The sequence below is a fragment of the Salmo salar genome, chromosome 28, assembly GCF_965601325.2.
Source record: "Salmo salar chromosome 28, fSalSal1, whole genome shotgun sequence".
Lineage (NCBI taxonomy): Eukaryota > Metazoa > Chordata > Actinopteri > Salmoniformes > Salmonidae > Salmo > Salmo salar.
In genome coordinates, this window is record NC_138318.1 from 37,129,948 (window position 1) to 37,274,126 (window position 144,179).

A 144,179-nucleotide genomic window follows, 5' to 3' on the forward strand; every position below is an offset into this window, starting at 1 on the left:
ACCTTTCCACCCCAGACAGAGTAGACCTACCTTTCCACCACAAACAGAGTTGACCTACCTTTCCACCCCAGACCGAGTAGACCTACCTTTCCACCCCAGACCGAGTGGGCCTACCTTTCCACCCCAGACCGAGTGGGCCTACCTTTCCACCCCAGACAGAGTAGGACTACCGACGTAGAAAACATGTGAACTTTTACTGCTGTCTACTCTTCAACCATGGCTTAACCTAACAATAGAAGGTCACAAGTGTTTCCCTAAAAGCTTTCTGGGTTTAAATATCTTCTAATGTACAGAAAGTGAATAGCTTTAATCAATTGATAGTGACTTAATTAGATTACTCCCCTAGCAACTCCCCTAGTCAGACTCTGAATATCAAAGAAACAAAACAATGCTATCCCATAATGCATCAGAGTCACGTCTTTTCCCGAGTGTTTTACAGCTTCTTTCTAGCATAAAGCATTGTGGACCAAAGTGCTGGTACAGATCACTTTATACACTATATATACACAAAGGGATGTGGATTCGGCTATTTCAGCCACACCCACTGCTGACAGGTGTATAAAATTCAGCAAACAGCCATGCAATCTCCATAGACAAACATTGGCAGTAGAATGGCTTTACTGAAAAGCTCAGTGACTTTCAACATGGCACCGTGATAGGATGCCACCTTTCCAACAAGTCAGTTCGTAAAATGGCTGCCTTGCTAGAGCTTCCCTGGTCAACTGTAAATGCTGTTATTGTGAAGTGGAAATGTGTATGAGCAACAACAGCTCAGCTGCAAAGTGGTATGCCACATAAGCTCACAGAACGGGGCCGCCAAGTGCTGAAGTAAAACTCGTCTGGCCTCGGTAGCCGCACACAAGCCTAAGATCACCATGCACAATGCCAAGTGTCGGCTGGAGTGGTGTAAAGCTCGCCACCATTTCATTCTGGAGCAGTGGATACGTGTTCTCTGGAGTGATGAATCACGCTTCACCGTCTGGCAGTCCGACGGACGAATCTGGGTCAGACCGATGCGAGGAGAACACTACCTGCCCCAATGCATAGTGCCAACTGTAAAGTTGGGTGGAGGAGGAATAATGGTATGGAGCTGTTTTTCATGGTTCGGGCCCCTTAGTTCCAGTGAAGGGAAATCTAAATGCTACAGCATACAATGACATTCTAGACAATTCTGTGCTTCCAACCTTGTGGCGGCAGTTTGGGGAAGGCCCTTTCCTGTTTCAGCATGACAATGCCCCCCTGCACAAAGCGAGGCTCATACAGAAATGGTTTGTCGCAATCGGTGTGGAAGAACTTGACTGGCCTGCACAGAGCCCTGACCTCAACCACATCGAACCTCTTTGAGATGAATTGGAATGCCAACTGCGAGCCAGGCCTAATCGCCCAACATCAGTTCGCAACATTACTAATTCTCTTGTGGCTGAATGGAAGCAAGTCCCAATGTTCCAACATCTAGTGGAAAGCCTTTCCAGAAGAGTTGAGGTTGTTATAGCAGCAAAGGTGGGACCAACTCCATATTAAATGCCCATGATCCTGGAATGAGATGTTCGACGAGCACATACTTTGGTCATGTAGTGTTTAATTGGGTCCGTTTTATTGTTTACTGCCAAAGTGGTACGCTACATAAGCTCACAGAACGGGACCGCCAAGTGCTGAAGTAAAACTTGTTTGGCCTCGGTAGCCGCACACAAGCCTAAGATCACCATGCACAATGCCAAGTGACTTTTGTCTGACTCCGTTTTATTGTCTATAAAGTCTTAATCTAACAAGGGGTAGGCCTGTGCTTTCTGCTATTTTCTTTAATATAAAATAGGCCTATGGCATACCCTTTCATACCCCCTCCATTCCAGTCTTGGTTTTAACTTAACAGCCCTTCACTGACAAGGAGATAGGCTATTTAAAGAGTGCATGGTGGGTGGAGGAATTTAACGACACATCTATGGAAAAAACAGCAGTCTATAGCCTAATATCGTCTGTCAAACAAGTAGGCCCACCTCTTATTTCTAAACTAGGAAGAAACAGGCTCCGACACAAAGCCCTCTTGTTGTTACTAAAGTCGAATTAAAATGGAGATGGTTTAAATGAATTTGCGTACTTTCAGCAACATGAGCTGTCCGATTGATTGTGCTGCAGCTGCTGCTTCAAGTTTTAGCACCAACATGCAAGTTACTCGAATCTCGCTTATTGTGAGGTCAATAACTCTGATAAATACATCAATTCTAGTAGAAGCAAGCGATCAAAGTAGGACCTCTAGTCCTCCTTCTCATCTTCGCGCTCTCCTTTTCAAACTGAACAGAACATAGGCTATAGGCTAGTCTGCGTGCATATGTTGGGACTAGGCCTAATATAAAAAATTGTTTTTGGAAGAAATCTTTGACTGTCCTCTCTGAACTGCCATCATAACCCTACATAGCACAACCAATGGTTAGGCAGCACACATATTTGTTTTTGATCAGCAAGAGCAGATTAGGCCAGGGCTCAGGGTTGGAATATCCATTTCAGTGTGTAATGCAGCCTGGTTTTATTTACAACATCAGCAGCGCAAAAGACTCGTGAAGGACGTACATTTTCTTTGAAATATAACTATGCTCTGTGCTTCTTACTTCATAGCATATAGTCTTTAGGCTACGGATTATTTAATTGAGACCACACAAATAGCCTAATGTATCGATATTGCGCAATCAGCGGAGAATCAGAGATCAAATCAAATCAAAGTTTATTTGTCACATGCACCGAATACAACAGTTCGAATACAACTGTTACGTTGAGGGATAGGTTGTTATTCTGGCACAACCCTGCCAGGTCTCTGACCTCCTCCCTAAAGGCTGTTTCGTCGTTGTCGGTGATCAGGCCTACCACTGTTGTGTCGTCTGCAAACTTAATGATGGTAAAGGAGGGGACTGAGCACGCACCCCTGGGGGGCTCCAGTGTTGAGGATCAGCGTGGCAGATGTGTTGCTACCTACCCTCACCACCTGGGGGCGGCCCGTCAGGAAGTCTGAGGGGCGGCATTGGGCACACATCGATATATAACCTAATAAAATAACTGATTCTACAACATTGAGAAATATTGTAGAATTTTGGAAGGGGAGATTCGGCCCCATAGACTTGCCCGTAACTTGCAACGAGAGAGGGTGGAGCTCGTCGTTCTGGTTCCAATCCTCGTTCTCTCTCTTCTCTTAAAATACAGAACTTCATTGAGCATCTGACCAATTACACAAGCCTTTAGTTCTGGGTTAACCAAGAATACTGAAAGAGCGACAGATCAGAACCCATGCTGGCAGCGGTACGCATGTTATATGTGTTCTAGAGACAGTGGTTTAGAACGCTATACCAGGCCATGTACGTCACCTATGGACCGAGTCAACAGTAGTGCTCTATGTTGGGAATAGGGTGCCATTTGGGACGTAGCCTGAGATGTAAGTCTGTCTGACTTTTGTCTGACTCCAGTAGAATTACAGATGTCCCTATTGTTGAGTTAATGTCTCCCCCCAAGCTTTCAGTCTCAGTCTCATTCTCTAAAATGTCTTAGGATTTTCAAAGGTTTAGCTGTGAAGCTTTATCCTTGATCTCTCTCTCGCGCTCTCTCTCTCTCTCTCTCTCTCTCTCTCTCTCGCTTTCTCTCTCTCTCAAGTTCTCTAGCTCTCTCTCTCTCTCACCCAACTCTCTCTCTCTGCATCCCAATTTATTTTCCCCAGGGCTCCCCCGTTTCATGGATCTAGTCAGCGGAAAAGTTAAGAGTCTCAAGGCCTCACCTAAAGCTACAGTAATCATGGAGTAGTTTGAACTATTAGTACCACAGGCCTAGCAGTGGCAGACGTGTGGGATGAGACGGCCTTGGATGGGGAGGAGGGAAGAGAGGATGTAAGGGGAAGAAGGGGTAAGGAGGGGAATAGGAAAGGGGGTCTCTTACACCTCACCTAAAGCTACTGTAATCACACTGTTAGATCTATTAGCACCGCAGGCCTGGCATGTGGGATGAATCGGATCCAAGTAAAAGCAGAGGAGAGGAGGGGGAATAGGAGGAGAAGGTAGGAGTCTCAAGGCCTCACCTAAAAGTACTGCAATTATGGTGGTATAGATCTATGCTGTAGCATCGCAGGCCTGGCAGGAGAAGATGGTGGTGGATGGGGGGGCCTCACCTAAAACTACTGTGTATCATCCTGGCAGACATGTGGCAGCCATTCTCCTTCACAGATCATCTCCCCGATGTGGGTTCCCAAGATACCTTGGATGGGGTAAGGGAGGAAGGGGAGGGAGGAGGGAGAAGGGGGGGTAGCGGTAGAGGACTGGGGATGTGATTTTCAGGAAGGGAGATTTTGAGATGCTGGATAGACTGCTCATGCTAATAAACCATCTGGGCATAGCTAGCACTGAGTGATGGGTTCACCTCTCATTGTACCAGTTAAAGGGGTAATACGCAGTTGAAACAATAACAAAGTGACTTCCCTGCCACTGGCTCAGTAAAAAGCTGAGGGATGGGTCTGGAGAAATATAACAACTCTCAAATTCATAGACAAAACTTTGGATGCAAGAACTGACATTCCATTATGTCTATATAATTTCGGGTTTGACAGTTAAACTAAGCTAATGAGGCATTTCTATATTCTTCACAAATCAGTGGGTACATATCATACATTTTTAAATGGTTGCAGCAACTGCAGATTGCCCCATTTAAATCTGCTCAACGTCAAAGGCAGGTATGAATAGAATGATTCTATCCGGCAACATTTCGGACAATAGCAAACATTTCATTCTTTGATCTAAACATATTGCGTTAGCACTCAGTATGTGGTAGCTAATGAGGTCTCAAGTTTTTACCTCGCCTGAGGTAGAAAACCTCATGATAAGCTGTAGACCACACTACTTACCGAGAGAGTTTTCATCTACAGTTGAAGTCAGAAGTTTAGTACCACCTTAGCCAAATATACACTGCTCCAAAAAATAAAGGGAACACTAAAATAACACATCCTAGATCTGAATGAATGAAATAAATTATTTCATAAATTATGAATGAATCATTTCTTTACATAGTTGAATGTGCTGACAACAAAATCACACAAAAATAATCAATGGAAATCCAATTTATCAACCCATGGAGGTCACACTCAAAATTAAAGTGGAAAACCACACTACAGGCTGATCCAACTTTGATGTAATGTCCTTAAAACAAGTCAAAATGAGGCTCAGTAGTGTGTGGCCTCCACGTGCCTGTATGACCTCCCTACAATGCCTGGCCATGCTCCCGATGAGGTGGCGGATAGTCTCCTGAGGGATCTCCTCCCAGACCTGGACTAAAGCATCCGCCAACTCCTGGACAGTCTGTGGTGCAACGTGGCGTTGGTGGATGGAGCGAGACATGATGTCCCAGATGTGCTCAGTTGGATTCAGGTCTGGGGAACGGGAGGGCCAGTCCATAGCATCAATGCCTTCCTCTTGCAGAAACTGCTGACACACTCCAGCCACATGAGGTCTAGCATTGTCTTGCATTAGGAGGAACCCAGGGCCAACCGCACCAGCATATGGTCTCACAAGGGGTCTGAGGATCTCATCTCGGTACCTAATGGCAGTCAGGCTACCTCTGGCGAGCACATGGAGGGCTGTGCGACCCCCCAAAGAAATGCCACCCCACACCATGACTGACCCATCGCCAAACCGGTCATGCTGGAGGATGTTGCAGGCAGCAGAACATTCTCCATGGCGTCTCCAGACTCTGTCACGTCTGTCACTTGTGCTCAGTGTGAACCTGCTTTCATCTGTGAAGAGCACAGGGCGCCAGTGGCGAATTTGCCAATCTTGGTGTTCTCTGGCAAATGCCAAACGTCCTGCACGGTGTTGGGCTGTAAGCACAACCCCCACCTGTGGACGTCGGGCCCTCATACCACCCTCATGGAGTCTGTTTCTGACCGTTTGAGCAGACACATGCACATTTGTGGCTTGCTGGAGGTCATTTTGCAGGGCTCTGGCAGTGCTCCTCCTGCTCCTCCTTGCACAAAGGCGGAGGTAGCGGTCCTGCTGCTGGGTTGTTGCCCTCCTACGGCCTCCTCCACGTCTCCTGATGTACTGGCCTGTCTCCTGGTAGCGCCTCCATGCTCTGGACACTACGCTGACAGACACAGCAAACCTTCTTGCCACAGCTCGCATTGATGTGCCATCCTGGATGAGCTGCACTACCTGCGCCACTTGTGTGGGTTGTAGACTCCGTCTCATGCTACCACTAGAGTGAAAGCACTGGCAGCATTCAAAAGTGACCAAAACATCAGCCAGGAAGCATAGGAACTAAGAAGTGGTCTGTGGTCACCACCTGCAGAACCACTCCTTTATTGGGGGGGGTCTTGCTAATTGCCTATAATTTCCACCTGTTGTCTATTCCATTTGCACAACAGCATGTGACATTTATTGTCAATCAGTGTTGCTTCCTAAGTGGACAGTTTGATTTTACAGAAGTGTGATTGACTTGGAGTTACATTGTGTTGTTTAAGTGTTCCCTTTATTTTTTTGAGCAGTGTTTTTAAACTCAGTTTTTCACAATTCCTGACATTTAGTCCTAGTAAAATTCCCTGTCTTGGGTCAGTTAGGATCACCACATTATTTTAAGAATGTGAAATGTCAGAATAATAGTAGAGAGAATGATTTATTTCAGCTTTTATTTCTTTCATCACATTCAGAAGTTTACATACACTCAATTAGTATTTGGTAGCATTGCCTTTAAATTGTTTAACTTGGGTCAAACGTTTCAGGTAGCCTTCCACAAGCTTCCAACAATAAGTTGGGTGAATTTTGGCCCATTCCTCCTGACAGAGCTGGTGTAACAGGTTTGTAGGCCTCCTTGCTCGCACATGCTTTTTCAGTTCTGCCCACACATTTTCTACAGGATTGAGGTGAGGGCTTTGTGATAGCAAGTCCAATACCTTGACTTTGTTGTCCTTAAGCCATTTTGCCACAACTTTGGAATCATGCTTGGGGTCATTGTCCATTTGGAAGATTTGGTAAGGGTCCTCAGTTCCTCAAAATATTGAAAAGCTTCACCATTTTAGTGTGTGAGCACCTCTGCCTGCAGACACTCAATGACCCTGAGTGTGAACGGGTCACCTATTCAGCCACATAGTCCGGGCCTGATGAATGAAAGTAATCTTCGTCTGCAGACTATGCACACACACACACACACACACACACACACACACACAGTCCCATGAGGAAGTAAAAGAGGTGTCCTTCACCAAAGACAGTACAGTACAGAATGACTATAGACATAAATGGCTTCTCCAATAGAAATCCACGATCATGCTTGTCATGGAGATGTTGGCTAGCTAAGCTCATGTGCAGAAACACGTCATAGGGTCTAACGGTTGTCTCGTGCCAAATCAAAAAGGCACTGCTTCAACAATAAAGTTGTTTTTGACCAAAAACATTGGAGTAACAACATGTTCAACTACTTACAGTTTTTTTTCCCCCCAATTGCTAACATCAAAACTGAAGTCACACGGTCAAAACTGAAGTCACAAGGTCAAAACTGAAGTCACACGGTCAAAACTGAAGTCACACGGTCAAAACTGAAGTCACACGGTCAAAACTGAAGTCACACGGTCAAAACTGAAGTCACACGGTCACACGGTCAAAACTGAAGTCACACAGTCACAACTGAAGTCACACAGTCACACGGTCAAAACACAAACCAGTCATTGGCCCCTACAATACAGAGAGGCTCATTTCTTTTCTGGATGACCTGCATAATCGTCCCTTGCCAGCAGAGGAGAGAGGGGCAAGAAACTCCCCTACCTTTGTTATTGTGTGGGATAATGTGGCATTCCACCACTCTGCTGCAGTCAGACTGGTTTGCTGCACATCCCAGGATATCAGTACTATTCCTGCCTCCATACTCCCCCTTCCTAAACCCCATAGAGGAGTTTTTCTCTGCGTGGAGGTGGAAGGTTTATGAACACCATCCACATGACCAGATGTCCTTACTGGATGCCATGAATGCAGAGTGTGGAGACACTTCTCCTGAAGACCGCCAGGGATGGATTAGACATTCCAGAAGATACTTTCCAAAATGCATCACCAGAGAAGACATAAGATGTGATGTAGATGAGAACTTGTGGCCAAATGCAGGAGAGAGGGAGAACTAGAACCCTCACAGTACTGTACAGTATGAGTGATTATACTATACATGTTGCTGAGAACTAGAACCCTCACAGTACTGTACAGTATGAGTGATTATACTATACATGTTGATGAGAACTAGAACCCTCACAGTACTGTACAGTATGAGTGATTATACTAGACATGTTGATGAGAACTAGAACCTTTACAGTAGTGTACAGTATGAGTGATTATACTAGACATGTTGATGAGAACTAGAACCCTCACAGTACTGTACAGTATAAGTGATTATACTAGACATGTTGATGAGAACTAGAACCCTCACAGTACTGTACAGTATGAGTGATTATACTAGACATGTTGATGAGAACTAGAACCTTCACAGTAGTGTACAGTATGAGTGATTATACTAGACATGTTGATGAGAACTAGAACCTTCACAGTAGTGTACAGTATGAGTGATTATACTAGACATGTTGATGAGAACTAGAACCTTCACAGTACTGTACAGTATGAGTGATTATACTATACATGTTGCTGAGAACTAGAACCATCACAGTACTGTACAGTATGAGTGATTATACTATACATGTTGATGAGAACTAGAACCCTCACAGTACTGTACAGTATGAGTGATTATACTATACATGTTGATGAGAACTAGAACCCTCACAGTACTGTACAGTATGAGTGATTATACTATACATGTTCTTTATGAGAACTAGAACCATCACAGTACTGTACAGTATGAGTGATTATACTATACATGTTGATGACGTCATTTTTATTGCAACTCTGGAATTTCAGGAATTCGTTTAAACTTTTTATTTTTCACAAGTAAATTACTATATGCAAAGATAGAAAAAAATAAAGTCGATTGAAGCAAATTGCTGCATTTCTGATTCATTCTTGTTACATATAATTTAGTACAGTCAATAAAGTGAAAAGGTGTTATTCTTATTCTATAATGAAATACTGATTTATGTGAAAAATCTTTCAAACTTCAACGAAAAAAGTGAATGATTTATGTAATGCTCCCTGTTGTTAGTGTTTTTCAGGTCAGCGTGTTATGAGGGACAATGTATGCTTTCTGAGTGAGAATTGTTGCCACTGTTATGGTCAAACAAGCTTATTTTGAGACATGTATGGAGTGTTTTGGTGGTTTGAGGGAGTTTTGGAGGTGAGATGAACTGTTTGGCCAAAATGCGTGTTGGTAACACAGACTGTGTGAAGAGCTTTGAAATGTGGCTTCAGTATTGACCGATGCTTGTTAGCAATTGAAAGAAAAACGGTAAGACATTAGCGGTTGAGAGCAGTTAAGAGTTTTAAGCCAGTAACTGAAAGGTTGCTGGTTCGAATCCCCGAGCCGAATAGGTGAAAAATCTGTTGATGTGCCCTTGAGCAAGGCACTTCACCATAATGGCTCCTGTAAGTCACTCTGGATAAGCGCGTCAGCTAAATGACCAAAAAAATTCAACAATAAATAAAATACAAATCTAGGTTGTGACTTTAAATTTCTAGAAAATTAACAACGAAGAAATAAGATTTTACGGTCCTGCTGCAGCTGTAACCAGAGAGAGACCAACCGAGAGAGAGAGAGACCAACCAAGAGAGAGAGAGACCAACCAGAGAGAGAGAGAGAGAGAGAGAGAGAGAGAGACCAACCGAGAGAGACCAACCGAGACCAACCGAGAGAGAGGAGACCAACCGAGAGAGAGGAGACCAACCGAGAGAGAGAGAGAGAGAGAGAGAGACCAACCGAGAGAGAGAGAGAGAGAGAGAGAGAGAGACCAACCGAGACCAACCGAGAGAGAGACCAACCGAGACCAACCGAGAGAGAGACCAACCGAGAGAGAGAGAGAGAGAGAGAGACCAACCGAGAGAGAGAGACCAACCGAGAGAGAGAGAGAGAGAGACCAACCGAGAGAGAGAGAGAGAGGAGAGAGAGAGAGAGAGACCAACCAGAGAGAGAGAGAGAGAGAGAGACCAACCGAGAGAGAGAGAGAGAGAGACCAACCGAGAGAGAGAGAGAGAGAGAGACCAACCGAGAGAGAGAGAGAGAGACACCAACCGAGAGAGAGAGAGAGAGACCAACCGAGAGAGAGAGAGAGAGATCAACCGAGAGAGAGAGACCAACCGAGAGAGACCAACCAAGAGAGAGAGAGACCAACCGAGAGACCAACCGAGAGAGAGAGAGAGAGAGAGAGACCGATCGAGAGAGAGAGACCGATCGAGAGAGAGAGAGAGAGAGAGAGAGAGAGAGACCGACCGAGAGAGAGAGAGAGAGAGAGAGAGAGAGAGACCGACCGAGAGAGAGAGAGACCGACCAAGAGAGAGAGAGACCGACCGAGAGAGCGAGACCGAGAGAGAGACCAACCGAGAGAGAGAGAGAGAGACCGACCGAGAGAGAGAGAGAGAGAGAGAGACCGAGAGAGAGAGACCGAGAGAGAGAAAGCGAGAGACCAACCGAGAGAGAGAGAGAGAGAGAGAGAGACCGAGAGAGAGAGAGACCGAGAGAGAGAAAGAGAGAGACCAACCGAGAGAGAGAGACCAACCGAGAGAGAGAGAGAGAGAGACCAACCGAGAGAGAGAGAGAGAGAGAGAGAGACCGAGAGAGAGAGACCGAGAGAGAGAAAGCGAGAGACCAACCGAGAGAGAGAGAGAGAGAGAGAGAGACCGAGAGAGAGAGAGACCGAGAGAGAGAAAGAGAGAGACCAACCGAGAGAGAGAGACCAACCGAGAGAGAGAGAGAGAGAGAGACCAACCGAGAGAGAGAGAGAGAGAGAGAGAGACCAACCGAGAGAGAGAGAGAGAGAGAGACCAACCGAGAGAGAGAGAGAGAGAGAGAGACCAACCGAGAGAGAGAGAGAGAGAGAGAGACCAACCGAGAGAGAGAGAGAGAGAGAGAGACCAACCGAGAGAGAGAGAGAGAGAGAGAGACCAACCGAGAGAGAGAGAGACCAACCGAGAGAGAGAGAGAGAGAGAGACCAACCAAGAGAGAGAGAGAGACCAACCGAGAGAGAGAGAGACCAACCGAGAGAGAGAGAGACCAACCGAGAGAGAGAGAGACCAACCGAGAGAGAGAGAGACCAACCGAGAGAGAGAGAGACCAACCGAGAGAGAGAGAGACCAACCGAGAGAGAGAGAGCCAACCGAGAGAGAGAGACCGAGAGAGAGAGAGAGAGACCGAGAGAGAGAGAGAGAGACCGAGAGAGAGAGAGACCTAGAGAGAGACCGACCGAGAGAGAGAGCGAGACCGAGAGAGAGAAAGAGACCAACCGAGAGAGAGAGAGAGAGAGAGAGAGAGAGAGAGAGAGACAGACAGACAGACCGAGAGAGAGAGAGAGAGACCGAGAGAGAGAGACTGAGAGAGAGAGAGAGACACCGAGAGACCAACCAAGAGAGAGAGTGAGAGCACCTCTCCATTATTTGAACCTCTCAAGACCTCACTAAGATGTCACTGCGGGGCAATAACAAGTAGTTTCAGGAAGATCTCCATTACCTCATTCTTACAGCTGTTCTTGTGCATAGCGTCTCTACAATAGTACAATAGCCCAGTGTTGTCTTTCCATTATTTGGAAGTGCATGTCAATAAGCAATAGTTTCCGGAGGAGATATCTATTGTCTCTCGTCTCTCTTCTCTTAGTACTTAAAACTATTCTGCTGCTTTCCTCCCTTCTACAGTAAAACAATACCACAGTGCTTTCCTCCCTTCTACAGTAAAACAATAGCACAGGGCTTTCCTCCCTTCTACAGTAAAACAATACCACAGTGCTTTCCTCCCTTCTACAGTAAAACAATAGCACAGGGCTTTCCTCCCTTCTACAGTAAAACAATACCACAGTGCTTTCCTCCCTTCTACAGTAAAACAATAGCACAGGGCTTTCCTCCCTTTTACATTAAAACAATAGCACAGTGTTTTCCTCCCTTCTACCGTAAAACAATAGCCCAGGGCTTTCCTCCCTTCTACCGTAAAACAATAGCACAGGGCTTTCCTCCCTTCCACAGTAAAACAATAGCACAGTGTTTTCCTCCCTTCTACCGTAAAACAATAGCCCAGGGCTTTCCTCCCTTCCACAGTAAAACAATAGCCCAGGGCTTTCCTCCCTTTTACAGTAAAACAATAGCACAGGGCTTTCCTTCCTCCACTCCCTCATCCAAACCTAAAACTACATTATAGAGCTGTACTTATCAATGGCACTTTGGGAGTAATAACTAATAATGATCAACTTTTCCAAGGCTTTCCTATACACTAGTACACTTGTCTCATGTGCCCCTACCTGCATCACATTTGGATGATGGAGATGTAGTTATTGTACTTATTGCTACCACTTTGGGAGTGATAAACGGAATATACAACAGCTCTAGAAACCCATCTCACAGCACTAACATTATCATGCTCCTCAGGTGCATGGAGACAGGCAATATCATTACCGACTGTACAGTGAAGGAAATCTTTCAGGAAAGAGTTTCAGGAGAGTGGGAGGGAAGTAGGGGGGAGTGAGGAAGACAGCGAGGCAGGGAAGGAAAGAGGGAGAGAGAGAGCAGAGCGGAGAAAAGAAGGGAGTGGGTGGATGACAGGAGTGTGGGGGAAAGAGAGAGTGGGAGAGGGAGGGAGCGAGTGGATGACAGGAATGTAGGGGAAAGAGAGAGTGAGTGGAAGACAGGAGTGTAGGGGAAAGAGAGAGTGAGAGGGAGGGAGTGAATGGAAGACAGGAGTGTAGGGGAAAGCGAGATGGGGAGAGGGAACGTTAAGGGAGGGAGGGAGGGAGAGAATGGTTGGATATGATGGAAGGCAGCGTAGAGGGAACAAAATATTCTCCATGATGGGAGGCAGAATAGAGGGAACAAAATATTCTCCATGATAGGAGGCAGAATAGAGGGAACAAAACATTCATGATAGGAGGCAGAGTAGAGGGAACAAAATATTCTCCATGATAGGAGGCAGAATAGAGGGAACAAAACATTCATGATAGGAGGCAGAGTAGAGGGAACAAAATATTCTCCATGATAGGAGGCAGAATAGAGGGAACAAAATATTCTCCATGATAGGAGGCAGAGTAGAGGGAACAAAACATTCATGATAGGAGGCAGAGTAGAGGGAACAAAATATTCTCCATGATAGGAGGCAGAGTAGAGGGAACAAAATATTCTCCATGATAGGAGGCAGAGTAGAGGGAACAAAATATTCTCCATGATAGGACGCAGAGTAGAGGGAACAAAACATTCTCCATGATAGGAGGCAGAGTAGAGGGAACAAAATATTCTCCATGATAGGAGGCAGAATAGAGGGAACAAAACACTATCCACGTGAGAGGCGGATGAAGATGAAGGCCTGACACTTTTCTGTCTAGGAGTTGGGGAGGTGGAGAAAGAGAGAGAGAGAGCGAGAGACAGAGAGTCATACAGAGAATGTCACATCTGCTCCTGCAACACCCTCTACTGCTCATCCTGTGTCTCCTTGACCTGCCACCACCCTCTCCGTGTGTGATTGTGTGGGCAGAGACAGTTGTGCTGGAGTCAGAGCAGATCCCCACCAGCTGCAACCTGTTCCAAAATCAAGATCTTTACAAATACTCAGTCCTGCCACACCGCCAGATCGTAATCTCTGCTCAGTCAGTCTACGTTCCTATCCGTTTGTTACTATTCAGATCCTGTTATGCGTTTTTTCCTGTTTCCCCTTGTCTGACACTGTTTTCCTCTCCGCTACAGTTCTGCCCGCTCTGACTCTGGTCCCCGTCTCCAGTCCCACGTCTCGTCATCCTGCTGACCTGGATTCCCCACTACTACTCCCTTGGATTCCCCTCCGGAACTGCTTACCCTGTGCCAACCCCTCTCGCTTCAGCCTCCGCACCTGGTTTCCAGCAACCTGCTCAAGCTTCCCCTGACCTGCACTCCATCTCCCCCTGTGTCTCAATAAATACCTTGGTTACTTCATCCCAGTCTCCTCGTCTGAGTCTGCTCTTGGGTTCCCCTGTTCCACTCCGCTTAACAGAGAGAGAGAGAGATTGTGAACGAGAGGGAGCGAGAGACGCACACTAGCTATCTATACACCCCTTCTGCCCTTCAGCTCCAATCCTCCATGGTCCCTTAGCAGTCAGAGACGGTGACTGGTTGCTCCTGGCTACTGGGCTCAGAGATGAGATGAGAGCGGAGGGGTGTGTGTGTGTTTGTGTGGAGGGTTGGGTGGCAGGGGAGGTAGGGACTGGGAGCCGCAGAAAATAACGTCTGTTTGTTTATCTATTGTCTCTGTGAAACAGCCCTGCTTTCCTGTGAATGCTCCCTGGGACTCCCTTACAGAGAAATGCCCTTTTCAGCAGAGTGCTGACTGGTTGGTTGTCTGGTTGGTGGGTTGGCTGGCTGGGTGGTCCAAAAGGAGTACTCAGATTGATTCTCGAGTTGCCCCTCAAACACTGCACAAATAATCCATAGGCCTTCTCACTTTGTAAAGTACCTGCCACTAAAGTTAGACGTAAAGTAATGAGGAACAGAGTTACAGTACATGGCATGACAGTCGTCAATCTAAACAGAAGCAGGCATTACCTTGGAAGACTTGAGGGATTTTGTCCTTGTAGATCCTGTAGTCTGTGTCCAGGAAGACACAGAAGATAACATGTTCGATCTGCACAGAAAGGAAAGAAAGAGAGAAAGAGAAAGAGAAAGGATTGCATTATTCCACTATTGCTATTAATTTCACATTCAACTCCGGACCATCGGGACTGGCAGATCACAAAATAGCTGCTAAATGGACACAATTAGGAACAATTGATGAACCTATGATACCAGTCTACCCCAGGGAAACCCAATCAGCTAATATGTCACGATCGTCGTAATGAGCGGACCAAAGCGCAGCGGATGTTGAGTTCCACCTATTTATTACAAAGTAAAACTTTAAGCAAAAAAAATACAATACGTGACTACATTGTGCACAAACACAAAACAATATCCCACAAAACACAGTTGGGGAAATGGCTACCTAAATATGATCCCCAATCAGAGGCAACGATAAACAGCTGCCTCTAATTGGGAACCATATTAGCACCGACATAGAAATAAACATACTAGATCACCCCCTAGTCACGCTCTGACCTACTACACCATAGAGAACCAAGGGCTCCCTATGGTCAGGTCGTGACACCGTAAGCACAGTTCAGAATATCCAATTAGCCAATTAGCTGTCTTCCCAGGACAGACCACCAGACTGTCTTTGTTCCAAATGTCACCCTATTCCCTATATAGTACACTACTTTTGACCAAGGCCCATAGGGTCTAAAGTAGTGCACTATATAAGGAATAGGGTGACATTTGGGACACAAACCCATGTCCCACTGGTTGCAGCTGTGGGATCCACTACTGAACAGGCGCTATATGAATATTACACTACATTACATTAGATATTGGCAACACTATCTGAACGGGAGAATTTCATTTGGTAGGATAAATAAATTATGTACCCAGTACCATAGAATAGTATTAAAATGTTACTCATAAACCATAAACTAAACGTTGTAAGTTATAGGTACCCTCTCTGATTCAGAAGGGTTGGGTTAAATGCAGAAGACACAATTCAGTTGAAGGCATTCAGTTGTACAACTGACTAGGTATTCCCCCCCCTCCTTTCCCCTTTGAATTTGACCCAGTAATGTGTTCTTATGCACTACCCCAGCATGTCCCTAACTTGACCCCCTCCTCGGGGTGCTCGTCTAGGTTATAATAATTAGCTCATTATCAAGCTTTGCTCCTTTGAATCAGCTGTGTAGTGCCCGGGCAAAAAAACCTAATTGTCAAATCAAAGATTATTTGTCACGTGCTGTATTCTACAGCTCACCCAGGGGGGTGGGGGGGCAGGACTGAGTTTAATACTAGCCCCCTACTACTGTAGCAGACCCTCACTAACCTGTGATTCATTGTAAAGTTTGAGTGGATGCGATCTAATTATTAGTCATTCATAACCACTATAGTAATCATCTCAAGCCGACACATTGGAGGGATTTTGCATCTATATTACTTTGGCAAAAATCTAATTGTACCCTATAAATGTAAATGTATTATTTTTCAGTTACTATATCCTCTTTAAATTCATTTCCTTAAGTCTCATTTGAGGTTCTGAAGATTTCCCTTTGTGGGTTGCAATATATTTATTCATATTACGCCAATAAGCAACAATTCAAGAGCTATTCAAAAACATTATTTAAATATAAATCCCTGTCTTCAAATGCTGAATACATTGTACACATATCACTGAGATAATGTCTGCTCAAATTAACAATAACGTGATGGAATGGGAAACCGCTGTGAGACTCTATCCAAAGCTCACCCTCAGCCTCCTCCCCACAGCTCACCCTCAGCCACCTCTCTTCAGCTCACCCTCAGCCTCCTCTCCACAGCTCACCCTCAGCCTCCTCTCCACAGCTCACCCTCAGCCTCCTCTCCACAGCTCACCCTCAGCCTCCTCTCCACAGCTCACCCTCAGCCTCCTCTCCACAGCTCACCCCCAGCCTCCTCTCCACAGCGCAACCTCAGCCTCCTCTCCACAGCGCAACCTCAGCCTCCTCTCCACAGCTCACCCTCAGCCTCCTCTCCACAGCTCACCCCCAGCCTCCTCTCCACAGCTCACCCCCAGCCTCCTCTCCACAGCTCACCCTCAGCCTCCTCTCCACAGCTCACCCTCAGCCTCCTCTCCACAGCTCACCCTCAGCCTCCTCTCCACAGCTCACCCTCAGCCTCCTCTCCACAGATCACCCTCAGCCTCCTCTCCACAGCTCACACTCAGCCTCCTCTCCACAGCTCACCCTCAGCCTCCTCTCCACAGCTCACCCCCAGCCTCCTCTCCACAGCGCAACCTCAGCCTCCTCTCCACAGCTCACCCTCAACCTCCTCTCCACAGCACAACCTCAGCCTCCTCTCCACAGTTCACCCTCAGCCTCCTCTCCACAGCTCCCCCCCAGCCTCCTCTACACAGCTCACCCTCAGCCTCCTCTCCACAGCTCACCCTCAGCCTCCTCTCCACAGCTCACCCTCAGCCTCCTCTCCACAGTTCACCCTCAGCCTCCTCTCCACAGCTCACCCCCAGCCTCCTCTCCACAGCTCACCCCCAGCCTCCTCTCCACAGCTCACTCCCAGCCTTCACTCCACAGCTCACCCTCAGCCTCCTCTCCACAGCTCACCCCCAGCCTCCTCTACACAGCTCACCCTCAGCCTCCTCTACACAGCTCACCCTCAGCCTTCTCTCCACCTTTCTATTATTAAATACCACACCCTCTCCACACAGCAAGCAGGCATGAAATACAGTACACAAACACATGACATAATGTTATCCAAATAAATACTACAGTAAACTTAACTGTTCTGTAATGTTCCATTTGAATACAGAACTCTTAGTTTGCACTCATTCAAGAATTTAAATGTATTTTTATTTAACATTTTTTTTTTAACCTTTATTTAACTAGGCAAGAGAAGAGTACTAAAGAGAAGTATGATGTTTTCCTGTCTATCCTGTCTGTCTATCCGTTTGGCCGCCTTGGCGAGACAAAAAAATTGCCGCCCCGCACAAGAATAGTCCCAGTAAGCAAAAGGATGTTGAAAAGACGTCTAAAATATGTATTTTCCAGACTTTGACGTTAGGTTCAATTTAGGTTTTGAATGAAAGGTGAAAATACGTATTTTCCGGACGTTGATAATACATATTTTCCAGATGTTGAAATCAGGTCCATTTTCAGTTCTGATTGAAAGTTGAAAATATGTCATTCATAAATGTCTATGTTTTGGCCCCGGTAGGAGATTATGACATAGGGTTTCACACGAGTGTGTTAAAATCCATTTAATCCGTTTTATTTAGAAATTCTTAATATTTAAAACATAAGTCTAGTTGTCCTATTTTAATTATTTATATAAAACATGGGGAGGAAATGGTGTTGTACATGCCACCATTAATATCTGCACTATGAGGAGACGATGTAAAGTCAATCTTTCTAACTCAGCTGCACATTCATTTTCTTTGTTCTTTCTTTGTTGTTCCTTTTCCATACATTATGTACAATTGCACTAAATATGATTTGAATAATTAAAGATTTTAAATCCCAGCAGATTTTTAAATTCAGTTCAGGAGCAAAAGGTTTTCAATAATTGTATTAAATTCATAAAAACTTCATTGGAATATAAATAATAAGATGAAATAATATTGGAATATAACATTTAATAACAATAACTTAACTAGTTAACTCACTGTGACATTGATGTGGCAACTATCTTATGCTCTGCTATTGCATGATTCTAATTTGTACCTGTACTCTAGGTCACATAAATCTATCCCCAGTTAAATTGGAGCACAACTCCTGCACTGCTCATACCTCATCCAATTCCCACCTGTGACTGAAAACAGTGGGAGAGATGCCAATTGAAAATCTCTCTCTTAAAAAACGTAGCTAGCTATATGACATAAAATGCTATGTAAAATAGCTAAAAGGCTATGAAGTTGCATTAACTGTAAAGCTATCAGTCACTAGTGGAAACATGTACAACTGAAATTAAGTTACGTTATCTTTTTTGATGTACTTCACCTCAGACAATCTGGTAGTAAGGTTGCTAGCTAGTACTCCTAGCAGCTTATGCTAACTAGCTAGCCGGCTAGCATTTACTGATAGTTAAGTTTCTAGCTAGCAAGTTAGCATAAACTAGCGCTAACTTGGATAGTCATTGTCTAAATGACAGGTAGAAACACATTCATAACCATAAAGGGGTAACAAGCCCCCAGGGGCCAGTTACAACCTAGTGAGTTGCCCCCAACACACTCATCCAACATATTACTACTTTACAAAAAAAATATAAAATGTTTTCTCTTTAAACAAGTGGATTATTTATCGTAAGGCTTTCCTACTTGAAAATAAAAAATATATAGATAAATCTAACTTCAATTGAATATATCTACAACTTACCACAAAATCGTTTTGTTGAAATATCTCCAAAAGTTGTGTTGCCGCAGAGGCCATTTTTTGTTCAGTAAGAACAGTGACAGCCAGGGAAAGTGTTGGGAAAATAATTTGGTGACTTCTTGTGGTCTTTATGTGAATTACAGGGGGGGGGGGGGGGGGGGGGGGGAGTTACCCCAGGGAGTTAGTTACCCCTTACTACCCTACAAACTTGAAACCACTGATCACGACTATTTAGCCCACGGGATGAAACTCCTGGACAGCAGTTGTGAGTAGCCTGATTGTTCATTCGATATTGTCCATTTTACTTTGACCATGTCCTGTTTTGTTAGGATATGTTGTTTGTTATTAACATGTCAGTGCAGTTTTTTTTGATTGGGCGCCATTTAGATCAGGCTATTTGATCAGAGAAACCTGCATGATGTAAATACTTTCAGTCTCATTGCATTGTCATACATTTTCATACATCCCTGCCTTTATCTCTAGCCTGTAGGCTACTGAAAAGTCCACATGCTCTTTCTACCATATATCTGCTACATGATTTATGTTACATCATTTTTTTGACTGAATTTTGGTGAAGCGCCACTGTGATACATCTCTCCAAAAGCACCCAGGAGAGGCATGCTGGGATTGGACAAGATACATATTTTGCGTCCCTGCCTTTGAAACAAAAGTGTCCGCTGTTTATGACAGGTCGACATCAAAGCTCACATAAAAAAGCCCATATGTCACATGGTTGAGAGAAATTGTCATTGTTTTTTGGGGGGCAGAATTATGTGAGGTTTTAAGTGTTGTTATTGGAGGTAGGTCTTGGTCACTTTGGTTCAGAAAATGCAGCCCTCGCCCAGCTGCCGCCATAGGCCCTGCCTAATCCTGCCCAATGAGAGTGATCCGGCCCTGCCTAATCCTGCCTAATCCTGCCTAATGAGAGTAATCCGGCCCTGCCTAATCCTGCCTAATCAGAGTGATCCGGCCCTGCCTAATCCTGCCTAATGAGAGTGATCCGGCCCTACTTAATCCTGCCTAATCCTGCCTAATGAGAGTGATCCGGTCCTACCTAATCCTGCCTAATCCTGCCTAATGAGAGTGATCCGGTCCTACCTAATCCTGCCTAATCCTGCCTAATCAGAGTGATCCGGCCCTACCTAATCCTGCCCAATGAGAGTGATCCGGCCCTACCTAATCCTGCCTAATCCTGCCTAATCAGAGTGATCCGGCCCTACCTAATCCTGCCCAATGAGAGTGATCCGGCCCTGCCTAATCCTGCCTAATGAGAATGATCCGGCCCTGCCTAATCCTGCCTAATGAGAGTGATCCGGCCCTACTTAATCCTGCCTAATCCTGCCTAATGAGAGTGATCCGGCCCTGCCTAATCCTGCCTAATGAGAGTGATCCGGCCCTGCCTAATCCTGCCCAATGAGAGTGATCCGGCCCTACTTAATCCTGCCTAATCCTGCCTAATCCTACCTAGTCCTGCCTAATGAGAGTAATCCGGACCTACCTAATCCTGCCTAATGCATCTCTTTCTTCCTTCTCTGATTGGTGTCTTGGGCTAGGGAGACACATTACAGACAGTGGGACATAGAAACAAGATAATAGCTCCACTCAATATGGCAATGTTACACAACAGCCGTAATGGGGAAAATACAGACAAGCCCTATATAGAGACAAGCCCATGCCAGCTGTAATGGTGGAGATTACAGACAAGCCCTATATAGAGACAGGCCCTAGATACAGACAGGCCCTAGATACAGACAGGCCCAAGCAAGCTGCAGAGACACCCAGGGATCTGATTCAAAGAGGTCGACGCCCTTTCTGGCGCTCAGACAGCCATACATCTAGTAATACTTTTATGCTTTGAAGTAAATGTTAAGAGTTGAAATGTAGAATTGTAACATTTTATTTTGCTGGATGCCATGGGGGAGGCTTTGTTAATAAAGTGTTGGGCTTTTTCTCTCGCTGTCTCGATCTCGCTCTCTATGCCTCTCTCTGTCTCCCTCTCTGTCTCAACCCTTTCAACCCCTCTCTCCCTCTCCCTCTCTCTCTCTCTCTCTCACCCCCTCAACCCCTCTCTCTCTCTCTCTCACACCCTCAACCCCTCTCTCTCTCTCTCCCCCTTAATCTTTCTCTCTCTCTCTGTCTCACACCCCCCTCAGCCCCCCCCCTCTCTCTCGCTCTCTCTCTTTCTGTCTCACCCCCTCAACCCCCTCTCTCTCTTTCTGTCTCACCCCCTCAACCCCTCTCTCTCTCTCTCGCTCTCTTTCTCTGTCTCAACCATTTCAACCCCTCTCTCTCCCTCTCTCTCACCTCCCCTCTTCTACGCTCTCTCTCACCCCCTCAACCCCTCTCTCTCCCTCTCTCTCTCTCACCCCCTCAACCCCTCTCTCTCCCTCTTTCTCTGTCTCATCACCTCAACCCCTCTCTCGCTCTCTCTCTCGCAATCTCTCTGTCTCACCCCTTCAACCCCTCACTCTCAGGAAGAAAATGAAACAAATATTTTATATAGTTCTTTGAAGTCTTGTCCGTCTGACAAACGGACTGTGTGCAATGTGATAATACGTCTTCCTACTGAAATGTTCAGCAGGAGCTGTAGCACAGTTCAACGATTACATGTGTACGTGTGTGTGTATGTGTATGTGTATGTGTATGTGTATGTGTATGTGTGTGTGTGTGTGTGTGTGTGTGTGTGTGTGTGTGTGTGTGTGTACATCCCAGGCCCTTACAACAGATCAGATCCATATTGTCCCTATTGTACACCCTGAGATGAATAGGAGCAGAAAGCTGTGCCAAATTAGAAAATAAACACAGGTCAGAGAAGGTCACAGAGTCTAACCACAGAGTCTAAACTGCCATTATAGCTATATGGGTAAATGGATGGATTCTCTATGAAAATAAAAACACGTAAAAACTTGAAATTCAACTCAGCAACGGACCTGCAAATTGTTCTCTTCAATTTGCATCTGACCCCCCCCCCCCCCCCCCCCCCTTCAACTCTGCTGCTACTCTCTGTTATTATCTATGCATAGTCACTTTAATAACTTTACCGATATGTACATATTACCTCAGTTACCTGGACTAACCGGTGCCCCGGCACATTGACTCTGTACCGGTACCCCCTGTATATAGCCCCGCTATTGTTATTTACTGCTGCTCTTTAATTATTTGTTATTCTTATCTCTTAGGTATTTTTCTTAAAACTGCATTGTTGGTTAAGGGTTTGATAGTGAGCATTTCCCTGTAAGGTCTACTACACCTGTTGTATTCGGCGCATGTGACAAATACAATTTGATTTGATTTGGTTTGAAAAGTAATTTCATCCTGACTTCCGTCGCAAGTAAAAATATGTTATTTGCATCCAAAATGGCACCCTATTCCCTTATGTAGTTCACTACCCTTCACTAGGGCCCATTAGGTTCTATTCAAAAGTAGTGCACTTATGTTCAACAGGTTTCATGTGTACCCCAAAGCCCCTCACATCTGCAACCTGAGACCCAGCCGTCTCGCACTCCACCTTTGGCAACGGCCCCGGCAACAGTCGTCCAATCAGTGATGAGTAATGAGCAGTCTGACGACCATGCAGTGATCCCAGCTATCTAATTAGTCTGCAATTAACTTTACCAGCCTCTGTTGGACGCAGGTGCACGTGAGGTGTGTGTGTGTGTGTGTGTGTGTGTGTGTGTGTGTGTGTGTGTGTGTGTGTGTGTGCCTTCCTTCGACATCAGCAGGTCGCAACACCCAACACACTGGGGTCAGTCAATCAGAGCAGGATACAGACTCTGTCTACAGTCAATTGAGAGTCGCCACAGCGCTGGCCATCAAATATACCATCTGCCAGTTCATATTTATAGAACCATAATCTTTTACATTTTTTTTATTTAACCTTTATTTAACTAGGCAAGTCAGTTTTAAGAACATATTCTTGTTCACAATGACGGCCTACCCCGGTCAAACCCAGATGACGCTGGACCAATTGTGTGCCGCCCTATGAGACCCCCAATCACGGCCGGTTGTGATACAGCCTGGAATCAAACCAGGGTCTGTAGTGACGCCTTTAACACTGTGATGCAGTGCCTAAGACCACTGCGCCACTCGGGGGGACCAACTCTCAGCGGTCTTCATTATTCTGTAAAGTTACATTAGTTTATACAGTATATTTATTTTCAGTACAGGCTTAAGAATTCCTGGATGATGAAGATACAGTACCAATGTCATTTTCAGTAGGCAAGTTGGAGTGAAAAGGCTTTGTGTATAGAGACGAGACAAAATGGCGGGTTAGTGTAGGGGAGCTAGAGACTGGGAACAGAGCATCATGTGTGGGTATCTATGGTCTCCGTGGATGCTCTCTGGGATAACCATGCCCTTTTCAGCATGTACCACCAGTGTGTACACAATATTAGAGGTTTATGTATTTTTGATTAATCAAGCATATGTCTCGGTGTGTGGAGGCTGCTGAGGGGGAGAACAGGCTCATAATAATGGCCGGAACGGAGCAAATGGAATGGCATCAACACCTGGGAACCATGTGTTTGATGACATTCACACCGATTCCGCTCCAGTCATTACCACGAGCCCGTCCTCCCCAATGAAGGTGCCACCAGCCTCCTGTGGTCTGGACATGTGTGGACATAGGACATATCAACGTTGTGTACAGCATGAATGTCACATCCTCTCGTGGCGTTCCAGGCAGTCTTGTCTCTGACTGCGTGCTCTGCTCTAGCAGCTAGGGCTCAGCTGTGTGTAATTACAGCCAGTAATAAGCCTTGGATATGGTCCACCTGCCTCCCTGTGTGTCTCCTCTCTCCTGCCTGCCTACGCTGGAGCTGCTGACAACAAAAGAGACGTGTGTGTGAGTGTCTGTGTGTGTGTGTGTGTGTGTGTGTGTGTGTGTGTGTGTGTGTGTGTGTGTGTGTGTGTGTGTGTGTGTGTGTGTGTGTGTGGTGTGTGTGTGTGTGTGTCTGTGTGAGTATGTATTCACGCTCTCCTCTTGCAGATTGTGCATCGTTGGGTCCCAGCTCAGGCTGTGTTTTATCCTTGGCAATACAATACAAAGAACTGTGCTGTTGTCACTGAATCTTTATAATGATCTGCGTACTGTGTCATCATGTCATATACTGTTGCCTATGGCATATGCAATATACAATACTTCATTGGGCTGGACTGGAAGCTCTTTCTGGGTTGTGTAGGCAGGTATTCCCCCCTTTACTTCCAGCTAGAGAAGTCATGCTAGGCTAGGCTAGGGTAACGTATCCCTGCTATGTCATACTATGCTAGGGTAACGTATCCCTGCTACGTCATGCTAGGCTAGGGTAACGTATCCGTGCTATGTCATACTAGGCTAGGGTAACATATCCCTGCTATGTCATGCTAGGCTAGGGTAACGTATCCCTGCTATGTCATGCTAGGCTAGGGTAACGTATCCGTGCTACGTCATGCTAGGCTAGGGTAACGTATCCGTGCTACGTCATACCAGGCTAGGGTAACGTATCCCTGCTATGTCATACTAGGCCAGGGTAACGTATCCCTATTATGTCATGCTAGGCTAGGGTAACGTATCCCTGCTACGTCATGCTAGGCTAGGGTAACGTATCCGTGCTACGTCATGCTAGGCTAGGGTAACGTATCCGTGCTACGTCATGCTAGGCCAGGGTAACGTATCCCTGCTATGTCATGCTAGGCTAGGGCAACATGTCCCTGTTATGTCATACTAGACTAGGGCATCATGCCCCTATTATGTCATACTAGACTAGGGCATCATGCCCCTATTATGTCATACTAGACTAGGGCATCATGCCCCTATTATGTCATACTAGACTAGGGCATCATGCCCCTATTATGTCATACTAGACTAGGGCATCATGCCCCTATTATGTCATACTAGACTAGGGCATCATGCCCCTATTATGTCATACTAGACTAGGGCAACTTGTCCCTATTATGTCATACTAGGCTAGGGCAACTTGTCCCTATTATGTCATACTAGGCTAGGGCAACTTGTCCCTATTATGTCATACTAGGCTAGGGCAACATGTCCCTGTTATGTCATACTAGGCTAGGGCAACTTGTCCCTATTATGTCATACTAGACTAGGGCAACTTGTCCCTATTATGTCATACTAGACTAGGGCATCATGCCCCTATTATGTCATACTAGGCTAGGGCAACATGTCCCTGTTATGTCTGGGTAAGGGGAAAAGGGGATACCTAGTCAGTTGTCCAGCTGAATGTATTCAACTGAAATGTGTCTTCCACATTTAACCCAACCCCTCTAGGCTAGGGCAGCATGTTCCTATTATGTCCTGCTAGGCTAGGGCATCTTCGGTCAGGGAGAGGTTGAAAATGACATTGAAGACACTTGCCAGTTGGCCCGCGCATGCTTTGAGTACACACTCTGGTCGTGCGGCCTTGTGAATGTTGACCTGTTTAAAGGTCTTGCTCACATCGACTATGGAAAATGATCACACAGTCTTCCGGAACAGCTGGTGCCTGTTTGATGGTTCATCTGAGGGCATAGCAGGATTTCTTATAAGCGTCCAGATTAGTGTCCAGCTCTAGCCTTTAGCTCGGTGAGGATGTTGCCTGTAATCCCTAGCTTCTGGTTGGGATGTGTACGTACATTTACATTTTAGTCATTTAGCAGACGCTCTTATCCAGATCGACTTACAGTAGTGAATGCATACATGAATGCATACATTTCATACATTTTTTTCCCCGAACTGGTCCCCCGTGGGAATCAAACCCACAACCCTGGCATTGCAAACACCATGCTCTACCAACTGAGCCACATGGGACGTACGGTCTCTGTGGGGACGACGTCGTCAATGCACTTATTGATGAAGCCGGTGACTGAGGTGGTATACTCTTCAATGCCATTGGATGAATATATTCCTGTCTGTGCTAGCAAAACAGTCCTGTAGCGTAGCATTCACGTCATCTGATCAGCTCGGTGTTGAGCGAGTCAATGGTACTTCCTGCTTTCGTTTTTGCTTGTAAGCAGGAATCAGGAGGATAGAATTATGGTCAGATTTGCCAAATGGAGGGCGATGGGCTTTGTACGCGTCTCTGTGTGTGGAGTAAAGGTGGTCTAGAGTTGTTTTTCCTCTGGTTGCACATGTGAAATGCCGGTAGAAATGTATTTATTGTCACATGCGCCGAATACAACTGGTGTAGACCTTACCATGAAATGCTTACTTGCAAGCCCTTAACCAACAATGCAGTTCAAGAAATATGGTTAAGATAATATTTGCTGAATAAACTAATGTAAAAAATGTAAAATTAAAAGTAACACAATAAGATTACATAAAAATAACAAGGTTCTATACGGGGGGTACCGGTACTGAATCAATGTGCGGGGGTACAGGTTGGTTGAGGTAATTTGTACATGTATGTAGGGATGAAGTGACTATGCATAGATAATAAACAGCTAGTAGCAGCAGTGTAAAAAAAAGGGGTGAGTGGGGTGTCAATGCAAATAGTCCGGTTGACCATTTGATTAGCTGTTCAGCAGTATTATGTCTTGGGGGTAGAAGCTGTTAAGAAGCCTTTTGGACAAAGACTTAGCGCTTCTGTACCGCTTGCCGTGTGGTAGAAGAGAGAACAGTCTATGACTAGGGTGGACGGAGTCTTTGGCAATTTTTAGGGCCTTCCTCTGACACCGCCTTTTGTAGAGGTCCTGGATGGCAGGAAGCTAGGCCCCCAGTGATGTACTGGGACGTTCACACTACCCTCTGTAGCGCCTTGCGGTTGGAGGACGAGCAGTTGCCATACCAGGCGGTGACGCAGCCAGTCAGGATGCTCTCGATGGTGCAGCTGTTAAACTTTTTGTTGATCTGAGAACCCATGACAAATATTTTCAGTCTTCTGAGAGGGAATAGGTTTTGTCTTCCTCTCTTCACAACTGTCTTGGTGTGTTTGGACCATGATAGTTTGTTGGTGATGTGGACACCAAGGATCTTGAAGCTCTCATCCTGCTCCGCTGCGGCCCCGTTGATGAGAATGGAGGCGTGCTTGGCTCTCCTTTTCCTGTAGTTCCCGATCATCTCCTTTGTCTTGATCACGTTGAGGGAGAGGTTGTTATTCTGGCACAACACGGCCAGGTCTCTGACCTCCTCCTTATAGGCTGTCTCGTCGTTGTCAGTGATCAGGCCTACCACAGTTGTGTCGTCAGCAAACTTAATAATGGTATTGGAGTCGTGCTTTGCCACCCAGTCGTGGGTGAACAGGGAGTACAGGAGGGGACTAAGCACGCATCCCTGAGTGTTCCCGTGTTGAGGATCAGCGTGGCGGATCTATCCTTACCACCTGGTTCAGCCTGTCAGGAAGTCCAGGATCCAGTTGCAGAGGGAGGTGTTTAGTCCCAGGTTCCTCAGCTTAGTGATGAGCTTTGAGGGCACTATGGTGTTGAACACTGAGCTGTAGTCAATGAACAGCATTCTCACGTAGGTGTTCCTTTTGTCCAGACGTGTGGTGTGTGTGTGTGCGTGACTCTACATGACCATCTTTGTGTGTGGTTGCGCATACGTGCGTGTGAGTGTTTGTGGTGTGTGTGTGTGTGTGTGTGTGTGTGTGTGTGTGTGTGTGTGTGTGTGTGTGTGTGTGTGTGTGTGTGTGTGTGTGTGTGTGTGTGTGTGTGTGTGTGTGTGTGTGTGTGGGTGTGTGAGTGTGTGTGTGTGTTTGTGGTGTGTGTGTGTGTGTGTGTGAGGTTGCGCGTACGTGCGTGTGAGTGTTTGTGGTGTGTGTGTGTGTGGGTGTGTGAGTGTGGGTCACTCTGCCCTCGGCTCTTCCTGCAGCTGAGCTCAGTACCATAACCAGGAGAGAATTTGCACGTCCTCTCTCCTCATCTCCCCATCTCCTTCTTAAAACCCATTGGAGGAGAAGGTCAAAGGGGTGAGAGGAAGTGAGGCGTGTGCAATTGTGATTCTCCCATTATCATTTCAAAGAAGAGGCTCAGAGAAGGTTAGACCTTTGAAAAAAAAGACTGACCTTAACCCTAACCCAGAGAAGGTTAGACCTTTGAACAGAATGCCTGGTATCATACATCAAAGGAAGACTCTGACATAGACAGATAGATAGACAGACAGATGCACTAAGCTCTAAGCACTAAGGAAAGGGAGAGAAAGTGATGATGTCTGAAGTCCTTCACTTTTCAAAGCAACACTTTTCTGGTCAACATAGCCCCTTACTTTGGCTCTCTCTCAATGTTCTAACACCCTGTCCTCTCTCCGTGTCTCTCTCTCAATGTTCTAACACCCTGTCCTCTCCTTGTCTCTCTCTCAATGTTCTAACACCCTGTCCTCTCTCCGTGTCTCTCTCTCAATGTTCTAACACCCTGTCCTCTCTCCGTGTCTCTCTCTCAATGTTCTAACACCCTGTCCTCTCTCCGTGTCTCTCTCTCAATGTTCTAACACCCTGTCCTCTCTCCGTGTCTCTCTCTCAATGTTCTAACACCCTGTCCTCTCTCCGTGTCTCTCTCTCAATGTTCTAACACCCTGTCCTCTCTCCTTGTCTCTCTCTCAATGTTCTAACACCCTGTCCTCTCTCCGTGTCTCTCTCTCAATGTTCTAACACCCTGTCCTCTCCTTGTCTCTCTCTCAATGTTCTAACACCCTGTCCTCTCCCCGTGTCTCTCTCTCAATGTTCTAACCCGCCCCCGTCACCCTGCTCCCCGTCCTCTCCTTGTCTCTCTCTCAATGTTCTAACACCCTGTCCTCTCTCCTTGTCTCTCTCTCAATGTTCTAACACCCTGTCCTCTCCCCGTGTCTCTCTCTCAATGTTCTAACACCCTGTCCTCTCTCCTTGTCTCTCTCTCAATGTTCTAACACCCTGTCCTCTCTCCGTGTCTCTCTCTCAATGTTCTAACACCCTGTCCTCTCCTTGTCTCTCTCTCAATGTTCTAACACCCTGTCCTCTCCCCTTGTCTCTCTCTCAATGTTCTAACACCCTGTCCTCTCTCCGTGTCTCTCTCTCAATGTTCTAACACCCTGTCCTCTCTCCTTGTCTCTCTCTCAATGTTCTAACACCCTGTCCTCTCTCCGTGTCTCTCTCTCAATGTTCTATCACCCTGTCCTCTCCTTGTCTCTCTCTCAATGTTCTAACACCCTGTCCTCTCTCCGTGTCTCTCTCTCAATGTTCTAACACCCTGTCCTCTCTCCGTGTCTCTCTCTCAATGTTCTAACACCCTGTCCTCTCTCCTTGTCTCTCTCTCAATGTTCTAACACCCTGTCCTCTGTATTTTGAATTATTCTGTAATTCCACCCCACAGAATAGAGTACTGTATCGAATCTTTGGAGTGCCAAAATACCTTCTGATCACTAGTGAGTGTATGGAATTGTTTTCGGCTCATTAACATATTTTGAGTTGTGCCTTGTAAGAGGCTATATTTGTTGCACCCGTGAGTGAGAATTCTGTACCAATATACCTCATATGTGGTTATAGTGCCCCAGCACTATTGAATGGCAGCAAGTCTAAAACCTTAGCTGGTTTAATTTCCTGTTGATCTGCAATATCCTGTCATTTCTGCCCGTTTGGAAGCCTTTGTTATGGTCTCTAGATGTGCAAATGATATAAAACACTAAAATATTAATTAATATACTGAAATGTGTAGACACTTTACCTAGCAGCCAACCTGCTTCCACCAATCCCTTGTAATTACAGCAAAACACGGTCAAATACAAACCCCTCCCCTGTCCCCTCAACAAATATCATTAATTCATCCATGAACTCGTTAATGATTACGGTATCGTTTACTACTTTACCGTATAAAATACAGTACATATTACAGTATTGTTCTGTGTGGCATTATACATTAGTTGCTTTGATACCATATTTATATTACAGTAGCTGTACTGTGATATGAAACACAAAATTGTACTTGTCACCAAGCTGCCTGTATGCTACAGTAATCACAGTAACCCTCTTTTACAGTGTAGGTAAAAACAATATGGCGGAAAAACATCACTAGGATGTCTCTCAACCTGGTCAGTTATTTCAGATCAGTGAAGGATACGAAGGAGAGGAAATTAAGAAATGAATGAAAGAGTAAAGAGCCTGTTTCACAGTGAGGAAGACATTAGAGGACATTGTCGATAGAGGAGAGCGAACAAACATGGCTGCTCAGCTCACTGTGACTGACGTGATACCATTCTGCATGGCTGCACAGCTCACTGTAACTGACGTGATACCATTCTGCATGGCTGCTCAGCTCACTGTGACTGACGTGATACCATTCTGCATGGCTGCTCAGCTCACTGTGACTGACGTGATACCATTCTGCATGGCTGCTCAGCTCACTGTGACTGACGTGATAACATTCTGCATGGCTGCTCAGCTCACTGTGACTGACGTGATACCATTCTGCATGGCTGCTCAGCTCACTGTGACTGACGTGATACCATTCTGCATGGCTGCTCAGCTCACTGTGACTGACGTGATACCATTCTGCATGGCTGCTCAGCTCACTGTGACTGACGTGATAACATTCTGCATGGCTGCTCAGCTCACTGTGACTGACGTGATACCATTCTGCATGGCTGCTCAGCTCACTGTGACTGACGTGATACCATTCTGCATGGCTGCTCAGCTCACTGTGACTGACGTGATACCATTCTGCATGGCTGCTCAGCTCACTGTGACTGACGTGACACCATTCTGCATGGCTGCTCAGCTCACTGTGACTGACGTGATACCATTCTGCATGGCTGCTCAGCTCACTGTGACTGACGTGATACCATTCTGCATGGCTGCACAGCTCACTGTGACTGACGTGATACCATTCTGCATGGCTGCTCAGCTCACTGTGACTGACGTGATACCATTCTGCATGGCTGCACAGCTCACTGTGACTGACGTGATACCATTCTGCATGGCTGCTCAGCTCACTGTGACTGACGTGACAACAATCTACATGTGTGTGTCTGTGTGTGTGCGTGTCTGTGTGTGTGTCTGTGTGTGTATCTGTGTGTGTCAGTGTGTGTCTGTGTGTGTCTGTGTGTCTATGTGTGTGTGTGTGTGTGTGTGTGTGTGTGTGTGTGTGTGTGTGTGTGTGTGTGTGTGTGTGTGTGTGTGTGTCTGTGTTCCCTATATAGTGCACTACTTTAGAACAAAACCCTATGGGGCCTGGTCAAAAGTAGTGCACTGTAAAGGGGAATAGACTGCCATTTAGGACACATACTATATTTCATATTTAGTATTATAAAAGTGAACGTGATGACTTCTTTATGGAAGTGCAACTTCCTGAAAAACGTCAAACTAGTAGAGGAATGAAATGTTAAACAGCAACGGCCTGTTTATTTATCAGTCTCTCGAACTTCAGGATGTCTCTCCCTAGAACCTTGGAGGACATGATAATGTGCACAACACATGATTACACAGGAAAAACTGTGTTATTTAAATATTGGTCGCTTCATTTTTATTTCAATGTTTGTTGCTACTTGTTATGCCATCAATATGGTCAATAACTAAGCACAAAATAATTACAATCTGAATGACTAACTACATCTAATAATTACAATCTGAATATCTAACTACACCTAATAATTACAATCTGAATGACTAAATACACCTAATAATTACAATCTGAATATCTAACTACACCTAATAATTATAATCTGAATAACTAACTACACCTAATAATTCAATCTGAATATCTAACTACACCCAATAATTATAATCTGAATAACTAACTACACCTAATAATTACAATCTGAATAACTAACTACACCTAATAATTACAATCTGAATATCTAACTACACCTAATAATTACAATCTGAATATCTAACTACACCTAATAATTATAATCTGAACAACTAACTACACCTAATAATTACAATCTGAATATCTAACTACACCTAATAATTACAATCTGAATATCCAACTACACCTAATAATTACAATCTGAATATCTAACTACACCTAATAATTACAATCTGAATAACTAACTACACCAAATAATTACAATCTGAATATCTAACTACACCTAATAATTACAATCTGAACTAACTACACCTAATAATTACAATCTGAATATCTAACTACACCTAATAATTACAATCTGAATATCTAACTACACCTAATAATTACAATCTGAATATCTAACTACACCTAATAATTACAATCTGAAAATCTAACTACACCTAATAATTACAATCTGAATATCTAACTACACCTAATAATTACAATCTCAATAACTAACTACACCTAATAATCATAACGAAGTCCAATCTGAATAACTAACTACACCTAATAATTACAATCTGAATAACTAACTACACCTAATAATTACAATCTGAATGACTAACTACACCTAATAATTACAATCTGAATATCTAACTACACCTAATAATTACAATCTGAATGACTAACTACACCTAATAATTACAATCTGAATATCTAACTACACCTAATAATTCAATCTGAATATCTAACTACACCCAATAATTATAATCTGAATAACTAACTACACCCAATAATTACAATCTGAATAACTAACTACACCTAATAATTACAATCTGAATATCTAACTACACCTAATAATTACAATCTGAATAACTAACTACACCTAATAATTATAACGAAGTCCAATCTGAATATCTAACTACACCTAATAATTACAATCTGAATAACTAACTACAGCTAATAATTACAATCTGAATAACTAACTACACCTAATAATTACAATCTGAATATCTAACTACACCTAATAATTACAATCTGAATATCTAACTACACCTAATAATTACAATCTGAATATCTAACTACACCTAATAATTACAATCTGAATATCTAACTACACCTAATAATTACAATCTGAATATCTAACTACACCTAATAATTACAATCTGAATAACTAACTACACCTAATAATTACAATCTGAATATCTAACTACACCTAATAATTACAATCTGAATATCTAACTACACCTAATAATTACAATCTGAATATCTAACTACACCTAATAATTACAATCTGAATATCTAACTACAGCTAATAATTACAATCTGAATAACTAACTACACCTAATAATTACAATCTGAACTAACTACACCTAATAATTACAATCTGAATAACTAACTACACCTAATAATTACAATCTGAATATCTAACTACACCTAATAATTACAATCTGAATAACTAACTACACCTAATAATTATAACGAAGTCCAATCTGAAAGCACATGAACACCTGAACATACTGTATATAGTGATAGTTTCTATGGTCTGAGTTTTCATCGTCTCTCTCTCTCTCTCTCTCTCTCTCTCTCTCTCTCTCTCTCTCTCTCTCTCTCTGGTTAAGCCAAAGTCTTGAGGCTTTTTCCTCTGTTTTCTTCCTCTCCATCTTGTAATCATCCTTCTTCCCAGTTCGTCACCTTGGTGGTAAGAGGGAGTTTCATGGTTGACTGGTCTCTGTCACCTTTGCCCTTCTTTCTATAACCTTTTGACAACCAATAGACTGGAATTACACAGACTGGAATTAAAAGTTGAAAGATTGGTGTTGGGTCTTCCTCTCTCTGTCTCTCTCACCCCCCCCTCTCTCTCTCTCTCTCTCTCTCTCTCTCCCCCCTCTCTCCCCCCCTCTCTCGCTCTCACCCCCCCCCCCCCTCTCTCTCTCTCTTTCTCTCTCTCATTAACTGCCTTAAGTTAGGATGCGTTCCAAATGGCGCCCTCCTCTCCATAGGGTTCTGGTCCAAAGTAGTGCACTATATAAAGAAAATGGTGACAGCAGATCAAACCCTAGTCTAGTCGAATGATCTCATAAAACATTTAAAATAATTAGTTTGTTGTGCAGCTCCACATGGAATGATTTGTTGACTGTATCCTACTGTGTAACAGTGGAGTAGTTTCGGGAGAATATTCTAGAAGCTTTTAGAGAGATACGCTCTCACAGACAGTCAAACACACAGGGAACATCCCAAAGGACTCCCTATTCCCTGTATAGTGCACTACTTAGGCCACTACTAGCCCTATGGGTCCTGGTCCTCCAAAGTAGTGCACTATAAAGGGAATAAGATGACATTTCAAAAATAAAAAAAAATGTGGAACGAATCCAGAGTTTCTTCCAATTAAGGTGGAAGAACATGCTCTGAATCTAAAGTTCAACAAACTGTCTGAAGGACCTGTAGCGGTGTGAGATTCAGACTACGAATGTGAGATTCAGATTCAGTGTACTATATCAGCAGCACTTCAAGGTCTCTCTATGGTGGAAGGTCCTGGTATATAGTGCATTTCTGTAGAAAGGGAGCGACGGAAAGGGATGCTGTACACTGATTATAAAACTGAAGATAAAACTAGCCTTTCTATGGGATCAGAGTCTTAATGCTTACTATCAGAAACAAAGATAAGATAGGAAGAGCTGGAGAGGAAGAGAGGAAGAGGATGAGAGATGGAGAGGAAGAGAGGAAGAGAGCAAGAGAGAAGGTGAGGAAGAGAGAAGGTGAGAAAGAGAGGAAGATAGATGGAGAGATGGAGAGGGAGAGAGGAAGAGAGATGGAGAGAGGAAGAGAGATGGAGAGATTGAGAGATGGAGAGAGGATGAGAGATGGAGAGAGGAAGAGAGATGGAGAGGTGGAGAGGGAAAGAGGAAGAGAGATGGAGAGGTGGAGAGGGAGAGAGGAAGAGAGATGAGAGATGGAGAGAGGAAGAGAGATGGAGAGGAAGAGAGGAAGAAAGGAAGATATATGGAGAGATGGAGAGAGGAAGAGAGATGGAGAGGTGGAGAGGGAGAGAGGAAGAAAGATGAGAGATGGAGAGGAAGAGAGTAAGAGATGAAGAGAGATAGAGAGGAAGAGGGATGGAGAGAGGAGAGAGGAGGAGAGGAAGAGAGGGAGAGGAAGAGAGAGGAAGAGAAGAAGATTAGATGGAGAGGAAGAGAGATGGAGAGGGAGAGAGGAAGACAGGAAGGGATGGAGAGGAAGAGAGATGGAGAGGAAGGATACTGGGGGATAGTGTATTTTCAAGGCGGCAGTGACAGTACATTAGCCCAAGGTGCTGAGGTGTAGTTTGTGTCCTGGATGATGGACGGCCGTATAGTAGCAGCACTGTATATGTTGTTCGTGTGTGTGTGTGTGTGTGTGTGTGTGTGTGTGTGTGTGTGTGTGTGTGTGTGTGTGTGTGTGTGTGTGTGTGTGTGTGTGTGTGTGTGTGTGTGTGTGTGTAACGTGTTTCCCTGTCCACTCCTCCAGCTTCACAGTAACTATGCCAGGAACTCTGCACGCACACGAACACGCACGCAAACACACACACACACACACACACACACACACACACACACACACACACACACACACACACACACACACACACACACACACACACACACACACACACACACACTTTATCTATCCACATCTCGGCCGTCCATCCCCCAGTGGTTAGGCAGAGTAGTCATAGCGACATATCCCTAATGCTACTGAGGCCGTAGAGTCCCGCTACAATAAATCACGTTAATAAAATGTCAACAGTGCTACTGAGGCCACAGAGTCCCACTGTAATTCATAATGTTCTACTGTGGCCACAGAGTCCAACTGTAATTCATAATGTTATACTGAGGCCACAGAGTCCAACTGTAATTCATAATGTTATACTGAGGCCACAGAGTCCAACTGTAATTCATAATGTTATACTGAGGCCACAGAGTCCAACTGTAATTAATTACCCAGGCATTATAAACCCCTCATCAGTTAGTATTGTCTCCCTAGGCATTATAAACCCCTCATCAGTTAGTATTGTCTACCGAGGCATTATAAACCCCTCATCAGTTAGTATTGTCTACCTAGGCATTATAAACACCTCATCAATTAGTATTGTCTACCTAGGCATTATAAACACCTCATCAATTAGTATTGTCTACCTAGGCATTATAAACACCTCATCAGTTAGTATTGTCTACCTAGGCATTATAAACACCTCATCAATTAGTATTGTCTACCTAGGCATTATAACCTGTTAGGGCTAGGGGGCAGTATTTACACGGCTGGATAAAAAACGTACCCGATTTAATCTGGTTACTACTCCTGCCCAGTAACTAGAATATGCATATAATTATTGGCTTTGGATAGAAAACACTCCAAAGATTCTAAAACTGTTTGAATGGTGTTTGTGAGTATAACAGAACTCAAATGGCAGGTCAAAACCTGAGAGATTCCTTTACAGGAAGTGGCCTGTCTGACCATTTATTGTCTTTCTTTGACATCTCTTTCCAAAACTTAGGATCTCTGCGGTAACGTGACACTTCCCACGGCTCCAATAGGCTCTCAGAGCCCGGGAAAAACCTGAATGTCGTCATTCCAGCCCCAGGCTGAAACACATTATCGCCTTTCTCAAGTGGCCGATCAAGGGACAGTGGGCTTAGGCGCGTGCACTGGCCGCCCCCGTCTTTCTGTTTTTTCCTCTGTTTACCGAAAAGGAGATTCCCGGTCGGAATATTATCGCTTTTTTACGAGATAAATTGCATAAAAATTGATTTTAAACAGCGGTTGACATGCTTCGAAGTACGGTAATGGAATATTTAGACATTTTTTGTCACGAATTGCGCCATGCTCGTAACCCTGATTTACCATTTCGGATAGTGTCTGGAACGCACGAACAAAACGCCGCTATTTGGATATAATGATGGATTATTTGGGACCAAACCAACATTTGTTATTGAAGTAGAAGTCCTGGGAGTGCATTCTGACGAAGACAACAAAGGTAATAACATTTTTGTTATAGTAAATCTGATTTTGGTGAAGGCTAAACTTGCATCTTGTATCTAAATAGCTAGCCCGTGATGGCTGGGCTATGTACTTAGAATATTGCAAAATGTGCTTTCACCAAAAAGCTATTTTAAAATCGGACATATCGAGTGCATAGAGGAGTTCTGTATCTATAATCTTTAAAATAATTGTTATGCTTTTTGTGAACGTTTATCGTGAGTAATTTAGTAAATTGTTAGTAAATTCCCCGGAAGTTTGCGGGGGGTATGCTAGTTCTGAACGTCACATGCTAATGTAAAAAGCTGTTTTTTGATATAAATATGAACTTGATTGAACAAAACATGCATGTATTGTATAACATAATGTCCTAGGGTTGTCATCTGATGAAGATCATCAAAGGTTAGTGCTGCATTTAGCTGTCTTCTGGGTTTTTGTGACATTATATGCTAGCTTGAAAAATGGGTGTCTGATTATTTCTGGCTGGGTACTCTGCTGACATAATCTAATGTTTTGCTTTCGTTGTAAAGCCTTTTTGAAATCGGACAATGTGGTTAGATTAACGAGAGTCTTGTCTTTAAAAAGCTGTAAAATAGTCATATGTTTGAGAAATTGAAGTAATAGGATTTTTAAGGTATTTGAAAATCGCGCCACTGGATTACACTGGCTGTTGCGTAGGTGGGACGAATTCGTCCCGCCTAGCCCAGAGAGGATAAACCCCTCATCAATTAGTAATGTCTACCGAGGCATTATAAACCCCTCATCAGTTAGTATTGTCTACCGAGGCTCCCGAGTGGCGGAGCGGTCTAAGGCACTGCATCTCACTGCAAGAGGCGTCACTACAGACCCTGGTTCGAATGCAGGCTGCATCACATCTGGCTCTGATTGGGAGTCCCTAAGGGCGGAACATAATTGTCCCAGTGTCGCCCGGGTTTGGCCGGGGTAGGCCGTCATTGTAAATCAGATTTTGTTCTTAACGGACTTGCCTAGTTAAATAAAACCCTCATCCAGCTCTGTGTTTGTTGTGTCTGTGGTCAACTAGTCACCACCGTGGTGCCAGTCTCTGTGTGTGTGTAAAGACCGAGACAGATGGCAGAGGATAGGATGTGCCTCTGGAATAGTGTGACCTCACTTCCTATGCTGTGGCAGCTGGACCACGGGGTCGGGGGGTTAAGGAGGTCAACAGACAGCTTGCACTTGCCGAACACATGCACACACGCCGACCGCAGGTGGGCTAGTAGCTTCCCCCTATCACAACCCATAGGGTGCAGACAGGATGTAACCTAGGTCATAGGCAGGAAGTGACTTATCAAAACCGAAATGATTTAAAAAAAAACAGAGGAAGGAGAGGAAGAGAGAAGTTCAGAGCACGGCTGGGGAATGAGTTAGTATCTTCTCACTTCCTCTGTCTTTTCGCAAGATAAGGAGAGGATCCTCAAGTATTTCCATTGATTTACCTTTACTGAGTTGTAGTGGATCATGATGTTTGATGTTTTACATATGTCTGTCTGTGTGTGTGTGTGTGTGTGTGTGTGTGTGTGTGTGTGTGTGTGTGTGTGTGTGTGTGTGTGTGTGTGTGTGTGTGTGTGTTTCTAATTTACATTCAGTATGATAAGCAGAAGTACCTCTATCAGCAGAAGTCCTTCTCTTCGCTATCATGCAAATTCTTTCAAATGTACTTGAACAACTAGAACCTAGCTGTGGTAAAAATAATTTACATTTGAATAATCATATTTATAAGATAATATCTACCAAAAGAATCGTCTGTCAGACCTGTAAATATACTATATTGCTGACCAACAAATCATTATAATAATTATAATTATAATATAATAATAACTATTCATGATGGTGTGATTATGTCATTTAAAACTCTCAAATATTCTCAACAGATACAGATACTTATTCTGACTCCTTGCTCTGTATTATTCATGGGCCGGATCTGATGTCCTCGTTGATTAATGTATTCATAATCATGTATTGTAATTTATTCAATAATAATCATTTATTGTAAAATGGTTGTTTGCCTCATGTTGTTTATTGTTTCAAGTCATTTCCCCGCCCTCCGGGGGTAGATCTGTCTTTTGAAAACGTTTTACATAATCTATTAGACTTTAAAGGTTAGATTAAAGATACATAAAAAAAAAATCTAAGACTTATCAGGCGGATACAATACAAGATGTTGAATAAATGTAGATTAAGTATTTATTAGGTGTTAAAACATGCATCAGTAAATCTGTTTATATTGACTCATATACAATTAATATACTGTATTGTATGAATTATTGAATGAAAATAGTATAAAAGGTACACGCTGAGGAGAATAAGGATTCCTAGTGGCAGTAGATTATACCCGTAACAGTATCACGTTACTGAGACTGTAACGGTCGTCGTACGTAGTGGACCAAGGCGCAGCGGGTTGAGCGCTCATCTTAACATTATTAGAACACGTAACGAAACAAAACGAGAAAACGATCGAACGAACAGTGTTGCAGGCTAAACACACAGCAGTACAACAACAACTTCCCACAAAGGGACAGGTGAAAACAGGGCTACCTAAGTATGACTCTCAATCAGCGACAACGATGTACAGCTGTTCCTGATTGAGAGCCATACCAGGCCAACACAAAGAAATACACAACATAGAAAACCATAGAAATACAAAACATAGAACATTACCCAAAAAGCCCAGAACACATAAATCAAACACCCCTCTTACATAAATACATATACCATTAAACCCCGAACCACATAAAACAAATACCCCCTGCCACGTCCTGACCAAACTACAATAACCAATAACCCCTTATACTGGTCAGGACGTGACAGAGACCCTCTGGTATAAAACGTCACCGGCCAGCATGATAAGGCTTATAGTTATTTTGTCGCCCCCCCCCCCCCCCCCCCCCCCCCAAAAAAAAAGTTGGGAATTTTCTATTTTAAATGTAATTTCATGGAACTGTAATTGTTACCACAAATCACTGGTTTCAATCATCTACTACTGTATGAATAGGAATAAACATAACAACGTTGCCATTGCATTAAGTACATTTAAAATCAGCCAGCAAATCTATCTTTGGCACAGGCCAATTAATTAAGTTTGACATTTAGTTTAAAGACAGCTTTGCGGTGGAAGCCTGTACTGTGGATTTATGAATATGTAAAAACTCCCTTATGGATATCTATAAGACATTGGATCAACATCTGTAATAATTAAATACCTTTTTCTGTTCCTTTTTGTATATATATATATATATATATATGGGAAAGTTTAAATCATCCTAATTTTAATTTGCTGGTTTATATCGAGAATCAGATTGAGGAGAAAGTGGAGAACATGTGTGACTCCTTACAACACTGGTTAGTGAGAAAGAGAGAGAGAGAGTGTGTTGTGTGTGTGTGTGTGTGTGTGTGTGTGTGTGTGTGTGTGCTTCGGTGACTTCTGTTGGAATAATAAATCGTCTCAGATATTGTCACTTAGCATCAACTCAACTCTGAGTGAATCTCCGTCTTGCCCCAACCAATATTCCAGGAACACACACACACACACACACACACACACACACACACACACACACACACACACACACACACACACACACACACACACACTGAAGACATATACTGAACACTCCCAAATGTATTGAAGAGGGGAAAAGGATTGTGAAGTATCAGAGAGAGAGAGAGAGGGAGAGAGAGAGAGAGAGAGAGAGAGAGAGGGGGAGAGAGCTGAAGAGATAGAGATAGAGAGACAGAAAGAGAGGGGGAGCGAGAGAAGGGGAGAGAGAGAGAGAGAGAGCGAGAGAAAGAGAGAGAGATCATGAGATCAGCCTACATCTGTGTGAGAGACAACAGACAGGGCACTTAGCAGACTATTAGAATCTGTTAAAAGACAATAAAAACATCAACATGCTACTCCACTGTGAGCTCTGCTGACAGAGAGAGAGAGAGAGGAGGGGTGTGAGCTCTGCTAGACAGAGGGAGGGAGGAGGGGTGAGCTCTGATAGAGAGAGGGAGGAGGGGTGAGAGCTTTGCTAGACAGAGGGAGGGAGGAGGGGTGTGAGCTCTGCTAGACAGAGGGAGGGAGGAGGGGTGTGAGCTCTGCTAGACAGAGGGAGGGAGGAGGGGTGAGCTCTGATAGAGAGAGGGAGGAGGGGTGAGAGCTCTGCTAGACAGAGGGAGGGAGGAGGGGTGTGAGCTCTGCTAGACAGAGGGAGGGAGGAGGGGTGAGAGCTCTGCTAGACAGAGGGAGGGAGGAGGGGTGAGAGCTCTGCTAGACAGAGGGAGGGAGGAGGGGTGAGAGCTCTGCTAGACAGAGGGAGGGAGGATGGGTGTGAGCTCTGCTAGACAGAGGGAGGGAGGAGGGGTGTGAGCTCTGCTAGACAGAGGGAGGGAGGAGGGGTGAGAGCTCTGCTAGACAGAGGGAGGGAGGAGGGGTGAGAGCTCTGCTAGACAGAGGGAGGGAGGAGGGGTGAGAGCTCTGCTAGACAGAGGGAGGAGGGGTGAGAGCTCTGCTAGACAGAGGGAGGAGGGGTGAGAGCTCTGCTAGACAGAGGGAGGAGGGGTGAGAGCTCTGCTAGGAGGAGGGAGGAGGGGTGAGAGCTCTACTAGACAGAGGGAGGAGGGGTGTGAGCTCTGCTAGGAGGAGGGAGGAGGGGTGAGAGCTCTGCTAGACAGAGGGAGGAGGGGTGTGAGCTCTGCTAGACAGAGGGAGGAGGGGTGAGAGCCCTGCTAGACAGAGGGAGGGAGGAGGGGTGTGAGCTCTGCTAGACAGAGGGAGGGAGGAGGGGTGTGAGCTCTGCGAGACAGAGGGAGGGAGGAGGGGTGAGAGCTCTGCTAGACAGAGGGAGGGAGGAGGGGTGAGAGCTCTGCTCGACAGAGGGAGGGAGGAGGGGTGAGAGCTCTGCTAGACAGAGGGAGGAAGGGTGAGAGCTCCTACAGCTTCCAGTACAGTATGTACTGCGCACCTACAGCTTCCAGTACAGTACGTACTGCGCACCTACAGCTTCCAGTACAGTATGTACTGCACACCTACAGCTTCCAGTACAGTACGTACTGCGCACCTACAGCTTCCAGTACAGTATGTACTGCGCACCTACAGCTTCCAGTACAGTATGTACTGCGCACCTACAGCTTCCACTACAGTATGTACTGCGCACCTACAGCTTCCACTACAGTATGTACTGCACACGTACAGCTTCCACTACAGTATGTACTGCGCACCTACAGCTTCCAGTACAGCAGGTACTGGACGTCAGTGAAACCACAGGTGTTCTCTCTGCAGTGCCTCCCACCAGAAACGTGATCCACCAGAGAACCAGAGTAAGCCCCAAATGCCTGAGTGTGACTCAGTGCCTGGTGTAGGAACAAGTTTAAATCTCAAATCAGGCCTGGCTGCTTTTTGAATCTCAGAGTGCCAATCTAGGACAGTTAGGCTGTGACTCAAATGGCACCCCACCCTAGGATGTACACTTAAGCTCTGGTATTGTGCTCTGTGCACCTACATGCTGAGAGAGAGAGAGAGAGAGAGAGAGAGAGAGAGAGAGAGAGAGAGAGAGAGAGAGAGAGAGAGAGAGAGAGAGAGAGAGAGAGAGAGAGAGAGAGAGAGAGAGAGAGAATCTGTTAAAAGACAATAAAAACATCAACATGCTACTCCACTGTGAGCTCTGCTGAGAGAGAGAGAGAGAGTATCAGGGATCTCATTAAGGTACAGTCTCTCTCTATTTAAACCAAACTCAGTGTCCCCACTAGTGTCTGTCCAATGGCCCCCAGGTTTGGAAGCTTGAACCTGGGTTAGGGGCGGCAGAGAGCCACACGGATGCCCTGAGTGCCTGGAGAGGATCCCAGTCAACAGATTAGTGAGGGAGAAATGGGCACAGGGTTGTAAGGACAGGGGCATCGGAGACTACAGGGGGACAGGGGAATATGAGAGGACAGGGGCATCGGAGACTACAGGGGGACAGGGGCATATGAGAGGACAGGGGCATCAGAGACTACAGGGGGACAGGGGAATATGAGAGGACAGGGGTATCGGAGACTACAGGGGGACAGGATCATTGGAAACTACAGGGGGATATGGGAGGACAGGGGAATTGGAGACTACAGTGGGACAGGGAGATCGGAGACTACAGGGGGACAGGGGCATATGAAAGGACATTGGCATTGGCATTGGCAGTCAGTGTGCCACTAGCACACTAGCACAGTCAGTGTAGTCAGCTCAGCTTTCCCCATTGAGACCGTGTCTGTGCCTCGATCTAGGTTGGGCAAAAGATGGCGGTGTTCGCTTTAGCAATCTCACTAGTATAAAGACCTCCTCCATTCCTGCCATTATTGAAAGAGATTGTGATACCTCACATCTCAAAATTGGCTTACTTAATGTTAGATCCCTCACTTCCAAGGCAGTTATAGTCAATGAACTAATCACTGATCATAATCTTGATGTGATTGGCCTGACTGAAACATGGCTTAAGCCTGATGAATTTACTGTGTTAAATGAGGCCTCACCCCCTGGTTACACTAGTGACCATACCCCCCGTGCATCCGGCAAAGGCGGAGGTGTTGCTAACATTTATGATAGCAAATTTCAATTTACAAAAAAAAAAACAATTACGTTTTCGTCTTTTGAGCTTCTAGTCATGAAATCTATGCAGCCTACTCAATCACTTTTTATAGCTACTGTTTACAGGCCTCCTGGACCATATGCAGTGTTCCTCACTGAGTTCCCTGAATTCCTATCGGATCTTGTAGTCATAGCAGATAATATTCTAATTTTTGGTGACTTTAACATTCACATGGAAAAGTCCACAGACCCACTCCAAAAGGCTTTCGGAGCCATCATCGACTCAGTGGGTTTTGTCCAACATGTCTCTGGACCTACTCACTGCCACAGTCATACTCTGGACCTAGTTTTGTCCCATGGAATAAATGTTGTGGATCTTAATGTTTTTCCTCATAATCCTGGATTATCGGACCACCATTTTATTGCGTTTGCAATTGCAACAAATAATCTGCTCAGACCCCAACCAAGGAGCATTAAAAGTCGTGCTATAAATTCTCAGACAACCCAAAGATTCCTTGATGCCCTTCCAGACTGCCTCTGCCTACCCAAGGACGTCAGAGGACAAAAATCAGTTAACCACCTAACCGAGGAACTCAATTTAACCTTGCGCAATACCCTAGATGCAGTTGCACCCCTAAAAACTAAAAACATTTGTCATAAGAAACTAGCTCCCTGGTATACAGATAATACACGAGCTCTGAAGCAAACTTCCGGAAAATTGGAACGGAAATGGCGCCACACCAAACTGGAAGTCTTCCGACTAGCTTGGAAAGACAGTACCGTGCAGTATCGAAGAGCCCTCACTGCTGCTCGATCATCCTATTTTTCCAACTTAATTGAGGAAAATAAGAACAATCCGAAATGTATTTTTCATACTGTCGCAAAGCTAACTAAAAAGCAGCATTCGCAAATGGAGGATGGCTTTCACTTCAGCAGTAATACATTTATGAACCTCTTTGAGGAAAAGATCATTAGAAAGCAAATTGCAGACTCCTCTTTAAATCTGCGTATTCCTCCAAAGCTCCATTGTCCTGAGTCTGCACAACTCTGCCAGGACCTAGGATCAAGGGAGATACTAAAGTGTTTTAGTACTATATCTCTTGACACAATGATGAAAATAATCATGGCCTCTAAACCCTCAAGCTGCATACTGGACCCTATTCCAACTAAACTACTGAAAGAGCTGCTTCCTGTGCTTGGCCCTCCTATGTTGAACATAATAAACGGCTCTCTATCCACCGGATGTGTACCAAGCTCACTAAAAGTGGCAGTAATAAAGCCTCTCTTGAAAAAGCCGAATCTTGACCCAGAAATTATAAAAAACTATCGGCCTATATCGAATCTTCCATTCCTCTCAAAAAAAATTGAAAAAGCTGTTGCGCAGCAACTCACTGCCTTCCTGAAGACAAACAATGTATACGAAACCCTTCAGTCTGGTTTTAGACCCCATCATAGCACTGAGACTGCACTTGTGAAGGTGGTAAATGACCTTTTAATGACGTCAGACCGAGGCTCTGCATCTGTCCTCGTGCTCCTAGATCTTAGTGCTGCTTTTGATACCATCGATCACCACATTCTTTTGGAGAGATTGGAAACCCAAATTGGTCTACATGGACAAGTTCTGGCCTGGTTTAGATCTTATCTGTCGGAAAGATACACACAGCTGTACATTTCAATGAAACATGGTGAAGCCCCAAATTTGCCCTCGCTAGAAGCCTGTGTTTCAGACATAAAGAAGTGGATGGCTGCAAACGTTCTACTTTTAAACTCGGACAAAACAGAGATGCTTGTTCTAGGTCCCAAGAAACAGAGATCTTCTGTTGAATCTGACAATTAATCTGGATGGTTGTAGAGTCGTCTCAAATAAAACTGTGAAGGACTTCGGCGTTACTCTGGACCTTGATCTCTCTTTTGAAGAACATATCAAGACTGTTTCAAGGACAGCTTTTTTCCATCTACGTAACATTGCAAAAATCAGAAACTTTCTGTCCAAAAATGATGCAGAAAAATTAATCCATGCTTTTGTTACTTCTAGGCTGGACTACTGCAATGCTCTACTCTCCGGCTACCCGGATAAAGCACTAAACAAACTTCAGTTAGTGCTAAATACGGCTGCTAGAATCCTGACTAGAACCAAAAAATGTGATCATATTACTCCAGTGCTAGCCTCCCTACACTGGCTTCCTGTTAAGGCAAGGGCTGATTTCAAGGTTTTACTGCTAACCTACAAAGCATTACATGGGCTTGCTCCTACCTATCTTTCCGATTTGGTCCTGCCGTACATACCTACACGTACGCTACGGTCACAAGACGCAGGCCTCCTAATTGTCCCTAGAATTTCTAAGCAAACGGCTGGAGGTAGGGCTTTCTCCTATAGAGCTCCATTTTTATGGAATGGTCTGCCTACCCATGTGAGAGACGCAGACTCAGTCTCAACCTTTAAGTCTTTACTGAAGACTTATCTCTTCAGTAGGTCCTATGATTAAGTATAGTCTGGCCCAGGAGTGTGAAGGTGAATGGAAAGGCTGGAGCAACAAACCGCCCTTGCTGTCTCTGCCTTGCCGGTTCCCCTCTCTCCACTGGGATTCTCTGCCTCTAACCCTATTACAGGGGCTGAGTCACTGGCTTACTGGTGTTCTTCCATGCCGTCCATGGGAGGGGTGCGTCACTTGACTGGGTTGAGTCACTGACGTGGTCTTCCTGTCTGGGTTGGCGCCCCCCCCCCTTGGGTTGTGCCGTGGCGGAGATCTTTGTGGGCTATACTCGGCCTTGTCTTAGGACGGTAAGTTGGTGGTTGGAGACAGCCCTCTAGTGGTGTGGGGGCTGTGCTTTGGCAAAGTGGGTGGGGTTATATCCTGCCTGTTTGGCCCTGTCCGGGGTTATCATCGGATGGGGCCACAGTGTCTTCTGATCCCTCCTGTCTCAGCCTCCAGTATTTATGCTGCAGTAGTTTATGTGTCAGGGGGCTAGGCTCAGTCTGTTACATCTGGAGTATTTCTCTTGTCTTATCCGGTGTCCTGTGTGAATTTAAATATGCTCTGTCTAATTCTCTCTTTCTTTCTTTCTTTCTCTCGGAGGACCTGAGCCCTAGGACCATGCCTCAGGACTACCTGGCATGATGACTCCTTGCTGTCCCCAGTCCACCTGGCCGTGCTGCTGCTCCAGTTTCAACTGTTCTGCCTGCGGCTATGGAACCCTGACCTGTTCACCGGACTTGCTTGTTGCACCCTCGACAACTACTATGATTATTATTATTTGACCATGCTGGTCATTTATGAACATTTTAACATCTTGACCATGTTTTGTTATAATATCCACCCGGCATAGCCAGAAGAGGACTGGCCACCCCTCATAGCCTGGTTCCTCTCTAGGTTTCTTCCTAGGTTTTTGGCCTTTCTAGGGAGTTTTTCCTAGGGAGTTTTTCCTAGCCACCGTACTTCTTACACATCCATTGCTTGCTGTTTGGGGTTTTAGGCTGGGTTTCTGTACAGCACTTTGAGATATCAGCTGATATACGAAGGGCTATATAAATACATTTGATTTGATTTGATTTGATTGGAGACTACAGGGGGACAGGGAAATCGGAGACTACAGTGGGACAGGGGATTATGAAAGGACAGGGGATTTGGAGACTACAGTGGGACAGGTAATTATGAAAGGACAGGGGCATTGGAGAGTACAGTGGGACAGGGAATTTTGAAAGGACAGGGGCATTGGAGACTACAGGGGGACAGGGAATTTTGAAAGGACAGGGGTATCGGAGACTACAGGGGGACAGGGGCATCGGAGACTACAGGGGCACAGGATCATTGGAGAGGACAGGGGTCATTGGAGACTACAGAGTGGACATGGGGATTGGAGAGGACAGGGGGACAGGGGTATTGGAGACTACAGGGGGACAGGGGAATATGAGAGGACAGGGGTATCGGAGACTACAGGGGGACAGGGGAATATGAGAGGACAGGGGTATCGGAGACTACAGGGGGACAGGGGAATATGAGAGGACAGGGGTATCGGAGAGGACAGGGGTCATTGGAGACTACAGAGTGGACATGGGGATTGGAGAGGACAGGGGGACAGGGGAATATGAGAGGACAGGGGGTTGTTGGATGAGAGAGTAGGGAGACGACCCTCCCAGGCCACTGTACTAATATCCACAACCTCTTAAGAGCACCACAATATACTGTACTGATCCTACTATAATAGTCCTACTATACCTCAACAAATGTAGTTATCCTCACATTACTGGCCATATCAATCACATTTCCTGATGTTTTAATTTGTGACATTACTTTTGAATAAGAAATGAACAACTCAAATGTAAACTTCAATACAAACTGTAACAGAAGACAAGAACTTTCAGCTTGAGATCTCAGTGCAAAATAAAGACAAAAAAAATCAATAGGCTTATATTCTATTCACACCAAAACAGTTGAAGCTATGACCTGAAGCTATTCATAAGCCTTCATCGGCCCAGAGAATGGAAATATTCACTGTTAGACAGGGGGGTGTCCCAAATAGCACCCAATTCACAATATAGTGTGATACTTTTGATCAGAGACCCATGGGCCCTATATACCATTTGGGACACAGTAATGGAGGCAGTGACATCTCTCGGGCCCAGCTCGGATAATGAGGTGTCAAAGGGAGCCAATCGGCTTGCAGGATGAGGACAAAGACGCATCACAACAGATGACTACACGAGTGAGACACACACACACACGAACACAAGCGAGGCGAGGAGAGGAGACTATGAATTACTTAGAGATTAGAGCTATGCTTCAGGGCCTGCCTCATACAGGAACAACACTGCAGTTCCTGAGGGGATGGAGAGAGGGATCTCTCTCTCTCTCTCTCTCTCTCTCTCTCTCTCTCTCTCTCTCTCTCTCTCTCTCTCCTGAAGAGACGGATAAGAGAGCACTTCTATATCTTTCTGTGTTTGGCCTGTAAACAGAATGTTAAAGTTGGCCCTTAGATCTCTCCTGTACGCAAGGGATCATGAAGCAGAGAAAGAGAGAGAGACCAACCCAAACAGGCCTGTGGTGTTGATGGTATCAGTGGCGACCCGTCATTCAGGGAAGGTGGGGCAGAGCCCACCTGTTTTGAGCCCCACCTGCTTAGCTAAATGTACACTACCAGTCAAAAGTTTTAGAACACCTACTAATTCAAGGGTTTTTCTTTATTTTTACTCTTTTTTACATTGTAGTATAATAGTGAAGACATAAAAACTGTGAAATAACACATATGGAATCATGTAGTAACCCAAAAATTTTTAAAACCTCTTTGGGCTAGGGGGCAGTATATTCACGTCCGGATGAAAAGTGTGCCCAAAGTAAACTGCCTGCTACTCAGGCCCAGAAGCTAGGATATGCATATCATTAGTAGATGTGGATAGAAAATACTCTGAAGATTCTAAAACTGTTATATATATAACAGAACTGATTTGGCAGGCAAAACCCCGAGCACAATCCATCCTGGGAAAAACATTTTTGAGCTCAATGTGTTTTCCGTTAGGTTTCTATGGTAATCCATTTTCAATAGAAATATGCTTGCAGTTCCTATGACTTCCACTAGATGTCAACAGTCTTCAGCAATTGGTTGATGTTTTACCTTTAAGAAATGAAGAAGTAGCCCTGTTCTTTCCGTGTCACACAAAGGGACTCAAGTCTTTTGGAGTGCGCGACCTGGAACACGCTTCACTTTGTTTTCGTCCGGTATTGAGCACAGTATTTCCCGTCTTAAATTATATCGATTATTTACGTTTTAGGATACATAAGTTTGGATTAGGAACGTTGTTTGAAATGTTTGGACCAAGTTTACAGGTAACTTATTAGATACTTTGTAGGCGAGTTGGAACCGGTGTATTTCTGAATCAAACTCGCCAAATAAATTGACATTTTGGGGATATAATGAAGGAATTTATCGAACAAAAGGACCATTTGTGATGTTTATGGGACATTTTGGAGTGCCAACAGAAGAAGATCTTCAAAGGTAAGGCATGAATTATGTCGTTATTTCTGATTTTTGTGTAGCACCTGCCTGGTTGAAATCTGATTTTCTTGTGTTTGTATTGCGGGGTGCTGTCCTCATAATCGCATGGTCTGCTTTCTGTTTTTGAAGTCGCTGCAATTTCACTGGATGTTGTCAAATCAATCCCGTTCACGGGATCCGAGCGGGATCCGAGCGGGATCCGAGCAGGATCCGAATGGGGGTGAAGGGATCCCTAAGAGGTTTAAACAAATCAAAATATATTTTAAATTTGAGATTCTTCAAATAGCCACCCTTTGCCTTGATGACAGCTTTGCACATTCTTGGCATTCTCTCAACCAGCTTCATGAGGTAGTCACTTGGAATGCATTTCAATTAACAGGTGTGCTTTGTTAAAAGTTAAGTTGTGGAATTTATTTTTTAAGCCAATCAGTTGTGTTATGATAACTTAGAGGAGGTATACAGAAGATAGCCCTATTTGGTAAAAGCCCAAGTCCATATTATGGCAAGAATAGCTCAAATCAAATCAAATTATATTTGTCACATACACATGGTTAGCAGTTGTTAATGCGAGTGTAGCGAAATGCTTGTGCTTCTAGTTCCGACCATGCAGTAATATCTAACAAGTAATATAACCTAACAATTTCACAACAACTACCTTATACACACACAAGTGTAAAGGAATGAATAAGAATATGTACATAAAAATATATGAATGAGTGATGGCCGAATGACATAGGCAAGATGCAGTAGATGGTATAGAGTACAGTATATACATATGAGATGAGTAATGTAGGGTATGTGAACATTATATAAAGTGGCATTGTTTAAAGTGGCTAGTGATACATTTATTACATCAGTTTTTCCATTATTAAAGTGGCTAGAGTTGAGACAGTATGTTGGCAGCAGCCACTCAATGTTAGTGATGGCTGTTTAACAGTCTGATGGCCTTGAGATAGAAGCTGTTTTTCAGTCTCTCGGTCCCCGCTTTGATGCACCTGTACTGACCTCGCCTTCTCGATGATAGCTGGGTAAACAGGTAGTGGCTCGGGTGGTTGTTGTTCTTGATGATCTTTTTGGCCTTCCTGTGACATCTGGTGGTGTAGGTGTCCTGGAGGGCAGGTAGTTTGCCCCCGGTGATGCGTTGTGCAGACTTCACTATCCTCTGGAGAGCCTTACAGTTATGGGCGGAGCAGTTGCCATACCAGGCGGTGATACAGCCCGACAGGATGCTCTCAATTGTGCATCTGTAAAGGTTTGTGAGCGTTTTTGTTGACAAGCCGAATTTCTTCAGCCTCCTGAGGTTGAAGAGGCGCTGCTGCGCCTTCTTCACCACGCTGTCTGTGTGGGTGGACCATTTCAGTTTGTCCATGACGTGTACACCGAGGAACTTAAAACTTTCCACCCTCTCCACTACTGTCCCGTCGATGTGGATAGGGGCTGCTCCCTCTGTTGTTTCCTGAAGTCCACGATCATCTCCTTTGTTTGTTGACATTGAGTGTGAGGTTATTTTCCTGACACCACACTCCGAGGGCCCTCACCTCCTCCCTGTAGACCGTCTCGTCGTTGTTGGTAATCAAGCCTACCACTGTAGTGTCGTCTGCAAACTTGATGATTGAGTTGGAGGCATGCGTGGCCACGCAGTCATGGGTGAACAAGGAGTACAGGAGAGGGCTGAGAACACACCCCTGTGGGGCCCCAGTGTTGAGGATCAGTGGGATGGAGATGTTGTTACCTACCCTCCCCACCTGGGGGCGGCCCGTCAGGAAGTCCAGGACCCAGTTGCACAGGGCAGGGTCGAGACCCAGGGTCTTGAGCTTAATGACGAGTTTGGAGGGTACTATGGTGTTAAATGCTGAGCTGTAGTCGATGAACAGCATTCTTACATAGGTATTCCTCTTGTCCAGATGGGTTAGGGCAGTCTGCAGTGTGATTGCGTCGTCTGTGGACCTATTGGGGCGGTAAGCAAATTGGAGTGGGTCTAGGGTGTCAGGTAGGGTGGACGTGATATGGTCCTTGACTAGTCTCTCAAAGCACTTCATGATGACGGAAGTGAGTGCTACAGGGCGGTAGTCATTTAGCTCAGTTACCTTAGCTTTCTTGAGAACAGGAGCAATGGGGCCCTCTTGAAGCATGTGTGAACAGCAGACTGGGATAAGGATTGATTGAATATGTCCGTAAACAGCCAGCTGGTCTGCGCATGCTCTGAGGACGCGGCTGGGGATGCCGTCTGGGCCTGCAGCCTTGCGAGGGTTAACACGTTTAAATGTTTTACTCACGTTGGCTGCAGTGAAGGAGAGCCCGCAGGTTTTGGTAGCGGGCCGTGTCAGTGGCATTGTATTGTCCTCAAAGCGAGCAAAGAAGTTGGTTAGTCTGTCTGAGAGCGAGACATCGTGGTCCGCGACGGGGCTGGTTTTTCTTTTGTAGTCCGTGAATTGTGGCTGAATTGACGTTGAATTGCGACTCTACTTTGTCTCTATACTGACGGTTAGCTTGTTTGATTGCCTTGCGGAGGGAATAGCTACACTGTTTGTATTCGGTCATGTTTCCGGGCACCTTGCCCTGATTAAAAGCAGTGGTTCGCGCTTTCAGTTTTACGCGAATGCTGCCATCAATCCATGGTTTCTGCTTGGGGAATGTTTTAATAGACGCTGTGGGTTCAACATCACCGATGCACTTGCTTATAAACTCACTCACCGAATCAGCGTATTCATCAATGTTGTTGTTCGACGCTATGCGGAACATATCCCAGTCCACGTGATCGAAGCGATCTTGAAGCGTGATTTCCGATTGGTCGGACCAGCGTTGAACAGACCTGAGCACGGGTGCTTCCTGTTTTAGTTTCTGTCTATTGGCTGGGAGCAACAAAATGGAGTCGTGGTCAGATTTTCCGAAAGGATGGAGGGGGAGGGTCTTATATGCGTTGCAGAAGTTAGAATAACAATGATCGAGGGTTTTGCCAGCCCGGGTCGTGCAATCAATATGTTGATAGATTTTAGGGAGCCTTGTTTTCAGATTAGCCTTGCTAAAATCCCCAGCTACAATAAATGCAGCCTCAGGATATGTGGTTTCCAGTTTACATAGAGTCGAGTGAAGTTCTTTCAGGGCCGTCGATGTGTCTGCTTGGGGGGGAATATACACGACTGTGATTATGATCGAAGAGAATTCTCTTGGTAGATAATGCGATCGGCATTTGATTGTGAGGAATTCTAAGTCAGGTGAACAAAAGGACTTGAGTTCCTGTATGTTGTTATGATCACACCACGTCTCATTAATCACAAGGCATACACCCCTGCCCTTCTTCTTACCAGAGAGATGCTTGTTTCTGTCGGCGCGATGCGTGAAGAAACCAGGTGGATGTACCGACTCCGATAGCGTGTCTCGAGTGAGCCATGTTTCCGTGAAACAAAGAATGTTACAGTCTCTGATGTCTCTCTGGAAGGCAACCCTTGCTTGGATTTTGTCTTTTGTTGTCAAGAGACTGGACATTGGCGAGTAGTATGCTCGGGAGCGGTGCGCGATGTGCCCTTCTACAGAGCCTGACCAGAAGACTGCTCCGTCTGCCCCTTCTGCGGCGCCGTTGTTTTGGGTCGCCGGCTGGGATCCGATCCATTGTCCTGGGTGGTGGGCCAAACAGGGGTTCCGCTTCGGGAAAGTCGTTATCCTGGTCGAAATGTTGGTGAGTTGACGTTGCTCTTATATCCAATAGTTCCTCTCAACTGTATGTAATAAAACCTAAGATTTCCTGGGGTAACAATGTAAGAAATAACACATAAAAAAACTAAATACTGCATAGTTTCCTAGGAATGCGAAACGAGGCGGCCATCTCTGTCGGCGCCAGAAGTTCTTTGTAAATAAGCAAAGAGAAACGACAGCGTCATTACTCTAAGACATGAAGGTCAGTCAATATGGAACATTTCAAGAACTTTGAACGTTTCTTCAAGTGCAGTTGCATAAATCATCATGCGCTATGATGAAACTGGCTCTCATGAGGACTGCCACAGGAATGGAAGACCCAGAGTTACCTCTGCTGCAGAGGATGTTCATTAGAGTTACCAGCCTCAGAATTGCTGCAAAGAAACCACTACAAAAGAACACCAATAATAAGGGCCAAGAAACACAAGCATTGGATATTATACCGGTGGAAATGTGTCCTTTGGTCTGGTGTCCAAATTGGAGATTTTTGGTTCTAACTGCCGTGTCTTTGTGAGACGCGGTGTGGGTGAACGGATAATGTCACGCCCTGACCATAGAGAGCCCTTGGTTCTCTATGGTGTTGTAGGTTAGGGCATGACCAGGGGGTGTTCTAGTCTTTTCATTTCTATGTTGGTGCTCTTAGTATGGTTCCCAATTAAAGGCAGCTGATGTTCGTTGTCTCTAATTGGGGATCATACTTAAGGGTTCCCTGTTTCCACCTGCTTTGTGGGATATTGTTTTGAGTGAGTGCATGTAGCACTACGGTACTTCACAGACATTGTTTGTTTCTTGTTTTGTTTAAGTTTCACAGTAATAAAAAATGTGGAACTCCAATCACCCTGCACCTTGGTCTGCTCTGTATGACGATCATGACAGATAATTTCCACATGTGTATTTCCCACCGTAAAGCATGGAGGAAGATGTGTTATGGTGGGGGGGTGCTTTGCTGGTGATACTGTCTGTGAATTATTTACAATTCAAGGCACACTTAACCAGCATGCCTACCACAGCATTCTGCAGTGATGCGCTATCCCATCTGGTTTGGGCTTAGTGGGACTATCAATTGTTTTTCAACAGGACAATGACACAACACACCTCCAGGCTGTGTAAGGGCCATTCTACCAAAAAAGGAGAGTGATTGAGTGCTGCATCAAATGACCTGGCCTCCACAATCCCCTGATAACCAAATTGAGATAGTTTGGGATGAGTTGGACCGCAGAGTGATGGAAAAGCAGCCAACAAGTACTCAGCATATGTGGGAACCCCTTCAAGAGTGTTAGAAAATCATTCCAGGTGAAGCTGGTTGAGAGAATGCCAAGAGTGGGCAAAGCAAGGCAAAGACAAAGGGTGGATATTTGAAGAATCTCAGATATAAAATATATTTTGATTTGTTTAACACTTTTTTGGTTACTACATGATTCCATTTGTGTTATTTCACAGTTTTGATGTCTTCACTTATATACTACAATGTGGAAAATAGTGAAAATAAATAAAAACCCTTGAATGAGTAGGTGTTCTAAAAAGTTTGACTGGTAGTGTAATTTTTTGGGGGTTACTACATGATTCCATATGTGACCCGATGTAAGGGCTGTCTTCAGGAAAGGACCAAAATGCAGCAGATTTAGTATTCATCCTTCAATTTAATAGGAAAGAACACTATACAAAACAAAAACAAGGAAACTGACAGCCAATAGTCCTGTCAGGTGCAACCACACTAAACAAGAAACAATTACCCACAAACCCCAGTGACAAACAACTCCTACATATGTGACTCCCAATCAGGAACAACGATTCCCAGCTGTTCCTGATCAGGAGTCACAAGACACACACCAGACTGCCACGTCCTGACCCCCAAACTACTACACCAGCTCCATCTGCTGGTCAGGACGTGACAGTACCCCCCCCCTCAAGGTGCAGACCCCAGAATGCACCAAACCACAACAACAAAAAACCACCAACAAACAAAATCCCCAACAAAACCCTAAAACAGTAACCCTAAACAATAAGGGAGGGAAGGGAGGGTGGCTGCCGTCAACGACGGCACTGTGCTACACCCTCCCTCCCCAACCCACCTATCCTGGAGGCGGCTCAGGCTCTGGCCGTTCCAGGCAGTCTGGGCATTCTGGCAGCTCGGGGCAGTCTGGGTAGTCTGGGCAGTCTGGCAGCTCGGGACAGTCTGGGCAGTCTGGCAGCTCGGGACAGTCTGGCAGCTCGGGGCAGTCTGGCCACTCCGGCAGTTCGGGGCAGTCTGGCCACTCCGGCAGTTCAGCGCAGTCTGGCCACTCCGGCAGTTCAGGGCAGTCTGGCCACTCCGGCAGTTCAGGGCAGTCTGGCCACTCCGGCAGTTCAGGGCAGTCTGGCCACTCCGGCAGTTCAGGGCAGTCTGGCCACTCCGGCAGTTCAGGGCAGTCTGGCCACTCCGGCAGTTCAGGGCAGTCTGGCCACTCCGGCAGTTCAGGGCAGTCTGGCCACTCCGGCAGTTCAGCGCAGTCTGGCCACTCCGGCAGTTCAGCGCAGTCTGGCCACTCCGGCAGTTCAGCGCAGTCTGGCCACTCCGGCAGTTCAGCGCAGTCTGGCCACTCCGGCAGTTCAGCGCAGTCTGGCCACTCCGGCAGTTCAGCGCAGTCTGACCTCTCTGGCGACTGTTGACTGGCGGGCAGCTCTGGCGACTGTTGACTGGCGGGCAGCTCTGACGACTGTTGACTGGCGGGCAGCTCTGACGACTGTTGACTGGCGGGCAGCTCTGACGACTGTTGACTGGCGGGCAGCTCTGATGACGACTGTTGACTGGCGGGCAGCTCTGATGACGACTGTTGACTGGCGGGCAGCTCTGATGACGACTGTTGACTGGCGGGCAGCTCTGATGACGACTGTTGACTGGCGGGCAGCTCTGATGACGACTGTTGACTGGCGGGCAGCTCTGATGACGACTGTTGACTGGCGGGCAGCTCTGATGACGACTGTTGACTGGCGGGCAGCTCTGATGACGACTGTTGACTGGCGGGCAGCTCTGATGACTGTTGACTGGCGGGTAGCTCTGATGACTGTTGACTGGCGAGGCTGGGTTGACACACTAGACTCCTGGTGCGTGGTGCTGGTACTGGGCGTACCAGATTGCGAACACGCACCTCCATGCTAGTGCGGGGAGCTGGCCTGGGGCTCCATTCTTGCCCCGCAAAACTCCCCTTGTGCCCCCCCCTAAAAATTTCTTGGGGGTGCCTCCCGGTCTCCCTTACCTCGCCAGCCTTCTTCCGCTGCTTGGTCCTTTGTTGGTGGGTAATTCTGTAAGGGCTGTCTTCAGGAAAGGACCAAAATGCAGCAGAGTTAGTATTCATCCTTCAATTTAATAGGAAAGAACACTATACAAAACAAAAACAAGGAAACTGACAGCCAATAGTCCTGTCAGGTGCAACCACACTAAACAAGAAACAATTACCCACAAACCCCAGTGACAAACAACTCCTACATATGTGACTCCCAATCAGGAACAACGATTCCCAGCTGTTCCTGATCAGGAGTCACAAGACACACACCAGACTGCCACGTCCTGACCCCCAAACTACTACACCAGCTCCATCTGCTGGTCAGGACGTGACACCCGATTCAGGAAACTAGGTGAATGTCGCAAGTCACGACTTCACAGTAGAACCATTTGAACGTAAAAAATGTTGTTTTTTTTCAAAATGTGTTTTTTGGCAGAAATCCCATCTCAAACGTGAACTTTCATGTGCCTTAATAGCAAACTTCTATGCCATCTGTAAATACAAATAAAATTGTTAAATTACGAGCCTAGTTGGTTTAGCCATAGAAAAAGTGAGCAACCTTCCTGCTAGCCATGATTGGCTGAGATAATGAGTGGGCTGGACATGCCGAGAGATGAGTTTGGATTGGTCTACCATATAGCACTCGTCTGTCTACTGGAGCTGGTCAGTATGTTTAGGTTATCGTGTGGAACGTGGCTTTAAAAAAAATGTATGGCGTAGAACTGCATAAACCTAATGTCAAGTAAAAGAATACTGTTAGCTAGCTCACGTTAGCTGGATGGCTCGCTAGCTAACGTTATGTGTATGCTCTCCACTTTCTGGAGGACCGAGTTTTGAAATCAGTGGAATTCGAGTATGATAGCTAAGGAGATGGAGAAAACACCAGTCTGGATTACATGTTCAAACTAAGGGCAACCATGCATGGCATCAGACAGGAGATTAATCCAGCCATGATGTATACGGGTAAGATATTCTAGCTAGCTACATTTTCAGATATTAAATGTTTCTAATTTTGACAAAAAGTGGTTTCATTTCAAGTGTACTGTTAGCTAGCTAATGTTAGCTGGCTGGGTCACTAGCTAACGTTATGTGTATGATCTTATTCTTCGTATCTCAGACACATTTGCTTGACTAGTTATAGCCAGAGAACCTGGTTGGTTAGCTACCTGCTAACAGCTACGTCATGAGTTGTGCGTATGGTCCATTGTTTAGCTAGTCTTAACAAAATACTCCACTATGCAGTGTTGCCAACTTAGCAACTTTGTCGCTATATTTAGCGAGTATTCAGACCCCTCTAGCAACACATTTTCAAAAAAAGAGACTAGCAACAAATCTAGTGACTTTTTCTGGTGTTATTGGAGACTTACGTGAAAGCACGTATTGTTTTTACTCTTCTCAACGAGCGGCGGGTGCTGCTGTGGGCCCCACCTCCGTCCCAAAGCACTCACAGGCGGCCCAGTCCTCATGCAGCAGTTCCTCCCAGCTGCAGTCAGAGCAGGAGATGTTCACCCCTCTGTGTCCAGACTGCACATGAATCGCGCATGCGGGAAGCCGCTGCTGGCTGATCCCGCCCTGGCTTATATAAAATAAAATAAAATATCCTGAATTAGGGCCAGACTAGTTACCATAATTTTCTCACATTGCAATTGACAGTTTTTTTCTATTGTCTCTTTTTGGTCCATTTAGATTGTTAATGTGGACTGTACAACATTTTTTTTATGTTTTACTGTGACTTGTTGTAGGCTCCTGAGTGGACCATAAGGTTAAAAACCAAACCAAATTAAAGAAAACTAAACTAAAAAACTAAAAATAAAGTAAATAAAGAAACCGTCAGAGTGTCTCTTTTGGGTCACTTTTTCCCGGTCACAAGCCCGGATAAAGGAGGAGGGTTGGAATTGTGACATAAAAAAACAAGAATCAACAGAAGAAAGTTCATTTGTAGTTCTAAACATATTTAGGGTGTTTTTTACTCACTTTTTGTCTCTCCCACAACGTTATTCCTCTCTCCTACAGCGTCCATCACAATTACATGCACATGGCTGTCGTGTCTTTGGCATCATTAAAACGGAAGACGTTTATCAAATAACTCTCTGTAATTATTATTACGCGATTAAACTGATTAATCGTGTAACTGTAATTAACTAGGAGGTCGGGGCACCAAGGAAAATATTCAGATTACAAAGTTATAATTTTCCTAATATAACTTTCAGATATCATAATATCTGCTCTATGAGTCTTCTGATTTAATGACGTATTCTTTACCTTGGTCAGTCTCATTCCAAACGTCGTAAATTGTTGGTTATCTGCACGAACCCAGTCTTCACTATGAGTCATCCATACATCAATTGTCTTAAAATCATTTATTTAATAACTAAATAAATCACAGAAATGCATAACAAGCAGATATGGTTACAAGGAAATGATAGGAGAATGTGCCCTAGTGGGCTAAACCGGCATGGCGGCTTGTTACACAAAGAAAGGGGGTTGGGCTTGAATGAAAGAGCGGGAAGACTGAGTAACAGAGAAAGCAGCTATACCATCGTAAATACATTATCGTATGCATTCTAAATTACCACCCATTTGGAAAAGGAAAATACAATAAATATTTACTCTGAGCTGCGCTTCGCTAGGTTGGTCATAGATGCTGGCCGGGTTGGCCAACAGAGATCTTCCTGTCCTCGGAAGAATGTCACTGGTGGTAAAATGGATACGTTGTAGTATCTTCGTTTTGTGTTAGACTAGATACGTCATCCATCCTTTCCGAGTCCACGTCTACAGTGGCCGCTGCTAACTCAACGGCTAGGAAGTATCACTTCTTTCGTGAATAAGGGTTCAAAGTTCATAGCATTCGCAACCAAAGCTCACGCTGAGGTTGGCTTAGTTCTGTACTTGACCTGTGTGTCCTTTTAACGCAGAGGCTGCAGACCTCACGTACACAGAACAGCCTGGTTACATTTTGTCACTGACTTATATAGTGGCGAGGGGAGAAGGGTGTGTTTCATCGTTTATAACCCCTGTCTCTTCACAGGGGTGGGCCACTGATTGGTCAGGGCTCTTTCCTTATGAAACCCAATTCTCTCATTTGGAAGCTAAAATTACATTTAATCTCCTAACAAACAGTTTCAATATGAAACATTTAAATTGCACAACAATTCCATGTGAATCTGATAACTTGAATGTGTAGACTTTCCCAGATACAGTTTATGTCGTCCTGTCATCAGTCATAATGTCTCAGACGACAACCGAACTGACATCCATACTCATTAAGTACCTGGTATATTTCCAACTGGTTCTATTACCGAAATATGGTTCCTTTCCCCCCACTTGTTTGATGTTCCCAGACTCTCTATATTTAACAAAGGCTATTCAAAAGTCCTTCAGTAGGGTCAGAGAGAGAGGGGAAGGGAGAAAGGTATTTATTAAGGGGTCATAAACCTTGCCCACAGGCCAACGTCATGACATGGCCAGTTATGCAAATTAGGCGATGACGTCATTTAGCAACTTTCAGTGACTTTTAGGACAGCCAATAGCTACTCCTCAGTAAGGAAAGTAGCTATTGGCTGTCCTAAAAGTCGCTAGAAGTCTTGTGATTCTACGTTTGATGGCGGAGCTCCAGGGCATGCGTCAAAATCACTAAGCAGTTTACTTCAAAACAGTCTGCCGATGCCTGTACCAGCTTAATTTTGTCGACCAACTGATTGGTTTGGTATGCTCTAGGGTAAGGGTGGGCAATTCCAGTCCCCGACGGCCTGATTGGTGTCACAGTTTTGCCCCCAGCTCCAGCTAACACACCTGACTCCAATAATCACTTAATCATGATCTTCAGTTTAGAATGTAATTAGTTTAAATCAGCTGTGTTTGCTAGGGATGGAGAAACAGTGTGACACCAATCAGGCCCTCGAGGAGTTGCCCACCCCTGATCTATGTACTGTGGGACGTCATCTATAATAATTTAGCTACTCTAAATTATTTTGACCAGCAGGTGCCACTAGTGTGCGCTGTGTTGATCAAAGCCTCACGTAAATGAACCTATTTTCGACACAATTGACTGGAAAGCCTCAATGCTTCAGGAAGCTTAATTACTCCGTCACCAGCATTATCATCATTTTCACAGTATTATTCCAACCACATAGTGTGGAAATATAAAACACAGGGCCTTTACAGCTTTAAGACTAGCTGCCACTCCAATCTGCCTTTTATACAGTTTAAATTGATTTGCATCTACTACCACATATCAGTTAAATTGGTACAGCACTCTCACTCACAGGCACAACAAATATAGCCTCTCACAAGGCACACCTGAAAATATGTTAATGAGCCTGAAACAACAATACCATGGTCAAAAGGTTTTTGGCTCCAAAATACATTACGGTCCTACATTCTGTGGGATGAAATTATATTACCATTCCAAATACAACAATTATTTCCCCGCCCTCAAAATGTTCCTACAATGCACCATAATTTACAGTTGGCGGTAAAACATTTCACAAAACAATAATAACCCAAATTACCGTATACGTGATCATTTTCCAGTATGGACATTGGAGTAGCACACTGATACACTGATAACAACTCCTTCAAAAACACCATCAACACTCCACCACAAACATATTGGAAATAGTATATAGGGAAACATATTGCAAAGAAACCTTCAAGCACAGTAACACTGTGCATGGTGGTGGCAGCATTATGCTGTGGGGACGTTTTTTAGTGGCAGGGACTGGGTGACTAGTCAGGATCGAGGCAAAGATGAACAGAGCAAAGTACAGGGGAGATCCTTGATGAAAACCTGCTCCAGAACGCTCAGGACCTCATACTGGGGCGAAGGTTCACCTTCCAAAAGGACAACGACCCTGAGCAAACAGCCAAGACAATGCTAGAGCGGCTTCGGGACAAGTCTCTGAATGTCCTTGAGGGGCCCAGCCAGAGCCTGGACTTGAACCTGATCAAACATCTCTGGAGAGACCTGAAAATAGCTGTGCAGCAACATTCCCCATCCAGCCTGGCAGAGCTTGAGAGGATCTGCAGAGAGGAATGGGAGAAACTCCCCAAATTCAGGTGTGCCAAGCTTGTAGTGTTATACCAAAGAAGACTTGCTGCTGTGCGTTTTGTTGCCGATCTTACTTTGCTACCTGACGGTTTTTCATTTTTCATTACCGTATATTTTTACTTTTTCCCTCACTCAACTTTTTTCATTCAACTTTTTTTTACCCCAGAGGTTTTATCTGGACATGGTTCGTCAGGACTTCAAACAGCCGAAGCTAAGTAAAATTAACATGATGCCTTCTAATTGCAGTCGTTGTACTTATAATATACAGGAGAACGATTGCCTTACGGCAAGGATAGCTGTGCTGCAAGCCCAACTTCAGACGCAATCGTTAGGCAAGGGCAATTTCAGTGTAGGAAAGGATGAAACAGCGTCTGTGCCACCAGTAAGTACAGATAGTAACGTTAGTATAAACCCCCTCGCACGGTCCCCGCAGCCGGACAACTTTCTCATGGCTTCTGGAGGGAAACGCTGTAGGAATGCTCAACCGGTGTCGCTTATTCACCCGACAGAAACTTTCAACCGGTTCTCCCCATTAAGCGAGTCGGAGTCAGAGGCTGAATCTTCTCTGGTCTCTACTCCTCCCGCTGTGGGGTCTGAGACGCCGAAGGCTCCCACCATTAGCTCTGACAAATGTAAAACCCTAGTCATTGGCGACTCCATTATCCGCAGTATTAGACTTAAAACTAATCATCCAGCGATCATACACTGTTTACCAGGGGGCAGGGCTACCGACGTTAAGGCTAATCTGAAGACGGTGCTTGCTAAAGCTAAAACTGGCGAGTGTAGAGAGTATAGAGATATTGTTATCCACGTCGGCACCAACGATGTTAGGATGAAACAGTCAGAGGTCACCAAGCGCAACATAGCTTCAGCGTGTAAATCAGCTAGAAAGATGTGTCGGCATCGATTAATTGTCTCTGGCCCCCTCTACAGCAGAGTCTCACAACTCAATCGCTGGTTGAAAACTGTTTTCTGCCCCTCCCAAAAGATAGAATTTGTAGATAATTGGCCCTCTTTCTGGGACTCACCCACAAACAGGACCAAGCCTGGCCTGTTGAGGAGTGACGGACTCCATCCTAGCTGGAGGGGTGCTCTCATCTTATCTACGAACATAGACAGGGCTCTAACTCCTCTAGCTCCACAATGAAATAGGGTGCAGGCCAGGCAGCAGGCTGTTAACTACCCTGCCAGCTTAGTGGAGTCTGCCACTAGCACAGTCAGCGTAGTCAGCTCAGCTTTCCCCATTGAGACCGTGTCTGTGCCTCGATCTAGGTTGGGCAAAATTAAAAATGGCGGTGTTCGCTTTAGCAATCTCACTAGTATAAAGACCTCCTCCATTCCTGCCATTATTGAAAGAGATTGTGATACCTCACATCTCAAAATTGGGTTACTTAATGTTAGATCCCTCACTTCCAAGGCAGTTGTAGTCAATGAACTAATCACTGATCATAATCCTGATGTGATTGGCCTGACTGAAACATGGCTTAAACCTGATGAATTTACTGTGTTAAATGAGGCCTCACCCCCTGGTTACACTAGTGACCATACCCCCCGTGCATCCGGCAAAGGCGGAGGTGTTGCTAACATTTACGATGGCAAATTTCAATTAAAAAAAAAAAAAAAATGTTTTCGTCTTTTGAGCTTCTAGTCATGAAATCTATGCAGCCTACACACTCACTTTTTATAGCTACTGTTTACAGGCCTCCTGGACCATATGCAGTGTTCCTCACTGAGTTCCCTGAATTCCTATCGGATCTTGTAGTCATAGCAGATAATATTCAAATTTTTGGTGACTTTAACATTCACATGGAAAAGTCCACAGACCCACTCCAAAAGGCTTTCGGAGCCATCATCGACTCAGTGGGTTTTGTCCAACATGTCTCTGGACCTACTCACTGCCACAGTCATACTCTGGACCTAGTTTTGTCCCATGGAATAAATGTTGTGGATCTTAATGTTTTTCCTCAAAATCCTGGATTATCGGACCACCATTTTATTGTGTTTGCAATCACAACAAATAATCTGCTCAGACCCCAACCAAGGAGCATTAAAAGTCGTGCAATAAATTCTCAGACAACCCAAAGATTCCTTGATGCCCTTCCAGACTCCCTCTGCCTACCCAAGGACGTCAGAGGACAAAAATCAGTTAACCACCTAACCGAGGAACTCAATTTAACCTTGCGCAATACTCTAGATGCAGTTGCACCCCTAAAAACTAAAAACATCTGTCATAAGAAACTAGCTCCCTGGTATACAGATAATACACGAGCTCTGAAGCAAGCTTCCAGATAATTGGAACGGAAATGGCGCCACACCAAACTGGAAGTCTTCCGACTAGCTTGGAAAGACAGTACCGTGCAGTATCGAAGAGCCCTCACTGCTGCTCGATCATCCTATTTTTCCAACTTAATTGAGGAAAATAAGAACAATCCGAAATTTCTTTTTGATACTGTCGCAAAGCTAACTAAAAAGCAGCCTTCGCAAATGGAGGATGGCTTTCACTTCAGCAGTAATAAATTTATGAACTTCTTTGAGGAAAAGATCATGATCATTAGAAAGCAAATTACGGACTCCTCTTTAAATCTGGGTATTCCTCCAAAGCTCCATTGTCCTGAGTCTACACAACTCTGCCAGGACCTAGGATCAAGGGAGATACTAAAGTGTTTTAGTACTATATCTCTTGACACAATGATGAAAATAATCATGGCCTCCAAACCCTCAGGCTGCATACTGGACCCTATTCCAACTAAACTACTGAAAGAGCTGCTTCCTGTGCTTGGCCCTCCTATGTTGAACATAATAAACGGCTCTCTATCCACCGGATGTGTACCAAGCTCACTAAAAGTGGCAGTAATAAAGCCTCTTGAAAAAGCCGAATCTTGACCCAGAAATTATAAAAAACTATCGGCCTATATCGAATCTTCCATTCCTCTCAAAAATTTTAGAAAAAGCTGTTGCACAGCAACTCACTGCCTTCCTGAAGACAAACAATGTATACGAAACGCTTCAGTCTGGTTTTAGACCCCATCATAGCACTGAGACTGCACTTGTGAAGGTGGTAAATTACCTTTTAATGAGGTCAGACCGAGGCTCTGCATCTGTCCTCGTGCTCCTAGATCTTAGTGCCGCTTTTGATACCATCGATCACCACATTCTTTTGGAGAGATTGGAAACCCAAATTGGTCTACATGGACAAGTTCTGGCCTGGTTTAGATCTTATCTGTCGGAAAGATATCAGTTTGTCTCTGTGAATGGTTTGTCCTCTGACAAATCAATTGTAAATTTCGGTGTTCCTCAAGGTTCCGTTTGAGGACCACTATTGTTTTCACTATATATTTTACCTCTTGGGGATGTCATTCGAAAACATAATGTTAAATATCACTGCTATGCGGACGACACACAGCTGTACATTTCAATGAAACATGGTGAAGCCCCAAAATTGCCCTCGCTAGAAGCCTGTGTTTCAGACATAAAGAAGTGGATGGCTGCAAACTTTCTACTTTTAAACTCGGACAAAACAGAGATGCTTGTTCTAGGTCCCAAGAAACAAAGAGATCTTCTGTTGAATCTGACAATTAATCTGGATGGTTGTACAGTCGTCTCAAATAAAACTGTGAAGGACCTCGGCGTTACTCTGGACCCTGATCTCTCTTTTGAAGAACATATCAAGACTGTTTCAAGGACAGCTTTTTTCCATCTACGTAACATTGCAAAAATCAGAAACTTTCTGTCCAAAAATGACGCAGAAAAATTAATCCATGCTTTTGTTACTTCTAGGCTGGACTACTGCAATGCTCTACTTTCCGGCTACCCGGATAAAGCACTAAACAAACTTCAGTTAGTGCTAAATACGGCTGCTAGAATCCTGACCAGAACCAAAAAATGTGATCATATTACTCCAGTGCTAGCCTCCCTACACTGGCTTCCTGTTAAGGCAAGGGCTGATTTCAAGGTTTTACTGCTAACCTACAAAGCATTACATGGGCTTGCTCCTACGTATCTTTCCGATTTGGTCCTGCCGTACATACCTACACGTACGCTACGGTCACAAGACGCAGGCCTCCTAATTGTCCCTAGAATTTCTAAGCAAACGGCTGGAGGTAGGGCTTTCTCCTATAGAGCTCCATTTTTATGGAATGGTCTGCCTACCAACGTGAGAGACGCACACTCAGTCTCAACCTTTAAGTCTTTACTGAAGACTTATCTCTTCAGTAGGTCCTATGATTAAGTATAGTCTGGCCCAGGAGTGTGAAGGTGAACGGAAAGGCTGGAGCAACGAACCTCCCTTGCTGTCTCTGCCTTGCCGGTTCTCCTCTTTCTACTGGGATTCTCTGCATCTAACCCTTTTACAGCGGCTGAGTCACTGGCTTACTGGTGTTCTTCCATGCCGTCCATGGGAGGGGTGCGTCACTTGAGTGGGTTGAGTCACTGACGTGGTCTTCCTGTCGGGGTTGGCTCCCCCCCTTGGGTTGTGCCATGGCGGAGATCGTTGTGGGCTATACTCGGCCTTGTCTTAGGACGGTAAGTTGGTGGTTGGAGACATCCCTCTAGTGGTGTGGGGGCTGTGCTTTGGCAAAGTGGGTGGGGTTATATCCTGCCTGTTTGGCCCTGTCCGGGGGTATCATCGGATGGGGCCACAGTGTCTTCTGATCCCTCCTGTCTCAGCCTCCAGTATTTATGCTGCAGTAGTTTATGTGTCGGGGGGCTAGGGTCAGTCTATTACATCTAGAGTATTTCTCTTGTCTTATCCGGTGTCCTGTGTGAATTTAAATATGCTCTCTAATTCTCTCTTTCTCTCTTTCTGTCTTTCTCTCGGAGGACCTGAGCCCTAGGACCATGCCTCAGGACTACCTGGTATGATGACTCCTTGCTGTCCCCAGTCCACCTGGCTGTGCTGCTGCTCCAGTTTCAACTGTTCTGCCTGCGGCTATGGAACCCTGACCTGTTCACCGGACGTGCTTGTTGCACCCTCGACAACTACTATGATTATTATTATTTGACCATGCTGGTCATTTATGAACATTTTAACATCTTGACCATGTTCTATTATAATATCCACCCTGCACAGCCAGAAGAGGACTGGCCACCCCTTATAACCTGGTTCCTCTCTAGGTTTCTTCCTAGATTTTTCGCCTTTCTAGGGAGTTTTTCCTAGGGAGTTTTTCCTAGCCACCGTGCTTCTTCCACATGCATTGCTTGCTGTTTGGGGTTTTAGGCTGGGTTTCTGTACAGCACTTTGAGATATCAGCTGATGTACGAAGGGCTATATAAATACATTTGATTTGATTTGATTTGATCTGTAATCATTGCCAAAGACGCTTCAACAAAGTACCGAGTAAAGGGTCTGAATACTTATGTAAATGTGATATTTCCATTTTTTTTATTTTTTTTATACATTTGCAAAAATGTCTAAAAACCGGTTTTTGCTTTATTGTCATGGGGTATTGTGTGTAAATTGATGAGGGGAAAAAATAAATGTAAACAATTTTAGAATAGGAGTGTAAACCTAACAAAATGTGTAAAAAATCAAGGGGTCTGAATACTTCCTGAAGGCACTGTACATCCCTCTTGCTCAAATAGAACCATGTATGGCGCCTCTGCCCCTAAACATGTTAAATGTAATAAAACCCTGATAATATTTTAATAAGAGAACAGGCCTTCATAAGAGAGGAACAGAGGAACAAAACAAATAATAAAAAAATATAGATGGGTGTGTCCCAAATGGCAGTCCACTCCCCCAATACTTTTGACCAGATCCCTATTTTAGACATCGACCATCAGTTTTTCTTCCACAGAGAACATTAGATCACATTTCTCCTTTTCAGGTATTTTTCTAATATTCCCATATCTAGCCAGACCTAGTCAGACTTAGCCAAACCTAGACATACCTATCCGTACCAAGTCTTATCTAGCCAGACCTAGCCATATCTAGCCAGACCTAGCCAGACCTAGTCATATCTAGCCAGACCTAGCCATATCTAGCCAGACCTAGCCATATCTAGCCAGACCTAGCCATATCTAGCCAGACCTAGCCATATCTAGCCATATCTAACCAGACCTAGTCATATCTAGCCAGACCTAGACATACCTATCCATACCTAGCCTCGGGGCTCCCGAGTGGCGCATCGGTCTAAGGCACTGCATCTCAGTGCTAGAGGCATCACTACAGACCCTGGTTCGATTCCAGGCTATATCACAACCGGCTGTGATTGGGAGTCCCATAGGGTGGCGCACAATTGGCCCAGAGTCGTCCGGGTTAGGATTTGGCCGGGGTAGGACATCATTGTAAATAAGAATTTGTTCTTAACTGACTTGCCTAGTTAAATAAAGATACAAATAAAAATCTAGCCGGACCTAGTCCCTCCAGGATTATATAGTACTATATACAGTCCCTCCAGGATTCTATAGTGCTATATACAGTCCCTGCAAAATTCTATAGTACTATATACCGTCCCTCCAGGATTCTATAGTACTATATACAGTCCCTGCAAAATTCTATAGTACTATATACAGTCCCTCCAGGAATCTATGGTACTATGTACAGTCCCTCCAGGATTCTATAGTACTATATACAGGCCCTCCAGGATTCTATAGTACTATATACAGTCCCTCAAGGATTCTATAGTGTTATATACAGTCCCTCCAGGATTATATAGTACTATATACAGGCCCTCCAGGATTCTATAGTACTATATACAGTCCCTCCAGGATTCTATAGTACTATATACAGTCCCTCCAGATTATATAGTGTTATATACAGTCCCTCCAGGATTATATAGTACTATATACAGGCCCTCCAGGATTCTATAGTACTATATACTGTCCCTCCAGCATTCTATAGTACTATATACTGTCCCTCCAGATTCTATAGTGCTATATACAGTCCCTCCAGGAATCTATGGTACTATATACAGTCCCTCCAGGATTCTGTAGTACTATATACTGTCCCTCCAGGATTCTATAGTACTATATACAGTCCCTCCAGGATTCTATAGTGTTATATACAGTCCCTCCAGGATTCTATAGTACTATATACTGTCCCTCCAGGATTCTATAGTACTATATACAGTCCCTCCAGGATTCTGTAGTGCTATATACAGTCCCTCCAGGAATCTACGGTACTATGTACAGTCCCTCCAGGATTCTGTAGTGCTTATATATAGTTCATTGTTATTCTCCCCGAAATGCTTTATCTAATAGCAAAAATAGTGGAGCCTGGATCAAATGTATTAATGACGCAATTTTCCAACTAAGTCTGAACATACACATTGAGTCTCAAATGCCACCCTTTTCCCTATACTGTATGGTGCACTTTTGACCAGATCCCTAAATATGGAATAAGCTGCCATGTTGGATGCTTGCTCAGACAGGACTAAGGACATACAGTGAGGGAAAAAAGTATTTGATCCCCTGCTGATTTTGTACGTTTGCCCACTAACAGAAATGATCAGTCTATAATTTTAATGGTAGGTTTATTTGAACAGTGAGAGACAGATTTTTGACCCCTCTGCAAAACATGACTTAGTACGTGGTGGCAAAACCCTTGTTGGCAATCACAGAGGTCAGACGTTTCTTGTAGTTGGCCACCAGGTTTGCACACATCTCAGGAGGGATTTTGTCCCACTCCTCTTTGCAGATCTTCTCCAAGTCATTAAGGTTTCGAGGCTGACGTTTGGCAACTCAAACCTTCGGCTCCCTCCACAGATTTTCTATGGGATTAAGGTCTGGAGACTGGGTTGGCCACTCCAGGACCTTAATGTGCTTCTTCTTGAGCCAGTCCTTTGTTGCCTTGGCCGTGTGTTTTGGGTCATTGTCATACTGGAATACCCATCCACGACCCATTTTCAATGCCCTGGCTGAGGGAAGGAGATTCTCACCCAAGATTTGACGGTACATGGCCCCGTCCATCGTCCCTTTGATGCGGTGAAGTTGTCCTGTCCCCTTAGCAGAAAAACACCCCCAAAGCATAATGTTTCCACCTCCATGTTTGACGGGTCGATGGTGTTCTTGGGGTCATAGGCAGCATTCCTCCTCCTCCAAACACGCCGAGTTGAGTTGATGGCAAAGAGCTCCATTTTGGTCTCATCTGACCATAACACTTGCACCCAGTTGTCCTCTGAATCATTCAGATGTTCATTGGCAAACTTCAGATGGGCATGTATATGTGCTTTCTTGAGCAGGGGGACCTTGTGGGCACTGCAGGATTTCAGTCCTTCACGGCGTAGTGTGTTACCAATTGTTTTCTTGGTGACTATGGTCCCAGCTGCCTTGAGACCATTGACAAGATCCTCCCGTGTAGTTCTGGGCTGATTCCTCACCGTTCTCATGATCATTGCAACTCCACGAGGTGAGATCTTGCATGGAGCCCCAGGCCAAGCGAGATTGACAGTTCTTTTGTGTTTCTTCCATTTGCGAATAATCGCACCAACTGTTGTCACCTTCTCACCAAGCTGCTTGGCGATGGTCTTGTAGCCCATTCCAGCCTTGTGTAGGTCTACAATCTTGTCCCTGACATCCTTGGAGAGCTCTTTGGTCTTGGCCATGGTGGAGGGTTTGGAATCTGACTGATTGATTGCTTCTGTGGACAGGTGTCTTTTATACAGGTAACAAGCTGATATTAGGAGCACTCCCTTTAAGAGTGTGCTACTAATCTCAGCTCGTTACCTGTATAAAAGACACCTGGGAGCCAGAAATCTTTCTGATTGAGTCGGGGTCAAATACTTATTTCCCTCATTAAAATGCAAATCAATTTATAACATTTTTGACATGCGTTTTTCTGGATTTTTTGTTGTTATTCTGTCTCTCACTGTTCAAATAAACCTACCATTAAAATTATAGACTGATCATTTCTTTGTCAGTGGGCAAACGTACAAAATCAGCAGGGGATCAAATACTTTTTTCCCTCACTGTACATTGTATACACAGTGAGGTTTATGCCATAGTCATAGCTTATAGGATTAGATTTTTTTGTTTGTTTTGTGAAAACACATTATAGCATTGAGATACGGCTACAGACATGAACACATAAACTAGCCTAAAGCCTGAAATGGTCCATGAAATATGGTAACTATACAGAAAAATACCAAAGCATGCATCAGACTTAACAATGTACTTTTCTTACTAACTGGTTTATGGTTATAAACATTCAATATAAACATGAGTAAATCCTGAAATGGTGCATGAAATGAGAGTGACTTTGGAGTGTGTGTGTTTGTGAAATGAGTGGGACTGTCAAGGCGGTGAAGCCTATCGGCTAGCCAAATAAATAATGAAGAAAATGGAGAATAGGAAGGAGTCTCTCTCTCTCTCTCTCTCTCTCTCTCTGAGTGCAGGCTGAAGCTACATGGTGAGAACACACTGACCGGAGGTGTGTGCGTCTCATGCTGGGCATCCTGTGTCCTTCACATAATTGGCAGAACGGCACCACGTGAAGCAAGCAGTGTGTGTGTGTGTGTGTGTGTGCGAGACAGAACGCTGTAGCAAAATAAGTAAATCAGTAGGTCACACTCTCTCCCCATGTGGAACACTCCCACTGCCCAAAGGAAGACACACACAGATGGACAGACCAGGACTGGACACACACAGATGGATAGGACAGGACACACACAGATGGACAGACCAGGACAGGACACACACACACAGATGGACTGACCAGGACAGGACACAGATAGATGGATAGAGGAGGACAGGACACACACAGATGGGGCTTTTTGGAAGAGTTCAATAAAACTGATTTTCTCTGAGCGAGTCGGTCGGAGTGTTTCCGCTTGGCCTCTTTTATCTTTCCCTGGACTGAGAAAACGTTAGAGCAGCACAGACAGAAAATAAAACATTTGAACTGAAGACAGTGCTTTAGATTTGAACTTTGCTGTACTTTATAGTGAATCATTTCCACACATTGAAAATTGAGAGCAGTGGGTCAGTCAATGTCACCACTTCCATAAGAGCTAAACCAGTACAAGTCAACGACACCAAACCATCACTACTGTACTATGAATTTGACCACAGCAACCAACCTGACCACAACTACACCTGTGACTACTATTACCAACAGTTCTGCTGTTGTGGGAGAGGAACAGGGTAATACTAACAGAACCCATAGTGGGGAATCATATCTCTCTCAGCGTTGTTCAAGCAGAAACGGTACAACACAGCTGAATCAATGTGACAGGGTTAAAGACTGGTTTCTACTGCCTTAGACTGTCAGGGGGCTTGAAGTGACAAACTGAGTTCTTGTCATCCTGTCATACCCTTTCCGTCCCTACAGGTCCCACTTCACCACACTTATAACAACTCAGCACAACACCTCACCACCACATCTCCCTGGACATAAACCTAGTCCTTCTCACTTCTTTCTGTGCGGAGGATGTTTTTTTCCTAGGTTCCTGCCCTTTAGGGAGTCTTTACTAGCTGTGCTTCTACATTGCTTGCTCTTTGGGGTTTTAGGCTGGGTATCTGAAAAGTATTTGTCATAGCCAACACTATTGTTATGTTTGGTCCACTTTAGTAGGTGAAACTGTGGTGTTATTGCAGGTGTAGCAAAATGCTTGAGAGAGAGAGAGAGAGAGAGAGAGAGAGAGAGAGAGAGAGAGAGGTATCCATCAAAAGTGACCCTCGTTGCCATGAGTACAGTCAAGTCTTCAATACTACCTTTAACATCAGCACAGTGAGTTAAATACTTTGTTTTCCCTTTCTCTCTGTCTGTGCTGCTCTAACGAAAATAGATGCTCAGAGAAAATATACTGAACAAAATGTCAAACCTATTACATTGAAAAAAGTAAAAAGTTTAATTTGTAACAAGTTTCTGTAAATACTTTTTGGTAGAATTTCTGTGTTGAAGATTCAATACATTTTTGGTGTATTTTTGTCATGACTTCTACCGAAGTTAGTTCCTCTCCTTGTTCGGGCGGCGTTCGGCAGTCGGCGTCACCGATCTTCTAGCCATCATCGATCCACTTTTCATTTTCCATTTGTTTTGTCTTGTCTTCACACACACCTGGTTTCAATTCCATCGTTACATGTTGTTTATTTAACCCTCTGTTCCCCCCATGTCCTTGTCTGGAATTGTTTATTGTAAGTGCTTGTGCACGTTATTCTGGTGTGCGACTGGTTTTGTACCCATTTATTGATTGTTCTGTTTCCGGTGGTTTTTATTATTAAACTGCGCTATTGTAAACACAGTTTTTGCTCTCCTGAGCCTGACTTCTCTGCCGCCAGTACGTACCCCATTACAGAAATCCGGACCAAACTTCAGCAGGAGCAGGTACCCTGGGTATAGGGGTGTTGGAGCGCATCCAGGAGCACGAAGCAATGCTCCACCATCTTGGCACCGCCATGGACCGCGTAGTCCAGACAATGGACCGCTGGGAGAGACAGGGAGTTCTCCCAGCGCCTCCACCAGCACAGCCGGGGTCTCCACTACGCGCCCCTCCTTCTCCTGGTCCCAGTGGAATTCGTCTCTCCCTTCCCCAGGAATACGATGGGACGGCTGCGAACTGCCAGGGGTTCCTGTTGCAGCTGGACTTATACCTGGCAACCGTCCACCCGGTTCCGTCAGGCCGTGAGAGGGTGTCTGCCCTTGTCTCGTGCCTCACCGGGAAAGCCCTGGAGTGGGCCAATGCCGTGTGGAGAGAGGGAGATGCGGCTTTGGACCAGTTTGAGTAGTTCACCCGCCGCTTCCGGGCAGTCTTCGACCACCCGCCCGAGGGTAGAGCGGCGGGTGAACGCCTCTTCTATCTGAGGCAGGGGACGAGGGGCGGTGCGCAGGGAGACCGGAGGGGGTTCTAGCTCGTGCACCATCTGTGGCCACAGAGGTCACACTGCCGGTCGGTGCCGGGTTGGTTCCTCTGGGTATCGAGGTAGCAGGCAGGGCGCTCTGGCGTCACCCCAGCTGAGCCGGCACCATTCACACCCAGTGTCCTTTGTTGCACATATGTTTTTGTATGTCACTTTTCCTGAGTTTTCCCCGCATTCCCAGCATAAGGCGCTCGTCGATTCAAGCGCGGCTGTGAATTTTATAGATAGATCATTCGCCCATAGTTTAGGGATCCCCATTGTTCCCGTGGCTGTGCCCTTCCCCGTTCACGCCTTAGATAGTCGACCATTAGGGTCAGGGTTGATTAAGGAGGCCACCGCTCCTCTGGGCATGGTGACGCTTCACTTCCCAGGAGTCACGTGTATCCCCTCTCACAGGCAGAGACGGAGGCTATGGAAACATATGTCTCCCGATCCCTGCGTCAGTGGTACATTCATTTTGTAATCTCCTTAAGTTCTTGTGGGTGATAGTTTGTAGAATAATTTCCTTTACGATCCATTGAGGTACATAAAACCATATTATAAACTCCCACCATAATAATAGACCATCTCCCTGACTCAAGACACACCATTGCTACCTAAAGTAAAACCCATGGCCGCCAATTGGCGTTGGCCAGAGAGAAATATGGGCACTCCAATGATAACATAATTATCTATGAGGATGCCTAAGAGAACTAACCAAATAACATTGAAAAAAAGTCAGAAAAAAATGTAACAATAATAGATCATATAAATAATAACAGCACAATTTTATACATACATGCTCATATGTGAAAGTCCTTCCTGTGTGAGGCAGGGTCGTACTCTGCGAATGTTGTAGAGCATGAACCTACAGGATCGGGTCACCGCCTTGATGTTAGTGGAGAACGACAGGGTGTTGTCCAGGATCACGCCAAGGTTCTTAGCACTCTGGGAGGAGGACACAAGGGAGTTGTCAACCGTGATGGCGAGATCATGGAACGGGCAGTCCTTTCCCGGGAGGAAGAGCAGCTCCGTCTTGCTGAGGTTCAGCTTGAGCTGGTGATCCGTCATCCACACTGATATGTCTGACAGACATGCAGAGATGCGATTCACCGCCTGGTTATCAGAAGGGGGAAAGGAGAAGATTAATTGTGTGTCGTCTGCATAGCAATGATAGGAGAGACCATGTGAGGATATGACAGAGCCAAGTGACTTGGTGTATAGCGAGAATAGGAGAGGGCCTAGAACAGAGCCCTGGGGGACACCAGTGGTGAGAGCGCATGGTGCGGAGACAGATTCTCGCCACACCACCTGGTAGGAGCGACCTGTCAGGTAGGACGCAATCCAAGCGTGGGCCGCGCCGGAGATGCCCAACTCGGAGAGGGTGGAGAGGAGGATCTGATGGTTCACAGTATCAAAGGCAGCAGATAGGTCTAGAAGGATGAGAGCAGAGGAGAGAGAGTTAGCTTTAGCAGTGCGGAGAGCCTCCGTGACACAGAGGAGAGCAGTCTCAGTTGAATGCCCAGTCTTGAAACCTGACTGATTAGGATCAAGAAGGTCATTCTGAGAGAGATAGCAGGAGAGCTGGCCAAGGACGGCACGTTCAAGAGTTTTGGAGAGAAAAGAAAGAAGGGATACTGGTCTGTAGTTGTTGACATCGGAGGGATCGAGTGTAGGTTTTTTCAGAAGGGGTGCAACTCTCGCTCTCTTGAAGACGGAAGGGACATAGCCAGCGGTCAAGGATGAGTTGATGAGCGAGGTGAGGAAGGGGAGAAGGTCTCCGGAAATGGTCTGGAGAAGAGAGGAGGGGATAGGGTCAAGTGGGCAGGTTGTTGGACGGCCGGCCGTCACAAGACGCGAGATTTCATCTGGAGAGAGAGGGGAGAAAGAGGTCAAAGCACAGGGTAGGGCAGTGTGAGCAGGACCAGCGGTGTCGTTTGACTTAGCAAACGAGGATCGGATATCGTCAACCTTCTTTTCAAAATGGTTGCCGAAGTCATCCGCAGAGAGGGAGGAGGGGGGGGGGGAGGGGGAGGAGGATTCAGGAGGGAGGAGAAGGTAGCAAAGAGCTTCCTAGGGTTAGAGCCAGATGCTTGGAATTTAGAGTGGTAAAAAGTGGCTTTAGCAGCAGAGACAGAAGAGGAGAATGTAGAGAGGAGGGAGTGAAAGGATGCCAGGTCCGCAGGTAGGCGAGTTTTCCTCCATTTCCGCTCGGCTGCCCGGAGCCCTGTTCTGTGAGCTCGTAGTGAGTCGTCGAGCCACGGAGCAGGAGGGGAGGACCGAGCCGGCCTGGAGGATAGGGGACAGAGAAAATCAAAGGATGCAGAAAGGGAGGAGAGGAGGGTTGAGGAGGCAGAATCAGGAGATAGGTTGGAGAAGGTTTGAGCAGAGGGAAGAGATGATAGGATGGAAGAGGAGAGAGTAGCGGGAGAGAGAGAGCGAAGGTTGGGACGGCGCAATACCATCCGAGTAGGGGCAGAGTGAGAAGTGTTGGATGAGAGCAAGAGGGAAAAGGATACAAGGTAGTGGTCGGAGATTTGGAGGGGAGTTGCAATGAGATTAGTGGAAGAACAGCATCTAGTAAAGATGAGGTCAAGCGTATTGCCTGCCTTGTGAGTAGGGGGGAAGGTGAGAGGGTGAGGTCAAAAGAGGAGAGGAGTGGAAAGAAGGAGGCAGAGAGGAATGAGTCAAAGGTAGACGTGGGGAGGTTAACCTCTCTAGGCTAGGCGGGACGAATTCGTCCCACCTACGTAACAGCCACTGCTATCCTGTGGCGCGATTTTCAAAACCTTAAAAATCCTATTACTTCAATTTCTCAAACATATGACTATTTTACAGCCATTTAAAGACAAGACTCTCGTTAATCTAACCACACTGTCCGATTTCAAAAAGGCTTTACAACGAAAGCAAAACATTAGATTATGTCAGCAGAGTACCAAGCCAGAAATAATCAGACACCCATTTTTCAAGCCAGCATATAATGTCACCAAAACCCAGAAGACAGCTAAATGCAGCACTCACCTTTGATGATCTTCATCAGATGACAACCCTAGGACATTATGTTATACAATACATGCATGTTTTGTTCAATCAAGTTCATATTTATATCAAAAACCAGCTTTTTACATTAGCATGTGACATTCAGAACTAGCATACCCCCCGCAAACTTCCGGGGAATTCGCTAACATTTTACTAAATTACTCACGATAAACGTTCACAAAAAGCATAACAATTATTTTAAGAATTATAGATACAGACCTCCTCTATGCACTCGATATGTCCGATTTTAAAATAGCTTTTTGGTGAAAGCACATTTTGCAATATTCTAAGTACATAGCCCAGGCATCACGGGCTCGCTATTTAGACACCCGGCAAGTTTAGCACTCACCATAATCATATTTACTATTATAAAAGTTTGATTACCTTTTGTTGTCTTCGTCAGAATACACACCCAGGACTGCTACTTCAATAACAAATGTTGGTTTGGTCCAAAATAATCCATCGTTATATCCGAATAGCGGCGTTTTGTTCGTGCGTTCCAGACACTATCCGAAATAGTAAAGAAGTGTCGCGCGCATGGCGCAATTCGTGACAATAAAATTCTAAATATTCCATTACCGTACTTCGAAGCATGTCAACCGCTGTTTAAAATCAATTTTTACGACATTTTTCTCGTAGAAAAGCGATAATATTCCGACAGGGAATCTCCTTTTCGGCAAACAGAGGAAAAAATCCCAAAGGCGGGGGCGGTCGGGGTCACGCGCATAAGCCAGTGTCCCTTGATCGGCCACTTGAGAAAGGCGATAATGTGTTTCAGCCTGGGGCTGGAATGACGACATTCTGTTTTTTCCCGGGCTCTGAGCGCCTATGGACGACGTGGGAAGTGTCACGTTAGAGCAGAGATCCTTAGTAAATGATAGAGATGGAAAAGAAGTTCAACAAATGGTCAGACAGGCCACTTCCTGTAAAGGAATCTCTCAGGTTTTGACCTGCCATTTGAGTTCTGTTATACTCACAGACACCATTCAAACAGTTTTAGAAAATTTAGGGTGTTTTCTATCCATATGTAATAAGTATATGCATATTCTAGTTACTGGGTAGGAGTGGTAACCAGATTAAATCGGGTATGTTTTTTATCCAGCCGTGTCAATACTGCCCCCTAGCCCTAACAGGTTAAAGTCACCCAGAACTGTGAGAGGTGAGCCATCCTCAGGAAAGGAACTTATCAAGGCGTCAAGCTCATTGATGAACTCTCCAAGGGAACCTGGAGGGCGATAAATGATAAGGATGTTAAGCTTGAAAGGGCTGGTAACTGTGACAGCATGGAATTCACATGAGGAGATAGACAGATGGGTCAGGGGAGAAAGAGAGAATGTACACTTGGGAGAGATGAGGATTCCAGTGCCACCACCCCGCTGGCTCGATGCTCTAGGGGTATGCGAGAACACGTGGGCAGACGAAGAGAGAGCAGTAGGAGTAGCAGTGTTATCTGTGGTAATCCATGTTTCCGTCAGCGCCAGGAAGTCTAGGGACTGGAGGGTAGCATAGGCTGAGATGAACTCAGCCTTGTTGGCTGCAGACCGGCAGTTCCAGAGGCTGCCGGAGACCTGGAACTCCACGTGGGTCGTGCGCGCTGGGACCACCAGGTTAGAGTGGCAGCGGCCACGCGGTGTGAAGCGTTTGTATGGCCTGTGCAGAGAGGAGAGAACAGGGATAGACAGACACATAGTTGACAAGCTACAGAAGTGTTGTTTCTTGTATTATTGTCTCTTGTGTCTTTAGAGAACTGTTTCACTTTGATATCCTTTTTCTTCTGTCCTGATTTTCTCTTTCTTTTCTTCTGTTAACTAGATATTCTTTGTTGTTCTTCGTTAGCTAGCTAGCTTCTTCCAAAAGAGTCCCTAGCAACTGCTTAGCAACTGGTAAACAATTCAGCTAGCTAAGATAACTACAATTTTATGAAAAATAGTTATTTTTCAAAAGCCTATCTTCTTTGTTTGTTGCTTGTTTTTTCTCCTATTCTAATGACTGCAAGTAAAAATTTGTCTTAGGCATTACATTATATCCTGTTGTATCGTGCCACGGCTGTGCCAGAGCCGACCTCCAAGCCAACCCCGGGCACTCCCTTATGGGAAGGCATACAAGTTCAACTCACAATCATTTTGTAGTGGGTTAGCATAGCTACGTGTCACGGCGACGACGACCGCCAAGCACCACCCGAACAGGGAGAGGAGCCACCCTCGGTGGAAGTCGTGACACTACGATCGGACGGCGCCTTCCCTCTGCTCTGCCACTGAAACGGTGAGCTCTTTGAAAGTCAATTGTTTCCACCTGTTTTGTCTGTCATCTTGAGATCACATTTCATGAACACCTTGACTTTTTCCTCCGTTGACTGATAGTTCTCGTTTTCATCCTCCTTTATTCCATTATAACAATACTATTTCTTACACTTCTGCACTTTAGATCAAGTAATACGGCTTTCATTGTTTAACCTGTTAGGGCTAGGGGGCAGTATTTACACGGCCGGATAAAAAACGTACCCGATTTAATCTGGTTATTACTACTGCCCAGAAACTAGAATATGCATATAATTATTGGCTTTGGATAGAAAACACCCTAAAGTTTCTAAAACTGTTTGAATGGTGTCTGTGAGTATATGTAACGGCTGTCTTCATAAATGGACCAAGGCGCAGCAGGTATGTGAATGCTCATCTTTAATTAAAAATAAGGAGTAAAGCATCCACTTAACAACACAAAAAAGGTGACAACAGTGACAGTTCTGCAGGCTATAAACGCAGTGCAAAAACAACCACCCACAAACCCCAGTGACAAACCTACTCCTACATATATGACTCCCAATCAGGAACAACGATCCCCAGCTGTTCCTGATCAGGAGTCACAAGACACACAGAACATTCAAACACACACACAAGATTGCCACGTCCTGACCCCCAAACTACTACAACAGCTCCATCTACTGGTCAGGACGTCACAGTATAACAGAACTCATATGGCAGGCAAAAACCTGCCATATGAGTGCCCTGTCTGACCATTCCTTTGGCTTCTTGACTCTTTTTATTGAAAACTTAGGATCTTTGCTGTAACGTGACACTTCCTACGGCTCCCATAGGCTCTCAGAACACGGGAAAAAGCTGAATGATGTCGAGGCAGCCCCTGGCTGAAAAACATTAGTGCCTTTGGTAAGTGGTCTATCAGAGGACAATGACACTGAGGCGCGTGCACGAGGCGACCCCATGTTTTTATTTTCTCTCTCTTTGTACTAAAACATAGATTCCCGGTCAGAATATTATGGCTTTTTTACGAGAAAAATTGCATAAAAATTGATTTTAAACAGCGGTTGACATGCTTCGAAGTATGGTAATGGCGAATTTTTTTGTCACGAAACGCGTCGGGCGCGTCACCCTTCTTTACCCTTTCGGATAGTGTCTTGAACGCACAAACAAAACGCCGCTATTTGGATATAACTATGGATTATTTTGAACCAAACCAACATTTGTTATTGAAGTATAAGTCCTGGGAGTGCATTCTGACGAAGAACAGCAAAGGTAATAACATTTTTCTTATAGTAAATCTGACTTTGGTGAGGGCTAAACTTGGTGGGTGTCTAAATAGCTATCCCTGTGATGCCGGGCTATCTACTTAGAATATTGCAAAATGTGCTTTCACCGAAAAGCTATTTTAAAATCGGACATATCGAGTGCATAGAGGAGTTCTGTATCTATAATTCTTAAAATAATTGTTATGTTTTTTGTGAACGTTTATCGTGAGTAATTTAGTAAATTCACCGGAAGTTTGCGGGGGGTATGCTAGTTCTGAACGTCACATGCTAATGTAAAAAGCTGTTTTTTGATATAAATATGAACTTGAACAAAACATGCATGTATTGTATAACATAATGTCCTAAGATTGTCGTCTGATGAAGATCATCCAAGGTTAGTGCTGCATTTAGCTGTGGTTTGGGTTTATGTGACATTATATGCTAGCTTGAAAAATGGGTGTCTGATTATTTCTGGCTGGGTACTCTGCTGACATAATCTAATGTTTTGCTTTCGTTGTAAAGCCTTTTTGAAATCGGACAGTGTGGTTAGATTAACGAGAGTCTTGTCTTTAAAATGGTGTAAAATAGTCATATGTTTGAGAAATTGAAGTAATAGCATTTCTAAGGTATTTGAATAACGCGCCACGGGATTCCACTGGCTGTTACGTAGGTGGGACGAAATCGTCCCACTGGCCCTAGAGAAGTTAATTATCATTTTTCCACGGCCATGCTTTCCACCTGGCTTCCTCTACTCTGGCAAACATCTCAGCAACCCCTGCAGCAACCTGCCCCCCCCCCCGTCCTGTTCTGTCCAGACAGCTGATGTTCTGAAAGAACTGCAACATTTACAAATCAGCTGGGCTAGACAATCTGGACCCTCTCTTTCTAAAATTATCCGCCGAAATTGTTGCTACCCCTATTACTAGCCTATTCAACCTCTCTTTCGTATCATCTGAGATACCCAAAGATTGGAAAGCTGCCACGGTCATCCCTCTCTTCAAAGGGGGAGACACTTTATACCCAAACTGTTATAGACCTATATCTATCCTGCCCTGCCTTTCTAAAGTCTTTGAGAGCCAAGTTTATAAACAGATCACCGACCATTTTGAATCCCACTGTACCTTCTCCACTATGCAATCTGGTTTCCGAGCTGGTCATGGGTGTACCTCAGCCACGCACAAGGTCCTAAACGAATATCGTAAATGCCATCGATAAAAGACAGTACTGTGCAGCCGTCTTCATCGACCTGGCCAAGGCTTTCGTCAATCACATTCTTATCGGCAGACTCAATAGCCTTGGCTTCTCAAATGACTGCCTCGCCTGGTTCACCAACTACTTCTCAGATAGAGTTCAGTGTGTCAAATTGGAGGGCCTGTTGTCCGGACCTCTGGCACTCTCTATGGGGGTGCCAAAGGATTCAATTCTCAGGCCGACTCTTTTTTCTGTATACATCAATGATGTCGCTCTTGCTGCTGGTGATTCTCTGATTCACCTCTACGCAGACGACACCATTCTGTATACATCTGGCCCTTCTTTGGACACTGTGCTAACAATCCTCCAAATGAGCTTCAACGCCATAGAACACTCCTTCCGTGGCCTCCAACTGCTCTTAAATGCTAGTAAAACTAAGTGCATGCTCTTCAACCGATTCCTGCCCGCACCTGCCCGCCCGACTAGAATCACTACTCTGGAGGGTTCTGACCTAGAATATGTGGAGAACTACAAATACCTAGGTGTCTGGTTAGACTGTAAACTCTCCTTCCAGACTCACATTAAGCATATCCAATCCAAAATTAAATCTAGAATTGGCTTCCTATTTTGCAACAAAGCCTCCTTCACTCATGCCGCCAAACCATACCCTTTTAAAACTGACTATCATTTACAAAATAGCCCCCAACACTCTACTCAGCAAACTGGATGTAGTCTATCACAGTGCCATCCATTTTATCACTAAAGCCCCATATACTACTCACCACTATGACCTGTGTGCTCTCGTTGGCTGGCCCTCACTACATATCCGTCGCCAAACCCACTGGCTCCAGGTCATCTATAAATCTTTGCTAGGTAAAGCCCCGCCTCATCTCAGCTCACTGGTCACCATAGCAACACCCACCCGTAGCACACGCTCCAGCAGGTATATTTCACTGGTCATCCCCAAAGCCAACACTTCGTTGGCCGCCTTTCCTTCCAGTTCTATGGTGCCAATGACTGGAACAAATTGAAAACATCTCTGAAGCTGGAGTCTTATATTTCCCTCTCTAACTTTAAGCATCAGCTGTCTGAGCAGCTTACCGATCACTGTACCTGTACACAGCCAATCTGTAAATGGCCCACCCAACTACCTCATCCCCATATTGTTATTTATCCTCTTGCTCTTTTGCACCCCAGTATCTCTACTTGCACATCATCATCTGCACATCTATCACTCCAGTATTATTGTTAAATTGTAATTATTTTCACCTTTATGGCCTATTTATTGCCTACCTCCCTACTCTTCTACATTTGCACACACTGTACATTGATTTTTCTTTTTTTCTTTTCTTTTGTGTTTTTGACTGTACGTTTTGTTTATGTGTAACTGTGTGTTGTTTTTGTCGCACTGCTTTTCTTTATCTTGGCCAGGTCGCAGTTGTAAATGAGACTTGTTCTCAACTGGCCTACCTGATTTAAATAAAGGTGAAATAAAATGTAAAAAAATATATAATACCATAGCCTCTCTGTAGTGTCTTTTAGGGAGTCCATCGTAGTTTTCAATATCTTATTTTCCGCTCGTATTTCTTCTATCATTTTATTACTGTAATCCATTCCTGTTTTTAAGGCCTCAACCTCCCCCAGTAGCCCAGGCAATAAGGCCTCAACCTCCCCCAGTAGCCCAGGCAATAAGGCCTCAACCTCCCCCAGTAGCCCAGGCAATAAGGCCTCAACCTCCCCCAGTAGCCCAGGCAATAAGGCCTCAACCTCCCCCAGTAGCCCAGGCAATAAGGCCTCAACCTCCCCCAGTAGCCCAGGCAATAAGGCCTCAACCTCCCCCAGTAGCCCAGGCAATAGATCCATTTTTTTTTTTTTTACTGCTCGCTCATGCTTGTAAGCAATACTCTATCTTCTGGAGATGCGGTTATAAAAACGTCCCCCTCCAATGTTAATTTTAGAATTTTAGACTGCGGCTTTCCTCCCGTTTCGCTCGCAGAACTCGAGGAAAGGTCATCTCTTGTCCGTTTCTCGAGGAAAGGTCATCTCTTGTCCGTTTCTCGAGGAAAGGTCTTCTCTGATTCCGTTTCTTTTTCGAACTGCTGATCAATACAATAGTTCCAGATTCTCGATATTATCATTATTATAATGTTTGTTTCGTAGTTATCAGCTAATCCTCCATTTTTTTGTGATTTAATTCATGGGACAATCTGTGACTACCACGCTGCCACCTGCTACGTCATCACCTGTGTTGGATGGATTATCTTGGCAAAGGAGAAATGCGCACTAACAGGGATGTAAACAAATTTGTGCACAGAAGTTTTGAGAAATAGCCTTTTTGTGCATATGGCACATTTTTGGGATCTTTTATTTCAGATCATGAGACATGGGACCAATACTTTACATCTTGTGTTCATACTTTTGTTCAGTGTAGTTTTTATTGAACTCTCCCAAATAGGCCCATCTGTGTGTGTCCTGTCCTGTTCTATCCATCTGTGTGTGTCCTGTCCTGTTCTGTCTATCTGTGTGTCCTGTCCATCGGTGTGTCCTGTCCTGTCCTGTTCTATCCATCTGCTTGTGTGTCCTGTCCTGTTCTATCCATCTGTGTGTGTCCTGTCCTGTTCTGTCTATCTGTGTGTCCTGTCCATCGGTGTGTCCTGTCCTGTCCTGTTCTATCCATCTGCTTGTGTGTCCTGTCCTGTTCTATCCATCTGTGTGTGTCCTGTCCTGTCCTGTCCATCTCTGTGTGTGTGTGTGTCCTGTCCTGTTCTATCCATCTGCTTGTGTGTCCTGTCCTGTTCTATCCATCTGTGTGTGTCCTGTCCTGTTCTGTCCATCTGTGTGTGTCCTGTTCTATCCATCTGCTTGTGTGTCCTGTCCTGTTCTATCCATCTGTGTGTGTCCTGTCCTGTTTTATCCATCTGTGTGTGTCCTGTCCTGTTCTATCCATCTGTGTGTGTCCTGTCCTGTTCTATCCATCTGTGTGTGTGTGTGTCCTGTCCTGTTCTGTCCATCTGTGTGTGTCCTGTCCTGTTCTGTCTATCTGTGTGTCCTGTCCATCTGTGTGTCCTGTCCTGTCCTGTTCTATCCATCTGCTTGTGTGTCCTGTCCTGTTCTATCCATCTGTGTGTGTCCTGTCCATCTGTGTGTGTGTATGTGTGTGTCCTGTCCTGTTCTATCCATCTGTGTGTGTGTGTCCTGTCCTGTTCTGTCCATCTGTGTGTGTCCTGTCCTGTTCTATCCATCTGCTTGTGTGTCCTGTCCTGTTCTATCCATCTGTGTGTGTCCTGTCCTGTCCATCTGTGTGTGTGTGTGTCCTGTCCTGTTCTATCCATCTGTGTGTTTGTGTCCTGTCCTGTTCTGTCCATCTGTGTGTTTGTGTCCTGTCCTGTTCTGTCCATCTGTGTGTGTGTCCTGTCCTGTTCTATCCATCTGTGTGTGTGTCCTGTCCTGTTCTATCCATCTGTGTGTGTGTCCTGTCCTGTTCTATCCATCTGTGTGTGTCCTGCCCTGTTCTATCCATCTGTGTGTGTCCTGCCCTGTTCTATCCATCTGTGTGTGTCCTGTTCTGTTCTATCCATCTGTGTGTGTCCTGTCCTGTTCTATCCATCTGTGTGTGTCCTGCCCTGTTCTATCCATCTGTGTGTGTGTCCTGTCCTGTTCTATCCATCTGTGTGTGTGTCCTGTCCTGTTCTATCCATCTGTGTGTGTCCTGCCCTGTTCTATCCATCTGTGTGTGTCCTGCCCTGTTCTATCCATCTGTGTGTGTCCTGTTCTGTTCTATCCATCTGTGTGTGTCCTGTCCTGTTCTATCCATCTGTGTGTGTCCTGTCCTGTTCTATCCATCTGTGTGTGTCCTGTCCTGTTCTATCCATCTGTGTGTGCCCTGTCCTGTTCTATCCATCTGTGTGTTCCCTGTCCTGTTCTATCCATCTGTGTGCTTCCTATTCCTCTCCATCCATCTGTGTGTGTCTTCCTTGAGGCAGTGGGAGTGTTCCACACGGGGAGAGAGTGTGACCTACTGATTTACTACTTTTGCTATGGCGCTCTGTCCCACACACACACACACACACACACACACACACACACACACACACACACACACACACACACACACACACACACACACACACACACACACACACACACACACACACACACACACACACACACACACACACACACACACACAGTGCCCCAGCCTGTACCCGCCACCACTCAGAAACCCATTAACAGTCAAGGACAGAACTGAGGCCTCGCTAGTGTGTGTGTTTGTGTGTTTGTGTGTGTTTGTTCTATGTCTGTGTTTACGTGCATGTGTGTGCCTGAATGTGTCTCACTCTCAACACCGTCCAGTAAATAACCTTCACTCTCCTGCCTCTGTCTTTTATTTCCAACCTTCAGAGCAGAATAGACCGACAGAGGACATGGACAACAACAACATGGCTAACAGAGAATGAGTCATGCTTTTCCTTCTTTTTCTACACCTTTGAATCTTAGTATTATAGATGCTAGCTAGATAATGTTAAATTAGTATTATAGATGCTAGTTAGATAGTATTATAGTTGCTAGATAGATAGTATTATATTAGTATTATACTTGGTAGATAGATAGTATTATAGTTGCTAGATCGATAGTATTTTGTTAGTATTATAGTTGGTAGATAGATAGTATATTATATTAGTATTATAGTTGCTAGATAGATAGTATTATATTAGAATTATAGTTGCTAGCTAGATAATGTTAAATTAGTATTATAGATGCTAGTTAGATAGAATTATATTAGAATTATAGTTGCTAGATAGAGAGTAGTATAGTTGCTAGACAGATAGTATTATATTAGTATTATAGTTGCTCGATAGATAGTATTATATTAGTATTATAGTTGCTCGATAGATAGTATTATGTTAGTATTATAGTTGCTAGATAGATAGTATTATATTAGTATTATAGTTGCTCGATAGATAGTATTATGTTAGTATTATAGTTGCTAGAGGCATAGTATTATATTAGTATTACAGTTGCTAGATAGATAGTATTATGTTAGTATTATAGTTGCTAGATAGATAGTATTATATTAGTATTATAGTTGCTCGATAGATAGTATTATATTAGTATTATAGTTGCTAGATGCATAGTATTATATTAGTATTATAGTTGCTAGATACATAGTATTATATTAGTATTATAGTTGCTAGATGCATAGTATTATATTAGTATTACAGTTGCTAGATAGATAGTATTATGTTAGTATTATAGTTGCTAGATAGATAGTATTATATTAGTATTATAGTTGCTCGATAGATAGTATTATGTTAGTATTATAAATGACTGAACAGAAGCTTGGCTACCCAAACTCATTGCTGCAGCAAAATGCTACGTCACGCCCACAGACGTCCGTTTCTTCTCTGAAATAAGTCTGGATCTGAGTACCTCCCCGAAGTTTTATGGAACGCAAACAGATTCTAAATGTTCTGATTGGTCCCAGAAACCAATGGGTTGGGCCAGAGACCAGAACACAGGTAGGTAAAGTGACATTTTGAAAATGTGTCGTTGGCCTTGATACACTGAGTGCTTAGAGATGATCCGATCGCTGATGACTTTGTTTTGTACAACACCCCTCATTTTGATGTCACCACAAATGACTTGAACGATGTCTGAAGTAACATCGTTATTTCAATATTTTTTTTTAACCTATTTTGACAGGGAGTCAATGCTGAGATCAGTCTCTTTTCCAGATGAGACCTGTATAGCACAACAATAAAATAAACACATTAAACTACACATTCATATATACACATTATTATACACAAAAATACACGAAAAGCAAAACACAATCATAAAAAAAATTACCGAAGAGGCACCAATTTCCTACAATTTTAAAGTGCATTGTAGATCATTCCACATGCAAGACGCAACGAATGGCTGATCAACCTAACTCTCTAGACACCAAAGGAGTCTCCAGAGTTAACCAACCCTGTCAACGGGTTTTCTAACTTGTCATTTTAAATCTTAACAGTGATGTTCGGTAAGCCGGAAGTTTGTGGAGCAGGGCTTTGCAAACAAAAAGAGAGTAATAATGTGATCTACGTTACTTCAAAGAGGTCCAGACAACCTTTTGGTAAAGAATACAGTAATGACTAATAAAACTGTCTCCTGTGATAAAACGAAGGGCGTTATGAAAAACGGCATCCAAGGGTTTAAGAGTAGAGGCAGTTTTCCAGAATTTAGACAGGTTCCCATTACATAATAATCTGATTTAGCCTTTCTTGTCACACCCTGATATGTTTCACCTGTCTTTGTGATTGTCTCCACCCTCCTCCAGGTGTACATCTTCCCCATTATCCCCTGTGTATTTATACCTGTGTTCTCTGTTTGTCTGTTGTCCGTTCGTCTTGTTTGTCAAAGTCAACCAGCGTTTTTTTGTATTCAGCACCTACTTTTCCCCAGTCTCTCTCTTTTCTCGTCCTCCTGGTTTTGACCCTTGCCTGACCCTGACCCTGAGACTGCGGTCCTGTACCTTTGCCCCGCCTCTGGATTTCAGACCTCTGCCTGACCTGACCTGACCCTGAGCCTGCCTGCTGTCCTGTACCTTCTCCTCTGTTGCTGTAATAAACATTGTTACTTCGACACGGTCTGCATCTGGGTCTTACCTTTATCCTGATACTTTCTGATATGTCTTACACAGTGATTCCTCAGTTGCTTAAAAGCTTACCAGTCTGGGCCTAAGCCTGTATTCTTTGCCATGATCAAAGCATCATCTCTTTTATGAATGACTTCTGATAATTCTGGAGTGTACCAGGCATTCGATCTACCTTTAACCTTTAATCTTTTTGAAAGGAGCATGACTATCTACAGTAGTATTGAAGACATCTGCAAAAAGGCTTGAAGCTAAATCAGGTTCGGGGATTAGCTGAAATACAATCAAGATCACTAAAATAAAGACCATGTAAAAAAAAGTCTGTTCACTGAAGTGTTTAAAGTTCCTCTTTCTGATGTCAGAAGGCTTAGGTTTGTGTATTCTCAATATCTAACACAAACAACTGGGCAGTGGTCACGGGCTCCTGAGTGGCAGAGTAAGGCACTACATCCCAGTGCTAGAGGCGTCACTACAGACCCTGGTTTTATTCCAGGCTGTATCACAAACGGCCATGATTGGGAGTCCCATAGGGCGGCGTACAATTGGCCCTGCGACGTCCAGGTTAGGGTTTGGTCGGGGGTAGGCCGTCATTGTAAATAGGAATTTGTTCTCAACTGTCTTGCCTAGTTAAATAAAGGTTAACTAAATAAAATTTAAAAAATAAAAATAAAAAAATAAAAAAAAAATATATATATATATATATATATATATATATATATATATATATATATTGGGAGAAGACACCGGTAGAAACATATTTCTCTCGTGTATTCGTTAAGATAAGATCAATCAAAGTTGACTTTGATGGATATTTAGGGTTGGGCCGTGTAGACTTAGTCACCAGCTGGGTTAGGTCTAGATCATGACATCATCATGTCTTTTAGATTGTCTGAAGCCTGCATTTCCCCAATCCTAATTTAAATCACCCAGGATAATAACTTCTGATTCAGTGAAAAGAAGATAACAAAATAGTTATTAACTCCTCGATGGTTAGCCTAGGGAGGACGGTAGACCCCATAACAGCTATGGATACATAGATTAGCAAAATAATTAAGTTTGTCATAAGGCAAACTTGACTTTTTTTTACTTGGTTTTAAATGCAATTGTATTGCAGATTATTTTTCAGTCTAACAACCCCTTAACTGGCCTAGTTCCACATTGATCATGGGAAGGGTAGAGGGACAGGCAGCATGGCTGTGGTGTGGAGCTGTGGAGAACTGTGGAGCTTCAGAGCCCAGGGTGATGCAGTGGTGATGAAAGCCTTACAGGCAGCATCACAGCTGGGCTTCAGCCCAGACCGCCATGCCACCCCACCCGGATCTCCTGGACGACCCCAACCTAGCTCTTGACACTGCCCTCGCCAGTCACCCAGAGAAATGAGGAGTGAAATGAGGAGAAGAGAGGAGAGGAGAGGAGAGGAGAGGAGAGGAGAGGAGAGGAGAAGAGAAGAGAGGAGAGGAGAGGAGAGGAGAGGAGAGGAGAGGAGAGGAGAGGAGAGGAGAGGAGAGGAGAGGAGAGGAGAGGAGAGGAGAGGAGAGGAGAGGAGAGGAGAGGAGGGGGCAATCAAGGTTTCCTCAGGCAAGGAGCTCAGAGTATGCTGCTGTGTGAAGATCACTGAGAATCACCCTCCTATCCGACTGTCTAAGGGTGCATCAATCCCACAAACAAACACTTGCACGTAAGTACGCAGGCACACACGCACACATGCACGCACGCACTCACTCGCTCGCTGCAAGTGAACAATGCCAGGTGAACTACGGCATGGTTTGAAAGAGAGCTTTAACTTCTTACAAAGAAATGAAGGTTGCTATACCGTATGTAGAGTAGATAGCAGCATGTTTCCATACGAATCATGAGATGAGTCATAGTACACACACCTTTTGTGTGTGTGTTTTTGGTTTTACCATCCTTGTGGGGACCAGAACACTGTATTGCCCACCAAACTCATCACTAAGCTAAGGTCCCTTGGACTGAACACCTCCCACTGCAACTGGAACCTTGGTCTTCCTGATGGGTCGGGCCCCCAGGTGGTGACGGTAGACAGCAACACATCCGCCACGCTGACCCTCAACACGGAGGGCCCCCTCAGGGGCGCCGGCTTACGCTTTGAACACACCGACAGCGTCGTGGCGCTAAATATAACTCAGCATCATCTGGATATGAATGCAACAAAAGTTCAACATTCACCTTCTGCTGCCATTTCTGTCAAGCCGTCTACGCATACGGTTTGACGCATACGTTCGATAAAATCCAACGTACGCACCACACAGAACGCACTGCAACTGCCTCTGCAACGCAATGCTGCTTTTCATTTGAAATGAATGTAATTCTGTTGTACCAAAATACAATGACCGTCGGTGTGTTCGAAGCGTTAGTCCCCTCCTGTACTTCCTGTTCACCCACAACTGCGTGGCCACGCACGATTCTAACACCATCATCACGTTTGCCAACGACACGCCGGTGGTAGGCCTGATCACTGGAAACAGTAAGACCCCCTATTGGGAGGATGTCAGAGACAGCAACCTCTCCCTCAACATCAGTAATAAAAAAGAGCGGATCGTGGACTACAGGAAATGGAGGGCCGAGTACGCCCCCATTCACATCGAGATCTTCAAGTTCCTCAGTGTCCACATCACTAAGGATCTATCAATGTCCAAGAGGGCACGAAGAGGGCACGACAATGCTTCTTCCCCCTCAAGAGGCCCAATACTCTCAAGAGGCCCGTCAACATTCTCAAGAGGCCCGTCAACATTCACACACACACAATCCCACCTCACCACATACCCTGCTAATATTGTCTATTACCTATGTGTACAGTACATATCCCACCTCAATTACCTCATACCCCTGCACATTGATTCAGTACTGGTACTCCCTGTATATAGCCATGGTATTTACCTTGTACCCCTGCACATTGACTCAGTACTGGTACTCCCTGTATATAGCCATGTTATTACCTCATACCCCTGCACATTGACTCAGTACTGGTACTCCCTGTATATAGCCATGGTATTTACCTTGTACCCCTGCACATTGACTCAGTACTGGTACTCCCTGTATATAGCCATGTTATTACCTGGTACCCCTGCACATTGACTCAGTACTGGTAGTCCTTGTATATAGCCATGTTATTACCTGGTATTCATGTATATATCCTTGTTATTACCTGGTAATCCCTGTATATAGCCATGTTATTACCTGGTCCCCCTGCACATTGACTCAGTACTGGTAGTCCTTGTATATAGCCATGTTATTACCTGGTATTCATGTATATATCCTTGTTATTACCTGGTAATCCCTGTATATAGCCATGTTATTACCTGGTCCCCCTGCACATTGACTCAGTACTGGTACTCCTTGTATATAGCCATGTTATTACCTGGTACTCCCTGTATATAGCCATGTTATTACCTGGTATTCCTGTATATAGCCATGTTATTACCTGGTACTCCCTGTATATAGCCATGTTATTACCTGGTACCCCTGCACATTGACTCAGTACTGGTAGTCCTTGTATATAGCCATGTTATTACCTGGTATTCATGTATATATCCTTGTTATTACCTGGTAATCCCTGTATATAGCCATGTTATTACCTGGTCCCCTTGCACATTGACTCAGTACTGGTACTCCTTGTATATAGCCATGTTATTACCTGGTATTCCTGTATATAGCCATGTTATTACCTGGTCCCCTTGCACATTGACTCAGTACTGGTACTCCTTGTATATAGCCATTTTATTACCTGGTATTCCTGTATATAGCCATGTTATTACCTGGCACCCCTTGCACATTGACTCAGTACTGGTACTCCTTGTATATAGCCATGTTATTACCTGGTATTCCTGTATATAGCCATGTTATTACCTGGTACCCCTTGCACATTGACTCAGTACTGGTACTCCAATGTATATAGCCATGTTATTACCTGGTACTCCCTGTATATAGCCATGTTATTACCTGGTATTCCTGTATATAGCCATGTTATTACCTGGTACTCCCTGTATATAGCCATGTTATTACCTGGTACCCCTTGCACATTGACTCAGTACTGGTACTCCCTGTATATAGCCATGTTATTACCTGGTACCCCTTGCACATTGACTCAGTACTGGTACTCCTTGTATATAGCCATGTTATTACCTGGTATTCCTGTATATAGCCATGTTATTACCTGGTACCCCTTGCACATTGACTCAGTACTGGTACTCCTTGTATATAGCCATGTTATTACCTGGTATTCCTGTATATAGCCATGTTATTACCTGGTACCCCTTGCACATTGACTCAGTACTGGTACTCCTTGTATATAGCCATGTTATTACCTGGTACTCCCTGTATATAGCCATGTTATTACCTGGTATTCCTGTATATAGCCATGTTATTACCTGGTACTCCCTGTATATAGCCATGTTATTACCTGGTACCCCTGCACATTGACTCAGTACTGGTACTCCCTGTATATAGCCATGTTATTACCTGGTACCCCTGCACATTGACTCAGTACTGGTACTCCCTGTATATAGCCATGTTATTACCTGGTACCCCTGCACATTGACTCAGTACTGGTACTCCCTGTATATAGCCATGTTATTATCTGCTCCCTATATATAGCCATGATATTTTTACTGTTTATTTTCATTCGTTAATCACTATTTCACTACTTCAATTTTTTTCATTTTGTATCTCATCTTTAACTCTGCGTTGCTGGAAAATGAGCTGTCAGTAAGCATGTCACTGTTAGTCTACACCTGTTGTCGACAAAACATGTGGCAAATACAATTTGATTCGATTTTATTTGAACTGGAGTAGAATTGTTCTGAGATCAGATTCATGACCTTGTATTAACCAATGATGTTTATAAACCCTGGATTGCTGATGCTATGTATTGGGCCATTGAGAGGCTTTGAAGCCACCGGTCGGCCATATTGGCTCCCCCAAGTAGGAGCTGTTCTCCATAAGGATGAATGGAATTCTACAGTATTTCAATTAAATGTATTTAAAGGATAACAATTAAATGTATTTAAGTATTTTTGTTGTTGTAGTGGAACCAGTAACATTAGTAATCTTAAAAATATATATATTTTAAGGAAAATGTTTTTAGATATTTTTTCATTTTGTATTTGTATTTTTAGCTCAAAAAATGTAATTTAAAAGTATGCATTAATGTGTTTGTAATATAATAAATGTGTAAAAAGATAAACATTAATAAATACATTTTTATAGCTTCCAAAATATTTGTTACAATGGTGGGGGAGTACCAAGATGGAGGCTCTGTGGCTTCAAAACAGCAGCCCGTATCAGTCTTTTAGTGTGTGTATATATATATGTATATATATATATATATAAATCGTTGGTATTAACACACTGTGTCAGGGCAGTGGTGTGTGTGTGTGTGTGTGTGTGTGTGTGTGTGTGTGTGTGTGTGTGTGTGTGTGTGTGTGTGTGTGTGTGTGTGTGTGTGTGTGTGTGTGTGTGTGTGTGTGTGTGTGTGTGTGTGTGTGTGATTCAGGGCAGCAGAGTCCTTGGAGGAGAGGAACAACAACAACAGGTAATTGCTTCGGTCAGGGCCAGGGGCGCACACGTATGCATGTAAAGGCATACACACACATACACAGAGCCACTGTAAACTGAAGGAAAGAGACAAATTATGTTTCAAATCATATTTGTCACAGTTGACATTCAATGTGATGACTGGCTCTTTAAAACGAAGGTTCTGACAAACAGAGTGAAAAACTAACGGACAACTAGTCCAACAGAGTGAAAAACTAACGGACAACTAGTCAATCAAAGTGAAAACAAACGGACAACAGAGTGAAAAACTAACGGACAACTAGTCAAACAGAGTGAAATACTAACGGACAACTAGTCCAACAGAGTGAAAAACTAACGGACAACTAGTCAATCAAAGTGAAAACAAACGGACAACAGAGTGAAAAACTAACGGACAACTAGTCAAACAGAGTGAAATACTAACGGACAACTAGTCCAACAGAGTGAAAAACTAACGGACAACTAGTCAAACAAAGTGAAATACTAACGGACAACTAGTCCAACAGAATGAAAAACTAACGGACAACTAGTCAAAGCTCAAACCAAGTTTATTCCCCCAATGTGTCAAACAGCTGCAAAGACAAAGACATGTTTGCACAAGCCCATATATTTATACCTTCCTCTTATGCTGAGTCTTCTCCTTGCACATCTGGACAGCCAATACATCTCTGTTGCTAGACAAGACCTTAGTGACGCCTGTTCTTTCTGCCTTCACCTGACCTCACCAAGGACCAAATTCCTCACTCCCTCCCCAACTCACGGCTGTCCTACCTTATCTGTTGACTGGAACCAGATGGTGGCCCTTCTCTCCATACGATACCTGAGATTTAACAATAAAATGTTCTTCCTGCACTGAAATCCAATATTTTTTGTCAACAGGTATTTCATCTTACTGTAAAAAGCTTAACATGCAATGTAGTTTTAAGAAAAATATCTACACAAAATAAGAAATAAAGTAAGAAATAATTAAAGACAGGCAGTAAAATAACAATAGCGAGGCTACTATATATACAGGGGGTACCGGTACACAGTCAATGTGCAAGGTCACCGGTTAGTTCCTCAGTAGATTTCCATACCCACAGTTCTAATAGCATGAATAAGGATATTTCATATTTCAAGTTTAGAAGTTAGCACCCAACAGAAGGTTGCATTTTGCTGAGAGTGGAGAAGATGTCACGAGGATCAGGCGGTCTGTTTACCGCGACACTCTAATCAGAAATGTGATGTCACATGAACTAAGCCTACAGGCATGTTGATATTACAATAAAAAGGCTCTGTCGTTTTAATATAACTCTCCAGTGCAACAGTACGCCGATGAATGAACAAGACAGTTTTCTGGAAGACATGGTTTTCTGTAGTATTCTAGTCCACAATACTGAAATAAATTGTCCTCTGCCTTGTGAATGAGTTAAATTAACTTGATATTGGACTTGAATGTAAGGGTCCGTGAAGACAACCAGACCCATTTAGGGCTGGACTTTTGGATGGAGGCCCGAGACAGTAACCATTTCGGACAGGGCCAGTGAAACCCAGTCTGGCAGGTCCTGATAGCTCTCCATGCTCTCTCTCTCTCTCTCCATGCTCTCTCTCTCTCTCTCTCTCTCTCTCTCTCTCTCTCTCTCTCTCTTCTCTCTCTCTCTCATCCTGTCTTTATTTCTGTGGTAACTGGATGTGTCTGGGACAGCCTATTTTCCTGTGGGCTCCAGATTGATTAACCCTAACATGTTTGGGCTGTTTTTCCCAACTCCTAAACACTAAAAACAAATGCTTCCATATAGTTCCAGATAAGGGTTATTTGGCTTGTAAGCATAGCAGAACCCTTTCCTTGCTATATGGAACCTTTTTTGAAGGTTCTGTAAAGAACTATGCCCATCAGGTTCTAAATGTAACATGTATGGTGCTATAAAGAACCCTTTCCTAAGGTTCTATAGAAAACCATAAAAAAGATTCTATAAAGCAGCAAAAAAGGGATTCACTTTGGTTACAACCCTTTTGGGGGCTTTATAGAACCCTTTTTCATGGTTCTTTATAGAACCTTTATGGAGAATGGTTCTATAAATAATCTTTCTTATTTGTAGAACCATACAGTTTTTTTTTAAATTCTGGTTTAATAGCCAAATTATACTGTTAAAATTACATAGGTTTTATTATTGTGTTAATTAACTAGTTGAATCGGGTGTGCTAGCTCTGGGAACAGCTGTAGGTCCCTGAGGAAAGAACTGAGAACTTCATCAATTATTCTCAAGTGACACAAAGCATCTCTTTCACACCACACCATCACTGGACACGTCATATGTACCATGTCATACATTAACACAACACATTAGATAAACTGGGATGACACTCACTCACGGTTCAACAAAAAAAGCTGTGACCAAACCATGCGCAAAAATATTTCAATGACCCACCGCCGCTACGTTTAATTATCACTAAAAGAGGAAAGAAAACCTTTTTTTTAACTGGAAAGAACCATCGAAGGGGCTCAAAGGTTTATTTGGCTCAGTATGGTTCCACATTGAACCATCACCCTTCCCAAAGAACCTTTTGAGGAACTGTAATTTTATGATGACCAAAGTATGAAAAAATGACTGTTGCCTCTACATTGACCAAGTTTGATCATAAAGTCACTGGTCCCCTCCCCAGTGTCAAACACTTGGATTCAGGAGGCAGGATAATTAAGGCGATAGGGTGACATCACCACAATGCTCTCATTGTAATACACCAATGGTAACATGATATTATCTTACCTAATTTAAATAAGTACAGCGTTGTAACCAACATTGAAGAAGGTGTTGCTGCAGAGGGGCGTGGTTTATAGCTAGATAGCTACTCTACTGGTGCCAAAATGTGATTATAGGGTGTCAGCAAATATAATTAAAAGTTTACCCTATTCATCTATGGCAAAGATACTTATATGTTTCCCCTTTCATCCGTGTCTGGTGTCAGCTGGCATGACAAGTTCTTTAGCCAGCATGGAACAAAAGAGGGGAGGGTCATTCAAAACTCAGTTGTCAAGTCAACGCATCCGTCAGTTCTGCTGTGAACCGCATCACAAGAGACATGCCAAACGGGAGATGTATAAAAAGAGTTGGTTAAGGCATCACCAAATTTGCTTGAGATGATTTGACTGCAACACTGCTCACTGCATCCAAGTTGCTTGAAATAGGCGTTTCAAAGAGCTGTCAGTCAAGACGAGCTCATGAGTATAAGCTCCTCGCCCACTCAGCCTGTCTTTTCAAACTTCCTGTTAGTTAACCATGAGAGAAAAATAACTTTTTCTCAAATGTTGAGCATTTCTATCCAAAACAAATATTATGGGTGATATTTTAGTCGCTCAAAAGGGTATTTTACATGAATCAGAATGACTGATCGGGACCTTTAAGGTTCCTTGGAGAACTCATGCCCGATAAAGAACCTTTGATTTAAGTGTGGGGTTCTTGACGTGGCATCTACGGTTCTTCAGAATCATAAAAGTTTCTTGAAATGTATGGAAGCCAGCAGATCTGTCCGTTTCATAGCACACAGCAAATTGCCAATTTACAATGGCAAGAAGACCAAGATGAATGGATGCACATGCTGCTTTAGCTCTGCTACAAGATCTGATCGAAAACGACTCAGAGAAAATCAGTCATGACAGCTCTGATGATTATTCTGATTCTACACCTCTGAGGTGCAAAAAAAAGACAGAACGGCATACCCGTGCCACCACCAAACGAAACGTGAGACAGGAGAGAGAGGAAAGTACGGCACTGTTTGAATAGAACAAGCTGGTGACAATGTTATCAAATCAAATGTTATTGGTCTCATACACAAATTTAGCAGATGTTATTGCGGGTGTAGTGAAATGCTTGTGTTTCTAGCTCCAACAGTGCAGTAATATCTAACAATATACGAGCCAATTATCAGCACAAAATTCCTTCACTGAGAGAGAAGGCCGTACATCTCAAGCAAAAAACAGCTGGAATGTCACGTTCTGACCAGTAAAAGGGGTTATTTGTTATTGTAGTTTGGTCAGGACGTGGCAGGGGTGTGTTTGTTTTGTGTTGTCGGGTTTTTTTTGGGTATTGTTCTATGTTTTGTATTTCTATGTTTGTATTTCTAGTATTTGTATTTCTATGTTAGTTTTGGGAACGACCTCCAATTAGAAGCAGCTGGTTGTCGTTGCTTCTAATTGGAGGCTATATTTATATGGGTTTATTTTCTCTTGTGTTTGTGGGTGATTGTTCCATGTATAGGCAAGGTTGAAATTACAGGACTGTCGTGTGGGTTCTTGTTTTGTTTCAGTGTTCACGTATGAATAAAAGTATAAGTATGGACACTTACCACGCTGCGTATTGGTCCGATATTTCTTACTCTTCATCAGAAGACGAATCGTATGACAGAATCACCCATCAAACGAGTACCAAGCAGCGGAGGAGGGAGCAGCAGGAGGTGTATACGGAGTCCTGGACTTGGGAGGAGATACTGGCTGGAGAAGGACCATGGAGGAAGACTGGAGAGGATCGAGAACGTTATTCGGGAACACGGCTGGCAAGGGGCACACGGGTAAGTTGGCTAGGCCAGGAAGGGGACCTGAGCCAACTTCCCGTGCTTATTATGGGGAGCGTCGGACCAAGAAAACACCACGCTATGCGGAGATGCGCACTGTATCACCAGTGCGCACCTATAGGCCGGTGCGGTCGATACCAGCACTTCGCCCGTGCTGGGCTAGGGTAACTATCCAGCCAGAACGGGTAATGCAGGCTGTGTCCTTCAGACCTCCAGTGCGTAGTTAAGGCCCTGTGTATCCAGTTCCTGCTCCTCGCGCTAGCTTTGAGGTGCGTGTCCCTAGTCTGGTGCCTCCACAGCCAGCCCCACGCAGCAGGCCTGTAGTGCGTCAGTCCAGTCCAGTCCAGTACGACCTGTTCCTGCTCCTCGCACTAGCCTTGAGGTGCGTGTCCTTAGTCTGGCGCCTCCTAAGCCAGCCCCACGCACCAGGCCTCCAGTGCGTCAGCCCAGTCCAGCTCGTCCTGCTCCTCGCACTAGCCTTGGGGTGCGTGTCTCCAGTCTGGTACCTCCAGTACCAGCCCCACGCATCAGGCTTCCAGTGTGCATTCCCTGTCCAGGACTTCCAGCAACAGTGCCCTGTCCAGAGTGTCCGGCAACAGTGCCCCGTCCAGAGTGTCCGTCAACAGTGCCCCGTCCAGAGTGTCCGGCAACAGTGCCCCGTCCAGAGCTTTCGGCGATAGTGACCTGTCTAGAGATGGCCCACAGTCCGGAGCCAGCAGAGACGGCCCACAGTCCGGAGCCGGCGCAGCCAGAGTCGGCCTCCAGTCCGGAGCCGGCGCAGCCAGAGTCGGCCTCCAGTCCGGAGCCGGCGCAGCCAGAGTCGGCCTCCAGTCCGGAGCCGGCGCAGCCAGAGTCGGCCTCCAGTCCGGAGCCGGCGCAGCCAGAGTCGGCCTCCAGTCCGGAGCCGGCGCAGCCAGAGTCGGCCTCCAGTCCGGAGCCGGCGCAGCCAGAGTCGGCCTCCAGTCCGGAGCCGGCGCAGCCAGAGTCGGCCTCCAGTCCGGAGCCGGCGCAGCCAGAGTCGGCCTCCAGTCCGGAGCCGGCACAGCCAGAGTCGGCCTCCAGTCCGGAGCCGGCACAGCCAGAGTCGGCCTCCAGTCCGGAGCCGGCACAGCCAGAGTCGTATTGGTCCGATATTTCTTACTCTTCATCAGAAGACGAATCGTATGACATGGAAAGGTTTTGTATTTTTGTATTTATTATGGATGAGCATTAGTTCCTGCCAAGGTAGCAGCTACTCTACCAGGGGTTTATTTATCTGTTTTTTTTATATGATTCTCCTGCTTGCATTACTTACCTGATGTGGAATAGAGTTCCATGTAGCCATGGCTCTATGTAGTACTGTGCACCTCCCATAGTCTGTTCTGGACTTGGGGACTGTGAAGAGACCACTGGTGGCATGTCTTGTGGGCTATGCATGGGTGTCTGAGCTGTGTGCTAGTCATTTAAGCAGACAGCTCTGTGCTGTCAAACACCTCTCACAAATACAAGTAATGATGAAGACAATCCTCCACTTTGAGCCATGAGAGATTGACACATTATTAATATTAGCTCTCTGTGTACATCCAAGGGCCAGCCATGCTGCCCTGTTCTGAGCCAATTGAAATGTTCCTAAGTCCTTCTAAGCACCTGACTACACGGCTGAAGAGTAGTCCAGGTGCGAGCCTATATGACATGAGCCTGTATGACCTGCCTTGGTGAAACTTTCATTTCAATCCTGTATGTCCTTGGAGCATTCGTTGGAAAGAGAATGGAGTCTATACAGTGCCATCAGACAGTATTCATACCCCTTTACCTTGACCATATTCTGTTGTGTTACAGTCTGAATTTAAAATTGATTAAATTCAGATGTTGTGTCTCTGGCCTACACACAATACCCCATAAGATCAAATGGAATGACGGTTATTGAATTTTTTACAAAATTCATTAAAATGAAAAGCTGAAATGTTTTGAGTCAGTAAGTATTCAACCCCCTTTGTTATTGCAAGCCTAAATAAGTTCAGGAGTAAAAATATGTTTAACAAGTCACAGAAGTTGAATTATTTTTGAATGACTACCTCATCTCTCTACCCCACACATACAATTATCTGTAAGATCCTTCAGTCGAGCAGTACATTTTTAACACAGATTCAACCATAAAGACCGGGGAGGTTTTCCAATGCCTCACAAAGAAGGGCACCTATTGGTAGATGGGTAAAAAAAACAGACATTGGACATCCCGTTGAGCATGGTGAAGTTTATTAATTACACTTTGGATGGTGTATCAATACACCCAGTCACTAAAAGATACAGGCGTCCTTCCTAACTCACTTGCCGAAGAGGAAGGAAACTGCTCAGGGATTTCAACATGAGGCCAATGGTGACTTTAACATTTTTACAGAGTTTAATGGCTGTAACAGGAGAAAACTGAAGATAAATCAAGAACATTGCAGTTACTCCACAATACTAACCTAAATTACAGATTGAAAAGAAGGAAGCATGTACAGAATACAAATATTCTAAAACATGCATCATGTTTGTAACAAGGCACTAAAGTAGAACTGCAAAAAATGCGGCAAAGCAATTCACATTATGTCCTGAATACAGTACAAAGCATTATGTTTTGGGAAAATCCATCACATCAAATCACTGAGTACCACTCCTCATATTTTCAAGCATGGTGGTGGCTGCATCATGTTATGGGTATGCTTGTCATCGGCAAGGACTAGAGTTTTTTTAAGGATAAAATTAAACGGAAAAGAGCAAAGCGTAGGGAAAATCCTAGAGGGAAACCTGCTTTCAGTCTGCTTTCCATAAGACAATGGGAGATTAATTCACCTTTCAGCAGGACAATAACCTAATACACAAGGCCAAATATACACTGGAGTTTCTTACCGAGAAGACATTGAATGTTCCTGAGTGGCCTAGTTACAATTTTGACTTAAATTGGCTTGAAAATCTACGGCATGACTTGGAAATGGCTGTCTAGCAATGATCAACAACCAACTTGGCACAGCTTGAAGAATACAACAAAGAATAGGTCTTCCCTGTGGCTCAGTTGGTAGAGCATGGTGTTTGCAACGCCAGCATGGTGTGTGCAACACCAGGGTTGTGGGTTTGATTCCCATGGGAGGTCAGTACAAAAAAAAATAACAGAAATTAAAAAGAAAAAGAAAATGCATGAAATTAAATGTATGAAATTTATGAAATGTATGCATTCACTACTGTAAGTCACTCTGGATAAGAGTGTCTGCTAAATGACAAAAATGTAATAATGTGCAAATATTGTTTAATCCAGGTGTGCATAGCTCTTAGAGACTTACCCAGAAAGGTGATTCTAGCACGTATTGACTCACGGTTGTAAATACTTATGTAAATGAGATATGTCTGTATTTCCAATACATTAGCAAAAATGTCTCAAAACAAGTTTTCACTTTGTCATTATGGGGTATTGTGTGGTGCAAACATATATTTAATCAATGTTGAATTCAGGCTGTAACACAATAATATGTGGATTAGTTCAAGGGGTATGAGTACTTTCTGAAGGCATGGTATAGGGAGCTTTGGGTCAGACGTTTGGGATAACTTTCTTTGGCGAAACCATGTCATGGGATCACCTCAGAGAGACCTCTGTTATGATGATAAATAAACGAGAACGCAACACCTGGAAACAGCCAAATTTGCCAACGTATAAATAATTGACTACTTTGACTGCTGTCATATTGTAAGGGCTGACGTGAAAGAGAGTGGACCAAAACGCAGCGGAGTTAGTGTTCATCATATTTAATATTTAAACGGAACACTATACAACTACAAAACAAGAAACTGACAGCCAAACAGTCCTGTCAGGTGAAACACAATGACAGAAACAATTACCCACAAAACCCCAACGGTAAAACATGCACTTATGTGTGACTCCCAATCAACAACAACGAACTTCAGCTGTGCCTGATTGGGAGCCACACACAGCCCAAAACAAAGAAATACAAAAACATAGAAACAGAACATAGAACGCCCACCCAATGTAACACCCTGGCCTAACCAAAATAAAGAACAAAAACCCCTCTCTATGGCCAGGGCGTTACACATATCGACACGTATATTCATTATAATGCCATTATTGCTTTTGTGCTGATTTTCACTATTTATCAAGCACACTTGGTGCTTATAATGATGTTTAGGCTACTGATATTTTTATCATTTGACCGCGTCTTGCTGACAGTGCATCTTGGTGGTTGGGGTATTTTGTTTATTTTGTCATTATAAAAATAAGCTGTTACCGTGTTCCAACACATATGCTTTCTGTTTCATAGTTGTAACAAAGGCAGTCTACAAATAGTTTGAAGAGTTTTGCAAGAATTGTTTGCTTTTGCTAGAGATGTATAATGTTTTGCTGGTTTGGTGTAAGGTTTTGTGGTTAGTGTGTAGAGTTTTGCAAAACTAGCCTATAGTTTCAAAGATAGTGCCTAAGCAATCAAAAAAATAAATAATTTATTTGTATTTATTTTACCTTTATTTAACTGGGCAAGTTAGTTAAGAAAAACGTCTTATTTACAATGACGGCCAAGGAACAGTGGGTTAACTGCCTGTTCAGGGTAATGACCAGAGTTGAACCAAAACCACACCCATCATTATCATATTTCCCAGCATGCTCTATTCGTTGGTTTTTAGAATAGTTTGTTTCATTTTTTTTCATGTACATTGATTAATTAATCAAATACTACTCAAATATAAATAACATACACTTTTCTAAACTATTCCAAGCTTACCTGGACTTATTGCACCGGTTACTGAAATGGTTGTTCCAGTTTAGATGTTTAAGGTCATTTCATGGCTTAGTCTTTACTTTTCACAACCCTGGTGGTCATTCTGAATACAGGTTGAAGGTCTGATATGGTTTGTAAACTATGAGATTCATGTTTCTGTATTAGGGTAAAACTGAGCCCTCAAAAGAAAACCTTGTGCAATATATATTGTCTTAAAGAATAACATTTTAATGACAACATATTCACTTAAGGTCTCATTAAGCCTGAAAATGAATGAATGCAAAAACCATGTCTCTAGCAAAAACAGTCATGGGTTGCACTGGTAACTCAAAATTCACTCGAAAGGCAACATGAGAAAGATGCAAATAAGGCTTAAAACCCTACAGCAAGACTATTCAATTCTGGTCCCGGAGGACCAAAGCATTTCTGTTTTGGGATTTCTTTATGGTTTTCAAAGAGCCATGCCATTCACGGTTTTTCAGAGACCCTAAAATGGTTCCCTATGGCATTCCTCTCAAGATACATCTTTGGTTCCAATTTGCACTTTAATTTTTAAGAGTGTAGATTAGATATATATATTTTTTGCATTAGATTGTAACCAAAACGACCTGTTTTACAGAACCCAGCGTGTGTCACAGGAGGGTATGACATAAGAGTTTTGACAGCTCATGAAAGGAGTCCTTCAAGAGTCCATTTAAGGGCCTGTCCTTTTTTACACTGTATATACTGTAAATGATGTTGGTAGAAATGGAAACTCTAAAAAAAACTCCATGTGTATGCTGACGACTCAAATGTCTACTCCTGTACCTGATTCTTCAGGACTTGTCTGGCTTTTGAAAACATTCAGAAACAACTCTTCCACCTTTCTGAATGACAGAAAGACTTAGTACATGTTTTTTTTTTGTCATTCCTCAAAGCAGACAAATGGAGTCATTTGCAGATTTTTTTTTACTGTAAATGTACAACTAATCTTGTTTTTCTATTTTAAGGAAGGATCTTGTGCATAGGGCGATTTTTCTCTGTGTTGGGTTATGGTGACATCATTTACATGCAAGCCTCTGCCAGCACCCTTAAGGTGCATCACAGAGCACTTAGATTCACAACTAATGCAAGAACACTCACCCATCACTGTGAATGATACAACATGGTGAAGTGGCCCTCCCTTCATGCCAGAAGGTTTAAGCACTGGTTCATATTTATGTACAAGGCCGTGCTTGTACTACTCCCTACATATCTCATCAATAACAACAACACCACAATCCTTCAGCCTCAGTGCTCTCATTCCCAGTTCCAAGGACTGAAATGGGGAAACAGTCCTTGGTCTTGGAAAGAGCTACAAAATACTTTAAAACTGGAGGAGAGTGTGTCTCTGTCTGAGTTTAAAGCTCTGATGGAAGAAAATATATATTATATAGTATTCTGTTATGTGTACACACTGACTACTTCCTGGTCCCCCTCAAAAAAAAGGTTTCTAACCTCAAGAGTCTTTTTAAATAAAGGTTAAATAAAATTAAATTGTCAGCATAGGAATAGGCAAGACAGCACAAACAGATCTGGGACCAGGCTATATAGAAACATGGCTTGTGTGAGGTTTCTATTTCCTCATCTCAGAGAGAGAGAGAGAGAGAGAGCGATATATATAGTGAACGGCCAGTTTATTAGGTACACCACCCCATTCACAGAAATAGATCGCTCTTACAGACAGTGAGTCACGAGGACGTGCCTTGCTAAATAAAGCTGGCAGACAAGTATCGAGGCATTCAGTTACTGTTTGAATGAATGTTAGAATGTGCAAAACAAGTGACCTAAGCAACTTTGAGCGTGGTATAACCTTCGGTGCCAGGTTCTAGTATTTCAGAAATGGTTGACCTCTTGGGCCTTTCACACACAATAGTGACTAGGGTTTACCGAGAATGGTGCGACAAACAAAAAACATCCAGTCAGTGGCAGTCCTGTGGGAGAGAACAGCTCGTTGATGAGAGAGGCCAAAGGAGAATGGCAATTTTGGGCAGAAATGCCTTCTCGAACATGTGAACTTTCATGTGCCTTAATATCAAACTTGTATGTCATCTGTAAATATGAATAAAATTGTTAAATTACGAGCCTAGTTGGTTTAGCCACAGAAAAATTGAGTAACCTTTCGACTAGTCATTATTGGTTGAGATAATGAGTGGCCTGGACATGCCGAGAGATGAGTTTGGATTGGTCTACCATATAGCACTTGTCTGTCTACTGGAGCTGATCAGTATGTTTAGGTAATCGTGTGGAACGTGGCTTTTAAAAAAATGTATGGCGTAGTAAAACTGCATAAACCTAATGTCAAGTAAAATGGCTCGCTAGCTAACGTTATGTGTATGCTCTCCACTTTCTGGAGGACTGAGTTTTGAAATCAGTGGAATTCGAGTATGATAGCTAGGGAGATGGAGAAAACACCAGTCTGGATTACATGTTCAAACTAAGGGCAACCATGCATGTCATCAGACAGGAGACAAGTCCAACAATGGTGTATACTGGTAAGATATTCAGATATTACACATTTCTAATTTTGACAGAAAGTGGTTTCATTTCAAGTGTACCGTTAGCTAGCCTCTATGGGCTAGCCTCTATGGGCTAGGACGAATTCGTCCCACCTACGTAACAGCCACTTGAAGCCTGTGGCGCGATTTTCAAAACCTTAAAAATCCTATTACTTCAATTTCTCAAACATATGACTATTATACAGCTATTTAAAGACAAGACTCTCGTTAATCTAACCACACTGTCCGATTTCAAAAAGGCTTTACAACGAAAGCAAAACATTAGATTATGTCAGCAGAATACCAAGCCAGAAATAATCAGACACCCATTTTTCAAGCTAGCATATAATGTCACAAAAACCCAGAAGACAGCTAAATGCAACACTAACCTTTGATGATCTTCATCAGATGACAACCCTAGGACATTATGTTATACAATACATGCATGTTTTGTTCAATCAAGTTCATATTTATATCAAAAACCAGCTTTTTACATTAGCATGTGACGTTCAGAACTAGCATACCCCCCGCAAACTTCCGGGGAATTCGCTAACATTTTTACTAAATTACTCACGATAAACGTTCACAAAAAGCATAACAATTATTTTAAGAATTATAGATACAGACCTCCTCTATGCACTCGATATGTCCGATTTTAAAATAGCTTTTTGGTGAAAGCACATTTTGCAATATTCTAAGTACATAGCCCAGGCATCACGGGCTAGCTATTTAGACACCTGGCAAGTTTAGCACTCACCATAATCATATTTACTATTATAAAAGTTTGATTACCTTTTGTTGTCTTCATCAGAATGCACTCCCAGGACTGCTACTTCAATAACAAATGTTGGTTTGGTCCAAAATAATCCATCGTTATATCCGAATAGCGGCGTTTTGTTCGTGCGTTCCAGACACTATCCGAAATGGTAAAGAAGGGTCGTGCGCATGGCGCAATTCGTGACAAAAAAATTCTAAATATTCCATTACCGTACTTCGAAGCATGTCAACCGCTGTTTAAAATCAATTTTTATGCCATTTTTCTCGTAGAAAAGCGATAATATTCCGACCGGGAATCTCCTTTTCAGCAAACAGAGGAAAAAATCACAAAGACGGGGGTGGTCAGGTCACGCGCCTAAGCCCAGAGTCCCTTGATCGGCCACTTGAGAAAGGCGATAATGTGTTTCAGCCTGGGGCTGGGATGACGACATTCAGGTTTTTCCCGGGCTCTGAGCGCCTATGGACGACGTAGGAAGTGTCACGTTAGAGCAGAGATCCTTAGTAAAAGATAGAGATGGCAAAGAAGTTCCAGAAATGGTCAGACAGGCCACTTCCTGTAAAGGAATCTCTCAGGTTTTGACCTGCCATTTGAGTTCTGTTATACTCACAGACACCATTCAAACAGTTTTAGAAACTTTAGGGTGTTTTCTATCCATATGTAATAAGTATATGCATATTCTAGTTACTGGGTAGGAGTGGTAACCAGATTAAATCGGGTATGTTTTTTATCCAGCCGTGTCAATACTGCCCCCTAGCTCTAACAGGCTAGGTAGCTAACGTTAGCTGGCTGGGTCACTAGCTAACGTTATGTGTATGATCTTATTCTTTGTATCTCAGACACATTTGCTTGACTAGTTATAGCCAGATAACCTGGCTGGTTAGCTACCTGCTAACAGCTACGTCATGAGTTGTGCTTATGGTCCATTGTTTAGCTAGTATTAACAAAATACTCCACTATGCAGTGTTGCCAACTTAGCAACTTTGTCGCTATATTTAGCGAGTATTCAGACCCCTCTAGCAACACATTTTCAAAAAAAGAGACTAGCAACAAATCTAGTGACTTAGCCAGCTAACGTTAGCTGGCTGGGTCTCTAGCTAACGTTATGTGTGTGACTAGTTTTAGCCAATGTCTGTCATTATCTGGATTTATGGTGCTTTCGAGACAACTGGAAAATTCGGGAGAAAAAAACAAGGTCGAATCATGATGATGTCAGTGATCTTCAGGTCGTAGCTCCAGAGAGGCCACAGTTCCCGACTTACAATTCCGAGTTGGATGAACATTCAAAATGTATTTACCCAGTCAAAGCTAGTTTTTTCCCCAGAGTTCCCAGTTGACTTGAAGTCAGATTTTCCAGTTCCACATTAACAGTTGTTTTGAGCACAGCAGAACTCATGCTGGATTTACAGCATGGACAATGTTGAATGTTTATCATTTTAAGCTTGGAAAAGAGACCCTAAAACCAAGACTTGGACCACACACCCTCTCCACTGAATAGCAGGCTAGTGATTGCTTTGCAAAGCTTGCAGTTAGCCACTGATTCCTTCCAAACCACTCATTGCTGAATTTGTCATTTCCAACTTGTTGTGTAATGTTTATGTCCAATGGCCGATGAGCACCAATACGTTTTTTCTATAATTTCTCTTCATATGACAAGGATTGAAAAGGATTTGCCAGTAGATTGTCGACTTGATTCATGATGATGACTGCTAGCTAAGATTTTGAAAGTATGATGTTGACATGATCAGTCCAATCAAAGATACAGTAGATATAACATGATTTGACATCATTTTATCTGTGGCCAATGACCTTGAGCCTTCTTGGATGGGCACGTCTAATATAACTCTATGGCAGCACCCAAGGTGCTTGAATTTTTCCAGCTCTACCCTTGGGTTTGTCAGTGACGTAGTGTCCCCATGAGTGACAGAACACTGAGCCAATCACGGCGCAACTAGAGAACATTACCAACCCCTACGCTCTGTATATTCTGCTGGCTGACCCTCCACTACAGAAAGCACTGAGCTAGGCTGAAACACCTATATTTTGGAGCTGTCTCACTCAAGATAGCAAAAAAGAGACCATGTTTTTATGCGGATTTATAGACTCAAAGATATTTCCTTTTGTTCAATTGTTCGCAAACTGACACATATTAAAAAGGATCGGACTCTTTTTTTTAATATTTCACCTAAAAAAAACTGACATCCCCCAAAAACGTGGGGCTCAAAACTTGCCCTGAATGACGGGTCACCACTAGGTGTGCACCAATTAATGCATTATATTTCTCTATTGACAAAAAACATTTTTTCCTTCACCTATTTCCATGTCATAGTATTATAGATTTCCTCTGTAGAGAGGCTCATATCTATGGTGGATGCATCAAAACCTTATAACAATGCAATTAGCAAAGCATGACTAGCAACAAATCACTTTCATTTGCTTCAATTGATTTCTGGACGTAATTATGAGTATAATATTGTGAGCCCCATTTAGGAGAGTGTGTGTGTGTGTGTCACCCCACTTTGTCCATTTTAAATTTGTCATGCTGGCTGAACATGGCTGATTGAGAATAAAACATCTAACACAAGCAGTTTACAAGGTTTCCACACACACACACACACACACACACACACACACACACACACACACACACACACACACACACACACACACACACACACACACACACACACACACACACACACACACACACACACGCTCTGGTCAAAAGTACTGCAGAACATATGGGGTCAAAGTAGGGCTGGGGAGAGAGAAACAGAGAAGAGACCGAGATCAAGAGAGAATGCAGATGGACAGGAACAGCGGGTGACTTTGCAGGCACAAAGAGGAGGAGACAAAGACAAAGACAAGGAGCCAGACACATAGAGGTGGAGACGGACACAAAGACAAGGAGACGGACACAAAGACAAGGAGACAGACACAAAGACGAGGAGACAGACACAAAGACGAGGAGACAGACACAAAGACGAGGAGACAGACACAAAGACGAGGAGGCAGACACGAAGAGGAGGAGACAGACACAAAGAGGAGGAGACAGACACAAAGAGGAGGAGACAGACACAAAGAGGAGGAGATAGACACAAAGAGGAGGAGACAGACACAAAGACAAGCCCTCTCTCTCTCTCTCTCTCTCTCTCTCTCTCTCTCTCTCTCTCTCTCTCTCAATTCAATGGGATTTATTGGCATGGAAAACATATGTTTATATTGCCAAAGAAAATGGAATAAAGAAATGGGAAATAATAATGTCCAAATGTGACTCGTTTCAGGATACTAGGTGTATGTCACGTGTCACTACTTCACAGGAGTACCAACTTTTTTTAAATCAAAATGCATTTTTTTGGGCAGAAATGCCTTCTGGAACATAGGAACTTTCATGTGCCTTAATAACAAACTTGTATGCCATCTTTATATACGAATACAATTATTAAATTACGAACCTAATTGGTTTAGCCACAGAAAAAGTCAGCAACCTTCCTGCTAGCCATGATTGGCTGAGATAATGAGTGGGCTGGACATGCCGAGAGATGAGTTCGGATTGGTCTGTCATGTAGCATGCTTCTGTCTATAACATGAGCTGCTCATTATGTATAGGTAATCCTTTCTAACGCAGCTTTTTTGAAATATATCACGTAGTAGAACGACATCAGTGTTGCTCTCCACTTTCTGGGGGACCGAGTTTAGAAATCAATAGAAATAGGGTATGATAGCTAAGGAGATGGAGAAAACACCTGTCTCCGGATTACATATTCAAACTAAGGGCAACCATGGCATCCATGACAGAGCGGGAGAAGCGTTCATTCATGTATACAGGTAAGATAGTCTAGCTAGCTACATTTTCAGCTATTACACATTTCTAATTTAGTAAGAAAGTTGTTTTATTGTATACTGTTAGCTAGCTGGCTGGCTCTTTAGCTAACATTACGTGTATGATCTGTGTAGTAATATTATTTGTATCTCAGAGCCATTTAATTTGCTAGTTATAGCCTAATGTTAGCTAGCTAACATTGAACCTGGTTGGTTAGCTAAACACAGATTCATGCAGGGTAGTAATGTCATGAGTTGAGATTATGGTTCATTGTTTAGCTCGCTAGCTTGCTACATGTCTTAACAAAAGACTCCACTATGCAAGTGACCATTTCAATAGAATGTTCATGATGTCACTGAGACAACTGTTGATAGATGTAGCTGGTAAATTCGCTCCGGTTCTCTACTCCAATTTCAGAGCCCTCTCGTCCGACTGTGCCAAAGTGCAGAATAACTGACAAATTTACGAACGCTGAACACCCGTTGAATATGGCCGGTGTCAGTAAACATTGGAAAAAACGCGCAATTCAATTGTTGCCAGTAGCTCAGTTGCAGTCACCAACGCTCTGGATAACATAAAAACAGCATAACCAGCTCTGATAGGCCGAGTAAGATGGTCAGAATGAGTTGTTCTCTCATTTGTGTCTGGAAGTAGCTAGCAAGCTAGTGAACTGTGGGAAATATGTGTCTCTGGTGTGATAATACATTCGGCAGGAGCTTAGGAGGTGTAGATCAGTTTCCACCTCATTTTGTGGGCAGTGGGCACATAGCCTGTCTTCTTTCAACAGCAAGTCTATGCTCTCTGAATCTATACATAGTCAAGGATAATTTGGGTTCAGTCTCAGTGGCAAACTATTTTACCGCTGTGTACTTCCTGGTTAGGGCCAAATAGCAAAAATTGCTTTGTTTTTTTGTTGATTCTTTCCAATGTGTCAAATAGTTTGCTTTCTCATAATTAGGTTGGGTCTAAATGTGTTTCTGTCTGGGGCTCTGTGGGGTTTGTGTTTGTCAACAGAGCCCCAGGACCAGCTGACTGATGGAACTCTTCTCTAGGTTCATCTCTCTGTAGTTGAGGGTTTTGTCGTGGAATGTGTGGGCATTGCGTCCTTTTAGGTGGTTGTAGAATTGAAAAGCTCTTTGCTGGATTTTGATAACTAGTGGGTATAGTCCAAATTGTTGTACACAAAGTATATTTTTGCAGAATTCTGCATGCAGAGTGTCTGCATTTTGTGTTTGTCCCATGATGTAAATTCTTGGTTGGTGAGTGGACCCCAGACCTCACAACCATAGAGGGCAATGGATTCGATAACTGATTGAATTGGAATGTTGAGTTTTATGTTCCTTCCGATGGCATAGAAGGCCCTTCTTGCCTGGTCTCTCAGATTGTTCACAGCCTTGTGGACGTTACCTGTGGTGTTGATGTTTAGGCCAAGGTAGGTATAATTATTTGTGATCTCGGTTGTTCGGGCAACAGTATTTGTTGTCTTGGCAACTGGACCTTTTTTGGAACACCATCATTTTTGTCTTACTGAGATTCACTATCAGGGCACAAGTCTGACAAAATATGTGCATAATATCTAGGTGCTGCTGTAGGGACTCGGTTGGGGACAGAAGTCCAGATAGACATTAGACATTAGACAATAGACATTTGATTTCTGAGTCCAGTAGAGTGAGAGCGGATACAGCAGACTGTTCTATACAGTCTCTCTGTATTTCTGTCTCAGTCTCTCTGTGTTTCTGTCTCAGTCTCTGTGTTCTTGTGTTTCTCTCTCTCTCTCTCTCTCTCTCTCTCTCTCTCTCTCTCTCTCTCTCTCTCTCTCTCTCTCTGTCTCTCTGTCTCTCTGTCTCTGTCTCTCTGTCTCTCGCTCTCTAACATTATAAAGGTAAAGCTCAGTACTACTGCACTGAATTCAGAAGTTCAGAATCATGTAGTGTTTGATCATACGGCAAAAGAGTTGCAATGCATACAGATGGGGTTCGTATGTAGTATATAGTATCTAATGGTGTTCTTATGCTTTCAGTGAAGATTAAAGGATGTGATGTGAGAGGAATACAAATGGAAAGGGAAAAGGAGAAATACAGAAAACAACTAGCCCCGTAACCCGAGGTACTTAGATATGAAAGTTATACAGCCTGCAAATCAGCTAGTCACCTCACATACACCCCCCCCCCCCCCCACCCCCCCAACAACACCCTTGTGACTTTAGCAAGCATCATCTGGAGAAGATGACAAATCCCAATGTGATCGAAATTAAATGAATTGTATGAGATAATTTTTCACCCATAGATTCCCTACTGTGCTAAAAAATTAGGTGCCAATTTAATGTCTCAGCCAAAAGATTCTGCGACTGCTTACACCCTCACTCTCCAGAATACAGCAGAATCTTACTGAATCTGAGCACTCAGACACACCCTCTCTATTTCTGGCCTCTCTCCCCAGTCTGGTCAGGTCTACAGTCTGGTCAGGTCTACAGTCTGGTCAGGTCTACAGTCTGGTCAGGTCTACAGTCTGGTCAGGTCTACAGTCTGGATAGATCTATAGTCTGGTCAGGTCTATAGTCTGGTCAGGTCTATAGTCTGGTCAGGTCTACAGTCTGGTCAGGTCTACGGTCTGGATAGGTCTACGGTCTGGTCAGGTCTACGGTCTGGTCAGGTCTACAGTCTGGATAGGTCTACAGTCTGGTCAGGTCTACAGTCTGGATAGGTCTACAGTCTGGATAGGTCTACAGTCTGGTCAGGTCTACAGTCTGGTCAGGTCTACAGTCTGGTCAGGTCTACAGTCTGGTCAGGTCTACAGTCTGGTCAGGTCTACAGTCTGGATAGGTCTACAGTCTGGATAGGTCTACAGTCTGGTCAGGTCTACAGTCTGGTCAGGTCTATAGTCTGGTAAGGACTATAGTCTGGTCAGGTCTATAGTCGGGTCAGGTCTACAGTCTGGCCAGGTCTACAGTCTGGATAGGTCTACAGTCTGGATAGGTCTACAGTCTGGTCAGGTCTACTGTCTGGTCAGGTCTACAGTCTGGTCAGGTCTACAGTCTGGTCAGGTCTACAGTCTGGATAGGTCTACAGTCTGGTCAGGTCTAAAGTCTGGTCAGGTCTATAGTGTGGTCAGGTCTACAGTCTGGTCAGGTCTATAGTCTGGTCAGGTCTACAGTCTGTATAGATCTATAGTCTGTTTAGGTCTATAGTCTGGTCAGGTCTACAGTCTGGATAGGTCTACAGTCTGGTCAGGTCTACAGTCTGGTCAGGTCTACAGTATGGTAAGGTCTATAGTCTGGTCAGGTCTATAGTCTGGTAAGGTCTACAGTCTGGATAGGTCTACAGTCTGGTCAGGTCTACAGTCTGGTCAGGTCTACAGTCTGGTCAGGTCTACAGTCTGGATAGGTCTACAGTCTGGTCAGGTCTACAGTCTGGTCAGGTCTACAGTCTGGATAGGTCTACGGTCTGGTCAGGTCTACAGTCTGAATAGGTCTACAGTCTGGTCAGGTCTACAGTCTGGATAGGTCTACAGTCTGGTCAGATCTATAGTCTGGTAAGGTCTACAGTCTGGTCAGGTCTACAGTCTGGATAGGTCTACAGTCTGGATAGGTCTACAGTCTGGATAGGTCTACAGTCTGGTCAGGTCTACAGTCTGGTCAGGTCTACAGTCTGGTCAGGTCTACAGTCTGGCCAGGTCTACAGTCTGGATAGGTCTACAGTCTGGTCAGGTCTACAGTCTGGTCAGGTCTACAGTCTGGTCAGGTCTATAGTCTGGTCAGGTCTACAGTCTGGCCAGGTCTACAGTCTGGATAGGTCTACAGTCTGGTCAGGTCTATAGTGTGGTCAGGTCTACAGTCTGGTCAGGTCTACACTCTGGCCAGGTCTACAGTCTGGCCAGGTCTACAGTCTGGCCAGGTCTACAGTCTGGTCAGGTCTACAGTCTGGATAGGTCTACGGTCTGGTCAGGTCTACAGTCTGGTCAGGTCTACAGTCTGGTCAGGTCTACAGTCTGGTCAGGTCTACTGTCTGGTCAGGTCTATAGTCTGGTCAGGTCTATAGTCTGACCAGGTCTACAGTCTGGTCAGTTCTACAGTCTGGTCAGGTCTATAGTCTGGTCAGGTCTGCAGAATGACCAGGTCTACAGTCTGGTCAGGTCTCCAGTCCAGTCAGGTCTAGAGTCTGACAAGGTCTATAGTCTGGTCAGGTCTAGAGTCTGGTCAGGTCTACAGTCTAGTCAGGTCTACGGTCTGGTCAGGTCTACAGTCTGGTCAGGTCTATAGTCTGGTCAGGTCTACAGTCTTGCCAGGTCTACAGTCTGGATAGGTCTACAGTCTGGTCAGGTCTATAGTGTGGTCAGGTCTACAGTCTGGTCAGGTCTATAGTCTGGTCAGGTCTATAGTCTGGTCAGGTCTACAGTCTGGATAGGTCTAAAGTCTGGTCAGGTCTACAGTCTGGTCAGGTCTACAGTCTGTATAGATCTATAGTCTGGTCAGGTCTATAGTCTGGTCAGGTCTACAGTCTGGATAGGTATACAGTCTGGATAGGTCTACAGTCTGGTATGGTCTACAGTCTGGATAGGTCTACAGTCTGGATAGGTCTACAGTCTGGATAGGTCTACGGTCTGGTCAGGTCTACAGTCTGGTCAGGTCTACAGTCTGGTCAGGTCTGGTCAGGTCTACAGTCTGGTCAGGTCTACAGTCTGGTCAGGTCTACTGTCTGGTCAGGTCTATAGTCTGGTCAGGTCTATAGTCTGACCAGGTCTACAGTCTGGTCAGGTCTACAGTCTGGTCAGGTCTACAGTCTGGTCAGGTCTACAGTCTGGTCAGGTCTACAGAATGACCAGGTCTACAGTCTGGTCAGGTCTCCAGTCCAGTCAGGTCTAGAGTCTGACCAGGTCTATAGTCTGGTCAGGTCTAGAGTCTGGTCAGTTCTACAGTCTAGTCAGGTCTACGGTCTGGTCAGGTCTAAAGTCTGGTCAGGTCTATAGTCTGGTCAGGTCTACAGTCTTGCCATGTCTACAGTCTGGAGAGGTCTACAGTCTGGTCAGGTCTATAGTGTGGTCAGGTCTACAGTCTGGTCAGGTCTATAGTCTGGTCAGGTCTACAGTCTGGATAGGTCTACAGTCTGGATAGGTCTACAGTCTGGTCAGGTCTACAGTCTGTATAGATCTATAGTCTGGTCAGGTCTATAGTCTGGTCAGGTCTACAGTCTGGATAGGTATACAGTCTGGATAGGTCTACAGTCTGGTCAGGTCTACAGTCTGGATAGGTCTACAGACTGGATAGGTCTACAGTCTGGTCAGGTCTATAGTCTGGTCAGGTCTACAGTCTGTATAGATCTATAGTCTGGTCAGGTCTATAGTCTGGTCAGGTCTATAGTCTGGTAAGGTCTACAGTCTGGATAGGTCTACAGTCTGGTCAGGTCTACAGTCTGGTCAGGTCTACAGTCTGGTCAGGTCTACAGTCTGGATAGGTCTACAGTCTGGTCAGGTCTACAGTCTGGTCAGGTCTACAGTCTGGATAGGTCTACGGTCTGGTCAGGTCTACAGTCTGAATAGGTCTACAGTCTGGTCAGGTCTACAGTCTGGATAGGTCTACAGTCTGGTCAGATCTATAGTCTGGTAAGGTCTACAGTCTGGTCAGGTCTACAGTCTGGATAGGTCTACAGTCTGGATAGGTCTACAGTCTGGATAGGTCTACAGTCTGGTCAGGTCTACAGTCTGGTCAGGTCTATAGTCTGGTCAGGTCTACAGTCTGGCCAGGTCTACAGTCTGGATAGGTCTACAGTCTGGTCAGGTCTACAGTCTGGTCAGGTCTACAGTCTGGTCAGGTCTATAGTCTGGTCAGGTCTACAGTCTGGCCAGGTCTACAGTCTGGATAGGTCTACAGTCTGGTCAGGTCTATAGTGTGGTCAGGTCTACAGTCTGGTCAGGTCTACACTCTGGCCAGGTCTACAGTCTGGCCAGGTCTACAGTCTGGCCAGGTCTACAGTCTGGTCAGGTCTACAGTCTGGATAGGTCTACGGTCTGGTCAGGTCTACAGTCTGGTCAGGTCTACAGTCTGGTCAGGTCTACAGTCTGGTCAGGTCTACTGTCTGGTCAGGTCTATAGTCTGGTCAGGTCTATAGTCTGACCAGGTCTACAGTCTGGTCAGGTCTACAGTCTGGTCAGGTCTATAGTCTGGTCAGGTCTGCAGAATGACCAGGTCTACAGTCTGGTCAGGTCTCCAGTCCAGTCAGGTCTAGAGTCTGACAAGGTCTATAGTCTGGTCAGGTCTAGAGTCTGGTCAGGTCTACAGTCTAGTCAGGTCTACGGTCTGGTCAGGTCTACAGTCTGGTCAGGTCTATAGTCTGGTCAGGTCTACAGTCTTGCCAGGTCTACAGTCTGGATAGGTCTACAGTCTGGTCAGGTCTATAGTGTGGTCAGGTCTACAGTCTGGTCAGGTCTATAGTCTGGTCAGGTCTATAGTCTGGTCAGGTCTACAGTCTGGATAGGTCTAAAGTCTGGTCAGGTCTACAGTCTGGTCAGGTCTACAGTCTGTATAGATCTATAGTCTGGTCAGGTCTATAGTCTGGTCAGGTCTACAGTCTGGATAGGTATACAGTCTGGATAGGTCTACAGTCTGGTATGGTCTACAGTCTGGATAGGTCTACAGTCTGGATAGGTCTACAGTCTGGATAGGTCTACGGTCTGGTCAGGTCTACAGTCTGGTCAGGTCTACAGTCTGGTCAGGTCTGGTCAGGTCTACAGTCTGGTCAGGTCTACAGTCTGGTCAGGTCTACTGTCTGGTCAGGTCTATAGTCTGGTCAGGTCTATAGTCTGACCAGGTCTACAGTCTGGTCAGGTCTACAGTCTGGTCAGGTCTACAGTCTGGTCAGGTCTACAGAATGACCAGGTCTACAGTCTGGTCAGGTCTCCAGTCCAGTCAGGTCTAGAGTCTGACCAGGTCTATAGTCTGGTCAGGTCTAGAGTCTGGTCAGGTCTACAGTCTAGTCAGGTCTACGGTCTGGTCAGGTCTACAGTCTGGTCAGGTCTATAGTCTGGTCAGGTCTACAGTCTTGCCATGTCTACAGTCTGGAGAGGTCTACAGTCTGGTCAGGTCTATAGTGTGGTCAGGTCTACAGTCTGGTCAGGTCTATAGTCTGGTCAGGTCTACAGTCTGGATAGGTCTACAGTCTGGTCCGGTCTACAGTCTGGTCAGGTCTACAGTCTGTATAGATCTATAGTCTGGTCAGGTCTATAGTCTGGTCAGGTCTACAGTCTGGATAGGTCTACAGTCTGGATAGGTCTACAGTCTGGATAGGTCTACAGTCTGGATAGGTCTACAGACTGGATAGGTCTACAGTCTGGTCAGGTCTACAGTCTGGTCAGGTGTACGGTCTGGATAGGTCTACGGTCTGGTCAGGTCTACAGTCTGGTCAGGTCTACAGTCTGGATAGGTCTACAGTCTGGATAGGTCTACAGTCTGGTCGGGTCTATAGTCTGGTAAGGTCTACAGTCTGGTCAGGTCTACAGTCTGGATAGGTCTACAGTCTGGTCAGATCTATAGTCTGGTAAGGTCTACAGTCTGGTCAGGTCTACAGTCCGGATAGGTCTACAGTCTGGTCAGGTCTACAGTCTGGATAGGTCTACAGTCTGGTCAGGTCTACAGTCTGGATAGGTCTACAGTCTGGTCAGATCTATAGTCTGGTAAGGTCTACAGTCTGGTCAGGTCTACAGTCTGGATAGGTCTACAGTCTGGTCAGGTCTACAGTCTGGATAGGTCTACAGTCTGTCAGGTCTACAGTCTGGATAGGTCTACAGTCTGGTCAGATCTATAGTCTGGTAAGGTCTACAGTCTGGTCAGGTCTACAGTCTGGATAGGTCTACAGTCTGGCCAGGTCTACAGTCTGGATAGGTCTACAGTCATGTCAGGTCTATAGTGTGGTCAGGTCTATAGTGTGGTCAGGTCTACAGTCTGGATAGGTCTACAGTCTGGTCAGGTCTACAGTCTGGTCAGGTCTATAGTGTGGTCAGGTCTACAGTCTGGATAGGTCTACAGTCTGGATAGGTCTACAGTCTGGTCAGGTCTATAGTGTGGTCAGGTCTACAGTCTGGTCAGGTCTACATTCTGGTCAGGTCTACAGTCTGGATAGGTCTACAGTCTGGTCAGGTCTACAGTCTGGTCAGGTCTATAGTGTGGTCAGGTCTACAGTCTGGTCAGGTCTACAGTCTGTATAGATCTATAGTCTGGTCAGGTCTATACTTTGGTCAGGTCTACAGTCTGGATAGGTCTACAGTCTGGTCAGGTCTAGAGTCTGGTCAGGTCTAGTGTTTGGTCAGGTCTACAGTCTGGTCAGGTGTACGGTCTGGATAGGTCTACGGTCTGGTCAGGTCTACAGTCTGGTCAGGTCTAAAGTCTGGATAGGTCTACAGTCTGGATAGGTCTACAGTCTGGATAGGTCTACAGTCTGGTAAGGTCTACAGTCTGGTCAGGTCTACAGTCTGGATAGGTCTACAGTCTGGTCAGGTCTACAGTCTGGATAGGTCTACAGTCTGGTCAGGTCTACAGTCTGGATAGGTCTACAGTCTGGTCAGATCTATAGTCTGGTAAGGTCTACAGTCTGGTCAGGTCTACAGTCTGGATAGGTCTACAGTCTGGTCAGGTCTACAGTCTGGATAGGTCTACAGTCTGTCAGGTCTACAGTCTGGATAGATCTACAGTCTGGTCAGATCTATAGTCTGGTAAGGTCTACAGTCTGGTCAGGTCTACAGTCTGGTCAGGTCTATAGTCTGGTCAGGTCTATACTCTTGTCAGGTCTATAGTCTTGTCAGGTCTATAGTGTGGTCAGGTCTACAGTCTGGTCAGGTCTACAGTCTGGTCAGCTCTACAGTCTGTATAGATCTATAGTCTGGTAAGGTCTACAGTCTGGTCAGGTCTATAGTCTGGATAGGTCTACAGTCTGGTCAGGTCTATAGTGTAGTCAGGTCTACAGTCTGGTCAGGTCTATAGTCTGGTCAGGTCTACAGTCTGTATAGATCTATAGTCTTGTCAGGTCTATAGTCTGGTCAGGTCTACAGTCTGGATAGGTCTACAGTCTGGTCAGGTCTACAGTCTGGTCTGGTCAGGTCTACAGTCTGGTCAGGTCTACAGTCTGGATAGGTATACAGTCTGGATAGGTCTACAGTCTGGTCAGGTCTACAGTCTGGATAGGTCTACAGTCTGGTCAGGTCTACAGTCTGGTCAGGTGTACGTCTGGATAGGTCTACAGTCTGGTCAGGTCTACAGTCTGGTCAGATCTATAGTCTGGTAAGGTCTACAGTCTGGTCAGGTCTACAGTCTGGATAGGTCTACAGTCTGGCCAGGTCTACAGTCTGGATAGGTCTACAGTCATGTCAGGTCTATAGTGTGGTCAGGTCTATAGTGTGGTCAGGTCTACAGTCTGGATAGGTCTACAGTCTGGTCAGGTCTACAGTCTGGTCAGGTCTATAGTGTGGTCAGGTCTACAGTCTGGATAGGTCTACAGTCTGGATAGGTCTACAGTCTGGTCAGGTCTATAGTGTGGTCAGGTCTACAGTCTGGTCAGGTCTACAGTCTGTATAGATCTATAGTCTGGTCAGGTCTATAGTTTGGTCAGGTCTACAGTCTGGATAGGTCTACAGTCTGGTCAGGTCTAGAGTCTGGTCAGGTCTAGTGTTTGGTCAGGTCTACAGTCTGGTCAGGTGTACGGTCTGGATAGGTCTACGGTCTGGTCAGGTCTACAGTCTGGTCAGGTCTAAAGTCTGGATAGGTCTACAGTCTGGATAGGTCTACAGTCTGGATAGGTCTACAGTCTGGTAAGGTCTACAGTCTGGTCAGGTCTACAGTCTGGATAGGTCTACAGTCTGGTCAGGTCTACAGTCTGGATAGGTCTACAGTCTGGTCAGGTCTACAGTCTGGATAGGTCTACAGTCTGGTCAGATCTATAGTCTGGTAAGGTCTACAGTCTGGTCAGGTCTACAGTCTGGATAGGTCTACAGTCTGGTCAGGTCTACAGTCTGGATAGGTCTACAGTCTGTCAGGTCTACAGTCTGGATAGATCTACAGTCTGGTCAGATCTATAGTCTGGTAAGGTCTACAGTCTGGTCAGGTCTACAGTCTGGTCAAGTCTATAGTCTGGTCAGGTCTATAGTCTTGTCAGGTCTATAGTCTTGTCAGGTCTATAGTGTGGTCAGGTCTACAGTCTGGTCAGGTCTACAGTCTGGTCAGGTCTACAGTCTGTATAGATCTGTAGTCTGGTAAGGTCTACAGTCTGGTCAGGTCTATAGTCTGGATAGGTCTATAGTCTGGTCAGGTCTACAGTCTGGCCAGGTCTACAGTCTGGATAGGTCTACAGTCTGGTCAGGTCTATAGTGTAGTCAGGTCTACAGTCTGGTCAGGTCTACAGTCTGTATAGATCTATAGTCTTGTCAGGTCTATAGTCTGGTCAGGTCTACAGTCTGGATAGGTCTACAGTCTGGTCAGGTCTACAGTCTGGTCAGGTCTACAGTCTGGTCAGGTCTATAGTCTGGTCAGGTCTATAGTCTGGTCAGGTCTACACTCTGGCCAGGTCTACAGTCTGGCCAGGTCTACAGTCTGGTCAGGTCTACAGTCTGGTCAGGTCTACAGTCTGGATAGGTCTACGGTCTGGTCAGGTCTACAGTCTGGTCAGGTCTACAGTCTGGTCAGGTCTACTGTCTGGTCAGGTCTACAGTCTGGTCAGGTCTATAGTCTGACCAGGTCTACAGTCTGGTCAGGTCTACAGTCTGGTCAGGTCTACAGAATGACCAGGTCTAAGGTCTGGTCAGGTCTCCAGTCCAGTCAGGTCTAGAGTCTGACCAGGTCTATAGTCTGGTCAGGTCTAGAGTCTGGTCAGGTCTACAGTCTAGTCAGGTCTACGGTCTGGTCAGGTCTACAGTCTGGTCAGGTCTACAGTCTGGTCAGGTCTACAGTCTGGTCAGGTCTACAGTCTGGTCAGGTCTACAGTCTTGCCAGGTCTACAGTCTGGATAGGTCTACAGTCTGGTCAGGTCTATAGTGTGGTCAGGTCAACAGTCTGGTCAGGTCTATAGTCTGGTCAGGTCTATAGTCTGGTCAGGTCTACAGTCTGGTCAGGTCTACAGTCTGGTCAGGTCTAAAGTCTGGTCAGGTCTACAGTCTGGTCAGGTCTACAGTCTTGCCAGGTCTACAGTCTGGATAGGTCTACAGTCTGGTCAGGTCTATAGTGTGGTCAGGTCAACAGTCTGGTCAGGTCTATAGTCTGGTCAGGTCTATAGTCTGGTCAGGTCTACAGTCTGGTCAGGTCTACAGTCTGGTCAGGTCTACAGTCTGGTCAGGTCTACTGTCTGGTCAGGTCTACTGTCTGGTCAGGTCTACGGTCTGGTCAGGTCTACAGTCTGGTCAGGTCTACAGTCTGGTCAGGTCTACAGTCTGGTCAGGTCTACTGTCTGGTCAGGTCTATAGTCTGGTCAGGTCTATAGTCTGACCAGGTCTACAGTCTGGTCAGGTCTACAGTCTGGTCAGGTCTACAGTCTGGTCAGGTCTACAGAATGACCAGGTCTAAGGTCTGGTCAGGTCTCCAGTCCAGTCAGGTCTAGAGTCTGACCAGGTCTATAGTCTGGTCAGGTCTAGAGTCTGGTCAGGTCTACAGTCTAGTCAGGTCTACGGTCTGGTCAGGTCTACAGTCTGGATAGGTCTACAGTCTGGTCAGGTCTACAGTCTGTATAGATCTATAGTCTGGTCAGGTCTATAGTCTGGTCAGGTCTACAGTCTGGATAGGTCTACAGTCTGGTCAGGTCTATAGTCTGGTCAGGTTTATAGTCTGGTCAGGTCTACAGTCTGTATAGATCTATAGTCTGGTCAGGTCTATAGTTTGGTCAGGTCTACAGTCTGGATAGGTCTACAGTCTGGTCAGGTCTAGAGTCTGGTCAGGTCTAGTGTTTGGTCAGGTCTACAGTCTGGTCAGGTCTACAGTCTGGTCAGGTCTACAGTCTGGATAGGTATACAGTTTGGATAGGTCTACAGTCTGGTCAGGTCTACAGTCTGGATAGGTCTACAGTCTGGTCAGGTCTACAGTCTGGTCAGGTGTACGTCTGGATAGGTCTACAGTCTGGTCAGGTCTACAGTCTGGTCAGGTCTAAAGTCTGGATAGGTCTACAGTCTGGATAGGTCTACAGTCTGGATAGGTCTACAGTCTGGTAAGGTCTACAGTCTGGTCAGGTCTACAGTCTGGATAGGTCTACAGTCTGGTCAGGTCTACATTCTGGATAGGTATACAGTCTGGTCAGGTATACAGTCTGGATAGGTCTACAGTCTGGTCAGATCTATAGTCTGGTAAGGTCTACAGTCTGGTCAGGTCTACAGTCTGGATAGGTCTACAGTCTGGTCAGGTCTACAGTCTGGATAGGTCTACAGTCTGTCAGGTCTACAGTCTGGATAGGTCTACAGTCTGGTCAGATCTACAGTCTGGTCAGGTCTACAGTCTGGTCAGGTCTATAGTCTGGTCAGGTCTATAGTCTGGTCAGGTCTATAGTGTGGTCAGGTCTACAGTCTGGTCAGGTCTACAGTCTGGTCAGGTCTACAGTCTGTATAGATCTATAGTCTGGTAAGGTCTACAGTCTGGTCAGGTCTATAGTCTGGATAGGTCTATAGTCTGGATAGGTCTATAGTCTGGTCAGGTCTACAGTCTGGCCAGGTCTACAGTCTGGATAGGTCTACAGTCTGGTCAGGTCTATAGTGTGGTCAGGTCTACAGTCTGGTCAGGTCTATAGTCTGGTCGGTCTACAGTCTGTATAGATATATAGTCTTGTCAGGTCTATAGTCTGGTCAGGTCTACAGTCTGGATAGGTCTACAGTCTGGTCAGGTCTACAGTCTTGTCAGGTCTAGAGTCTGGTCAGGTCTGTAGTCTGGTCAGGTCTATAGTCTGGTCAGTTCTACACTCTGGCCAGGTCTACAGTCTGGCCAGGTCTACAGTCTGGTCAGGTCTACAGTCTGGTCAGGTCTACAGTCTGGATAGGTCTACGGTCTGGTCAGGTCTACAGTCTGGTCAGGTCTACAGTCTGGTCAGGTCTACAGTCTGGTCAGGTCTACTGTCTGGTCAGGTCTATAGTCTGGTCAGGTCTACAGTCTGGTCAGGTCTACAGTCTGGTCAGGTCTACAGTCTGGTCAGGTCTACAGAATGACCAGGTCTAAGGTCTGGTCAGGTCTCCAGTCCAGTCAGGTCTAGAGTCTGACCAGGTCTATAGTCTGGTCAGGTCTAGAGTCTGGTCAGGTCTACAGTCTAGTCAGGTCTACGGTCTGGTCAGGTCTACAGTCTGGTCAGGTCTACAGTCTGGTCAGGTCTACAGTCTTGCCAGGTCTACAGTCTGGATAGGTCTACAGTCTGGTCAGGTCTATAGTGTGGTCAGGTCTACATTCTGGTCAGTTCTATAGTCTGGTCAGGTCTACAGTCTGGATAGGTCTACAGTCTGGTCAGGTCTACAGTCTGGTCAGGTCTACAGTCTGGTCAGGTCTATAGTCTGGTCAGGTCTACAGTCTGGATAGGTCTACAGTCTGGTCAGGTCTATAGTCTGGTCAGGTCTACAGTCTTGATAGGTCTACAGTCTGGTCAGGTCTACAGTCTGGTCAGGTCTACAGTCTGTATAGATCTATAGTCTGGTCAGGTCTATAGTCTGGTCAGGTCTACAGTCTGGATAGGTCTACAGTCTGGTCAGGTCTATAGTCTGGTCAGGTCTATAGTCTGGTCAGGTCTATAGTGTGGTCAGGTCTATAGTCTGGTCAGGTCTACAGTCTGGTCAGGTCTACAGTCTGGTCAGGTCTACAGTTTGTATAGATCTATAGTCTGGTCAGGTCTATAGTCTGGTCAGGTCTACAGTCTGGATAGGTCTACAGTCTGGTCAGGTCTATAGTCTGGTCAGGTCTATAGTCTGGATAGGTCTACAGTCTGGATAGGTCTAGAGTCTGGTCAGGTCTAGAGTCTGGTCAGGTCTACAGTCTGGTCAGGTCTACAGTCTGGTCAGGTCTACAGTCTGGTCAGGTCTACAGAATGACCAGGTCTACAGTCTGGTCAGGTCTCCAGTCCAGTCAGGTCTAGAGTCTGACCAGGTCTATAGTCTGGTCAGGTCTAGAGTCTGGTCAGGTCTACAGTCTAGTCAGGTCTACGTTCTGGTCAGGTCTACAGTCTGGTCAGGTCTATAGTCTGGTCAGGTCTACAGTCTGGCCAGGTCTACAGTCTGGTCAGGTCTACAGTCTGGATAGGTCTACAGTCTGTCAGGTCTACAGTCTGGATAGGTCTACAGTCTGGCCAGGTCTACAGTCTGGATAGGTCTACAGTCATGTCAGGTCTATAGTGTGGTCAGGTCTACATTCTGGTCAGGTCTATAGTCTGGTCAAGGTCTACAGTCTGGATAGGTCTACAGTCTGGTCAGGTCTACAGTCTGGTCAGGTCTATATGTGGTCAGGTGTACAGTCTGGATAGGTCTACAGTCTGGTCAGGTCTATAGTGTGGTCAGGTCTACAGTCTGGTCAGGTCTATAGTGTGGTCAGGTCTACAGTCTGGATAGGTCTACAGTCTTTTCAGGTCTACAGTCTGGTCAGGTCTATAGTGTGGTCAGGTCTACAGTCTGGTCAGGTCTACAGTCTGTATAGATCTATAGTCTGGTCAGGTCTATAGTTTGGTCAGGTCTACAGTCTGGATAGGTCTACAGTCTGGTCAGGTCTAGAGTCTGGTCAGGTCTCGTGTTTGGTCAGGTCTACAGTCTGGTCAGGTCTACAGTCTGGTCAGGTCTACAGTCTGGATAGGTATACAGTCTGGATAGGTCTACAGTCTGGTCAGGTCTACAGTCTGGATAGGTCTACAGTCTGGATAGGTCTACAGTCTGGTCAGGTCTACAGTCTGGTCAGGTGTACGGTCTGGATAGGTCTACGGTCTGGTCAGGTCTACAGTCTGGTCAGGTCTACAGTCTGGATAGGTCTACAGTCTGGATAGGTCTACAGTCTGGTCAGGTCTATAGTCTGGTAAGGTCTACAGTCTGGTCAGGTCTACAGTCTGTATAGATCTATAGTCTGGTCAGGTCTATAGTCTGGTCAGGTCTACAGTCTGGATAGGTCTACAGTCTGATCAGGTCTATAGTCTGGTCAGGTCTATAGTCTGGTCAGGTCTAGAGTCTGGTCAGGTCTAGAGTCTGGTCAGGTCTACAGTCTGGTCAGGTCTACAGTCTGGTCAGGTCTACTGTCTGGTCAGGTCTATAGTCTGGTCAGGTCTATAGTCTGACCAGATCTACAGTCTGGTCAGGTCTACAGTCTGGTCAGGTCTACAGTCGGGTCAGGTCTACAGAATGACCAGGTCTACAGTCTGGTCAGGTCTCCAGTCCAGTCAGGTCTAGAGTCTGACCAGGTCTATAGTCTGGTCAGGTCTAGAGTCTGGTCAGGTCTACAGTCTAGTCAGGTCTACGGTCTGGTCAGGTCTACAGTCTGGTCACGTCTATAGTCTGGTCAGGTCTACAGTCTGGCCAGGTCTACAGTCTGGATAGGTCTACAGTCTGGTCAGGTCTACAGTCTGGATAGGTCTACAGTCTGGTCAGGTCTACAGTCTGGATAGGTCTACAGTCTAGTCAGATCTATAGTCTGGTAAGGTCTACAGTCTGGTCAGGTCTACAGTCTGGATAGGTCTACAGTCTGTCAGGTCTACATTCTGGATAGGTCTACAGTCTGGTCAGATCTATAGTCTGGTAAGGTCTAGAGTCTGGTCAGGTCTACAGTCTGGATAGGTCTACAGTCTGGTCAGGTCTGTAGTCTGGATAGGTCTATAGTCAGGTCAGGTCTACAGTCTGGCCAGGTCTACAGTCTGGATAGGTCTACAGTCTGGATAGGTCTATAGTGTTGTCAGGTCTACAGTCTGGTCAGGTCTATAGTCTGGTCAGGTCTACAGTCTGTATAGATCTATAGTCTTGTCAGGTCTATAGTCTGGATAGGTCTACAGTCTGGTCAGGTCTACAGTCTGGTCAGGTCTAGAGTCTGGTCAGGTCTATAGTCTGGTCAGGTCTACAGTCTGGTCAGGTCTACACTCTGTCCAGGTCTACAGTCTGGCCAGGTCTACAGTCTGGTCAGGTCTACAGTCTGGTCAGGTCTACAGTCTGGATAGGTCTACGGTCTGGTCAGGTCTACAGTCTGGTCAGGTCTACAGTCTGGTCAGGTCTACAGTCTGTTCAGGTCTACAGAATGACCAGGTCTACAGTCTGGTCAGGTCTCCAGTCCAGTCAGGTCTAGAGTCTGACCAGGTCTATAGTCTGGTCAGGTCTAGAGTCTGGTCAGGTCTACAGTCTAGTCAGGTCTACAGTCACGATAGGTCTACAGTCTGGTCAGGTCTATAGTGTGGTCAGGTCTACAGTCTGGTCAGGTCTATAGTCTTGTCAGGTCTACAGTCTTGCCAGGTCTACAGTCACGATAGGTCTACAGTCTGGTCAGGTCTATAGTGTGGTCAGGTCTACAGTCTGGTCAGGTCTATAGTCTGGTCAGGTCTACAGTCTGGATAGGTCTACAGTCTTGTCAGGTCTACAGTCTGGTCAGGTCTATAGTGTGGTCAGGTCTACAGTCTGGTCAGGTCTACAGTCTGGTCAGGTCTACAGTCTGTATAGATCTATAGTCTGGTCAGTTCTATAGTCTGGTCAGGTCTACAGTCTGGATAGGTCTATAGTCTGGTCAGGTCTATAGTCTGGTCAGGTCTACAGTCTGGATAGGTCTAGAGTCTGGTCAGGTCTACAGTCTGGTCAGGTCTACAGTCTGGTCAGGTCTACAGTCTGGTCAGGTCTACAGTCTGGTCAGGTCTACAGAATGACCAGGTCTACAGTCTGGTCAGGTCTCCAGTCCAGTCAGGTCTAGAGTCTGACCAGGTCTATAGTCTGGTCAGGTCTAGAGTCTGGTCATGTCTAGGGTCTGGTCAGGTCTACAGTCTGGTCAGGTCTACAGTCTGGTCAGGTCTATAGTCTGGTCAGGTCTACAGTCTGGCCAGGTCTACAGTCTGGATAGGTCTATAGTGTGGTCAGGTCTATAGTGTGGTCAGGTCTACAGTCTGGTCAGGTCTATAGGCTGGTCAGGTCTATAGGCTGGTCAGGTCTACAGTCTGGATAGGTCTACGTCTGGTCAGGTCTACAGTCTGGTCAGGTCTATAGTGTGGTCAAGTCTACAGTCTGGTCAGGTCTACAGTCTGGTCAGGTCTACAGTCTGTATAGATCTATAGTCTGGTCAGGTCTATAGTCTGGTCAGGTCTACAGTCTGGATAGGTCTACAGTCTGGTCAGGTCTATAGTCTGGTCAGGTCTATAGTCTGGTCAGGTATATAGTCTGGATAGGTCTAGAGTCTGGTCAGGTCTAGAGTCTGGTCAGGTCTACAGTCTGGTCAGGTCTACAGTCTGGTCAGGTCTACAGTCTGGATAGGTATACAGTCTGGATAGGTCTACAGTCTGGTCAGGTCTACAGTCTGGATGGTCTACAGTCTGGTCAGGTCTACAGTCTGGATAGGTCTACAGTCTGGTCAGGTCTACAGTCTGGATAGGTCTACAGTCTGTCAGGTCTACAGTCTGGATAGGTCTACAGTCTGGTCAGATCTATAGTCTGGTCAGGTCTACAGTCTGGTCAGGTCTACAGTCTGTATAGATCTATAGTCTTGTCAGGTCTATAGTCTGGTCAGGTCTACAGTCTGGATAGGTCTACAGTCTGGTCAGGTCTAGAGTCTGGTCAGGTCTATAGTCTGGTCTGGTCTATAGTCTGGTCAGGTCTACAGTCTGGTCAGGTCTACAGTCTGGTCAGGTCTACAGTCTGGTCAGGTCTCCAGTCCAGTCAGGTCTAGAGTCTGGTCATGTCTACGGTCTGGTCAGGTCTACAGTCTGGTCAGGTCTATAGTCTGGTCAGGTCTACAGTCTGGCCAGGTCTACAGTCTGGATAGGTCTATAGTGTGGTCAGGTCTATAGTGTGGTCAGGTCTACAGTCTGGTCAGGTCTATAGGCTGGTCAGGTCTACAGTCTGGATAGGTCTACGTCTGGTCAGGTCTACAGTCTGGTCAGGTCTATAGTGTGGTCAGGTCTACAGTCTGGTCAGGTCTACAGTCTGGTCAGGTCTACAGTCTGGTCAGGTCTACAGTCTGTATAGATCTATAGTCTGGTCAGGTCTATAGTCTGGTCAGGTCTACAGTCTGGATAGGTCTAGAGTCTGGTCAGGTCTAGAGTCTGGTCAGGTCTACAGTCTGGTCAGGTCTACAGTCTGGTCAGGTCTACAGTCTGGATAGGTATACAGTCTGGATAGGTCTACAGTCTGGTCAGGTCTACAGTCTGGATAGGTCTACAGTCTGGTCAGGTCTACAGTCTGGATAGGTCTACAGTCTGGTCAGGTCTACAGTCTGGATAGGTCTACAGTCTGTCAGGTCTACAGTCTGGATAGGTCTACAGTCTGGTCAGGTCTACAGTCTGGTCAGGTCTATAGTCTGGTCAGGTCTATAGTGTGGTCAGGTCTACAGTCTGGTCAGGTCTACAGTCTGGTCAGGTCTACAGTCTGTATAGATCTATAGTCTGGTCAGGTCTATAGTCTGGTCAGGTCTACAGTCTGGATAGGTCTACAGTCTGGTCAGGTCTATAGTCTGGTCAGGTCTATAGTCTGGTCAGGTCTACAGTCTGGATAGGTCTAGAGTCTGGTCAGGTCTACAGTCTGGTCAGGTCTACAGAATGACTAGGTCTACAGTCTGGTCAGGTCTCCAGTCCGGTCAGGTCTAGAGTCTGGTCAGGTCTACAGTCTGGCCAGGTCTACAGTCTGGATAGGTCTATAGTGTGGTCAGGTCTATAGTGTGGTCAGGTCTACAGTCTGGTCAGGTCTACAGTCTGGTCAGGTCTACAGTCTGGATAGGTCTACAGTCTGGTCAGGTCTACAGTCTGGTCAGGTCTACAGTCTGGTCAGGTCTACAGTCTGTATAGATCTATAGTCTGGTCAGGTCTATAGTCTGGTCAGGTCTACAGTGTGGATAGGTCTACAGTCTGGTCAGGTCTATAGTCTGGTCAGATCTATAGTCTGGATAGGTCTAGAGTCTGGTCAGGTCTAGAGTCTGGTCAGGTCTAGAGTCTGGTCAGGTCTACAGTCTGGTCAGGTCTACAGTCTGGTCAGGTCTACAGTCTGGATAGGTATACAGTCTGGATAGGTCTACAGTCTGGTCAGGTCTACAGTCTGGATAGGTCTACAGTCTGGTCAGGTCTACAGTCTGGTCAGGTGTACAGTCTGGATAGGTCTACAGTCTGGATAGGTCTACAGTCTGGATAGGTCTACAGTCTGGTCAGGTCTACAGTCTGGATAGGTCTACAGTCTGGTCAGGTCTACAGTCTGGATAGGTCTACAGTCTGGTCAGATCTATAGTCTGGTAAGGTCTACAGTCTGGTCAGTTCTACAGTCTGGATAGGTATGCAGTCTGGATAGGTCTACAGTCTGGTCAGGTCTACAGTCTGGTCAGGTCTATAGTCTGGTCAGGTCTACAGTCTGTATAGATCTATAGTCTTGTCAGGTCTATAGTCTGGTCAGGTCTACAGTCTGGATAGGTCTACAGTCTGGTCAGGTCTACAGTCTGGTCAGGTCTACAGTCTGGTCAGGTCTACAGTCTGGTCAGGTCTATAGTCTGACCAGGTCTACAGTCTGGTCAGGTCTACAGTCTGGTCAGGTCTACAGTCTGGTCAGGTCTACAGAATGGTCAGGTCTCCAGTCCGGTCAGGTCTACAGTCTGGTCAAGTCTACAGTCTGGTGAGGACTACAGTCTGACCAGGTCTACAGTCTGGTCAGGTCTAAAGTCTGGTCAGGTCTATAGTCTGGATAGGTCTACAGTCTAGTCAGGTCTACAGTCTGACCAGGTTCCCAGTCTGACCAGGTCTATAGTCTGACCAGGTTCCCAGTCTGACCAGGTCTAGAGGAGCACATCTAGTCCTGGTCACCACAGAGTCCCGGACCTCCAGGACTCATCCATCATAGAACTTTTTCAGTCCGGATCTTCAGAGCGCTTGGATCACAGCGGGGCCCCTCTTTCTGGCGACGCCGCTATTTCTCTCGATGCCCGCTCTCGTGTGGGACCGATGATGGACGCCGAGAGAGAGAGAGAGAGAGTGAGAGTAAGGGCATCTGCTTTAGGCCAGGCACATGGACAGAGCCATCAATAAGGGCCAGGAGATCTCTCGAATACACACAGCCATAGAGGACGACAGTAACACACACAAAGACAGGACAACTCTCTATTCCACACAAAGACAGGACCACTCTCTCTTCCACAGACAGACAGGACCACACTCTCGTCCACACAAAGACAGGACCACTCTCTCGTCCACAGACAGACAGGACCACTCTCTCTTCCACAGACAGACAGGACCACTCTCTCTTCCACAGACAGACAGGACCACTCTCTCTTCCACAGACAGACAGGACCACTCTCTCTTCCACAGACAGACAGGACCACTCTCTCTTCCACAGACAGACAGGACCACTCTCTTCCACAGACAGACAGGACCACTCTCTCTTCCACAGACAGACAGGACCACTCTCTTCCACAGACAGACAGGACCACTCTCTCTTCCACACAAAGACAAATTGTGGTTCTATGTGGGAGAAAACGCTGGGTTGCAAGAACAGCTATATCATGGGAATCTGCATCTGTCGGAAGTCCCAGCCGGGAATCCAGAGTATCATCGTTATCCTCCAAAGGCTATTGTCAAACCACTGCACCTTGTCCAGATGAGCTAAACCCCTATACATCTCAAACCGTCTGATTAAACACGTTACAGGACCAAGTGCTGTCTGTGTGTGCGTGCTTGTGTTTGTGTGTATTAGTGGGGGTATTTGTGTGTGTTTGTGTGTGTGACTCATTCATTCCTCATTCATGTTTTGTCATTTAGTTAAGCAGAGACATATTAGACCTCTCCACTGAATGGAGGATGACAAACCATCGGTGGCATCTGACCTACTAAAGAACGGAAAGGGGCGGTGTTAGAATCTAATAGTTAGTTAGACAAATGCATTAGGTACCGTATGATCACACACACACACACACACACACACACACTAATACACCCACTAATACACGCACACGCACGCACACACACACACACACACACTAATACACACACACACACACACACACTGAGAAGCACTGCAGAAAAGAAGGGGGAAAGAACATGTCTCGATAGACTACTCATTTAAAATTGCAATTACATTAACCTCAGACTTGCTCGATCAAGACACCCTCATTGTAAATTCATTTCAGGGCAAGACCTTCTTCTTTAAGGATTATTCTGAATCTGAACAGTCGCTAATAGAGAATCTTTATCAACCTTTTATATCATCATTCATGGATAGTTCGAAAAACACGGTGTCAAAGGTTACACTGTAAAAACAGACAACAACTCATTACAGCGAAACGGAAGTTGTTGCTTTATTAAAATGTAATCTGTTATTGTCCAAAGCAATGTGTTTTGGCTAGTGCCTTTAACAGGGTATTCGACTGCCACAGTACAGCCACTTCAACAAACAATAATTAACAAACTAAAAAGCAGTTTGCTGCCTTCTGAAGCTCACCTACAGCCTGTGTTCCCCTACAGCCTGTGTACCCCTACAGCCTGTGTTCCCCTAAAGCCTGTGTTCCCCTACAGCCTGTGTTCCCCTACAGCCTGTGTACTCCTACAGCCTGTGTACTCCTACAGCCTGTGTGGCCCTACAGCCTGTGTTCTCCTACAGCCTGTGTTCCCTACAGCCTGTGTTCCCCTACAGCCTGTGTTCCCCTGCAGACTGTGTTCCCCTACAGCCTGTGTACTCCTACAGCCTTTGTTCCCTACAGCCTGTGTTCCCCTACAGCCTGTGTACACCTACAGCCTGTGTTCCCCTACAGCCTGTGTTCACCAGACTGAGAACATGAGTGTGTCTTTGTGATGGGACTGAGGCCTGGGGCCAACTGTCATTGTTGCAACGATGTAAGAAGCACTTTCTACCAGTGGCGGTCAGTGCCATTTTAAGATGAGGGAAGACAAAATCTTTATTTTCAATTTTTATGAGTATGGCCTTATTTCTATTACAGCATGTTGGATGACTGTCATTCATATTCCATTCACCCAGTTCAATGTAACGTCGATAGGTTTAGGCTACTACATGATATTCACATTTTCCCTATACCCATCATGAGGTTACTACAACCTAGCCTATGAAGGAAAGATTACAATGTTGGTGCACATAGGTCGAGATGTTGAGGTGACACATGGACAAATTCAGGTATGTTTATCCCCGTTTTGTTCCGTTTGCTTCCGTTTAAGAAAAAAACATTATTCAACAGAATCGGCGAAACGAATACACCCCTGGTCATGTGTAAACACAGTTCACATTCATAGCAGCCACGTTGTAGTCCTTCTCTCCTCTATGCACTCTCCTCCTCTCACCTTTTCCCTTCGTTTTTGGACTTCAATGCACAACACATCAGCTGTATGTGACCAGGCAACAAAAAAAACGTTCCAAGTTCAACCATATCATAACCGCAACACACATCCTACATCGTTGTCACCATATTAGCTAAAGTAACGTCATACTCAGCACAGTTAATAGAACTAATGCTTTAGTAAACCCGGTACAATTATGCAGTAACGTTATAGTGTATAGTCAGTTAACAGTTACACCGGCAGGCTCTGATGGCAATAAATTAATAATATCAAAAGCTTACCTTGACTTGGAAGAGTTCAAGTGTTATGTTGGATAGCCATAGCCAGCTGGCTAACATAGTATACCTCTGTTTGATTAGGGTGTTTGAGTAGGCTAAACTAGCTAGCTGCATTTTTTTGCTAAGTAAGTGAAATTGAAAGTAAAAAAAAAAGACAATAGCTGCGTTCGAATACCCATACTAACATACTGTATACTACATACTTAATGAGTATATACTACATACTATATACTATTAGTTCCTTTTAGTATACTGTAAACGAACGGTATCATTTCAGTTGAGCGTACTATTGCCTCTTCCTACAGTAGCTTGTTAGCACAACAAATTACCGGCTAGACATTTTACGACTTCGGGTGTGTTATTAAATTCAATCTGGAGTGCCAGAGTGCGCAAGGAGTGCACTCTGGGCGTTTGTAAATTCAGAGTGTTGTCAGATTGTCAGTTTGTAAATTCAGAGCTCACATTGGACGCTCTGGCCGAGGAGTAGGGTTGATCTGTTCGTTCTGGACACTCTGGCCGAGGAGTAGTGTTGATCCGAGCATTCTGGACGCTCTGGCAGAGGAGTAGGGTTGATCTGAGCATTCTGGACGCTCTGGCAGAGGAGTAGGGTTGATCCGAGCATTCTGGACGCTCTGGCAGAGGAGTAGGGTTGATCTGAGCATTCTGGACGCTCTGGCCGAGGAGTAGGGTTGATCTGAGCTTTCTGGACGCTCTGGCCGAGGAGTAGGGTTGATCTGAGCGTTCTGGCCTCACAACGGCAGTTGAGCACCCAAGCTAACTGGCTAACTTGCTAGCTACTTCCAGACAAATGAGAGAACACCCCACTCTGACCATTTTACTCACTCTAGCAGAGAGCTGGTTAGGCAGTTTTCATGTTATCCAGAGAGTTGGTGACTGTAACTGTGCTGCTGGCAACCATTTAATTATGCTTTTTTTGCGGACATTTACTGACACCGGCCATATTCAATATGTGTTAACCGTTCGTAAATTCATCAGTTATTCTGCACTCTGGAAGAGAGTGCTCTGAAATTGGAGTAGATAGCCAGAGCGGAGTTACGAAAGCACCCGAATGTCCGTTGAGAACGCAGAACGACTATACCATTTAGCTTCGAATGACAGGAATAATCAAGTCAATAAACGTTGGGTAGTTAGTTAGATAGCCTATAGTTAATATACTGACAAGTATATAGTACCCAACTAATGTCAGGTAGCTTGCTAACATACCGGTACATACTGCTATAATGATATGCTATGTGGTTTGTAAGGATAGCATAGCTAACAAATTGTCAGCCAACATAACGTGTAAGGTAACTCATTTGAAAAGCCATTACTTTACTACATTGCTCAACATTTTCTTAACATTTGTCATAATTAGTTAAAGCACTGAATTTGTATCCGCTCTCATTGGTCTTCAGGTGCATATTTTCCAAAAATGTTCTTCAAATTTTTAAATGTGAAGCCACGCCCATTTTCCGAAGAATTGTATTATGGGCACTAAAAGCATGGAAATACTGTCCACTGTTTGTATACTTTGTATTTTGACCGAGTGTAGTACGACATCCAGGAACTTTTGGCATACTAACTCTATCCATACTATGACCAATAAGCATACTACATATTCAAATAACATCACAAATAGAAAGTGTGGTTAGTATGAGTATTCGAACACAGCTCATCTCTCTCTTGCGTCTCAATCATAAAAATAAATAAAATAATGTTACACCCACACGTACGATAAAGATCAAATCAAATCACATTTATTTATATAGCCCTTCGTACATCAGCTGATATCTCAAATTGCTGTCCAGAAACCCAGCCTAAAACCCCAAACAGCAAGCAATGCATGTGAAAGAAGCACGGTGGCTAGGAAAAACTCCCTAGAAAGGCCAAAAACCTAGGAAGAAACCTAGAGAGGAACCAGGCTATGAGGGGTGGCCAGTCCTCTTCTGGCTGTGCCGGGTGGATATTATAACAGAACATGGTCAAGATGTTAAAATGTTCATAAATGACCAGCATGGTCAAATAATAATAATCATAGTAGTTGTCGAGGGTGCAACAAGCACGTCCGGTGAACAGGTCATGTTCCATAGCCGCAGGCAGAACAGTTGAAACTGGAGCAGCAGCATGGCCAGGTGGACTGGGGACAGCAAGGAGTCATCATGCCAGGTAGTCCTGAGGCATGGTCCTAGGGCTCAAGTCCTCCGAGAGAAAGAAAGAAAGAAAGAAAGAAAGAGAGAATTAGACAGAGCATATTTAAATTCACACAGGACACCGGATAAGACAAGAGAAATACTCTAGATGTAACAGACTGACCCTAGCCCCCCGACACAAACTACTGCAGCATAAATACTGGAGGCTGAGACAGGAGGGATCAGAAGACACTGTGGCCCCATCCGATGATACCCCCGGACAGGGCCAAACAGGCAGGATCACTGTAATATACTCCTCCGGTCAGATAGAGAGGTACAGTATAATTGCTATTCTAATGTAATTTAACTTCTCAGTACTCACTTATGAACAGTTTCTCAACTAATTTAGCAATGAGTCCCAAAATACACCCTACTGTGTTCCCTATGTAGTGCACTACTTTTGACCAGGGCACATCGAGCTCTGGGCAATAATAGTTAACTAGGGTAATATGTTGCCTTTTGGTACCCACAAAGTAGTCTAATCTAGGACTGAAGCAATATTATGTCAGGATAAACAAGTCTCCTTATAATAACAAGATACACAACTATAATTTTGGTCATTAAATATGATTGTACAAAACATTCGGAACACCTTCCTAATTTGGAGTTGCAACCCCTTTTGCTCCAGCCTCCGGGCATGGACGCTATAAGGTGCCGAAAGCGGTTCCACAGGGATGTTGGACCATGTTGACTCCAATGTTTCCCACAGTTGTGTCAAGTTGGCTGGATGTCCTTTGGGTGGTGGACCATTCTTGATACACACAGGAAACTATTGAGTGTGAAAAACCCAGCAGCATTTTAGTTCTGGACACACTCAAACCGGTGCGCCTGGCACCTACTACCATACACTGTTCAAAGACACTTCAATATTTTGTCTTGCCCATTCACTATCTGAATGGCACACATACACAATCCACGTCTCAACTGTATCAAGGCTTAAAAATACTTCTTTCACCTGTCTCTTCCCCTTCACCTACACTGATTGAAGTGAGCTCAATAAGGGTCTGTCATTGTATTATGTGTATATTGTTTGTATAAAGACATTGGTGCTTTTACTGTGGTTTTAGAGTGTTGAACCGTGTCTTAACATGGTGTGCGAGCCACTTGAAAAAGAAACGCCTTAGACAACAAAATTGCACAAGTGGCCCACAAAATAACACACAACCATGTTTTCCATCTGGCAAATGACAGGCCATTCCTTCTTGTTAGAACTTTGAAATTGTTTGTGATTGTTTGAAAGTGGGAATGAATTGTGTGTGAATGTGTGTGTGTGTCTGTGTGTCTACTTGTCTCCGTGTGTGTGTGTCTCCGTGTGTGTGTGTTTGTGTTTGTGTGCGTTGTGTGAGGTGCAGTCATGCACATCTTGGCTGCTGATAAGGCCAGGGATGACACTCTCCCTCCTGGGAAAATGAAGGGCTTTGTCCCAAATGGCTCCATATTCCCTATATAGTGCACTACTTTAGACCAGGGCCCTATGGCCAATGGCATCCTATTCCCTATATAGTGCACTAGGGCCCTAGTCAGAAGTAGAGCACTAAACAGGGAATAGGATGACATTTGGTATGAATCCAACGATTCAAAACACAATATGCCATCTGATTTCCCTTGATTTCCATTGAGATTGGTTTAATTACGAGTAAAAAGTCAAGACTCTCACTTGGATGGGATGGTGTGGAATCGATTGCGAAGCATGAATAATGAGGAAGTTCACAGCAATAAGTTATTATCAGAGCTGCAGTACAGCTTTAATAAGTTATTATCAGAGCTGCAGAACAGCTTCAATAAGTTATTAATTGGAGATCCAGCTATTTGCAGACCCGCTCTCTGGACTGGCTGGTTCAGGAGGTCCCTTGGGTCTCCACTGAGCTGGGGGAACATGCTTTTCTGCCCCCAGCTCGGGAATAGCCGTCGGACCACCTTGAAGCTGGTCTCCATTGGACAGTTTAGATACATTTACAGGGATAATATGTGATAGTTGTTTTTTTGTTTTGATGAATCTTCTTGTGTTTATTGTATTGTGTTGATGTTGTTGTTTTTTCTTTATGTTGTATTGAATTGTGTGTTCATGTTCACAGGCCTCCCTTGAGAATGAGACAGAGGTCTCAGTGTTTGTCACGCCCTGACCTTAGAGAATAAAACACTCTCTATTTGGTTAGGTCAGGGTGTGACTTGGGTGGGCAAATCCATGTTTATATTTCTTAGTTGGCCTAGTATGGTTCCCAATCAGAGGCAGCTGTTTATCGTTGTCTCTGATTGGGGATCATACTTAGGCAGCCCTTTTTCCCCACCTAAGATTGTGGGATCTTGTTTTTGCATTGTGCTGTCTAGCCCTGCAGAACATTACGTTCGGTTTTGCATTTTCTTGTTTTGTTGGTGTTCATTATTAAAGTTAATGATGTACACCTACCACGCTGCACCTTGGTATCTTCATTCAAACGACGAGCGTAACAGAAGATCCCACCTCATTTGGACCAAGCAGTGTGCCCGGGAGGAGATGGCATCCTGGTCTTTGCAGGAGGTTGAGGAGAGAGTAGCCTGGACTTGGGAGGAAGTATTGGAGAGATACGAAAGCCTGCCGGGGAAGCAGGCGGAGGCAGCGAGAGAGGAACGGCGACGAGACCAGGAATCAAGGAGACGACGGAAACCCAAGAGGCAGCCTCAAATTGGGGGGGGGGGGGGCACACGGGGTGGCGAGCGGCGCAAAGGTGGGAACAAGAACCAACTCCCTGTAATGTCGGTGAGGAGGAGTTGGTCACGGTTCAGATACCATGCTTTGCGGAGATACGCAATGTGTCTCCAGTGCGCATCCACAGCCCGGTGCGTTCCGTGCCAGCTCCTCGCACTTGCCGTGCGAAAGTGAGCATCCAGCCAGGACGGGTTGTGCCGGCTCAGCGCTCCTGGTCTCCAGTACGCCTTCTCGGTCCAGGATATCCTGCGCCGGCTCTACGCACTGTGTCGCCAGTGTGCCTTCACAGCCCAGTGTGTCCTGTGCCAGCGCCCCGCACTTACCGGGCTAAAGTGAGCATCCAGCCAGGACGGGTTGTGCCAGCTCTATGCTCCAGACCTCCAGTGCGCCTTCACGGCCCAGTATATCCTGTGCTGGCTCCACGCACGAAGCCTCCAGTGATGATCCATGGCCCGGAGCCTCCAGTGATGATCCATGGCCCGGAGCCTCCAGTGATGATCCATGGCCCGGAGCCTCCAGTGATGATCCAAGGTCCTGATTCTACAGCGACGGTCTGCGGTCCTGATTCTACAGCGACGGTCTGCGGTCCTGATTCTACAGCGACGGTCTGCGGTCCTGATTCTACAGCGACGGTCTGCGGTCCTGATTCTACAGCGACGGTCCCCAGTCCGGAGCCTCCAGCGACGGTCCCCAGTCCGGAGCCTCCAGCGACGGTCCCCAGTCCGGAGCCTCCAGCGACGGTCCCCAGTCCGGAGCCTCCAGCGACGGTCCCCAGTCCGGAGCCTCCAGCGACGGTCCCTAGTCCAGAGCCTCCAGCGACGGTCCCTAGTCCAGAGCCTCCAGCGACGGTCCCTAGTCCGGAGCCTCCAGCGACGGTCCCTAGTCCGGAGCCTCCAGCGACGGTCCCTAGTCCGGAGCCTCCAGCGACGGTCCCCAGTCCGGAGCCTCCAGCGACGGTCCCCAGTCCGGAGCCTGCAGCGACGGTCCCCAGTCCGGAGCCTGCAGTGACGGTCCGGAGCCTCCAGCGGAGGGCTCCCAGTCAGGAGCCCCCAGCGAGGGTTCCCAGGCCGGAGCCTCCGGCAACGATCGGTGGTTCGGTTCCTCCAGCAGTGATCTACGGTCCAGAGTCCGTGACAACGATCTACGGTCCGGAGACCCCGGCGACGATCCCCGCACCAGAGACGCCGCCGAAGTGGGGGGAGCCTCAAGCGGAGCGGGGTATGCATCCCGCACCGGAGCCTCCACCGAGATGAGATTTCCACCCGGACCCTCCCCTATAGGTTCAGGTTTGCGGCCGGAGTCCGCAACTTTGGGGGGGGAGGGGGTACTGTCACGCCCTGACCTTAGAGAGTGTTTTATTCTCTATTTGGTTAGGTCAGGGTGTGACTTGGGTGGGAAATCTATGTTTATATTTCTTAGTTGGCCTAGTATGGTTCCCAATCAGAGGCATCTGTTTATCGTTGTCTCTGATTGGGGATCATACTTAGGCAGCCCTTTTTCCCCACCTGAGATTGTGGGATCTTGTTTTTGCATTGTGCTGTCTAGCCCTGCAGAACGTTATGGTCGGTTTTGCATTTTCTTGTTTTGTTGGTGTTCATTATAAAAAGGAAATGTACGCCTACCACGCTGCACCTTGGTCTCTTCATTCAAACGACGAGCGTAACAGTGTTGATCACCCATTCACTCGCTAACACATCTCAGCAATCACAAAGCAGAGATGGAGACAGTGTTTTGAGTTGCAAAAGAACCTTGAGAAGAACACAATATCCAAGTAATTCTAAAGATATTGAACATTTCTTGATAACCTGTTTTATAGATCAGAAAAGTTTTAGGAAAAACATTTGCAAAAATGTTGTTCAAAAGGGATTATTATTATAACTTTGACTATTATTAAAAAGTATTTTTTAAAGAAAAACCTTATTTACAATTCCATCCAGTTTTGTAGGCTGCTATTGAAAATTCCCCTAAAGCCAAGAAAAAAAGAAAACCATCATCAAAGTAGCAAAAAAGTCTAAATGAACCTGTCTATTTTGAATCTGTCCTTGCACCAAGTCTAAATGAATCTGTCCTTGCACCAAGTCTAAATGAATCTGTCCTTGCACCAAGTCTAAATGAATCTGTCCTTGCACCAAGTCTAAATGAATCTGTCCTTGCACCAAGTCTAAATGAATCTGTCCTTGCACCAAGTCTAAATGAATCTGTCCTTGCACCAAGTCTAAATGAATCTGTCCTTGCACCAAGTCTAAATGAATCTGTCCTTGCACCAAGTCTAAATGAATCTGTCCTTGCACCAAGTCTAAATGAACATATCCTTGCACCAAGTCTAAAGTAACATATCCTTGCACCAAGTCTAAAGTAACATATCCTTGCACCAAGTCTAAAGTAACATATCCTTGCACCAAGTCTAAATGAACATATCCTTACACCAAGTTGTCACGGCTGTTTAAAGGATCGGACCAAGGCGCAGTGTGTTTGTAGTTCCACATCTTTATTAATCCGTGAAACGTAATGCAATACACCAAATACGTGAAATAACAAAACAACAAACCGTGACGCAGAGAGAAAACACACTACTCAAAATACTAACAACACACAAAACCAAAAGGAAAAACCCCCTACATAAATATGATCTCCAATTAGAGACAACGAGAACCGTCTGCTTCTAATTGGAGATCATCCCAATAACCCCAACATAGAAATAGAAATCTAGAAAACCCACATAGAAACAGAAAACAAGAAAACCACCCAAAAACCACTCTACTATAGAAAATGACCTCTTACAAGGGTCAGGACGTGACACAAGTCTAAATTAACATATCCTTACACCAAGTCTGAATTAACACATCCTTGCTCCAAGTCTGAATTAACACATCCTTGCTCCAAGTCTGAATTAACACATCCTTGCTCCAAGTCTGAATTAACACATCCTTGCTCCAAGTCTGAATTAACACATCCTTGCACCAAGTCTGAATTAACACATCCTTGCTCCAAGTCTGAATTAACACATCCTTGCTCCAAGTCTGAATTAACACATCCTTGCACCAAGTCTGAATTAACACATCCTTGCTCCAAGTCTGAATTAACACATCCTTGCACCAAGTCTGAATTAACACATCCTTGCTCCAAGTCTGAATTAACACATTCTTGCTCCAAGTCTGAATTAACACATCCTTGCTCCAAGTCTAAATTAACATATCCTTACACCAAGTCTAAATTAACATATTGTGGCAAACCTCTTCAAAGTTAGGAGCATTTGTCACAAATTAAGTGGGAAACTGTCACCAAAGTCAGCCCAGAATGAAAGTTCTTTCGAACATGACAGTACCTGTGTGTTTGTTTCGCTGTCCTGGTCCACCCAGGCCACAGGTAAGGTCAAGGATAGCAGGGTTCGGTACACAAATCTGGTTCTCGGTAGGTCCAGGTCTAAACGCCAACAGGTAAGTCCAAAACAGTCCAGCTCGTACACGGTAAATCCAGCCAATGTAGATTGTCTCTTTCTCTATGGTTCATAGATCCTTCCCGCCCTCTCTCTCTCTTCCTGGTTTTTCTTCTCCTTTTATCTGTGGGTCGGCTCCACCTTCTGAGGGTTCCCCTTGCTTCTGGGAATTGTAGTTTTGGCAGTCGGCCATTTTGTGATCTGTAGTTCTGATCGGGGTGGCCATTTTAGTGATCGGGCAGAGCCCGTTTATTAGTTCTGCCCTCACATATCTGCCATTTATCACTCGACCCCCTTCTTTGCCACAATATCCTTACACCAAGTCTAAATTAACACATCCTTGCACCAAGTCTAAATTAACATATCTTTACACCAAGTCTACATTAACATATCCTTGCACCAAGTCTAAATTAACATATCCTTACAGCAAGTCTAAATTAACATATCCTTACACCAAGTCTAAATTTCCTAAATAAAAAAAGGTATCCTTACACCAAGTCTAAATTTGCTAAATAAAAAAGGAAAGAGCAACACAATAAAAATAAGAATATCGAGGCTATATCCCAGGAGTATCGGTACAGAGTCAATGTGCAGGTGTATGAGGTAGTTGAGGTAAGTGAGGAAATGTACTGTACATGTACAGTTGAAGTCGGAAGTATACATACAGTGGGGGAAAAAGTATTTGATCCCCTGCTGATTTTGTACGTTTCCCCCCTTACAAAGAAATGATCAGTCTATAATTTTAATATATTTGAATAGTGAGAGACAGAATAACAACAAAAAAATCCAGAAAAACGCATGTCAAAAATGTTATAAAATGATTTGCATTTTAATGAGGGAAATAAGTATTTGACCCCTCTGCAAAACATGACTTAGTACTTGGTGGCAAAACTCTTGTTGGCAATCACAGAGGTCAGACGTTTCTTGTAGTTGGCCACCAGGTTTGCACACATCTCAGGAGGGATTTTGTCCCACTCCTCTTTGCAGATCTTCTCCAAGTCATTAAGGTTTCGAGGCTGACGTTTGGCAACTCGAACCTTCAGCTCCCTCCACAGATTTTCTATGGGATTAAGATCTGGAGACAGGCTTGGCCACTCCAGGACCTTAATGTGCTTCTTCTTGAGCCACTCCTTTGTTGCCTTGGCCGTGTGTTTTGGGTCATTGTCATGCTGGAATACCCATCCACGACCCATTTTCAATGCCCTGGCAGAGGGAAGGAGGTTCTCACCCAAGATTTGACGGTACATGGCCCCATCCATCGTCCCTTTGATGCGGTGAAGTTGTCCTGTCCCCTTAGCAGAAAAACACCCCCAAAGCATAATGTTTCCACCTCCATGTTTGACGGTGGAGAAGGTGTTCTTGGGGTCATAGGCAGCATTCCTCCTCCTCCAAACACGGCAAGTTGAATTGATGTCAAAGAGCTCCATTTTGGTCTCATCTGACCACAACACTTTCACCAGTTGTCCTCTGAGTCATTCAGATGTTCATTGGAAAACTTCAGACGGGCATGTATATGCATTCTTGAGCAGGGGGACCTTGTGAGCGCTGCAGGATTTCAGTCCTTCACGGCGTAGTGTGTTACCAATTGTTTTCTTGGTGACTATGGTCCCAGCTGCCTTGAGATCATTGACAAGATCCTCCCGTATAGTTCTGGGCTGATTCCTCACCGTTCTCATGATCATTGCAACTCCAGGAGATGAGATCTTGCATGGAGCCCCAGGCCGAGGGATATTGACAGTTCTTTTGTGTTTCTTCCATTTGCGAATAATCGCACCAACTGTTGTCACCTTCTCACCAAGTTGCTTGGCGATGGTCTTGTAGCCCATTCCAGCCTTGTGTAGGTCTACAATCTTGTCCCTGACATCCTTGGAGAGCTCTTTGGTCTTGGCCATGGTGGAGAGTTTGGAATCTGATTGATTGATTGCTTCTGTGGACAGGTGTCTTTTTTACAGGTAACAAGCTGCGGTTAGGAGCACTCCCTTTAAGAGTGTGCTCCTAATCTCAGCTCATTACCTGTATAAAAGACACCTGGGAGCCAGAAATCGTTCTGATTGAGAGGGGGTCAAATACTTATTTCCCTCATTAAAATGCAAATCAATTTATAACATTTTTGACATGCGTTTTTCTCAATATTTTTGTTGTTAGTGTCTCTCACTGTTCAAATAAACCTACCATTAAAATTATAGACTGATCCTTTCTTTGTCAGTGGGCAAACATACAAAATCAGCAGGGGATCAAATACTTTATTCCCCCACTGTAAATGCATATACATTTAAACTCAGTTTTTCACAATTCCTGACATTTAATTCTAGTAGAATTCCTTGTTTTAGGTCAGTTGGGATCACCACTTTATTTTAAGAATGTGTAATGTCAGAATAATAGGAGAGCAAATTATTTATTTCAGCTTTTATTTCTTTCATCACATTCCCAGTGGGTCAGAAGTTTACATACTCAATTAGTATTTGGTAGCATTGCCTTTAAATTGTTTACATTTACGTCATTTGGCAGACACTCTTATCCAGAGCGTCTTACAAATTGGTGCATTCACCTTATGATATCCAGTGGAACAACCACTTTACAATAGTACATCTATATCTTTTTTGGGGGGGAGGTAGGGGGGAGGGTTAGAAGGATTACTTAATCCTATCCCAGGTATTCCTTAAAGAGGTGGGGTTTCAGGTGTCTCCGGAAGGTGGTGATTGACTCCGCTGTCCTGGCGTCGTGAGGGAGCTTGTTCCACCATTGGGGTGCCAGAGCAGCGAACAGTTTTGACTGGGCTGAGCGGGAACTGTGCTTCCGCAGAGGTAGGGAGGCGAGCAGGCCAGAAGTGGATGAACGCAGTACCCTTCTTTGGGTGTAGGGACTGATCCGAGCCTGAAGGTACGGAGGTGCCGTTCCCCTCACAGCTCCGTAGGCAAGCACCATGGTCTTGTAGCAGATGCAAGCTTCAACTGGAAGCCAGTGGAGTGTGCGGAGGAACGGGGTGACATGAGAGAACTTGGGAAGGTTGAACACCAGATGGGCTGCGGCGTTCTGGATGATTTGTAGGGGTTTGATGGCACAGGCAGGTAGCCCCGCCAACAGCGAGTTGCAGTAATCCAGACGGGAGATGACAAGTGCCTGGATTCAAACCTGCGCCGCTTGCTGTGTGAGGCAGGGTCGTACTCTGCGAATGTTGTAGAGCATGAACCTACAGGATCGGGTCATCGCCTTGATGTTAGCGGAGAACGATAGGGCGTTGTCCAGGGTCACGCCAAGGCTCTTAGCACTCTGGGAGGAGGACACAATGGAGTTGTCAACCGTGATGGCAAGATCATGGAACGGGCAGTCCTTCCCCGGGAGGATGAGCAGCTCCATCTTGCCGAGGTTCAGCTTGAGGTGGTGATCCGTCATCCACACTGATATGTCTGCCAGACATGCAGAGATGCTATTCGCCACCTGGTTATCAGAAGGGGGAAAGGAGAAGATTAATTGTGTGTCATCTGCGTAGCAATGATAGGAGAGACTATGTGAGGATATGACAGAGCCAAGTGACTTGGTGTATAGCGAGAATAGGAGAGGGCCTAGAACTGAGCCCTGGGGGACACCAGTGGTGAGAGCACGTGGTGCGGAGACGGATTCTCGCCATGCCACCTGGTAGGAGCGACCTGTCAGTTAGGACGCAATCCAAGAGTGAGCCCCGCCGGAGATGCCCAACTCGGAGAGGGTGGAGAGGAGGATCTGATGGTTCACAGCATCAAAGGCAGCAGATAGGTCTAGAAGGATGAGAGCAGAGGAGAGAGAGTTAGCTTTA